At 41.0% G+C, this 144179-nt stretch overlaps 2 protein-coding genes across 2 annotated transcripts; one reads left to right on the top strand and one right to left on the bottom strand.

Annotated features, from left to right (window-relative positions):
• The first annotated feature begins 14561 nt into the window (after nt 1-14561).
• CCN3 (cellular communication network factor 3) lies at nt 14562-20785 on the top strand. Its single transcript, XM_066204399.1, has 4 exons — nt 14562-14958; nt 15213-15464; nt 17381-17589; nt 19589-20785. Exons 1-4 carry the CDS (start codon nt 14562-14564, stop codon nt 19883-19885), a joined length of 1155 nt encoding a protein of 384 aa, XP_066060496.1. The 3' UTR covers nt 19886-20785.
• Nucleotides 20786-57773: 36988 nt separating this feature from the next.
• ENPP2 (ectonucleotide pyrophosphatase/phosphodiesterase 2) lies at nt 57774-129553 on the bottom strand. Its single transcript, XM_066176907.1, is given in 27 exon segments — nt 57774-58390; nt 63002-63158; nt 63729-63861; nt 66297-66374; nt 67139-67274; nt 67754-67890; nt 70319-70367; nt 70660-70832; nt 71771-71858; nt 71969-72056; nt 74009-74136; nt 74989-75020; nt 78528-78653; nt 79975-80086; nt 88243-88315; nt 89056-89121; nt 91301-91356; nt 99968-100087; nt 101303-101382; nt 102399-102496; nt 103361-103421; nt 105482-105607; nt 107602-107757; nt 113532-113634; nt 129305-129364; nt 129367-129477; nt 129479-129553. Coding segments are annotated over 27 exon segments (2793 nt in total). The 3' UTR covers nt 57774-58219.
• Nucleotides 129554-144179: the final 14626 nt, after the last annotated feature.

The following is a 144179-nucleotide window of genomic DNA, read 5'->3' as shown; positions in this document are numbered from 1 at the left end:
GTTGAAGAGATACCTTAGAGACTTTTGGCTTTACTTTGCATTCTTACAGAAAGAAATCATTCAGAAGGAAAAAAAGGGGAAAGGAAAAAAAGGGGAAAGAAAAAAAGGAACTTTACTGCCCTGCTGAGAGTCACTTTACCTATTTTTCCTCTGACCAGGCCTCCTACTGGAACAGCATTGCAATAGATACCTGGACTTCAGTGTCATCTCAAGCAGAAAATGGATTTTGATTTTTCTTGTCAGTCTTGCTTTTTTTTCTTTACCACCTATAATATCATAATAGAAAGATCGCTTGCTCAGAATAGTTGGACACACACAGGTTTGTGAAGGGCTTTCTCATTTAATTGAACTCATTCTGTCAGGGAAAACATGGAACTGGTGCTGGGTTAATATGGAAGTCCCAGCAGACTGAAATGTAGAATGATTCAGAGCTCAAATCCTTGAAGCTCCAAAGTTACCTTGGAGAGGCACAGGTCTGTGCAGCCCTGTAAACTATGGTGTCACATACCTCTGTACCACCATCCCCTCCACAAGGAAAGGATTAATTCCTGGATTTCTTATCTGAAGTCACTGAGTAACTTCTCTCTAAACCACGAGCAACCATTGTCTTCATGTTTTGCTTAATTTACTATTTCATATTACCCTGGAACATCTGCCAGCATTACCCCTCACTCTCTTCCCCTCATTGATACCAGACACTTTTGGAAGGGCACCAATATGGAATAAGAATTGTATAATGACTTATCTGAAAAGCAATAGGGAGCAGCAGACTTCCAGTTTTCCACGCTATGTTATGGGACTGTCCTCAGGAGGAATAATATTGTCCACAAGTTTTATACCTTTTTATCTGTAAGATCTTAATGGCCTTATTTTGGTGAGTATCATCATTAGTATGAGATTTGTAGGACCTCAGGATGCCAAGTTTTTAAGTGATTTGTTTAAAAAGAAGTCTGTAAAAGTCAGGATTTTCCCCCTGGTCTAATAGTTGTGCTTCTCCATGTGCCCCCTACCTGCTGTTATTCAATACCCTAGAGAACAAGCCTGCCCCAAATCTGCTGATTTTGATGGAATTTTTCTCTTTTAACATCACTGGGTATTGGATAAGACTCAGAGTGGTTGTGGAGACAGGACTGCTATGAAGCAGAAAAAGCAGAAAGTTATTGGGAATGCGTTATTTTTGAATGAAATATGAAATAGATGAAATGTCAGTTAAGAAAGAGAGAAGAAAACATGAAGAGATGTCCTGAAGTTAATCAAAGAATTACAAAATTACTGAATTCTGAGAAGTAAAAAACTAAGGAAGAGATTTATAGTCCTAATTACCTTAAATTATTTAATTAACAAATATGGCTACAGACTATGAACTATACTCTCCATGGTTGCTGGGAAGAGAGGCTGATTTCCCCCAGATAAATAGATGAGCTGGGCTTGCCATCTGTCAGGTAAGAATGAACATCAAAGACCAATGCAGTCATTATTTATAAATGATTTGGGATGTTTTTGTTTAAATTCTGTGACCTTCCTTTGGAAAATGGATTGAGTTTTGCAAAATATGTAGATCTCTATTTTGCTGACTTTTATATGGAAAACTCAGACAGCTGCATCCCAGTATTTGGCATCTCCGTCTCTTTCCCTCATCTACACTTCAGTGGTTTGGCTCACATTGAAGCAAGTCAGCCAAGGATATGCTCGATGGAGCCCTGAGCTGGAGTTAGTTTTCATGCTGACTCTAAGAAAGGATTTCCCAACTGCACCCACAAGTAAAACAACTGATGAACTAGGTTAATTCCCCTCACTGCCCTTCTTTTTGTCATCCCTTATTTTTAACCTCCTTTCTTTCCTCCTTTGCCTTCCCCTAGGCTCAAGTATTTAATTCTTTTGTTTTCAAAAAGGTTTTTCTCTTCCCCGAGTGCAGAGATCTTCTTGTTAATGTGGGTGACCAAGGTGTTAAGTTCCACAGGTCGGGGTAAATCTGGATGTATTGGCGGGCACACTCACACTGAAGCTGGGAACAGGACCAGTCCTGACTTCACTGGGAGAAGCATTAAATCCTGGGGACAGCTATAGCGGATTTCCATATCTAAAATTTTCCAGTGACTTTGAAACTTACAATGAGGTTTGGATAACCAAAACAGTCACAGTAAGATATAATAATACTTTATCCATTCCACCCTCCCCCCTCAAAATTACTTGAATAGATTTACTCTGAGAAAAATGTCAGCTTGGGTAAAGTTAAAATCTGAAAAGGACAGAGTACAAAATTGGTTGTGAAAAATTTTACTTGAGAACCTTGCAAGCTGAGTACCTTAAAGCTACTGGTCTTTTAAGCAGTCTGTTCTGGGTTTTAGAAATCATATGGGAAAAAATAGAATATTAATATTATTAAAAATAAAATATTTTCCCCAATCACTGCATATTACTAAAACAATTTTAGTCATGGTTATTAATATTTTTGCTATTGGAACTGTTAAAAACTGGCAGCTGTTATAAAATGGGATACTTTAAAGCTAATTCAATTTTAAGTCATAGAATAATATCGTAGAATCACAGACTGGTTTGGGATGGAAGGGATCTTAAAGATCATCTATTTCCAACCCTACTACAACAGCTTCATCAAGGTCAAGTTACTTGAGATGCAGATTCTTTAATTTCACTGAATTCTTTTGTACAAAATCAAGCATTGGCGTCTAAAAAAGCTACCAAATATTCAAGCCATCACATACTTTGTGTGAGAAAAAGCCTATTTTTGCTTGGAGAAAGAAAACCCAACAAACCACAATGGTTTTGGGCTCTGTTCAATGCAGAATCAAAACTGAGCTGAGAGAACAGAACCAAGACACTGAGCATATATTATTATAATGTTGTGCACTGATCAGGGCACAACATTATAATAAAAAAAATTCTTTCAATAAAAGAATATTTATGGGAAATAATTTCTGTTGTTCCAGGGATTCACAGGCAACTGGGCAGCCAGGGCACTATCCCCTCTGGAGCAACGAAAAGTCTCAGGTGGATCTTGTTCTGGATCATTGTGTACGTTTAAACAAAGCCACACAACGTTGGTGTCTTAAGCCATTCTTCTAGATTTGGAGAGATGAAGACAGGTTACCAATGTTTCTGCCCTAAAACCTAGCCCAGATTTACCACTCTGGGCCTCATCTTTCATCATATTATGACAAATACAAGCAAAATAAGATGTGGGGGTTTTATATGACATTTAAATTCAGAGAAATTATCTAAAGTACAGGAAACAAGAGTACACTTTGAAGTAGAATTCTGACACTTATCTCAATGTCGGGAGGGCTTTCATTCAATAAATTAAATGAACCTTACATACAAACCTTATATTACATTGAGTGTGTGTTCTAGGACTAGAAATGTATATTCTCCAGTGTCTTCCCTTTGTCTCCAAGGGCAAGTTTGTCTTGTTCCAGTGATGAAACATGGTGTGTTTGCTAAACAAAAGGCATCTTTCCAATTGAGTGAACTGTTAAAATCCAGACAGGTATTTCAAGCTTTGCCTGCACTGCTTTCTTCCCTTACAGTTTTGTCTCCTCTCATTGTTTCTTTGACATATTCAAAGCTTCCTTCCTAGGTACTACAGACGAAGATGAACCATGAAGGGCTATAACTGGCAAAATCTGACAGTAAGATAAATATCCTCAAGTTGATCAAGAGGTGTTATAGTAGATTAACACTCCTGCTAGTGGGTTGCTCAATTAAGCTGGGGATCTTTGAAGCCTGTGAACCTTGTCAACTTTTCACCCAGACCACAGTACAGAAACATCTGGATGAAATGGCATTGAGCTTACTCACTATGAAAATACACAGTTGAACATTCACATACCTGCTTAGCCTCTCAGGGAAGCTGTTTTTCACTCCTTCTGCTACACAGACTCCTTACTGATTGATGGTATGTTTCTCCATCCATATTTAACCTTTCCATAAATGTTTTGATACCTTGTTTCCAAAGATTTTAATAAAAAGAGTACACAGAGAACCCATGAGATGAGCTTCTCCACCTTCCTTAATTTTAAGTGATAATTGGAATGTTCCTGAAAAATCACTGTATCAAAGGAGCACAGAACTTTCACTGCTGCTCAGCCTGTGTACTCAGCTCTGTCAGCTGCCCACTCTTTTGATCCCTGTTCTGCCACTGCTGGTCACAACACCATCCATGGTAACAGTAGCTGGGATAGCATGACTTGTTCCTTGGATGATGAAATAAAGATTTTTCTATTTCATAAAATAATGTAATTCCTACTAATTATTATTATCAACTAAGATAGACCACCAAACAACCAAAATTTAGTTTTGATTTACATCTGCTAATCATACATAAAAAGCTAATGCCTATATTGTTGTCTCAAGCATTGAGTATAAAAATGACTACACATTTTCCTTACAAATTGTTGCTCTATTAAACCTTTTTACAAGTTATCCACTTAATTACCAATAGAATCCTTATTTACTAAAGAAGACCTTTTAGTTATTAATTTTTTTAGTTTTTAAATGTAAAATTTGCATAATCTAGGCTACCAATTTTAATACAATTTAGTGGAATTAATGCTATCTCTGCAGTAAATGTTTTAGAGCTTAGTTGACAATTTTTGACTAATTTGGATGTTTTTAAGAAAAAGAATTGTCTTATAAAGCTACCAGTTTCTTCTGTTCACAAGAAAGGTTTTGTAGGTTTAATTAGACTTTGCATTTAAAACCATCACTCTTACATGTATGTTAAATGTCCTGAATTATGCTAACAGAAGATGTAATTAAATTACTCAGATGAAAACATTTTAATTCATAAAAACTGAATCAGAGCAGAAAAGCAGGAAAACATGTTATGCAGGGATGAGGGCAAATTTTGTCAAAAATAGGAAAAGGAAATAAATCATCTACTCAACAAAGAACTCACATTTGTTTATAAGAAGGTGATATTGCTGAGACAATGTTTGGATAAACAGTATTTGGATGATAAACTAAACACATTTTTTAATCTTATGCTGTGAAACTAGAGTGATGAACAGAACAGTTTAAGAATGCCTTGCCAAAAGTATTTAGCATGATCAACTTCTGGTTTCATCTTCCACTAATATGATGATATAAGCTTCTTAATTTTATTTAGGTCAAAACTATCAGGATCAGGGATTGTATCTTTTTCTGTGTTTGCATTGTGCCTACCACATAGTACTCTAGGAATCTGCAGTATTATCTATTACAAAAAATATAATAAAATTATTAGTTAATAATTATAATATATACCCTATCATTTAATTACTTCTGCCAAGGACTAAGATTTAAAACCGGCTTTATTGAACTTATTAAGATCCCTGCATTAACCTCCAGTTTTACCATTGCTGGTTTTGGAGATAAGGTTAGAATTCCATAACAACTGGTTAATAAGTTGCATTATTAATATAATACATGTCTCTTTTTCTGCTTGTATTTCTCTAGCTTCTCTTTTTCTTTTTTAATGGTTTGTTCCTGACCTCCTTTCATTTCTTTTTCCAGTTTATAAATTTTTCCTCTCTTGGCAAGAGGAACAAACTTGTGGCCTGGAGATTTTAAAACATACTCCTGTAGCCATGGATTTCACATACCTAGCCTCTGTCTGCACCACATTTCAACTGAAAAACTACACTGAAGGAAATATTTCTGGAAATTTTTATGAACTAAAAGGACTTTACAGCCATCTGATTGCCTGGCACTGGTACTGAAGGATGAATGGGTGTCAGTAGGCAGAACACACTAACAAGCCTTTGCCAGCCCTGTTAACATCTGTTTGAGCCACTGCAGAGATTCAAGAGCAGAGCAATCAGACAAAAAGGAACAGATCAGAGCACAGCTCTGCTTTGCTTTACTATCCACCACTTTTTCATGAGACTGTCAAACAGAGGGAAAGCAGCCTGAAAAAAAGTGCTTTCCCTTTCATTAAACAAACCAGTGAATGGCCATTTGTTGACCAAAAGTTTCAGTCTTTCTCACCAGCCACAGCTTCCCTAACTCCTGGTCAGCAGTCTTCACAGCATGCTGGGGCTACACTACAGGAACACCCAGTAGTAGGAGCTGCAGTTGCATCATCCATTAGTGGATCTAAAGTTCCACACCTCTCTAAAAGAAATCTACATTCAGGTGGATGGCTACATCCCAATGGATCGAATAATAAATTACTATTTCATTGCGGCAGTGCAGTGGTAAGGAAAGCACTCCCTGACAATCTGATTTGATATATAGGGTATGATTTTCCATTGCTAGATTTTATGAACCCCATCTACACTTTAGAATTGCAAATTTCTTCCAACAAAACTGCCACAGGATGTCCAGCACAGTACTAGTCATGTATCTAAGATCGTCAACCAAATCCCGCCTATTAGAGATGCATGAAGACATCAATTTACTGTCTTGCTAATATTTATTTGGAGATTTCCTCCTTTCTTTGTCTTTCATATTAGATTTCATGACAATCTAGGCACTAAACAGCCTGACACTGAAATTCACAGTGAGACCCCTGTTCTGCAGGTTTTGAAGCATTGTTTGCACATCACCACAGAAATTTTAGATTTTTGTATTTTGCAGGACTAGTCAAGACACCTCTACAATGTGGCAGAAGGATACAATTATATTACAAATGCCCATGAGCACAGATGTATATGAATACTAATGCAGGGTGATTCAGAAGCAGGAGGTAATATTAATGTCAGTAATGATGTCATTTACTACACACTCAGGAATGCTTTTCAATCTACTTCCTCAGCTGCGTGGACTCTCAGAAGGTAATGGCTGATCACACTTCCAGTGCATTACAAAGTTTATCTCTATATCTACTAAGAATCTAGAAAACTTACCATTCTTACTTGCTTAGTATTTGCTTTAATTTATAGCTTTGTGCTAACTCATTAAACAAATGGGATGATGCCTAAATTCAGAAGAATCTTACTGCATGTTCCTCTGCAAAAATTCGGAGGTTGTATTGTTCCAAATGAGATTGTTAGTCTGTTGTGATATCAGTTTCTTTCAAGGCTAGAAGAAATAGTTTAATTTCACAGACCCAACATTATGCACCAAATCAGGGGGCTACTACCTCTCCAGTCCCTTCACCTTGGTAAATTCCCTCCAGTGCTCTCTCTAGCTTTGTCAGAAGCATCAGTTGGAGGTTAGGAACATTGCCCTGGAGTTTCTTGTCACACCAATTCTGCAACTGAACTAATAATACAAGCAGCTGGGTTGAATTTTTTCCTTGGTAGCCACACCATCCTCTTTGCATCTGCTCCCCAGCTGAACAAGCTGCAGTGGTGTATGGTACACATTTCCAGGTTGAGCCCTGCCAAGGAATAGTTTCCCTTCCCAATGGGGCAGAACCACTTTTATTCCAGGACAATCTGCATCCCTCCTAAATTTCTCCTCTGAAAGAAGGCTAAAAATTAATCTCAAATTTCACCCACAGATTTCTCTACCTTCATCCCATCCCTGATAACTTTCACAGAGCAAGCATCTGCCATGCTAACTTCAGTGAATGGTTGCACTGAGTTTATTTTCAACTTAGAAGTACATGCATCATATGTTATCAAGGAAAAAGTATGAGAGGGGGAAAAAATGTTAGTAGAATTCATATTCATCTTTCATTTCCACAAAAGAGAAAACAGAGGGAGTCTGCCCTGGAAGCCCTTTAGAAGGACCAAAACAGGAACATGGGAAGAGGGAGTGAACTGTGTTAAAGCACTCTCCATAAACAAGTCCCTGAATTTGATTTAGAAAAAAATGGTATGCTGATCTAAATAGACTTCTTCTCCTATAGGGATATCAGTAGGAAAACCTGGATAGAATTTAGAGAAACACAGAAAAAGGCCTGAAGATAATTTACAAGGAATATTGAAACTATTAAATTATTTGACCTTGGCTAAATGACACAATAATATTTTTGGTTCACAAGTATTTTTAAATTTTATTTTTAAATGCTGTTTTCATGATGAAGTGAAGCTAATATGTGGACCACTCTTTTTAATACAGTATCTCCCTGGCAACCAGACCAGCAAAAACAGAAAAAGAGATTAAATGACCAGTCATTCCTTCCATGTCTCATGTCTTCGATTTCTTTGCTGGATGGCTGATAAAGTGCTCGGACTCTGTGATTCCTGTGGGTGAAGCCCAATGCAGTGTTTCCTTTGACAAGATTTGGTGTGTGCAGCTAGATGTTATGCTGTGCTGGTATCACATGGCTGGCTGTAGGAGAAAAAACCTCTTTGGAGTGCCAGCAATAAAGGCTTGGCTATCACAGGGCCAAAACTGCAGTATTCCCCTACGAGTATTTTTAAACCCTAACTTGCAGAAACATCAAGGAGATTGCGGGAAGATCAGACAACTGGTCCAGGAACTATGGAAGGGAACAGTTCCCTGGAAGGGCATCTAGCTTGCCAGCACAAAATGAGTTACTCATAGCAATGCAGGAACTCAGAAGAGATTATGGAGAAAATGCAAGTTTGTTACTGACTGAGAAAAATGATAGATCCTCAAAATCATGTATCTGAACTGAAATGTATGATCTTCAAATTATTCCAGCTAAAAGAAGGAACATCTTCTGCCAGGCAGGTCCCTGATGCAACCCTCTTTGTGTGCACTCAGTGTCCCTGCCCTTCTCAGTCTGAGACGGAGGGTTGTCACTTTCCGGATCCATCCCAGTGTGCAGGTGCCTCTGTAGGGAATCATACACTTTTCTGTCTTTTCTGGCTACTCACTTGTTCTATGAGCAGAAGCGAGTTTTAACCTTAAAAACTTAAATTATTGGAATTACTTCTGAGACTGCCTCTATACCTGTAGTGCAAAGGAACAACAGAGACTATAAAAACTGCTCAATCTAAGAGGGTCCAGTTTATTTCTATTCCATTTGTTTCCCTTACCTTGTGTTCTCAGAAGTTTAGAGTTTCTAATTCAGAGTTCTCCTAGTTCAAAAGCCTCTGGAGCTGCTCATTCCCAGAACAAGTTCTTTCTTACTCAGTTATGACCAAAAAAATATGACTAAAGCATACTGTAAAATGAAATAAAAACTATAAAATATGTTCCCAGTACTTATGGCCAGATTATTCAGCACTTGGCAGAGACCAATGAGGATGTGAGAAACAGGCACAAAGAACACCCCTAGGTTTGGTAACAATACTTACTTGAAAATGTTTGGAACTCTCAATTAGCTGAATTAGGATCTAATTAGCCATATTCCTTTATGTCACACATGCTCTGAAGAGTGGCTGTTCTTTAGTGAAGGAACAAAAGATAGGGAAATCCAACTCAGCTGAACTAATTTTCTGATTGCAGAACACCCATTTTAGTACCATTAGGCTCTTCAGTTCTCCAGCATTTTTTCCTGTCTGTGCTCACACAGATAACTCTTATTCCCAAAAGCAATCCATGAGAGAACTCTTTAACAGCTGTTTCATCCAGGAAACCCCACATGTTCCACATGTATCTCTTACTGAAGCTCTTGAAGGAGAAATTAAGTGACACATTCCTCAAGGACCTCTGAGATTAGTTTCACTTGATGAATAAACAAAGGAAAACTTTGCCGATTCTGTTTATTCATTATGATCTCATGCAGTAAAATGGGTCCATCTTAGATTCTCAGTAATGTTAATCTGGTAATTTCAGATAAATACATAATTATACGTTTAGGGTTTATAAATTTTAAAATCAAAATAAATAAACAAACAAAGACTATTCAATTTATTTTACGAGCAAATATTAATGACCTTTTTCTGGCACAAATGTCATCCCTTTGGTTCCCAACAGGGTAGAAATTGCCAGTGTGGAAAGTGAGTACCTGTTCCTGAATATAAACACCTGCTGCCATGCTGAACAGGAGCAGGCATTCATACCCAGCACCTACCCTCAGGTTCCTTGCATAAAAACACCATTTCGGAGGGCTGTAGCACAGCCCTTACGTGACTTCAAGCACTTTGTTCAGTCATCCCACTCCTACCCAAATAATAATGGTTTATGGCCATAAGGGCACGGAGAAGTCCAGTGACAAAAAAATCAAAAGCTGGTTAGTGTGTACCGAGTATCTGCTCTAAAGAAAGAAGCTTTAACCACTGAGGACATGAGGCATTCCTACCCTACTGTTTGCACTACTTGTACTATCTCTAACAGGACAGATATTGTGTTTCTGCTTCTTATCTTCTAAAAATCTCAGCCTGCACAAAGTCACAGCACTTGCCATCTGACTAAAAAGGGGGAAATTTCTTGCCAGGCACTATAGCATTTTGATATTAGGACCAATTATAAATGAGCAAATAATAATAGCTTTTTTAAAAAATCTACATCTCCTCATATATTCCCTAGAACAACAAAGCCGTAACAAAGCCATGTGTAATAACTTCACCTGCTGACTACATAAGTATTCCCAGCAGGATTTATATGAAATAAGTGTGGAGGAAAGAACCTTTTTTTGGTAGAACATGCATTTTAGAAGAAACTGGAACCTGTGAATTTCTTTTGAGCACATAGAATTGTCTGACTCAGTGATACAACTCCCCATCCCCACACAAGTAACTCTGACATTTTCATAATAATGGTTTGATTTTAAATGCAATGTTATTTTATTCCAAAATTCTCTTCAACTGTATGTAAAATATTTAAAAATAATGCTCTAAAGTATTTTACTTTCAACGTGTTGTCCCCCAAATTTCTTATTTGCTAAAGCCGCTCTTTCTTTTGTGGATGACACAGAAGGCACATCTCAAAAAAGTAAAATCCAAGTCACTGTCATTTGCACAACTCTTACTATTGCAAAACTCACAGTATCATAGCATAACTTCAGTGGAATTGTAGATCACTACACAAAATACCTTAGAAAATAAAAACTAGTGGAATTCTTCCATTGGCAAAAGGATAATACATTTTTAATCTCATCTCAAAAGCACAACCATGATTAAGTCTGTGAGATTAATTCTGATAATGACATTAAAAATAATTAGAATTTAAATCCTACTTAAAATAATGGTAGAGTTAGCAGAGGTGATCACTGAATAAACCAGTTGCTTTCCTGGAATACCTGTCTCTCAGCTGAAGCAGGATGTCTTTTGCAGAGGGAAGACACTGGGTTCAGTGCAAGCACTATGGGGAAAGTTCACCAGCCTGGTTTATTCAGCAAGCACCTCCATGCCCATACTGATCCCCAGTGCCAGCAGTAACTTTGCTGTCCCTGTCCTTGTACACATGACAGGATTACCAGTCACTGCTTTTCCCAGGGCCATGTCTCGGGCCCATCGCTGCTGTCCTTCAGCACCAGGAACTGTAGCCGCAGCTCCAAGGAGCAGAAGAAGGACCGCTGGTGGTGGTGGTGGGAGAGGAGCTGATCCCGACACCTTCCTGCAAGAGGGGCAGGCCAGCTGGAGCACTTCCTGATCTTATTCTTGGCTTTTCCTGCCAAACTACACCCCCACAATGACAGGGGTGGTGTGGAATAAACAACTTAGTCTCGCCCACACAGTGATAAAATTCAACTCCCTTTCTCTGTAACAAGGACAGTTCCACATGTAGCTCATGTGCCATATTAATAACGCCAACAGATGTTAGGAATTTGGAGCTGTCATCTAGGCTGGAAAGGGATAGCTGAAAATCAAAACCTGCAGTATTTTCTAGAAAAATACTGCCGTTTTTGAGGTAGACTGTCAGAGAGGGCATTATTTATAAGGCAGTGCAGGACAAGTTCTGGATTATCCACCTTATATTTGTATCAGTAAAACACATGGTAGGACAAAAGAGCAGAAGGAGAAAGAGAACAATTGTCATTGTTTATGACAATTTTACTTTAAAAATAGCATTGCTTGCCATACGTGAAGACTTGAAGATAATTTTGTGGAGCTACATGTTGTGAATCAGTGACTTCCACAGGCAGCTGGCTTTAAAAAGAGGGACAGCACCATGAATGCTTGAATTTTAGTAATGCTTGATATATCCTGACGCCTATGGATAGCTATAGGATCAACCACCAGAAACCCTCTAATAGCTGAGCAAGTTTTATTTGTAACTCTGTTTCCAGTCTTTTAGATACAGCTTTTTTTCAGCATTTTGGTGGTGCAGAAAAATCTCAGAAAATCCTGAGATTTTGCTGCTGGGCTCTGTTCAGGAACTTACACCTCTCAACACTGTTCTCCAACTGTGTTTCCCTGCAGAGTGAAGAACAGAGGTTAATTTTTTTACATCTTAGGAAGGATTACGCTTTGCAACAGCTACAGCCAAGGTGACAACTCAAATATTAACTCGCTTAAGTACAGTTCGTTTAAAAAAGCAAACACAGAGAAACTAAAATATTTATTTGTACTTACTAATTTTGTATCATGAATAAATGTTATTCATTGCCAGCTGAGCCAGCATGAAACCCCTCCACTGATCATTAATTTACTCCTTCAGAATTTACAAAGGCTTCTTTCATATGATAAGAACTGTATGGCACACTTTAAAAAGTTGTAACACAAGTACAAACAAAAAGATTCACAGTTAGGAAAATGAACCAGCATCCAAGAACTGGTAGTTCAATGGATTTCAGTAAATTATGCATGGATTAACTGAAATATCCAGGAAAGCGTATTTGGTGGTATTGTACTAAAAAGTAGCATAATCTTATTTTCACAACTGCTATTTCATTTTAAAAAATGGAGTGTTCATAAATTTATTAAACACATGTAAAAGAGGGGTTTTTTTCCAAATTAAGTATGCTGGCAAATATTTTTTTCATTCCTTTGACTTTTTCTGCAGTTTTATGTGGTGAAACCTTTTTTCAGACACCAGAAGACATTCAAGAGTGGTATGAAGTAATTTCATTGTGAGTTAAGGAAACTTTCAGTGACTCTGAATGATTATCAGCACTGAAAGCCTCCCCAGATTCACAAAAAGAGAAATGGGCAAAAACAAGTCTTGTACATGCCCTGTGGCTTACAGGCTTGTTTCTGGGAAAACTACAGAAACAGTCTTTCTTCTTTTCAGCAAATCCTCATGCCTGGCCAGGAGCACTGGTTGTTCTGTTCACAAACAAGGTGCTGTAGAAAGTGGTTGCACTGACTGCCTAAGTCAGAGATGAAGAAAAGAAGCAAGGGGGGGAAAAAGGAAATAAGGAAGGCAAAAGGACCTATTAGGCGGTGGATGACTCAAATAACCTCAAGCTCATACCCAAACTGCTAATAATGTTTGAACAATCCAATGTTCCCCTTGGCAGGTCATGCTGTTTGTGACTGAGAAAATGAAGGGCCAAAGATTACATGTTCCTGCACCAGTGAAGTCTGCATTCCCAAGAATGGCAGGCTTTTCCAGAAACCCTGCTGTTGCCACTCGGCATCAAGAAAGGAATGGTCACTTTTGTCCAAACCAAAACTTCTGTCTCGCCATTTCTGGTGTTGTGCTGACTTTTGCTTTGATATAGAGCTACAGTAGCCTTGTAAATTCATGAGTATCACTTGTGTCATGTCTTAAACTTAAAAGACATCTTGTTTTCACTAGTCTGTCAACAAGTTTTGTTTCTTTTTCAAATATTTTTTCTTCAACAAGCCATAACAGAATCCAGTGCATGTTATCTGCCTCAGACAACTAAGGATAAAGAATAGCTGTATCCTAGCAAGTCCCAAGAAGGCCTGCCTTAGGCAGAAGGCAATTTCTGACGAGTAAAACCCGTTAACAGATTTAGTCTCCCTTACGCTTGGCCTTAAATCTGTCCTGCACATGCTAAAATAACAACACAGAGCAGTGGAGTTACTTCTACAAAGCATTCCTGAGGCCAGGCCTGTTGGCTCTGTATCCGCTGCGGTTGCACACACCATGTAGGCACTGAATAGTCTGTGACCACTCCAATGCACCGCGTGGCACAGAGCAGGGGGGACCCTCTATGCAACATCTGGTTCCCATCAGCTGATACACCTGCACGTCTCTCGTAAAGAACAGTGCCCGCGACTTGAAACTGAGTTCAGTGCCCACCGAGTCCAAAACACTTCACCGCCGGGGCCAGGAGCAGTACAGCCCCGAGAGGCGTTTGGCTTTGGGGCGGCCGGTCTGCAGCGCCAAGCACTGCCCAGCCACGCCGGCGGTGCCAGACATCGCAGAGTAGCCGCGCCGAGCTGCGAGGCAGCACCGTGTCCCCTCCGGCCTGTGGCCCGTGTGGGGATGGGCGCTGAGGGCACACGGGGCGGGAAGGGAGCCTTAGGGACCGGCTGAAGGCAGCAGCCCCCTCGGGTGTAGCACTGGGTCAGCCCGACCCCTGGGCAGGGGCCGGCTCTGCCCGCGGGGCTCCGGCCCCGCTCCATGCACCGCCCCCGGCGGAGGGGTCGCGCCCGGCGCCGGGCAGGACAGGACGGGGCAGGGCAGGGGCTCGGCGCCGCCGGGGCAGGTGGCGGAGGGAGAGGGGGGGAGCGGAGGGGCCGGCCGGGCTCCAGCTCCCCCGCTCCAGCTCCCCGCCTCCGGCCGGCGCTGCCCGCCGTGCGGGGGTGGTGGCGGAGGGGGGTCCCCGAGCGCCTCTATAAAAGCGGCTGCAATGGCTCTGCCGGCAGAGCCGAACGGGCGGCGGGCAGGCGGCGGCCGGGACCATGGGGACGGGCGGCGGGCACGACCTGCCCGCCCTGGTGTTGCTGCTGCTGCTCCTCCTCCGGCCGTGCGAGGCAAGTGCGGGGCGCCCGGCGGTGCCGGCGGCCGGGGGGAGCCGGCGGCCGGTCCGGGCCCGTGACCCGGCTCCCGAGGCCGCTCTGTCCCCGCAGGTGAGCGGCCGGGAGCCGGCGTGTCCCCGTTCGTGCGGCGGGCACTGCCCGGCCGAGCCACCGCGCTGCGCCCCGGGCGTGCCCGCCGTGCTGGACGGCTGCTCCTGCTGCCTGGTGTGCGCCCGGCAGCGCGGCGAGCGCTGCTCCGCGCTGCTGCCCTGCGACGAGAGCAGCGGCCTCTACTGCGACCGCGGCCCCGAGGACGGCGCGGCCGCCGGCATCTGCATGGGTAGGTGGCGGCGGGACGGCCCCCGCATGCGGCGGCCCTCGGGGGGCGGCGGGGAGACCCTCCCCGGGCTGGGCCCGCCGCGGGCTCCGCTGCGGGCGTCGCTGCCCCGCGGTCCTCCCGCCTGCCCTCCGGCGAAGCGGCCGATCCTCAGCACCACCGGGGCTGCCCCTGATGCCAGTGCGGCCGCCGAGGGGCTGGGAGGGCCGGGGTGTGTCGGAGCGCCCTCTGCGAAATGCCTTCCCTTTTCCCGCTAGTGCTGGAGGGAGACAACTGCGTGTTTGATGGGATGATTTATCGCAGTGGAGAGAAGTTCCAGCCCAGCTGCAAGTACCAGTGCACCTGCCGCGACGGCCAGATCGGCTGCCTGCCCCGCTGCAACCTGGACCTGCTGCTCCCCGGCCCCGACTGCCCCTTCCCCAGAAAAGTCGAAGTCCCTGGGGAGTGCTGTGAGAAGTGGGTCTGCGATCCTGACGATGAAGTGGTTTTGGGAGGTTTCGCTATGGCTGGTGAGGAAACTAAAGCTAGTTATCATAGTCACTGTGAGCAGGAGGTGATATCGTGAAAATATCCACAGGATTGCTAGATCTAAGGCACACTGCTTGCATGGTCGGGTTTTTTTCTGGTCCTTTTTTTGACGTAGAGTGATTAGTATGTATTCCGGTGGTTATGAATAAAGGCAGAGCTCAGCAGGTAAAAGATTCAAAGGATGAATATGCATAGCAGGTTTAAAAGTTAATTTAGTTCCCAGATTTTGAATTTCTGTTTATCTGGTACACGTTAGTTCTGTGACCAGAAAACAAGGACAAGATCCTAATCCTCCAAACATTCCCACACCAAGTAAAAAAAATAAATAAAAGAAGCTGCCCTCTTGCTAGTTGCTCTGCAAGAATATGTTACAACATATATACTATTACAACAGCTTAGTCTACAAGAGACTTTCCCCCCCCTGAATTCCGCTGCTCTTACAAGTGGTGTGTGTAGTAGCTAAAATGTCAATGAATTCCCGCCTGTCTGTGCTAGAATGCTCATGTTTGTTGATGGCATTTAAAACATTACAGAGTACTTGCAGAGGCAGTGGTTATAAACACAGTGAATGGATTTGTAAGAAAACCCAACCCATTCCAAAGTGCAGAACTCAGGCTTTTAAAAAAGCTAGATAATATTTTCCCCTTTTTGAGTTTTTCCCTATTTTCATTTTTTCTACTGAATTATACCTCCATCCCCTTTAAATTATACTATTAGTTCAACATGAATTTTCATAATTTTCTATTGAGAGGGGAGGGCACTGCATTCTCTTCCAGTCACTGCTCTTTGTGATCTTGGGCAGTTAGTTATGCCAAAACTCAGCTAATCCATTTAAAAACAAGTGAGAAAGGACTGAGGAAGAAAAACTCAAGTAGCTTTCCAGTGTGCTGTGAAGTGTTAGGTGTAAAGCACATAAGATACAAACAGAAAGTTTGACACTTTTCTGTTACCTTTCCTTTTCTTCGATTTGTCTGAGGTCGACAAGCTAATCCATAAGATACTTACAGATGCGTTGTCTGCATTCTTTTAGCAGTGACCATCCTTCTTGGGAGGTAACCTTTTTTGGATCTTTGCAATTCAAAAGGCAGGAAGGCTGTTGTAGAGGAGTTTAACAGCAAGAGCTATGACTAACAGCTCAGTTGTGTTGTCTCCTTCTCTTTGCTCCTGTGCTTATCAGTGAATCAAACTGTGCCTTAGCAATATTTGCACAGTGTGGCTTCACACTGCCAGGAGGGCAGGACAGTGGTCAGACTTGACCATGGCTTTAAGTACCTGTGATAGCTCCTGGAAATGGCTTCTCCCCTGCCTCCTGCCATCTCCCTGGCTGAAGTCTGTCAATAATTGACAAGATAGTGTGACTTTATGACTCTCAGGAGTAAAAGGACTTCAGTTCGATGCTGTTTATTAGTTTAGATAAAAAATTCTGCCTCTCTCAAGACATATCAAATATGAATATGAATATAAATATAAATGTAAATGTAAATATAAATATAAACATAAATATAAATAGAAATATAAATACATAGCTTTAGAACAGATTTGTGACATTTTTGCATTAGAAAGAGTGAAGAATAAAAATCTATTAAGGTTCTAAACTGGTTTAAAATTTGGCAGTAATTCTTCCAGCTGTGGACTTGAGTGAACAGAATCTAAATGCTTTGCTGATTACACTAATATGCACTTTTCTGGTTTGGGGCTTTTTTTTTAGATACAGCAAGTTGCTACTCAGGATTCCTAAAAAGACAGCATTCATAATTTCTGAATCCTGTCAAAAGCATGGATTTTGAACCTTCTTTTGTCTCACATGATCCTTCCCTGATCTGATAGAAGTCAATTAGATATTGAAGTTTCATGTAAGTTTTTCTTGTAATAAAGTTTTGTGGGGTTTTGTCTCCAGCCTACAGGCAAGAGGCCACGCTTGGGATTGATGTGTCAGATTCAAGTGCCAATTGTATTGAGCAGACAACAGAATGGAGTGCTTGTTCCAAGAGCTGTGGAATGGGCTTTTCCACCCGTGTTACCAACAGGAATCAACAGTGTGAAATGGTGAAGCAGACACGGCTTTGCATGATAAGACCTTGTGAAAATGAAGAGTCATCTGATAAGGTATGCTGCGGAGAGTGAGGCAAGGCAGCAGAATCTCTTCAGCTCTAATTCCAAGGTTGCAATGTTGTGGTCCACAATTGTCCAGATGCAACTGTACATAGATACACCTTTTAGCACAAGTGCAGCAAGTTGAGTGGTTTTGGTAAAGCATTAGACTTGCTGTGTTTGGTCAGTAGCTTTGTGCTGCACCTCCAGCAGGTCAAGGGAAGTGATTCTGCCCCTCTGCTCCACCCTGGTGAGACCTCCCCAGAGCACTGTGTCCAGCTCTGGGGCCCTCAGGAAAGACATGGGTTTATTGGAGTTAATCCAGAGGAGGGCCACCAAGGACTGGAGCATCTCCCCTATGAAGTAAAGCTGAGAGAGTTGGAGTTGTTCATTTTGGAGGAGAGGAGGATTTGGGGAGACCCTGCAGCCCTTTCCAGTGCTTAAAGGGGGCCTACGAGAAAGGTGGGAACAGACTTCTGGTAGGGCCTGTTATGGAAGGACAAGGGCTAATGATTTTTAACTAAAAGAAGTAGATTCAGACTAGATATAAGGAAGAAATTTTGTACCGTCAGGGTGGTGAGACACTGGAACACGTTGCCCAGGGAGGTGGTCGTTGCCCCATTACCAAAAATGTTCAAGATCAGACTGGACAGTGCTCTCAACAACCTGGAACAGTGGAAGATGTCCCTGCTCATTGCAGGGTGGTTGGACTGGATAACCTTTAAATGTCCTTTTCAACCCAAAGTGGTCTATGACTCTATGATAATTTAAGTCATCCCAAAGAGATCACACATATTGCATGTGCAGGTTGACAGTTCACACAGTCTTAACTTCTCCCACAAATGCAACTGTACTACCTGTACCCTGTGCATGAGAGTTGCTTCAGTGATGCAGAATGGATATATCAGATTTCTAGTCTGTTGAGCATCTGGAGCAGTAGAGAAAGGTGTGAAATGTCTGCTTGATAAATTAAACCTTATCTTAATCCTTATGATGGTGGGGTTTTTTTCCCCTAAAGCAAACCCAACACTGACATTTCTAATTTTTAAAAAATTGTATCTAAGGGAGATTACTTTTTTACTTCTACACGTTATGCAAGTGTTTCTATCAGGAAGAATAACATGTAGCTAGGTAAGAGGCCCATCAATTTAGATAATGCTTTGGAGTGTTGGAAAGCATTTCTAAGGCCTTTGCTGAACAGTCTCTGCAGTTTTAAATACTATGCTTTGTAAAGGAGATGAAACATGGGAGGAGTTGAGTTTAACAAGAATGATCAGAGGTCTAGAAAACATGTTCATCTAGGGAAAACCAGATAGAACTGAACTTCTTCTGAGTGCAAGGGAAGAGAGATGTGTTATCATTACTGTATTCAGACATTGCAGCCTGAATGAGTCCATGGAGGATACAACAAGAAATGGCAAGTTTAAACTGCATAAAAATTAAGACATGAGTGAAAATGTTCTAGACAGTAAGAACAGTGAACTCTTGGGGTTGTCTGGGGCACATGTGGAGTCTCTGCCATTGAAGACTTCCAAGGACAAGTTAGTCGATCATTTGTTAAAAATAACATGGCTAGAGCTGTTGCACCTTTAGTCACAGGAATGGGTGATGACTTTTGCAGTTCAATTTACCATCTTTTCCCCCCTGAATCTAGTCCTGTAACTTGCTAATTTGACTTGCTGATTTTCTGATGGAACTACACCAGCCTGAGAAATTTTTCAGTAGAATATAGTTCTTAATGAATGTAGACTGGGCTTGTCTTGGATGACAAGAGTGGATTTTAATTATTTGCCTTTCATTACTGGTGCAGTATCACGCTGGTGTCAAAGAGCAGATCTTGCAGGTGTCAACTGTAGGTAACTACTGAAGCAGTTTCAGAGTCTTCTTCCTGTTAAATAAATAAAGACAACAAACTTAAATTTTCAGAGTGGACTTGTATCTTTGCATGTCAGTTGTTAAATGCTGTCTGTCTTAATGCAATGATGTACCTATTGTCTCTTCATATTTTTCCTAGAAAGGGAAGAAATGTATCCGAACGAAGAAGTCTGTGAGAGCTGTTCGCTACGAGTACAAGAACTGCACAAGTGTGCAGACTTACAGACCCCGTTACTGCGGCCTCTGCAGCGACGGGCGCTGCTGCACCCCACACAGCACCAAAACCACCCAGGTTGAGTTCCGCTGCCCCCAGGGCAAAGTCCTGAAAAAGTCAATGATGTTGATCAACACCTGTGTCTGTCACAACAACTGCCCTCAAAGTAACGTTGTTTTCTTCCAGCCCTTAGATCCCACGTCTAGTGAAGCAAAAATATGAAAAGCGTGAATTAGATAGGGCAAAAGTTGTAAGCAGTTAATACAAAACTTGACCCACAATCAGGTGAATGTAACAACTGCATATATGAAACTTCTAAAACATTTTTCAGAATGGTCTTTCAAACTAGGTGCTTTTTGTTCCCCATAGTTTATTAAATACCTCATTTTACATTTGCCCCCTCCAAATGTCTTTATTCACTTGAATGAAATTTTGAACCTTGGACAGAGCCTTTTTTTTCCTTGATGGTGGCATAAAGATTACAAAGCCAATAGCTAGACTTTCCCCTTGACTTAAGGGGATCATGCTGCAAGTTTCAGCAGGTGTAAGACTGGGCTTCTTGAGAGTAAATGTGTTCCTTGAGGAATACATGATACTGCATCACATAAGCTTCCAGGCTCTTAACTTCACTTTCCATACCACATATACACACTTCAGCAGTGTTCTTTTTTCTTTTAAATAAACTCTGTTTTTTGATGACAGTAAAAATCTTACTGATGGAAGTGTTACATTCTTGTGGCTTATGAAATGCTTTCTGTCAATACCTCTGACTCTGAGGATTAAGATTGCACATAGCCACTGAAATGACATAGGTAAAATCTCTTTCTTATCCTGAAGCACAGCAGGTTGATAGCTGATAGCAATTAAATTTCTCTTTGGTAATTTCACTAGCAGTCTAATCCAAAACCAACTGAAGTCAGTATTGTATAAGAATTTGGTTCTAATCCATGTGTGTCTGTAGATATAACTATTTGGATGCAAAAATAATCTATTTGTAAATTCCTCTAAAATACTAACTGTATCATATGGTGCTTCATTTCTTAGAAAGGTGTGTATGTAAATAGAAACTGTACATACTGTAATATACCTTTATTAAGTAAATAAACTTTATGTGATTCAAAATATTTTTTCCTAAAGTTGTTTGTCCTAAACTACCAGCTTTTAACAGCTAAAAGCAATGGGAATAAAAAGGGTCTGCAGACTCCTAAAAACAAAAGACGATTTCTTGTGTTATTCTTAATGTACCTGATCCTAAGCACTGCAGTATAAGTCACACAGTGCCTTGCTACAGGGAAGGATGAATAATTTGTGGGGCCCATATTAAAAAAGGAGCTTTCTTTCAAAGTTAGCCTAGGAGATAGGATAATCTAACTAAGGTTAGTGTGCCCTGAAATATATTGGTGGTGGTGAAGAATAATTGCACAGTTCAGAGTTCACATTTGGGTCTGAACAACTCACAAAATATTTAATTCGGTCATGCAACACTTCAGCCTCACAAAATCAGCCTGTGACCATGTTTGTGTTAGATACTCTGTGGCAACACCCTTAAGAAAAAAAGAGCCTGAGGGTGGCAGTTTCATGTATATTAAATCATGTATGTAGCAGGATTGTGCCAATAGGTCATAAGTACCATAGTGGACACATTCAGCTGCTTTGACTGTAAGACCAAGTTTAGCGCAGTGTGTGTCTGTTAGCGACAGCAGAGTTGTACTTATGCCACAGCTGTTCTATAACCATGTGTAGGAAACAACTCTGTCTTGAGAAAACAGGCAGAAAGCCAAATCTTAACATATTTGGCCTAGTATTCTACTCCTCTAAAGGAGCTATCAAACCCTGGTTTGGCAATTCCTGAGACACAGGATGGAATTCAGTTGAAGGTTAAGATTCCTCATTTTAGCTGATGAAGCCTAAGGTAAAGGTAACTATGAGCAAGCATCAACAGCTGATAGGTTTTTAGTAACTTTTAGGTCATCCTTGAAATTATGGGGCCCTGGTGCTGATTCAGTTACGGTTTAGATACGTCAGGTCCTCACCTGGGCTCTTTCATGTCTTTCTCCACTAACTGCACCAATGATGAATTTCTCTGTGGTCACTGCTATTGTTATCAACACATTCCTGCCTGCCTTATGCTTTTCAAGTAACTGGAACGAGATTATGTTTGTGGATACATGCAACACTCCCTGCCCTTGCACAGTTTAACTCCTAATCATAGAATCATGGAATAGTTTGGGTTGCAGGGGACCTTTTAAGAGTCATCTGGTCCAACTCCTTTCAAAATGAGCAGGGACATCTTCCACTGCTTCAAGTTGCTCAGAGTCCTTTAATTGAATATTTCCAGGGATGGGGATCTACCGCCTCCCTGGGCAACCTGTTCCAGTGTCTCACTACCCTCATTAAACAAAATTTCTTCCTTATATCTAGTCTGAATATATCTTTTTTAGCTTAAAACTCCTCTCTCTCAGCTTTTCCTCAGAGGAGAAGTACTCCATCCTTCTGATGAGTTTTGTGGCTCTCCTCTGGACCTGGTCCAAAAGATCCTTATCTTCCAATGTAACACCTTCTGTGCTAGGAAATGCCAAGACCTTGACAGGACATGGCCAGGACTCCTCAAAGCAGCTGAGAAGTGATTAAGGAGTAGATCAGAATCCAGGAGAGATGGAAAAAGGGGTTTTTTTAAAACCACTTTCACCCCACATTTCATCCTGCTTCCCTCGTTCACCCCAGAAATCAGGCTGTTTTGTGCAATGTTTTTCTAATATAATGCAAGCTTATCAAGTATTTCTCAGGGTCATCTTGCAAATTACAGGCACCTGGGTTTGCAAGAGATGCATCAACTGCTGAACAATGCAGCAATATCTGGACAAATTTAAACAGTTTTTGGATTAATAAAACCCAGCTAGTCCTGAGCCAGATGTAGTTAGAGAGGAATGCAGTCAACTAATGACTTCCTATGAAGTAAAATTGTTCACTCTATTTTGACAGCTCCTCTATTCCATCCAAACCCAAAGTAATTTATACTTGTGCATCATCATGTCATTGCTGCACTGCTTCTCCTCTATCCTTCTGTTTTCTCTTAATGTTATCCAGATTTTTATGTCATTCTTTAAGTTTTACTTTTATTGGATCATACCAACAAAGCACAGGCACCAGGGAGAAGCAGTTCAATGAGTAGCTTCCGCTTTGCAGGAAAGTTAAAACGCTTATCTGGGATATGAACGCTTTGTACATTAGGGTAATCTGCTACTCTTAAGTTTGTGGGTTTTCTCCCTCTACAAAGGCAGGAGTGTTATTTCTGATGTTTTTGAAGAGACATAAATGCAGCTTCCTGCTGGAACTCTTCTTGTGGATTGTCCATCAACTCCTTTGGAAAGTGGAACAAGTGCACTATGGCACATGAGTTCAAGAGCAACTTGAGTAACTCCTTTTACCTATACTGTTTTCCCAACATTTTAAACTACAGTCTGCACTTCAGTAAACTAGTGTCAAAATGCCCCCAATAAGCTTTCTTAGTGCTGCTGTGCCCGATTTCTGCATCTTTGACCCATTTTGTGAAAAGGCAATTGCATTGTTAAGAGCACTGCAACCTCCACAAAAGGGAAGTGCTATGGTGTTCCAATCCTTGTTATCCATCTTTATAGAACTACAGTGGTCTACATGTCTTCTTGTGTTACTATAGCAGTTCAGCAGGAAAAAATATCTTTTGGAAGGAACCACAAATGTTTCCTTTGGACAAAAGGAGACAAAGATCTGATCCAGTTTTACTGTCTTTTAGATTATATACAAATACCAATTCAGTGGCTATTTTTACCTCAGCTCAATTGATAAAAGGTTTTCATATGCGCTGTTTGGTTATACGCATTTATATTTGTTTTACTTTGATATGGACATTTACTACCTTAATCTTTGGGCTAATTTCAGCCTGTTCCTGAAAAAGCTCTTTACACTGATTTAATTAAAGCACAGCAGTGGTGTGTCAAAACTGTGAAATTGATATAAGGAGACTCCAATGATAAAATCCTGAACATTTTTGTGGTAGAACTGTGATTTTCCTAAAGCAGCAAAGTTAAATTACTCAGATTGAGAAAAATTAAATTATTTGAATATCAGCAATTCATTTTCATATCTCCAAGGATTCATATCTGAGCATTTCAGGGAATATCACTCAGTGTTCTAAGGATGGGTCCATACAGAAATGTGTACTGAGTATATGTTGATGAAACAAGCACAAAATATGCTGGTTGACTTGTTCATCCCATGTTCTCTGAACGAATGTACCTTTCTTTTGCTAACACCAGTAAAGGACTGCCCCAAAAATAAGTCACTTAAGAGTTTTAGGTGTTAACAACTGGTAGGCTAAGTACACCTTCAACAACAGATGTTGACGATACCCCGTGTTACACCCCACAGCCCATGCAGCCTGAGATTTTTATAGCCCTTTCCAGGACTCTTTCATCTTTAGGACTTCATCAAAGCAGCATACTTCTTGCATTTAATCTGCTTTGAATTTCTCTAGGGCAGCAGTCAAAGACATTGAAAATATGTCTTTTTTTGCCTTCACTGACTGTGTAAGGAGACCAGCTGACAGCCTGCTCACTGATGCCTGACATTGGAGTGAAAACCTCAAAATGAGTAGAATTCTACAATTGATTTCACTAAGATCATGGCCTCATCCTTTCTCTTTTCCAGTATAACTCCTAGAATAGGATAATGTATAACAAAATTTTCAGGAAAAATAGAATATTGCTATTTTTTTTCTTTCTAGTTGAAGCTGTATTTTTTCTTCCCTGTATTCAATAATTTCTCAGTGTATAGGAAGATGGATGAAAAATAATAATTTACTGTTTCTAGTCCTAGTATTTACATATTATGACAAATGTGAACTTCATGAAATGATATTTTACTTCTTTCCTCTGAGAACTACTACACTGGAATTTATTTTCCTTTTTTGCTTTTTAAATAATAAAACAATTCTTTTGTATCAAAGCTTTCTGTATTGACTCTTGTTTCAAAAAATCATTCCAGTTATGTCCACGATGCTAGATTTTGTAATATGAGCTGTCTATTGAGGGCACGAAATTTAATGTGCAATGAGGGAAAATTGTGCTCTGATTTTCCCTTCATCAATCCCAGTTTGAGCATTAAACTTGTCTATGAACAGAAATACTACGCTGATATCAGTCAAGAGACTTACCAAGCAACTGCAACAGGAAGAAAATTTAGTTGGAAATATCTAGTTAATATTTTTAATATTAGTTTATATCCCTGATGTTAAAATTTTTATTTCTATAAATGTGTAAAGTTAGAGCTAAGTCTGTTTCTTTATCATTAAACACGTGTTTAAAAATCTCATGTTCTCTGTGGACTGTAGAGGGAGCCCAGCAGATTGCCTGCCAGTGAGCTTGCTGGAGAACACGAAATTAATCTCACACTAAGCCTCTCCACTCAGAGAAACAGTACTGAGTAGCCATTGCTGGTCAATTGACTTAATTGTATGATTTTTAGGTCAGCAATCAGTCAAAAAAACCCTCCTTACTTATATCCCAAGATGTAGATTTATTCTGCCTTGGACATGCAAATGGTCACACTAAAATAATGAAGAAAAGTACCCCACTGACCTAAAACTCCTCAATGTTCATGGATGTTAATTTGGTTGTTGTTATTCTCAATGTCAGAATAAAGTATTTCCCCCAAAGTACATTTCAATACAGGGTCACCTGATTCTCTGGTCCCATGTCTCTCCTCTTCTGTAGCCTCTCATACTATCACCATGTGCTGAGACTGTTTTCCACCTTCTTCATGTTTTTTCTATGATTTCCTTATCCAGCTCTTTATTATTCACTCCCACTGTAAATTAAGCACGTGCATGCATATCCCATTGCCAGAGGCCTTACCTATGCACCCCATGCACCCCGTGCATCCCGCTTTCTCCCTTTCTCCATGAGACTTGCAGTTGTCAGGATACAATGCTGTGTCCATTGCAGTCCATTTGCTTGGAGCTAATTATAGCCTCTGTTTTAAGCATGTCAAATTTATTTTTTCTTCTGGTAAAAGATAAAGGATATTGAGAAGGATATAATAAATTATTTTCTAAAGAGAATAAAGTGTGTTAACTGAGGGAGATTTGCTCTGCTGTGCCTCTGGGTCTGGCTCAGTTAAGACCCAGGCTCGGCACTTCATGTTGCTTGATTCATAGAAATTCAGGAATAATCCATCCATTAGGCCAAACAGAGGCTTGAGGCTACACATACCCAGGACTGTGCTCTGATCATCAGGACACAAGAATGTTAGACCCTCTGGGAGGATTGCTAGTTTGGGTTGTTTTGGCTTCCCTGTCTGTTTTTAATTTAAAAAATGCTTTTTAATATAAAGTTGGGAGTCTGTGCAAAGAGGCAAAACCTAGAAATCCTTACATAAATTGAGGCAGAATTAAATTCTTTGAACTGCCTTTGAATACAAGTATAATCATTGAAATGCTTGAAAAGTTGGACCCTCACCACTTTGCAAAAACTGCATTTTCAGACTGTAACATGTTAGACTGCCTACCTCAGAAATAAAATGCACCTCTTTGAGGAAGAGAATCCGAATTTTAATATAATGGAAGTATTCTGCAACTTATGTTCTCATTCTGTGGGTTGTGAGTCTGCAATTGTACATGAAACCCTGTCATTCTCATAACAGGACCGTGCTAAGAGCTGCCTTTGCCACCGCTGCATTGCTTAGAGGAAAGATGGAAGAGCCCATCACTTGGGGCCAGAATTACAAGCAGTATTTCACTTGGAATTTACAGCGCAAGATGCGTTGCAGCGGCCTGGCTCCGTTCTCCTGCAGACCATGGAGAAGGGGGACACCTGGTGGCTACGGGTCTTCGGACCTGTCCGGGCCAACCTTCGGGGCTGCTGCGACGGCGGGGCTGCGTCCGGACAGGATGAGGCCAGCTGACGTTCCTACTGAAAACTGCCACCATTTAGGGAGTCAACAGCAGCGGGAGAGGCCGGAAGCTCAATTTTTAAATGTATCTAAATTTTTATTAGCATTATGGCAGGGCCCAGCCTCCTCCAGGACCTTGTTTGCTTTGTGTAGATGTACAATGCAGGATAAAGTTTCTCATCCCAGGCTTTCCACTTAAGTGGGAAAGACACAGAGGATGAAGAGGAGGCCTTTTCCTCTAGTTAGCACACAAGGCACTGAAAGCTCAGAATATATGAGCAGCTTCCCCCCCCCCACACCCCTCCCCACACACACAGTTTGTGGTAAACCCAGGAAAGGAGCCATTTCTCTTAAGTCACTATCTACAACCCTAACCACAAAGGCTCTCCTCCTGCTCCTCCTCCTGCTCCTCTTAGCTTTACCCTTTCAAGTCCGCTCTGCACTTCAGAGGATCGTGTTGCAGAGGAAATTAAGCAGTTTGCTTTCTTTTCAGAGAAAGGGAGGGATCTCAGGCTCCACAACAGAGAGGCCTTTAGAGAATAGGACAGTGAGCCCAGGGAAAATGATGGTTGCAGGAATGGTGAGTATTTGCTCCACAGAGAAGAAGTTGCTCTCTGTGTATGATGCAGATGTACTTAAGACAGTCCTGCTTCATCTGATTACAAAGCCCCTTGTTTTGGATTACAGAGTGCCTGGTGGAATATGGCTTTGCATCTCTTCCTTGGGATGCTTGTGAAGGAAATAGCCATCCCTGACCTACACTAGCCATTATTCAGTGTGGCTGCCAAATCTTTCCTCTTCCAAGCTGTAGTGAACATTTTAGTTTCCATATCAGAGTGAAAAAGCCCACAAAGGGATCTGCAGCCCATCCTAAGTGACAGAACTCCAACTCCATCAAGAGACAAGGAAGACCAGGATCCCCAGGGCTTTGCATTGAACCCATGCCCTGCCTCCGAGGCACTTGGCACACAAAAACAAAGAAGAGAGAAGTTTTTGGTGCTACCTTCAGGCCTGTCAGAAGTGGGAGGGGAGAGGGAAGGGCAAAGGAATTGTTTTGAGAAATCGGAAAAGCCTCAAGGCATCTGCAGCCATTACCTGAAGTTCTTTGAGGTTATTTGTGTTCTTCTATTTAAGCTTATTTGGGCTTTTGGTTCCTGGAAAGAACGGATATGTTCTTGCTTTAATTTACTTTTTTTTCCCCAGCATTTTAAACCCTCTCCCCCACTAAAAAAGATAAAAAAAAATCTTGAAATACAAGTGCTGAACTTTACCCAGCTTTTCATCATTTCCATGAAAAGAGGTTTTCCAGAGACTGTCCAGATTTACCACGAGGGGGAGGCAGCTGAAAAATTATGAAACATCAGTTCTTAGAACTCGTTTTTTAATGAAAAACACTGGGACATCCACAAAAAGAGTGCAAGCAAATCTGTTTTCAGCCTTAAGGAAAATATTAATCTTTTAATGTCTATTATCAATTCATATACTTTCAAGTAAAGTTTGGGGGCTTTTAAAATCTTATTAACTGCAGTTAGGATAAAATTCAACATTTCCCAGAGGAAGGAGATGTGCTAATGTAAATGATGCTTTTGCTTTTGTATAGAAAATGAAATAATAAAAATTGCTTCTCCAGAACTTAAATGAACCCACAAACACATGCTGCATGATTCATATGAAGTAGATTTAAAAAATCTTTCTAAATTTCACATCTTATACTTCACACTGAATTACACAATTCATACTTATGCTGGAAAAGCAGCTGTTTTCTCTTCCTAGTAGAATATTCTACACACTCCAAATCCTTTCCTCAAACTAATTAATTTTCTATATGTCTTCAACAGGATTTTTAAGGACATATCTGTCAAAACCTAAGAACATGAAAAGTCTTAAAGTGATAACTAAGGTCATCAAAAGCCTTCCACTGTCCACAGCATGACCAGACAAGGCAAAGAAGAAAGCCAGATGAGCAAGGTCAGGTCTCCAGCAGATCAGTGGCAGATCCAAAATACAAGGGACTAGTAATGTCTCTTGGATGACTTTTCTTGTTGAAGTGATGAAAATAAAAGGAGGTTTCTCTCTCAGTTTCTCTGATGACTGTACTTTAACAGTCATGAAGTATTTGAAGTCCAAGGTCAACGTGAGCAAAGAGCTATGAAAAGCAGCTGGGGAACCCTTTGGGAACCCTAATTATGAGCCTATGAGAAATGGGTCTTTTCCCCTGTGTGAGACATGAATCCATCAAAGATTGGTATTCAATAGCAAGCCTTCAGAATAGGCCACCTTTGAAAGCTATAATAAATAACCTCGAAAGAAGCCCTTATAAAATCTTAAACATGCACATGATACTAGCCAAGGGCTTAATAAAATACACAAGCCCTGCATGCAAAAAAACAGGCAAAACAAACAGAAAGCTATGGCAACTCCAAACATAACAAGATGGACCTCATAAGGAGGAATTAACAGCAAATCTCTCAATAACTTGCCTTTTGTGGCCAGAGGTCTGCTATCTCCCCAGGGTACAGAGCACAGAGAAACCAAATTAAACTGTGGTTATCTGATGTCTCTAGTGAGATTCACTCCGTCGCACGTCAGAGCTCAGTGGGCAGCTGAAGTCCAGGACCGGGAGTCAGAAAGTCTGCCTTTGGTTCCCAGCTCTGCCACAGGCTTGCTGTGTAGCACTGCTCTACTTACTCAGCCTTTGTTTGCCTCAGTTTCCATGGCATTAAGAGCCAGGGATTGCAACAGTGCTGCTGCACAGGGCAATGCTGCAAAGCCCAGAGCAGGGCTGCTTGCATACCACCACAGCAAGGGGGGTGACCACTGTCAAAATGCTAGTTTCTAGATGTTCAGCATCACATATTTTTGAGTTGCTAGGATTCCTGGCAAGGAAGGATGGATTTCAGACCAGCCTCATTCTATGGACAGTGGATTAAGTAATTGCTGGAAGATGTGGCATTTCTTAATTGCAGTAGGTTAGTGTGCCCAGATGTCGAGCAGTGTGGTGAGGGGAGACCACACAGCAGTACCATGTCCCAGGAGCCTGAGGCCACAGTGCACAGCACAGCACTAACAAGGCTGGAGAGGGGCTGTGGTCCGTCAGAGCCCTGCTGAGCTGCTGGACTCTGTTTTTCCAGATATTAGTGACCATGAGTTGCTCAAGCTGTAGCTGTAGGAGCAGTCTGCTGAGCCACATAGAACTGGGACCATATCATATGGGAGTGATGACAGGGAACAACTGTGCAACCTTTGTAAAATGTTAGCACTGAAAAGGTGTTCTCATCCCCATTGTTACACGACATCATCTGCAGCAGAGCCAACCACAGTCAATGCAGAGTGTTGGCCTCTTGTGATCCCTGCAGTTTACAGATGGTGTCTCATGGCCTGGGGAAAACTCAGTTTCATAGAAAAGAAACCTTGGAAGAAATTCTGAGACCCTAGGGGAGATCTATAGTTCCACTAGACAATGTCTCCTCATCCCATCATGTGCAGTCATTTCCCATGTTACCATGAAACAAGAATCCTTCATCCACCCTGGTTTCTGATGGAGGTAGACCTAACCACAGAGAGAGGAATTTGGAGGAAGCCTGTGGGAAAAGAGGGTTGCAGCCAAAGGCAATGGGAATGCACTTGGCATGTGGGAACATGGGATAAAAGTGAGCTAGATCCTGGCTCAACTCTGGGATTTAGCCCAATGCGTATTTGCTACACATGGAAGAAAGCCAACAGAGCTTCTCCAGTGCCAGGAGATCAGGCAACCAGCCTGCAAAAATGACTGCTACAAAAGGAAATATATTAATTAAGATCCATTAAAAAAATAATAATTAACATTTTTGCAAGCCTAGAAATGTCACTAATAAAGACATGATCAGTGTGAGGTGTGATTCAAACAGGTTCCCTTATCAGACTCAGTCTTTATCTGCTTTAAGAATCATTATCCTCATAAAAAGGTTTGTTTTAGAAGAGGCCATGAAGATTATCTAGTTCAAAAAACCTTCCATTAGAAGGTGTCTTGATGTCATGAATTATGGATTATATTATTAATCTTATTGTTACAATCCCCACAGAAGAAAGTAACCAGGACATCACATCTTACCTGGGATCTGTGGTCAAAACAACAACTGTGTAGCCCAAGAGCCCACCTCTGAAGAGGCTGGGTATGCTGGTTATAGTAGCTCGAGGAGGCACCATGATGGCAAACCAAAATGACAGGGGCCAAGGCAGTAGGAGCTGATTTCCCCTTGCACACAGACAGGAAACTGAAATGTATGAGCCGAACAATCTATGCCTACTCTGAAATAAGATGAAATCAGCCAGGCAGGAGTGGAATGTAGTGGAGATGTGCTTCTTGACTTCAGACCAAATATGGAAAGGTCAGTGGATGCTACGGCCACCATGATGCTACAGCAGCATCATAGGAGCACCAACCTCTAGGCATTTCTCTCTGCCTGATCCATAGTTTGTACCTCCAAGGTCTTGGCTCCTACTAACCTTTGGAGGAAGGGTTAAAGGAAGCCAGTGAGTAACAAGCTAATTTACAAAGTTCTCCTCATCATCCTCAACAGAACATCCTTGTACACAGACCTTACCTCGTTCAAAGTGTTCTACAGCTCTTGTGGAACTATAAATTAAGACTTGAATTTGTCCCTTTGGGGAAAAGAAAAACAAAAACAACAAGAACAAAAGCAACAACAACAAATGAGTGAAGTAACTTCAGGCAGTTTTCTTACATTTAAATAGTCGAAATTACTTGCAATTATTAACCATTAAAATAGGCAGTAGTTATATGGACTGTAATCCACCAACTTGTGTCACAGGAACTGCTTTCTTTTTACTTATAACATCAGCCACATCTTAGCTTCTGTGATTCCTCAGACCCTCTTTTTACCCTCTTGCATTTTCGACATGAGCTGTCATGGAAGCTGCCTGGGGCCTTTGCTTCACAAAGTCTTTTTAGCTGTTTCCATATTTCAGATGAAAATATCATTTACATTTCACTTCTAGGAACACAACAAGTATCGGAGTGCAATAAGACAAGACAATACAATAAGACAATAGGAGACTATTGTCTTCTTGTATACAATAATACAAGATAAGGAGACTAGGAAGCCAGAAGTGACAGAAATTTATTAATAAGTTATCTGAGTCATGACCCAGAAGAAAACCCAAAGATCACAGGAATCTTCGTAAATTGTTCTGTATGCATAATGGAGCTCTGCAGAGGGGACAATTCTCATAAATGCCTTTGGCAGCTGAGATACAGGCAGTGAGGGCCAGTCCTCCAGCCTCCAGGGCTTTCTCTGTTGTGTGCCATTTGCAGGTCTCTTTTCCACTGTTTGATGGTTTTGAAGTTGTTTGAAATTTGCATCCAGAAAATCATTACAAGAGAATTGTATCAAGATGTCTTTTAATAGACTTCTTTTTTCCAGGCAGCCCTTCTATCCACCTCCCAAGTCCCAGAATTGTACTGAACACACAAATAAGAAACAGGGTTGTGAAATCACCTCCAGTGTGATGCAGCCCAGGCCAAGGCACAAAAGACTGTGTTGTTCAGCCTGACCTACATCAGAGGGAAATGTAAAACCTGATTCCTGATGCCCTCACTGTGCTGTGGCAGTGAGCCAGTGTGAGCACCACCCTGTCACTGCACCTTACAATCTCTCTGCAGAGTGGTACTGCTTTTGACCTGCTCCCTGTAGGTCTTGAGAGCTCTGAATAAAGACAATCTTACCAAAATTAATTTCTTCATGTAAAAAGCTCAATATTTTAATTGTGGTAAAGATAAAGACAACAGCATGAAAAAGAAACATCCATGTTCTCTTAAATTATACCTGTAATACATAGCCAAAATTGTTCCACAGCATCTCACAGGCTGCAATGACATTGTCACCAGAAGAAAATTGCCCCTAATAAAACCATGTTGCAGATGCTTCTGAAGTTTGAACAATTTTGGCTCTGAGTTGTTCTCTCTCAGTTCTGAGTTTTACTGCTTCACATAGAGAGTCAGGAAGTATCAAATGGCACAGACAAAGCAGGTGCTTACCTAAAACAGAAACTCTAAGACTTAGAGCAAATGATTTCTGACCAAGAGAAAGGTGAAAATCTCAGCATAAGCTTTCTCCAGGTGTTTGCAAAATACTTATATCACCACTTGGAAAGGAACCTAATTACATGTGCCTAGCATTATGATGCTTGTACTTTTAGTTCTGGTGTAATATAGATCATTATGAAATATAATAATAATAATAGATCCAATGTGGAATTAGCCTTCAACAAACACCTAGCTGTCTTCTAACTGGGATAGCACTTGTGCCTAACAAACAGCAGCTGAGACTGTCCAGCGTCTGGGAGTTTGAAAGTTGCAAAGCCATTCAGATCCAGCAAGAAAATCACTGTGTTTGGGCCAACCAAAGAACATTCTGTTTGGGGACAAATTAAAACAAGATATTGGTCTACATGGGAGTCCATACAAAGCGGTTTTCATACAGCTTGCTTTCCTGTCCCTAAATGCTAGGACATGCCACTGTTTTTCTTGCAGGAAGGTGCAGATGCTCAGTGAGCCTGGCCCTGGCTTACACAGCACAGGGAGAGCCTCAGACATACCAGTCCTGATCAGCCTAGAGAGAGACCAAAGCTGTACCAAGGGAGACTTGGATTGCCTAGGGACTGGAGGAGCAGAAACAGGCTGAAACTTTATGGTGTATGATGCAAAGCTATACATCTTGGGGATTAAGAATATTTGACAGAAACATGAAATTGTGATTTGAGAACAAAAGAAAAGGAGAATGACTGACATGTGTTACAGCTGCTACAGTGAGCCAGCCAGGCATACACGTGGCATACAGAAGGATAAACATTTCTGTGAGTACAAAATAAAACTGATATACCAGGTTTTAATCAGTACGGGTAAAGGATTTTTGTTTGGAGGAACAGGATTTTATATGCATTTTTGCTTACATATCCGTTTTCATTAAGGTTGATTTTACAGCTAGAGGAGCTATGGAGGAAACAGGCAACAGGAATGCCTGCCTTACAAGACAATATTAGAAGCATCTGTCTTAGCCTGGAGCAAACACTCATGGAGAAAAAACTATGATTACTCTCTATAAACACAAAGAAGTAGAAAATCTCATTCAAGAGCACATGGGCACAGGCAGGCCATGAAGTTTTAGGCTGGAAGTTTACAAAAGGGTTCTTAATGGAGAAAGCAGTGTATTCCAGTAGGAAGGGAAAAAGCGCCAAATCAAACTAATTTCTGGGACAGTTTTGGGCTTGTTAAAGGCCTCTGAACCTTCTGTTTTACTTCAGTGGCAAAGGACTTGAATTTAAAGCTGGGTTACTTTACAGACCTAGGAACTGGAGAGTCCTGGCTGTGCACAGTCTTATCAAAGGAAGAAGATGGAGACTTCACTGACAGCTAAAATTAACTGGGATGCCAAAACTGAGATTTGCACCTCCTAAACTACTTCAGAGGTGCCAGTTTTGATGTGGGACCACCAGACAGCAGATTCTGCCTCCTCTACACACATAGTAACAATTCTGCTTTCCTTCAGGGGACACGGGCAGGGGTCCTGCTTTCTCATGTGCTTTATTTTAGCAATGAAAACATTTGTCTGGGGAGCACAATATCAGCACCTGTTGGGAACTCACCCTGGTCCATGTTCGGTGGGGAATAAGTAAAGCAAGAGGAGGTCAGAAATCTCTGGGCAGACTGAACTGTCCCTGCCATTCCTGCTCTGATCCCTGCTCTGTAATGTTACCAGGCATTGGATACCATATGAGAACAGCTCTGAAGGTAGAGAGTCCAGGCCACTTCCTTCCCAGCTAGATGCCCTCTGACCTGAAATAAAAGGTCATGTTTGTGTTCTTCCTCTCCTGCAAGGAATGCTGATATTTTTCCTGCAGTTTTCCCAAGAACAATGCAGTTTGCACGGGCCAGAATAGTCTAGAGCTGGTCCCTAAAAAGCTGCTGTTTTAGGGGAGCCATGGTTTTGAATGATGCATGCTGTTGTAAGCACCAAGGTATGGGAGGAGAACCACCCCTATACCCTGTATCTATTCAACTCCCAATTAACTGAACAAAATGTGAAAAACATCCCTCTTCTTTTCATCCCAAAATACGACAGGTTTTTGGACAAATACTTCTGATATGTAAATACAGTAGTGCATATGAAATGATGAGCTCAATAAATCCTAAACTGGGAACACAAGACCACGAAGAAACATTTGCAATATTTCATAATACTCTTATTTTTAAAACTGACAAGCAGAGCAGGCAACACAGCTCCCAACACATGAAAGGAGAAGACATGCTGTAACATTTAACTTCAAAAAACATAACACAAATAGACTGTTGATCTGCATAATTGTTTAAGCCAGTGTTTTCAAACTTTTAGAGTAATGGGACCACCATTAATGCTAAGACCCTCTTGTGGACCACCATGTACCCTGTATCATCAAACTTTTAATTGAAAACACAACTGAAAGCTGTTCTGCAGCCCATCTGTGGACCACTTACCAGAAGATTGTGGACCACCAATGGTCTTCAAACCACAATTTTGTAATTATGAGTCCAACTCACTCAAGACCAGATGTGCCAGAAAAAGTAATGGAGGGGTACTAATGTCATTACAAAGATATTATCTGTAACTAACCATATGGATACAGAGCTCTTTATACCACCCGCAGCTTTCCATATGGGAACACTATTCCAGTTCCTGATTGTCTTCTTGCTAATGTCTCCCATACAGTGTATTTTTTGCAGCATATCCTGGGACTTGTTTGTATGTATGAGTTTTGTGCCACAGCCGGTAGCTACAATTAAGGCAAAATTATAAGTGGTAGGGAAGGGAGGACAACTTGGCTACCAGTAAATTTCACAATCAATGGTTCTCCTGCTACTCATAAAAAAGTTTAATTGCTCCCCTTCTTGTTTGCTTCATTGTTTAACTATTTATGGGCCAGACAGGTTTTTTTAAGTCTCTGAGCCTTGTGAGTCTGTATTTACAGTCCTCGTTCTCCTCCTCACTTCTAGGTGGTGGAGCAGTGCAAACCAGAGATCTTTAGCCACAAATGACTACTCCGAGTCATGCCCAAATACAGTTTTCTTATATGCTTTGGGCATCCTTGAATTCTTGGTTTATGTTTTTAGGTTCATCCAAACTCTAATTACACACTGAATAGCAGATACTTGTTTAACCTGCTATAATACATGTACACGCACGTACTCACATACACAGAGGGTTTATCTACAGGATACAGTAAGGTGCTGTGCAGAAACGCCTTAACTATCTATAAATGACCTTGCTGAGGACTACACAGCACTGCACAGAGCCATGCTCAGAAGCCCAGTGCACCTTAAAAGGCAACATTTTCATTCAGGGTGTAGGTGGATACCACAAGGTAGAGAAACCCAAGTCATCTCTAAACAAGTTTATTCAGTTAGTACAAATAGTGTAGCCATGACCCCATGAAGCAGTGTGGGCATATTGTAAGGGACATATTCTTTAATACTAACATACTTGAGGCTTCCATGGTGCCTTTGCAAAGGAAAACTCTCATTCTGTCTTTACTCTCTCCTGGACAGGTAAATAAATGCCAGGAAAGTCTCCAAGGCAGCAACAGGCTTAGATCATGCAAAGACCAAAGAAGAAAGAAAGCAGGATTCTAGCTGCCCAAAGGAGTAAGTGGGCCTCTTTTGGGCTTCTTTACTGTCCCTAAGGTGCACCCTTGCAAATGCATTTAAAAACTCAGAAGAAACTGTATGTGAAATTCATCTTTGGCACTTTCCAGTTTGGACTAGGTAAGGCTCTTTGGACAGCATTTGTAGCTGCTTGGGAAGCAAACGGCACGTTATCGTTTGGATACAGAAAGGTTGGGTCAGTTGCTCTAAATTGCACAGAAAATCAGTGGCACGGCCAAAAACTGAGGCAAGGAATGATGATTACATGTTCTGTTCTCTTGACCCTATGCCTTCATCCTAGTACTGCAAAAGGCAGCTCACTTAGGCAAACGCAGAGAGGGAGGGAGCAAGGAAGAGTAAGATTAAAAACTCTGGAAAAGAGATTGCATAGAGGAAGATGTTGCATACCACCCCTAAAAAACTGACAAATGGAAACAGCAGCAGTACTCCCAGGTCAAGCCTGTGGAGACAAATTTATCTCTTGTGCAACATTAGTGAAGGAAAGAGAGTAAGTTATTTCAAGAATGGATTCAAGCCAACAAAGCAACGCAAATTTGCTGTGTTATAGCAGAAATTTTTCTTATTCTTCTTTATCTTTGACCTTTTACTGGGAAAAAAATAGAGCTGAGCAAAACTGTATTCTAGTAAGAAAAATATACCAGTAGCACATGGCTTCATGAAATAGAAGAGCCATGGATGTGTTTTATTCAAGGAAGATCATGTAGATATACTTGGTTTACATAACACTAAGCTGATGCTAATGCTTGCCCATGGCACTCCACACAATGTGCTGTTCCAACACTGCTCAGTCTCCGTGTCTGAGAAATGAGTATGACATCTAATCAAACAATCCCGAGTCCCTCCAGGGAAAAAGAAAAATTCTTTTCTTTTGCTTCCAGTGCTTCAAAGCATGTGTGAACCCAGTGATGCTCAGAGGCATTCACAGCCTCGGGGCCAGCCTGTGGGAAGCTGCTGGTGCAGACACTGAGCTCTGTTACACACGTGGCACGTGGCACGGCACACACCAGCACCCACAGCTGGGCTGTCACACCTCCACTGGGGTGCTGAAGGCAAGGTGGCTCAGCTTCCAAGGAGGCAATGGCTCTGTCCTTCTGCAGCCTTGCAGCTCTCTGAGAGGAGAAAGCCAACTCTTATGTTCTTGACAGGGCTGTGTGTGTGAACAAGCATTTCTACATTTTTTAAAAATCTTTTTCACAGATTTTGTTTTTGGAATCTGGGAGCTTATGGGTCTGAAATAACACAAAGTCATGATTTACTCATGATACCTCAGGTCCTGCTTGGAGGAAGTACAGAAAGAAGACCAGACCTAATCTCATTTTATTTCATCTTGGAAGCTCCTTGAGGAATTCAGAAAGCCTGTGAAAACCCAAAACCACACAGGGAAAGAAAAGAGAAAAACCTGCAAACAAAGAAATCCAGCTTTATTTGTGTTCCCTTAAACACATTTGTCAAGTGCACAGCACTGTTCACTGACGATATTTCCTCAGGTATCTTATGACTCACTGAGCTACATAAACTGTTTGCCAGTCTCTAGGACCCTAAATGGCTGATATTTAGTTCATCTCTATCCCCTCGCATTCTTCTCCTTATTTACTTTTCCCAGCTTCCTTCCATCTCTTACTATGCCCATTGTGACCTCTCAGATAAGCACTTACAAACTAGGTTTTGTGTTGTTTCAGGGCAGTTTGGGGTGCATATTTATTTCTTCCAACTTGTCCCAGCACCTGATTTGGTGTATGGTGAGATCTCCCCACACCATCTCCTCCACAGTTCCTCTGAGGCCTGCCACAAATTTTCACAGTAGAAGCAATGGAATGAGCTCCCAAGCTTCATTTAGTTTTCACTCCACCAGAGACCTTAAAAGGAACTCTTATTTTAAAGTCCCTCTGTGGGACTTACTGTCCACATCAGTGTAGACAGGATCTTCAGATATATCTCCTGTCCCTAACTCTAGGAGGTTAAAACACTTTGCTGATGTATTGCCATGCTTACACTGAGCTCCTCCTGTGTCTTAAATTGCACAAATATCGTTGAACCCATGTGTTGAGGACAGGCTGCAGCTGAAGGACAACCTCAGGGAGCCAACATCTCTTGGACTGAGCCCACCAAACAAAGCTGTGGGCAGCAGCCCCAGGGCACTGGATCCCAGGCTGCCCCCATCTCCTCATGCTTGTCCTCACCTCGAGTCTGTGGCAGTCCAAGGAAGCAGGGAGGACCTTGACCCAGCACTCCATGTCTTTCCCAGAAATAGCAGGGGTGGCCTGGCAGAAAAGTTCAGCAGCCCGTGATACTGCCAAGGTGCCTTGGTCAGCAGTCAGGGGCTCAAGACCCACAATTCAACCCCTGCAGCTGCTGTGGTTAAACCATCTTCTTAATTACGCAAGAATATGTACTTGAAGTAATGAGTTTCATTGGTTCAGTTCACCCTGCCTGAAACCAGAGTAAACTAGGCAAAAGAAAATCATACTTCAGAGCCAATTTTGCCTATCTGCACCAGCCTTATCAGGATGTGGGGACATTTGGAGACTGGGAACCAAAGGTTTTTCCCAAAACAGAGAGAGTCATAACCAAGACATTTCTTAAACCACACAGATTTTTTTTTATGCAGTTTGTTGTGGTTCATATTAGTTGTTGCTTTTTTACCCCACTCTCTAAGAATCTACTGCCACTGGTACCTGTGTTTAGCAAGCATTGAAGGTTTCTCTATCATATGCACAGATGATTTTTTTTTAATTTGTCATACATAGCTACATCCAGAAATTTAGAACCAAGAACAAATTCTGAGACAGATCAACTTGCAACTATAACACCTTGCCCTTGCTGTGCAATGATGTTTAAACCACACAAAATAATCTTTGCAAATGTTGGATACATTACTTCAGCAGCTGTGCATTTGAAGATATTGTAGACTTCTTACTGCAAGAAGGCTGAAAGTTACTTTCATCATACTGTTTGGAAAAAATAGACAAACCTCAGGGATTACGAATGATGTGTAAATAAACCAAAGTGAGCATTCTGGGGAAGGAGTAAACAGCAGCAGTGCTTGAGATCTGACATGGTGACCCAGGTAACGATACTGATCAACGCCTTCCCAGAGGAGGAAAAGTTAGAGAGTGTAGAACTAGAGACACCATACAGTTTAAAATTAATAGAGCCTTAAGCTAAACAGAAGGAAACAACCTCATAAGGTTGTAATGGGGCTTTTTGCTCACCCTGTGCCATGCCCCCTTTCATTGTGCAAGGCTGTTATCAGCTCTCATTAGTGCCTCTTTTGGCATAAAATTTATCTCCCATGAAACATGCAGATTTATATGAACAAAATAAAGATTATTAAATTAAAATCCTGCATGCTTGGCAATGAAATATGGCTGAGGAAACAAGTCTGAAAGCACACAAGAAACAATCAAGTCCCTTGGCAAAAAGAATAAGCAAGTAAATACTTTGTAGCTGGATAAATGCTATGTTGTGCTAGCTTTCAGGAACATCAGAGGCATAAACTCACAACAGACACAGGAGAGCAAATTATATTCTCTTCTAACTCAGAGGCAGCCACATGGAGCTCTAGATTGGGGTCTCACCTTTTCTTTAAAAACATTTATTTTACAGAATTTATTGTAGTGAAACATTCACTACATCTGGAACCCAAGACACGTAGCCACAACTACTAAACTGTGGAATGCTTATTGCTTCCTCTCACTGCAGGAATCCTGTAGGATTCCTGTAGAGGGTACCAGCATCATCAGAAGCACAGGAGACATCCCAGACTGGTCTGCCCATACCACGAGAGCTGTTGTATGTGCCTGGAGAGAGGCACAGAGGAGTAACAAACCTCCTCAAATGGAAGAGTGAACTCTGCGTGGGTCTTGATGTCTACAGTTGTCTCCACCACCAATTCAGGCTCCCATACTGACCCCTTTCCTGCCTCCTGTTGGGTCTGTCCTTCCAGACCATACTTCCTGTGGTTCTTCTTTGTGATAGATGATCAAAAGGGTGTAGGAAGAAAATAAAAATCAAATTAGGTTAATGCATTAAAGCATAATGATAATAATCACTTTAGTGAGTCTCATAGTAGGCCTCACTCTCCTGCACCAAAGGCTGTGTAAAGCTGGAGCTCTCTTATGGAAAGCAACAAGTCGCAAGTTCAGTTTCACAATTTTTCTTCTACTTTGTCCACAATTAGGCAAGGAGGAACATTAATTTGCCTTTTATCACAGATGTTCCACTCTTCTCTCAGCACTCGTTACTAGTAATGGAAAAAAGGCAGGCCACTAGCTTATGGTGGAGAGCGTCAGGAAACACCTTCAGCTTGAGAAACAAGAAAGGGAATAAACACAGACAAGAAGGAAAAGACAACACAGAGAACTAGAGAGCACACAGTTCTTACAGGAACAGACATGTAACAACACCTGCAGAAACTCTTACATAAGAAGTACAGACACAACTGGAGGCAGTACCAGCACCGGGGTTGTCTTGACAGTTACAAAGGAAGGAATTGGAGAAGCTGAATTTAGTTTAATTGCATGCAGACAGAATGAAATCCACACTAGAAATTCTATGTACTTAGTGCTTTCAAGAAGTCAAATTACACAAAGCTGAAAACAATTATGAGCAAAATTATTGCAGAGAAAGAATTTAAACAGGAAAAATGTGAGTGATAATTGGGAACTATTTAAACACAATTTACTAAGTGCCCCAAAAGGCACATTCTCACATTGCACAAAAGATGTCAAGTGGAGTTAAAAACAAAAGCAAAGCAAAACAAAACAAAAGCACAAGTTGGCTTAGAGAGGAAATTAAATCAGCTTTTGCAAAAAATTCCACAAACAATCCCACTTCACAATTCAGCCAGCAAGAAAATTTTAAGCAAACAAACCCCACATATATCATCATTAATAAGGAAGGAACTGCTGATAACAACTGCATATCAGATACCAGCAAGGGCAGATGAAAGGGAACAATGGAATACAAAAAGGGGGGGGGGGGGGGGGGGGTTGGCCATGGAAATGATAGCAGGGAGGATCTTTTTTTTTTTTCTAAGCATATCAGAGGAAAAAGGCTTCCTAAGTGTTGTTGTTATTCACTGTTAGATGGTAAAAGTGGAAGAATCATAGAACCATAGTTCTAAGAATTTTTGGTTTTGATAAAGGTCATAATATTTTCACTGTGTTCTTAAATCTCCTTAAGATTTTGATTTAGAACTGAAGAATGGGGGGAAAGTAATGCAACAGTAGAAATTCAATCTTTTGCATGCTTAACATGTTTAAAAATACTGATCTGAAGGAACATTGCAGTGCCTCTGAGGCAGGCAGCAAGGTCCAGGGGACAGTGCAGGTCAGGGAAAGGTGTTGAACGGGACCTTTCCTTGCTGCATGCACAGCCCTGTCCAAACCACAGACCCCAAGTCTGTGCTTCCAGGGTCTCAGAGGATGCACGTGAGGAGGAAAAGGCCACACTGTCAGCTGCGCAAGGTGATGGAGATGCTCTGTAGGACATCCCTCTCCCGTGTCACAGATTTGCCAATCTGTGCACCATATTTTCACTCTTGCACCATACCCACAGCAGCACAGACTTTGTTACAAAGCACCTCTGGGCACCTTGGGAGCCCAAAAACCAACACAAGTATGACCTAACCAAGGCCATATGTGTTGAACACTGAACCCAGGCCTCTGGACTGCATGCCAGTGCCTGGGTAGCAGTGGATCAGGCAGAGATGGACAGTATATGTGGGGCCAGTACAAAGTGGCTTTCACCCTTCATGTCTGTCTCCCCAGCTTGGCAGGACCTGGGACCTTACACAGACATCCTTGGGTTTTGTAGGCCTTCTTCCAGTTCATTTAGCCTCTAATGCAGCCTGACACCCCACCCTTGAAAGACTATTGCCATCAGTGCTGGTGTCCTATGAGAGGCATCTTTAAACTGACTCTGAAGTCCAGACTCCTATGGTAACTTGATCTATGGCATTTATGTTGATTTCCGAGAAGTCAGGCCATGAGAACAGTGGTTTTCAATTGCTGTGACAGATGCTATGTGCTTGTCCCACAGGTGGTCAAATATGAATATGTTACATGCTTTTGAAAGGATTTGGCTGAACAGCAGGGAGAAAAGCTACCAGTTTGCATCATCCTGGCAAACATCCCTGCTGTGCTGTGGGTCAGGCAGAATCATTTGTGGGAAAGGCAGATGGTAGGTGACATTTTCTCTGAAAATCCTGGGAAGGGGAGAAAACTGTAGGCAGGAGTATATGGTGAGCAAAGGGAACATCCTCCTTTGGCAAAGCAGGAGCCCTTCAACAGAGCAGAAAGTGGAACATGCAGCAAAGTGCTTCTCCCAGATGCCAAGAGGGACTGGCAAGGCTGGATGCACCTGAAGAAGCTGGTACAACATGGCAGGACTAAGCCTAGGCTTGAAGGAAAGGACCTATCCATAAGGACGCAAAGAGTGGGAGTGACATTTGTTTACAGACTTTTAAAATTTAATCCCAAATTTCCTTGAAGGTTTCTCGTCATGATTTATCTTCCAATAAAACCTGGCCATGCAGTTCACAAGCTCCTCTGGCATCTGGGTGCACTCATTTTCAGAAAAAAGCACAGATCTTCCAAGAGCACTGAATATCACCCACTCTTCTGACAGCCAACATAATCTCAAGACAAGGCTCAAAATCAGACCAAGGCCTTTTCACCCATTGCTACAATTCCACCCTCTCCAGACAAGTTTTTTTGCATTGAATATTACTCATAGATAAAGAAAGAAGAAATTCCACCTATGAGAAGCCCTAAAATAATATTTTCATGGCACATCCTCATCAGGATCAATATATACATATATATATATATATATATATATATATATATATGTATGTATATAATGAACAACCAAAGGATATTAACATAGTTGCTGGCTAGAAAAAGAGAAATGCAACCACAGAAGCATTTCTGCAAAACAGTGTTTTGCTGCCTGTTTCTGCCGCCCTTAAAGGACAGCCCAGAGGGGAAATAGCAGGAAATGACCATTATGTTGGACACAATGATCTTAAAGGTCTTTTCCAACCTAAATAGTTCTTTGATTGTATGAATGCAAAGTTGAGGCTGTGGTTGAGGCTGTGTCTGCCCTGGTTCTTCATCCAACCTAAATAATTCTCTGATTGTATGAATGCAAAGCTGAGGCTGTGGTTGAGGCTGTGTCTTCCCTGGTTCTTCACTGCCCTCCGTCAATAGTGGCCTGGAACTGTAAATTTCATGGAGGCTGGATGCAAGGTCCTTCTTTCCTTTTGTGTACAAGATGGGATTTCTAAATCTTGGTAAAGCATCTGTAGAGATAATTGACAAACATGTACCCAAGCTTGTCTTGATCCAACTGGTCGCTGCCTTACTGCCCTGGGAGCCACTCCTGCTGCTACCACCCCAGCTCCCAGGGGGGACCCTTGGAAGGCAGTCGGGCAAACTACTCAGAGGGGCATGCAAGCCCTGCAAACAAGAGGATCTGGATATATGGCCCTATTTTTATAAAATTCTACACAGAAATAGAGACTGGAGAGCAGGATCTCTACAAGAATAGAGATCTTTCATTTGCAACTACTGTGTTCCTCAAGGAGTGATGCTGCTGGTGGGGTCCCCAGCAGAGGCTTCCGTGGCCTCTTGGGATTTTCTTCCCTCTTTATGACTGGTCTCTTCTGTGAGCTCTCTCATCTCAGCCTTGTAGTCTGCCAAGGTGGCTGCAACAACATTTCCCAGAGAAAGACAAAGATGTGTGAGGGCAAAGTAGTTGGACATCTCTTTGGAAACTCTTCAGACATGCTTCCAGGTTTAAGTTCTATCTAGGCATGCAGTTATTTCTCACTCTAAGAATTATTTCAAGGAACATTACTAATGAAAACTTATTACTTTAAAATATACCTTGCATTGCGTAATAAAATTTTACCTGTGAGACTTTCTCTACTAAAAAGTTTAGAAAAAAAAAGGATTTTGATGTCCTCAGTTAATCTTCTAAGGTGAGAAACAAAAGGGAATTGATTTGAGCCTCTACACTAAGAAAAAAACCCATGAGCTGCTTCCTGATTCTTCATATTCTGAGGTCATCTTGTTTTCCCAGGACATTATGTTTACTGGTGCATTTGAACACAACAGGCCAAAAATGGACTGAGCTGTATATGTGAAACAGATTACCAGGTATATGTCAGCTTAATAATTGTATCTTTGGCCTAGATGATGCTAAACATTTTACAACTGTAATACCTCTTACATATGTATTTTGTCTTTCACCTCATTGAAAAGAGAGATTTTAACTCAACATTTAAAGATTATTTAAGAACTGTTTTAAGTGTTAAGTGCTTAAAAATCTTCCAAGGTTCAACATATAAAGTTTCATTTACACTAGAAATCAGTTGAGATGAAAGTACCACTTAAAATACAGGGTAAAACCATATTTTGTAAAGCAGTTGCCAGTTAAGTGTGTGGGTTTAGAACAGATAAAGAGGTTCTTTAACAGGCTTTATAACTTGTGAGTTAAACCAGCACCAGTAAAAACACTACAGGGCAGTCAATGGCCCATATGAAGATAGGAATTAAAATGCCAAAATCTATTTATCCCTTTTCTTCCCTCCCTCCTTACTTTGCAGAAACATTTTTCTCAACCTCTGGGACCTTAGACCAAGGCTATCTAACCATAATAAAAGTCAATTCTTATGTTGTTCAATAATTTGTAATACCAAACATCCCATCAAGAGACAAAGATTGCTTGCTTTGTTTGCTTCTTACTGAAAGCTCACTATCTGGTAGATCATGAACTACTAAGCTCACTGAACATTAATCACTGCTACTTTGCAGGCACTGTTAGAGATCTATCTTTGTTTTCTCATTTCCTTTTAAATGCTATTTTGGATAATCAGTGAATATAAGAATTTACTGTTGGTGAGCATACTTAAAGAACAAAACAAACAAACAAGAAACACCCTAAACTCATGCATTTTGAAATAAACTTAAGCTAATGGAGCAAAGAATTACTATTCCAGCAAGCAGAAGTTATACAGAAATGCAATGAGCAAGTACCTTTATACATATAATTCATAGGTGACAGATATAATACTTACATGTAAAGATCAAGGTTGTTTTCAACTATTCATTACCATTCCTGGAAAATCAATCTACATTGTTTTTAGCACAGGGTAGGAGCTGGAGTAATGATTAAATGATTTGCCAAGGACATGGTTAGCCAGACTTGGAAAATGGGAAACAGGGATTTCTTTCCAAAGGGAACACACAGTTTATAGTCACAGCTGGTATCGCTATGTAGAAGAGTTCAGTCTTATAATCCATGCTGTAAGAGATCAAACAGATTTTAATACAAAGCCTCCTATTACCAGAGTAACAGGAACTATCTTAGACTTCAGTCAGGTCTGAAACCTACTCTGAGGCTGCAGTAGGACATGGCAGGCAACCCAAAAGATATGAAAAGATTCACAGTTTGTAAATACTTTTTCCTACACCCCAATGTACTTGTCCCCTCAAAGGAAAAAACAATGTTGAAAAATACTTTGCAGCTCTAAACACATGTTCAAGTGCCCTGAAAAGTCAAAGGGATTTAAGTATAGAGATGTCAGCTAAACACAGATATAAGTATCCTGTTGGTTTACACACACATACACACAAATTTGATATGACTGATTGAACCCACATTCCAATGCAATATGACTGATTCCCACATTCCACTGGAATATGTTTAAAGCCAAGGCTGTTAATACAACATATCCATTGTACAATACCCCAGTATTTTGCCAAGGAGTAGTTCTGTGAAGGGTTATGTGTCTATAAAAAAGATTTAGGAAAGAGTAGAGATGATAAGAAGGGTTATCTCCTTTTCTAGCATCTGGCTTTACTAGAAAAACACTTTTTAATTTCACTGTAATTGGAGCTACTTAAGATCATGTTTCCTCCTCTATTTTCAGCTGAGAAATTTGTCCAGGCAGCTTCCATACTACAGGCTCGTTCCCTGCTGCCCCTCAGCTCTGGCTTTCAGAGGCTCTTGGGGCAGCTCAGGTCCCAGCAGACGGTAGACGTGCCATGCTCATCCTGCAGCCTGGGTTGTCCTGGGGTGCTGCAGTGATGGCTTTGGCTTGTTCAGAACATCCAAGAGTCACTGGGTGAGCCACAGCCAGTCTGTCTCTCACTGCACCCATCTTCTCAAATGCCAGGCTAATTCCAGGAGACTTCCCTGGAAATTAACAGTATCAGATGAATAACATTACTGGTTCTTCCTCTTGATTCAACCAGCCTTTGAGACTCCAGAGTTTTGAATAACTGGCCAGGCCAGAAAGAACAAACTGATTTAATATTATTCAATCTGTTTTGCTGTCTCAGTCAGAGATTGCCTATCCTTGCAAAAAATTATACTGTGTGACATTAAATACTCATCTTCCCTAGAAAGGTCTGGAGCACTGAAATTCCTTTTGGTTTGAAAGGAACTTCTTGGGACTGTTTCACACTTATAAATTTGTACAGCTTGGGTAATCAGGACAATGCCAAGTTTAAATCACAAGCAGGACCCAATGCAAATCTAATATTTTTTCCCTCAATAAATTTATTCGTAAATGGGTTGACAATGTTCCAACTAGATAGGAAGAACAAAAAAAAATTCACAGTGGAAAGTCATGATCTAGAGATGATTCAGCATAAGACCAGGATGAAAGGCAGGAAGAGATTAAGCACCTTTCAAAGGGAAATACTACATTTTACATTGCAAATAGAGGGCATCAAAGAAAACACAGATGAGTCAGATAATAACAGGAGCTTTTTCATTCAAATGTTAAAAACATTTTGAAGAAGAGATCCTGCATACACTGACACTTGCAGTGAAGTGCTGCAAAAATGGCTTCGTCTGTTCTTTCAGCCTTGGAAATATACCCATTTAAAAAGCAAAAAAATAAACAGAAAAAATGGCATTGCCTAAAATGGGCTTGTGAGGATTCAGTGTGAGGCTCTTCAGCTGGAAGCGAGGTGTGAAGCAGCAAAGAAAATGTTTGATGAAGAAGCAAAAGTTCCAAGAAGAAGGCCTTTGGGAAAGGGGAAGAAACTGCCAGTGAAGTGGTTCTCAGTGCCACTGAGAACAAGGGACATTTGCAAAGGCAAAAATAAGATCATCTAACAAGGATGTTGATTAATATTCCATTAATAGTGTCAGGTGTGATGGAAGAGGCAGAAACTGCATTTCTATCAGGCCTTCATTTCCTCAAGGCTGGTTGTTTCCTTTCACAAAAGTGGAATATAGAGGACTTACAAACATGTATAGATGTCAAAATATAAACCCACCATTTGCATCTTCTGCTTCATTCTGACTAGCAGATCTGTTGACGCATCTGTGAAGGTCCTCTCCAAAGAGAACACTGGGCAGACCATCACTTCTATTTATTGCACCTGTTGGGCCCAGATTTTTACCCAATGATTATATGAGTTGAAATAAGTCCATGGAGACAAAGGTTATTGAAGGTAGGAGATCACACAAATGACACAATCACACCATCGGGTCAGAAATATGTGTCGCTCTTGAGAAGGGTGTGTTTTTCACACACAGAGCATTCCCAGCAGTTGCATGAAACAATTACCCAGACTTAGGGAGCTGCTGAAATGCTTTGCTGAATAGAGCTGTGGAGTGTCAGGACGTCATTTTCAGGCCTTCAAGCACGTAAGGAATCTTACTGGAGTCCAGAGAAACAGTCAGCACCATTAAAAATCAAGTCATGGCTAATTGAGCAATTAGGTATTCAGGCCACTGCCTTAAAACGATTATTTCAACACATGCAAAGTCCTCATGCTTTGGACTGAAGCTCTCTTAAGCAAGAGAGAGTTAGAAACATAGAATCATAGAATGGTTTGAGTTGGAAGGGAACTTTAGAGATCATTCCCCGGAAAGGAGCAGGGATAGAGCTTGTTAGAAGAAAGCACAGCCAGACAGAAAGTTTCTTAGCACTGGCCCACTGCAACTGGTAACACCTATCTGTAGAGAAACCCTCTACAGACACCCGCATTTCTAGTTTTCATGAACACCAGTAGAGGTTCATTTTGTTAACACCTGACAGCCCCTCAGCTGAGCCCCCAGTCACTGCTTTTGGGAGCAGCCCCAGGATGAAGTGCCAGGGACGGGCTGAGCTGAGAAACACACGTGCCTAAGTGGAAAAAATGTACCTTTGGGGTGGCAATGCATTAACAGTCTCAGCTGCCTCACAGCACAACAGGGCAAGCCTCCACACATATGGGTAACCAGATTAGTTTGAAGCATTAGTAAAGGTGATCTAAAACAATCAGGCTTCTTTGTGACTTAAGCAGATAAGGGCTGTTAAGGATCATCTCACCTAATTCAATCTGTCTCAAATGAAAATATCTTTAGTCCCCACTAGATTATCTCGGTCACTCTATTACTAATTACCACTCTTTTTGTTTTTTAACTAAGCATATTCTGAGTTTCTTCCTAACCCATTTCCAAGTAAAACGAGACACATAAGTAGCACTCTAGCTTTTAAACCCTTTAGTGAAATAAACTGTTCCTTCTCCTCCTGGAGCAGGTTAGAGGGAAGCAATTCTGCAGGCACTGAGGAAACAATAACCCTTGCCAGGAGCGGAGATAATAACTTCTTCAGCCAGCTCAGTGCAGCTGAGAGTCTGTGTCCAAAATCCAGGAATATCACATGATTTGCCTCTGCTACACCAAGAAATTTAACATTTGGCTGGAGGTGGTGGCTTGTTAAACCACTCTAGGAAGTCCCACGAGACTATGTCCTTAGGCAAAAACTAACACTAAATTATGGGGATGGACTGAGTGGCTGCTGAAGATTCATTATCTTTGTGCCAGCTTTATTTGCTAGTGGACATTTAATTCTGAGAGTAGAAAATACAGTCCTCTCTATGGCACCCATATTATGAAACTAGAATTAAGCAAGGTTACCCAGAGCATAAATGTAGGCACATGTTCACATAAATCTAACTCTGTAAGATAAGTACAAATATTAAATGAGCCTCTTTTTCAGGAATCCATTGCAACAGCTTCTTTTCTTATTCAGAAGAGATGTGCTTGCAGAGTAAACAAAAAAAAGCCCCCCCCCAAAAAAAAACCAAAAAAAAACCCCCCCCAAAAAAAACCCAAACAAACAAACAGAACAACCCCCCAAAAAAACCCAACCAACCAACTAAAAAAGTATTTTGGAAAGGAGTGGGTGGGTTATTTAAATACCAGTGAGGAAGGCGAGTTTGTTAGCATAAGAATGATGTTGGCACAAAAGGGATAAGAAGGATAAGAAGATAAAATCTGACCATGAACTTAAGACTTACCATTTTTATCATTACAGTTCTGGATTTAGCTTTCACGTAGAGCAGAGAGGCCAACAGCTAAACCCCAACCTTGTTGCAGTTCTTACTAGAGGTTTTCTAGACCAACTGCCTTCAGCATCCAGTTGGGATGCAGTGATCTCAAAAACTCACAACTCGAAGTATTTGTACACTCTTTTGAGGGAAATTCAGAAATGCAACCTCAAAGACTGTGGAGTTTGGGATACTTTTTCTGTCAGATAATGCTTATGATAAAAACAAAGTTCAAAAAGCCCCATTCATTCTGAGAATTACACAGTGCATACTTGACGCTGAAATTTTGGGTGGGATTTTCCATGAACCTCTGAATCTTCAAATGTTGTAAGAGTAGTGCAGCCTAGAAACTTCAAATCCTTTTCAAACCCTTGTGGTATGTGCTGTATTATCTTACAAATGACAAGCCTTGAAGTATTTATCCTCATGAATACCCAACTGCCTTTACAAATTCCACGGCAGAGAGGGAAGAGCTGAGGCTCTCAGACCTTCTCTGCCAATCACTCTGTATAGCAAATCCAGCATCTCCAATGGACCATGCTGAGATCTTCAATGCAGCCCACAAGCAACCATGTGAGATTGCACAGCTGGGGGGGGTGCTCTCCCCTTTACTTATACAGCAGGAAAGAAACATTCAGTGTTGGCCCCACTACAGGCAAAAGCAAAGGGGCTGTTTCTCCTCTTGCCCTTCCTCATTTTTACCTCACCCTTTCCTACTCCCTCATAAACCTGCTTAAGATTGCTGACACTTTTACTTCTCATGCACAATGAAAGGCTGTTGAAAAGAAAGCAATTGCCCATGAGGAAAGAGAATTTTCCTGAGGGGTTCTACAAAGGCCACAAAATGAAGGAAATGTAAAACCTTTTCTACAACTTCAGCACAATGATAAAAATGAGCACACCAAAGCCCTCAGAATCACATGCTTCTCCAGTGAGGAAGACAGTATACTTGGAATTTGTGTTGATGACATTATTCAGTGCACAGCTGGAGGGTTCTGAGACAGACTGATGATAAGAGACCCTAACTAAGAGCAGAAAGGGAGAAGCCCACAAAGGACAGCAAACAGGGAGGAGGAGTATGGAAGGAAGAAAGATGAAGTAATGGGCAGATTGTAAGGCAATACCCCAACCTTGGAAAAGAGATGTGGACAGCATCAGATAATGGCCAAGGGGAGTGAGATTTAATGAGATTGACCCATGCAAAAGCTCAGGAAACTGTTTAAACTTTTTTCATCCTTAACTGATTGAACTTTTTCTCAATGAATACTCCAAGGATAAAGTTTAAAATGGAATTGACTGCGTCAGATTTCAGGTTACAACCGGAAGAACAGCTCATGATTTTGACCACAGGAGGGCTCCAAGGTTTCATGAATGCATATGGAAACCGTTTGAGAAAGGTTAGAATTAGATGATGAGGCACAGAAAGTGAAAGCCTTTTGAGGAAGGTTGGAATTAGAGGATGAGGCACAGCAGATGAAAACCATGGAGGTGCATTCTTAGTTCAACGTGGACATCTGCAAGCCCACCTGAGCATGCTGCATACAATGGCTTTTTTCTTAAACAAAGAAGAAAAACAAAAAGAACTATTTTTCTGCAAACTTCTTTTTTCTCTACTGCCTTAAAAGGATGATCATAAAAATGTCAGTTCTTAGATCCTCAAACACCAGTGTTTCTTCTGGTGTTACCAGTAAGGAGAATCTTAGACTTTGTTTTATTTGGCAAACAAATAATGTTTGGGGATTCAATGTTCATCACATGGGAGAAGACTGTTCACATCTGCCTCAGCTGCAGCCCACACAGGTTAGATACAGCCCAGGAGAAGATAACACATCATCTGTGATCTGCTTCCTACTGTCTTTTTCTCTAGACTCTGCAGAGTGTACAGTAAGTGTACCACAATCCTGAGTCCAGACTGTGGCCATGGGGAAGCAGGGACAACTGTTCATGTGGCACTACAATGGAGGAGGATGTAGTTCCTGTCGACCCACACCATGTCGGTGCGCCCAAAAAACATCCCAAAGCCAACTGGAAACATGGAAACAACTACAAGTACAAATAACAACATGCATCCAGCAGAGAGCAGGTGGAACTAGAGCCATCAGCAGTGTCCTAGAGATGTTGTTAGGTGAAAATGGGCCAGTGAGCAGAGGTGATCTGTCACAGTCAGTGCTGAGAACTGGAACTCTGGTTCATTTGGATTGGGTTGAACTTTGTAGTCTCAGAAAAGAAAATACTGACATTATGAATAGCTAACTTTCTCTGTTGTTAGTAATGGTCTAGTCGGTCATGGCCTGTGTGGAGGAGTTCTGGTTGATTCATCAGAGCTTTGGCATTCTGCCTTCAGTGACATTAAATGCCTTCAGACAAAGACAGGTACCTGGGTGAAGGCCACCAGATTAAATACTCTGAAGAGGGTTTTTATCTGCAAAACTGGCCCTGGGTTTTAACTGCGCTGGAAAAGAAAAAGGGGATATATCAGGATCTTCCACATCCTCTTTTCTTCAGAAGTGTGTAAGACCTGACAGAGCTAAGAGCTGGTAGGCTAACACTGAAGCTATTTGCAGATGATTAACAGATCAAAGCTGAAATAAAACAGGGAGGTCAGCAGAAAAAAAATTGCTGTGCAAGGAGATAAGAGAAGTTTCCCACTTCAGGAGATAGAAGAGGTTGAACAGGTTGAAGGTCCAGGAGATGCTGCCAGAAGGGACTGGGGCTGGAGATTTATTTGGTGGGAAACTTCCTGTTCCTTCTTCATCCAGCCTCTTCTGATATATCAGTCCACCACATAGAAAAGAAGAAATAATTCCCTACTTGCCGCACACAGCCAGGAGAAAGAAAACTGAGGAAAATATCCCCTGAAAAGGATTTAATCCTTTTCTGTTGACTGTTTATGATGTCAATCCCACCTCTTTTCTAGTGAATTCCAGTTTTAGGGTCAATCAGTTACAGCTGTGCTAATCCACAGTTACTAACTTCTTTGCTTGCTGATATCTCCATGGTGAAACCCACAGATGAAACCTGGGTGACCTCCATCTGCCTTTCCCTACCGTGTTTAGAAAACAACAGATGAGGTAACGCAATAAGGTAAGGTTCCACAACAACTGTGCACATACCATGGATGCTGTAAGGGCAGGGATTTTCCTTTGTGAGGGCAGGTCTGAGTAAGTTACATCCCAAACTTTTGACTTGTAATGGGAAAGAAACCTGTGGGTTTTTTACCACAGCTGACTGCAGCAATGCTGCTTTTTATGTCAACATACATTTTAGTAAATGTTAGTTTGTACTCTGTGGTGACAGGCTGTTTGCAGTAACCTTGGGAATACTGCTCTTATCTTGTATTTACACAACAAGTGCAAAGAAGCGAGATTAGATATTTTTCCACAATGTTTAAAAAAACCTTTTTTTCTCCTCTCTTGAACAAGGGCTGAACTTTAAACCTTTCAAACACATTTCCCTCATTTGGAAGACGTACAGTTAACGTGGTATTAATCATTTACTGGCAGGTCCATCCTGGTCAGGTTATACTCGTATTTTCATGACTATACCATGTCTCTTAGGTCAAGTGCAACAGTGGTCTGAGAATGCAGTAAGGGAAATGGAAACTAATCAAAAATCAGCCTGGACTAAGAACACAGATAGGATGGACAGGCAAGTACTGTGGCATCCCTCTGGGAGACAGGAGAACTCTGGTAAGGAACCAGGCCTACCAAAAGCGTTTTGATGCATGGGATTGATAGAAAACCAATTCAGCATTGCTTATTGCCCCCAAAGGAAGGGAGTTATGCTCTTACCCCGTATTCAAATTTTATTTCAGCCACATGATTCTGAAGCTTTTGCTTTACAAAACTTACCTTGTGCTCCCCCATCAGCGATAGCACTACCAGAAATTATTTCAAAATGTCACATATTAAGCCCTGCACAGGAGTACTGTGACTAGCTTTACAGGCCATACTGTATGCATGCCCTTAAACAGACTATTCAACCTCTCCATGCCACAGTTTCATCCATGCCTGTGGTAACAGCAGCATCCCAGATGTGTGGTGAAATGTCATTTGTCTCTCTGTGCCAAACGAGCAGAATAACCCCAGCTGCTGTAAGTGCCAAATTCATTGGAAGAGCACTGTACTGGAGCAGAGAGGAAGTAGCAGCTCTGTAACACCCACACCCTCCCCTGCCCTGGGAAAGCCCAGTTGTATCCCTCTCTCACAAGGCAGAACAAGTGGATTTGCCCCTCTGTTGGTATGGGCTTGGAGGTTTTTTAAAAAAAGGTATTAAGGCGGAATTTTCTCAATTGTACTGCAAGCGGTATCTCCTCTGTCTCCTGTAGAAAGGAGCTACGGTAATCTGCACAGAAGTGTAATACAAATTTAAAGGTAACTAAAGATGTTTGATGTGGATGTGTGACTGAAGCAAAGGATTGCTGGAACGTCAGATTCCCACTGATGTCATCAATAAGATTACAGCAATGTCTCCACCAACCAGCAAGAAAGAAACTTAAGTGCCATAGGTTTTTGGAGAATGCACATCCCTAAGTACAGTCAGATCATGAGCCCTCTCTACCTAGTCACCCGCAAGAAAAACAATTTCCACTGAGGCCCTGAACAACAACAAGCCTTTGCCCAGATCAAGCAGGAAATCGCTCATGCAGTGGCCCTTGGCCCAGTCAGGATGGGACCAGACGTGAAGAACGTGCTCTACTCCGCAGCCAAGAGCCATTGTCTGTCCTAGAGCCTTTGGCAGAAGGGAAAGCCCCCTTAGGAGGTTTCCTCCCAAAAATCTGCCTTAAACTTCTACAAACATCCATTCCTGCTGCTACAGTTTTTTTCTTTCAGGTCAGGTCCTGCACTCTATCCTCACTGTCCAAGTTCTTGTTCTTTCCTGCAACAAGCAACACCTTCAGAGGGAACCTCCTTCAGCTTTCCTGAAAAGCTTTTTGCTTCCTGGCTGTGTGCAGGAATTAGAGAGCTATGTCACCTGTTGTACCTGACAGACTGATGTATAGGATGAAAGCAAATGCAAGGGAAACAGGGACTCCATAAACCTGCCATGCATGTGTATTTTCATTTGTAAAGTCTTAAAATCTTCACACATTCAGCTGACCAACTGTTTGCATATAAAGCACTGAGAAGCAAGGGATCATGGCAGGACTGCTGTGCAGCAGCCTCCAGGGACACTGCAAGATTGGCCTAATTACACATGGTTATTACTCACACTAAATCCCTGTGAACTCTAGAAAAACCTTCACAAGATGCCACAGACCTGACAATTAAATATTTTCATTTTCTTGTTCATCTGGAGATGAAATTGCTTCATAACAATGCAAACTAATCTGCTGTTACCAAAACAGAACCAATGTTCAAAAAAGTGCAGAAACTGTTGAATATTGTTCCTAACCTCAAAAAGAGGCTAAAGGTTGGACATGGAGAAGAGGGAAACAGCAAGTGGAAAGTCTCTATCTAATCAAGCTGTTAGCTGACCAGGACAGAACATAATCATGGGGACTTTTGCTATAATTTCACCATCAGGACCATTCTGTTGGTCAGGTTACTTGAGCTGCTTTCAGTGATTATCTATTAAGGATATGTGACTGTGGAAAAGGGGTTAAAAAAAAGTAACAGTTTCCTGTACCAGGGTTATTCTAGTTGCATAACTACATCTGAAGGATTTTTCCCAAAGCAAAAGGACTTTGCTAGGTGTGCAGGACACCAAGGCTTTTGTTGTTGTGGCAGTTGCTCAACTGAACTGCCTGTAACCCAATGAACATGCCTCAAGTTTGTATCACCAAGTGCAAATAGTAATTACCCAAATCCTCAAAAATAGTGTTTGCTTGACAGAAAAAATTCAATGCTTGTTCTCCTCAATGGACCTCTTGCTGAAGCCAGAGAAATACCAAGAAAAGGCAAATGTAACAGAAACAAGTGGTATTTCATCTTTTCAAAATGGTCTAACAGGATTGGAAGGCAGAATGGTTCCTTCCCTCTGCCCTAAGCTAACATTCACCTTGAAGATTACCAAAGGCAAATTACACGTTTCCTTTAAAATACCAGTTGTTCCTGCAGAGCTCATGTTGCTCAGAGGGATTTACAAGCTTTGCATTAGAGCTCTTGTGTTGATAAGGCATCTTTCAATGGGAAAAGTATCCCATGCCATGTGCAGAATTCACCACAAATACTTCTCAGCACAGTTATTTCTGCTAATGCAGTAAACTAAAACAGCAATACCACGCAAGAGCATGGAACCAAAGGCTAAAGAGAAGTAGGTAGAACAGAAGTAAATTACTAGTATTTACTATCACAGTAAGAAACTCAGTCAAAAAATTGTTTCCCTAAACACTAATCACCACTCTTTAGTGAAACCTAGAGTTAAACTGTCTCTCCCAACCATTTTCAATCACTAATTACATTTCAGAAGCAAACTTCTCTGAACACAAGATTATTTTTCAAAGCTTGAATGTTCTTTTAGTATAAATTTCATGTTCTTTTGGGAGAAAATAAAAGAATTACGTAATTTGTTCAATTTGATTAAAAACCCAAACAAACAGAGCAACGGATTAATGTCAAAGCAAAACAGCAATGGTGGTCTTTAGTTTAGTTTATGAACCACCACATTAAATCATCGCTAAAGTTCATGTTGAAGGAATTAGGTCTCAAGAGAAAGCTCTTTTAAATCCAAAGGAAATACCCTTTGTAGTACATGTAATAACATAAAGTTTATTGTGGCAAGAAGCCCTGCTGAAACCTTACAGGAAAATATTTCTGTGCTACCAGACAACCACAAGAGACAATTTTTTAGTTGCAAGAATAGGATGTTCCCCATAGCTTTGTGCAGTTATTAGAATTTCCATCCTAGCATTTTGGATGTATTATAAAGTATTCAAGTTTTGTGCTTTTCTAAATTAAACAGAATTTGGCACCTAGAATAATAAATTTTTGTCTGGTCACAAGAACTTTATCATTGATGTTAACATGATTAATTCCAGTTTACTATTTTCTCTTAGATGGATGCTACAGGGATGCAAGCTGGTGTTGTGCTAGATTAATTTTACTTAGGAGACCCTGCCTATTCATCTGTGTACATGGCTGAGATGCTTCCCAGCCTCTCCCTCTTCCCTTCAGCAGTTGCAATCCTCAAGGAGAAAAGAAACACAAAAAACTTTTGTAGAGAGAGGGAAATCTGTAATCCCAAATGAAGGCTTCACTATAGTGTTGTTAGTAGATTCAGCCTCAAAGGCATTCTAAACAATAATTTCTCTTTTCCATCATCTAGGTACACTAACACTAATGCTCCATAATATATGTCTTCTATAAAAACTGTCCAAGCCGAATCAGGCCATTATCCAGATATCAGCACACAACAGTATCTATTACACTGTCTCAGGACTCTGCTCCCAGTGACACTTGAAGGGGCTTGCCAGCATTATGAGACTGTTACTGCAGTGAAGTAGCAAACAGAGATTTGACTCACTTGAACAAGTAGGTGATGGTTCAGTATCACATGCACTGTATAGACTTCACTGTACCACAAGTCATATGTGTGTAGTCAGACCTAGGGGTTTCCTTTGAGAATGAGGGCTGGCAGTAAGTCTCAGACTAGGGGAACGCATCTCAGGCTCTGTACATTAGAACAAGATGATAAAAATCAGATTTTGTCCTCCCAGCTAAAAACCCACTGCTGCAGGTTTAGCAGCGTCACGTCTTTCAACATCTGTCTTATTTCAATTTTCCCCAAAGTCAAAGAAAGGTTCATGGAGCAAGTATTCCAAGGAACCAGTGCAGCTGTGGTACAGAAGGGGTGTAACTCAGCCCTACCAATGATAAGAGATGTTGTCGCCTTGCATCCTGTCCATAGCTCTGGAGCAGGCCCAAGTGGCCTCAGGCAGAGGGTACCCCTGCTAGCTCATGACAGCAAGTATCCTTCCCTCCCAGCTCTCCCCCTATAGCAAAACCTAACCAGTAATGACTGCTGGGGGTGTCTGTTTTTTGGTCTCATTGCTGAGTACCAGGGCAGGACACCTGGGCCCCTGGCAGTCCTCTTACCAGAAAACCTAAACTCCTGAGAAGGGCTCTACCCAGTAAGAGATCTGCCAGCACTCAGCTGCCTGCAAGCCCCTCTGAACATCCCTGCGAAAGGAAATCAAAACACATTAAAAAAACTGAATGTGTGGTTTATTATATTTAAGATGCTATTTGTCTATAGTGTTTAAATATGTCTGTCACACAGTTATCAGTAAATGAGTGTAATTTTACATGTTCAGTATTTTCATACACAGTACAGGACAACAAGTGTGGTAAAGGAGCATGAGAAATTAGTATTTCCTTGCTGTATGCATCAAACCTTGCAGCACCACTTAAAAGCTCAGAGTAAGGACTCAAAAGGCAGTATTACAAGCACTACTAAATCAACCAAAAGACATACCTATATTAAACATTAGAGAAACAAAACAAATGACACAAAGGTTTAATGTTTAAGATTTGATACAGGATTAAAATACTAATATTTTTAATGTCCTGGCTTCAAATTAATAAATATAAAAACAATATAAAAATATACACCAGTTGATAAAAGGATGCACTGAGTAAGGTTAGAAAGCTAAATTTCACTTTCAAATGTATGCAGGTATGTCTTTAGGGAGAGGATTTCTGTGTAGCTGCGACTGGTCTTTCTGAAGAAGTCCAAGCTAGTGAGCTGTTCGATGTCACGGACACGCGCAGTGTGCATCTTAAGAAGATCTTCAACCCACTTTGATTCATCCTCTGAGCTCTGGGAGAAAAAAAAAAAAAAAAAAAAAGCTTTATAACAAGTCTTGTCAAAGATCATCTCCAAAAGCAAATGCAACTTGTCTACACATTTGTTGCAGATTCTTCAAGATCTCCGTGCCTTATTCAAGAATGAATAAAGTAAATGAGTTCCAAGAAAATAAATTTGACATTTAACATGCAAAATGAATTCTATAGTTCTATTTCAGTACCCATTTTAGGATGGGGTTAACACAAAAAACATGATCATCCAGAAAAAGCTAGCCTCAAGTTGCAGGTGCTTCAGAAGAACAGCCATAGGTTTTCAGAAGATCCACTGGTCACTCCATGTTTTTTTATCTCACAGAAAGAACTCCATATTAATTACTTTTGAATTACTAAATCCCAAACTCTGTTTGGCTTTGAATTCTATGCCTACACATTATTCTCAATTTTCACATCATCTAACACAGTAATCTTTTAATCCTTTCATTTTACTTTCAGGAGACTTTTACAATTCATTACACAGTTGGGACAATGGTTTCTGTTGGTACCGAAAAACTCTTGTGATTGGAACATACATGTTATTCACTGATAGAAAAAAGAATTTCACCAAGCATTTCCTGATACCAAGAAAAAAATAATCAGGAAGGTTATGCTGACAGAGTGACTGGGGCCAAGTTGTATTCTCTTAGGGGATAGCTACTGCCTCATGCCTTGTGCCAGCACCAGCGCATGCTGGAGTCATCCACAAACTAAGGTAACTTGCAAACACATTAGAAAACGAGCCCTGCAAAACACTGCAGTGACTGGCTGTTTGCGTGCCTTAACCAGCACAGCAACATGTGCCATGAGCATTGCACCCAGGCCTGGGGACGGCACAGCAGGGAGCAGATGTGGAAAAAGGACAAAGCAAACAGGACTTTTCCCCCTTTGGCCCCTCTGGGCTGGTACCTCTACACCACTTCTAGGGAAGAGAGGAACAGCGGGTTGTATTTCGGGTATTTAGACTTCATGTGTGTGACTTGGAAATTTTGCTGATAAAAATCTATTTCTAGGCTTATTCCTGGAACTGAACCCTTTCCTGACTGTCTCAGCAATGTCCTCCTACCAAATGATCCTCTTATGGATCAAGACTAAACTCCAGCAATGCCAGAGCCTATCCAGTGCAGAAGCTGAGCCACAGAGCAGGAAGTGGGTCACCCAACAAAAGCCAGGAGGCTGAGCATGATCGTTTGCACAGAGAGGACACAAAGTCCCAGACACATCACAGCTGGCTGCTCTAAAGCAAATGTCCATGACCCAGTCAGCACCTGTCTGGTTCAAAGCGCTCAGCCCCCAGCCAGCTTTCCTGACCATATCACTAACAACCTGAGGGGCAAAACCAGGTGTGGAACAAGAAAAGAAAGATGCAAATTAAGAGGGAAGGGTGTGTCCTGGTCACTCCCCTTTGCCTGCAGTGCCATGCTCCAGGGATGCCACCTGGCAGCCTGAGGCCACGGGAAGCCCCTGCTCAGCCTTCAGCCTGGCAATCAGGAGTCTGCAAACAGGCCTCAACAGGCCTGCTAGTGCGGATGCAGCCACTGTAACATTTTTGCTTTCATCAAGCCTTTATTGTGAGCAGGAAATTTGCAGAGCTCAAAAGGAAGTTATGAGCCAGCTACAAAGCTATTTTTTTTTGAATACAAGCAGTTTGCAAAAGATGTGCAGCATGAATAAATCACAGGATGGGGAGTCTTGTTTAACCTAGTCCAGCAAGACAGCATTTGTATGACTCCAGAAAAATTAATCAACTATTCTACGTTTCATTTTTTCCAGTCCACAACTGGCACATGAAGCCTCAGGCCCAGCAGCAAGGATTTTAAATATAGGGATTAACTAACACAATATTATATTACTATGTAGCAATGAATGAAGTGCATACATTCAAAATGACAGTTTTCTCCAGCTTTGGTGCTTAGTCTCACCTCAAAAATAAGGAGAGTTTTAGAAGGAAAAAGTAACAATTGAAAACATGGAGATAAATAGGAATAGGTGATCAATTAGGAGGCTAACCCAAAATCCAGTGGAAAAAATTGCAGATATTCTGCACAAGAATCTCTCTGAATATCAATTGGAAAGCTGAACATGATGCATGTGGACAGGTGGGTGAAGTCACTTATGAAAAGAAATTTAAATGTTTTGCTGAAAGAGAAAACAGTGGCCTGGAGGAATTTTCTAGTAGTTTCTAGGGTTCCTTCGACTCTGGTCTTGAAAGGATTTTTTTGTAATGTTTTCACACTTGCTTCTTGTGCCAAGGTCATTAGTCACTAGCAAAAACCCCAACAGCTGGGAACTCTTGTCAATGCAGAGGAAGAATGGAATAGCACAGTGGAGGATGCAGATGCAGGAGCTCCCAGGATAGCATGAAATTGGGTTATCCAAACTGACAGACAGAAGAGGAGAACCTGAGTGTACCAGTTGTGCATGAATACAGCTATGGAAAAAGCAAATTATAGGTGCTTTCAGAGGAGTTGTGTCCAGTGGAAAGAAAACCATTTTCATTTAGAGATCTAGGCTGCAGTACTTAATCTCATTCATGATTCAGGGGGAAAAAAAAGATTGGACTGGATGAGATGCATGGGAAATCTACCAACAGTCTCATCCTCCCTTACAAGAGCAAAAAAGAGAGAAGTTATTCGCCTTGAGAATCATCATAAATCACCTCTAGGGTAAATCCCAGAGAAGTGCTATTTAAGACATAGAAAAATGTTGACACAAGAATAAATCGGCATAACCTCACCATGAATAAACACAGTTTCAAAAAGGAACAAATTCAGATGAGAAGAGTAGTGGTGTTCTTCAACGGCTGTATGAAGAGAATGTGTGTACAGCTAGAGCAGAGCAGAGGGAAAGCTAGTATTTCTTCAAATCTTAAAAGAAAATGGTGGAGAGTTTAAGGTAAAATTCCTATATTATCCCATGCATTTCATCCGTGAAGTATGGTGAGATTTTACACAATCACTTCTTTCAACAAATAAGATGGAACACCATGTGCAAAAGTAAGGCTGATGGATTTCAATGGCAAAAATTTGCCTAACTGTATTTTCATTCAAGAGCAACATTTAAATATTTTGGAGTGGTTCTTTGCTATATAAAAGGCATGGATCAATATCTGCTAATGACCTTGCAGAAGCACTGAAGTTTCTCCCAAACTGTAAATACATACGCTGTATGTATTTACAAGTAGAATGACCTATAGAGTAAAGAAGCCTGGTTTGAATTGTAAGAAATCAAAGACTAAAAGAGACCATTATTGTAAAGAGCTCATAAAAAAGATTTCAGCAGTTTAAGACAACTATGACACACAATATAAGAATAAAAAAAATAAATTACTTTGTCATAAAATTACATATGGGCAGAGTTACAAGGGCAGAGACACTAATAACTGCCAAAATAGTAATTTCCAGATCACTAACTGGATCTTGATTCAGAGAAAAGCAGTCCAGGGAAAAGCCACAATGCAATATATGTAGGACTTTCTGAGTCTTCTGATGGAAGACATCTCTGCCCAAAACAGTTGAGATCCAAACAGGGGAAAACCAGACCTGTTCAAGAGAGAGGAATACTGCTCCAAAAGCATAGGTTTAAAAATGGGCCCTGAAAGCAAGCAAAGTTTGATGAATGAAAAAGAAACAAGCGTTCAAGGTCAACTGTGCTCAGAGTTGGAATGACTATTTCTGCCTGTAGCTGGAATAGGACTCTTAACTTCTTTTGCCAATACAAAATTTATAACATTAATGCGTTCATTCAGGAAACAGTCTCCTGGCAGCCTATAGTGAAGTGTCTGTGTGCAGGAATCCACACAGCTGTGTAATGGGAGAACAAGTTCAGGCGGAAGGACAAGTCTAAATACAGCTGCCTGGGAGCTCTGCTGTCCTTGCGGAGTGCCAGAGCCCACGGGGGACCCAGCTCCCTCCGGCCACACAATCAGCTGCCAAGTGTGCACTTTCTGCAGTGCTCACCAGACCAAAGCCTTCATCAAGATTCTTACAGTAGTGGATCTTGCATCCTAATGGAAGATAGGAAAGAAACCAGGAGGGTGTTTGGCCATCTCTGTAAAAAGAAGCCGAAGTTTTCCCTTGAATCAAGGTGTTCTGGAAACAGTAAGAATTGGCATTCTACCCTTGGCAGGTTATAGCTTTTAATACTTTTAATACTGTGTGGGTTGGATGTAATCATGCTGACTGATGCACCCAGACTGCCATAGCAGACATTGCATAGTACCTGCAAATGTAAACTGACCTCCATAAAGATATCAGGCTAGCTGCCAGCATAGTATGTTTATACATACAGCCTCCCCCCCAATCTGCTCTGAAGGTTACACTGACAAAATGTAGAATTCTACAGGCAAAACCCAATACTGCCAACCTACTGTATGTCAGTTCTTCCAGACAATTTTAGGTGCAATAATAGTTCCATATTTTTGCTGCTATCATGGAGGAGTGCTTTGACCAAAGAGCTAATGACACTTAACAGAGGCACTACTCTGTGCTTACCATTCAAGACATTAATGAACACTTGGTTCTAATAGTGTGTTTTCACCCATCCCAGGGACATGCTTACCACAGGGCTGCAGTAGTGCAACCAAACTTACATTGCAGCTCTCATCATTGTCAGGCCGGTGGGGAAGGATGTATGAGAGAACGGAGAGTGGTCCATCACACTTGTCGGCTGGCTGAGTGAAATCTAAGCAGCTGGTTATGATGGCATAGTAATGCGTTGGAACAGGGATTGCACTGCCTTCCACAAACCTGGGGGAATAAAGCAAATATTTATCTACAAAGGATGAACTTGTTTGGAAGAACGTTGCACAAACAACATGGTCTTTCCTCTCCTACGTGTGAGGACACACATACATTGCGAGATGTGCTTGATTCCTGAACACTACTGGAAGTGAGCATCCAATTAGCTCACACTATGCTATAGAAATACCTCATGCAGTGCTGAATAGCTTCTTCAGTTCAGAGACATAGAGAGAAGGCATTACTGAATTAACAAAAGACTTGAGCATGTAACTCAATAGCACAGCTCTCAAGTTCTGGAGGATTTTAGAGACAATAGACTATGTGGAACCAAATTCAACTTTGTCTCGAGGATGAAAACAATTTCAAAGTCAAGGTGAACAGTTAACTGCTGAATTGCCATTTCCTTTTTTTACCACTGTCCTACCTACATAGGCACTCAGTCCCATATTATTTTAGAAAGGGCTGGAAAATTATGTCTCCTCACGAAAATTAAATAATGTGCAGGTAATTAATTGTTTAAGATAAAGTCATCATTAAGAGAAGCAACAGCAAACCAATTTAAAGACAAACTCTTACTGCTTTATTTTGTCGGGTGTGTCATGTAAACCATCATAGTCATAGTCAAAGATTGGTCCACTTATAACATTGACTCCATTTCGTTCAGTGGCATATCTCTTCACCAAAACCCTTTGGAAATAGTTCCATACCTCTGTGGGGGAAAAAAAAGAAACCAAACCAACCAATCAACCAAAAGTAATAAATAAACCCCAAACCCAAAACAAACAGAAAAAACCTAACCAAACAAAAACCCCACTACACACCAACATTTTTGTCGATAAAGCCTATTCAGACTTCTTTGTTCCCTGTTGATTTTCTTCTCCAACCAGTGATAAAGGAAATATCACTTATTAATAAACAAATTATACCACTCCCAGGCTGGCATTGCCATAGGCCTTGCACAGGAATTCTGCGGTTCCTTCGCCAAGCTATAGAAAGAGATATTCACAGGTTTTTGATATCTCTTTAAACACTGCCTTTGTCTTTGTTATCTGCTTAAAGGGAACTTGCTGGGGTGATGTTCTTTGGGGTTTTCTATTAATCTTAAAAGGGATACGGTACTGTAACTAAAAGATAAAACCAAACATTTTAAAAGAAACAGAAATGTAAAGGTCATATTCATTCAGTTAAATTCTCCTTTGATGCAAAATGTTTACCTTTTAAACTAGGTGTCATCAAGGATGACCAAAGTCATGTCATTACAGCAACCTTTGGGAAGAGCATGATACACTTTCTCCCACCGTGCCCTCCTCAACAAATTAAGATTCTCCCAGAGATTGCAAACACACTGGAACCTCCAGTGAAATCATTCTTTTAGTTCTTCTTTTCCATTTTATTTTAACTAACAAAAGTGTGGGTAAACAAAACTTCTCAGACTGGTAAGAGTTTAACACTTGTCTTGCCAGCTCAGACCATTAAGTCCATGGCTCACAGGAGCTGGTGGCAACTCCAGCCTTAGAAAGCTCCCTGGTACACCTTGTTCTAAGATTGCTCAGTGCCACATGCAGCCCCAGCTGGGGCTGATGCCCAGGGCCCCACCAGCTGTGGTCTAATAAGAACCTCAGCCTAATCACTTGGCAATACCACTTCTACAGCTGCTCACTCCTCCAGTGCATACGCCTTAACAACAAAAACAGTCCAAAAAGGAAAGATTCCCTCCTGCCCCATTGCCTCGAGTTCTGTATCTAAATCAGATCCCAGCTGCACTTCCCACTACAACCGCATACAGAGCAACGCCAGGGCAGTGAGGGGCCAGCCCAGGGGTATAATTTTTGGAGCTCCAGCAAAGCAGGAGTTGCTTCAGCCAGTCCCACTATGAAAAACATGGACACAGAATTACTGCCAGTGGGGATAGGATGGGACAGTGAACATAAAGCAGAGGAGGGGGCCTGTGCAGCCAGCACTACCACCAAAGCCAGCGCAGCATACCACTGCCACCTCCTATTTAACCTGTTACAGAAAAAGATCCACATAATGAGCTCTCAGCACTGCAACCTGCACACATGGAGTGGTTTGTAATTCCCCAGGAATGACATTAGTACCAGAATTTTTTCGTAAGGAACCCTTCATCCACATGTGATGAAGAACGCCAGTAGACAAAACGAGCTGCTAGAGGTGGGTTGTTCTCCTGTGATTAGCATTTCAGCCAAATACTTAGATGAACATTAGCATTAAGAGCATTTTTATGAAGTGATTCAGGAGTGGGAAATCCCCAGTAATTTTTCACTCTTTAATCAGTCATGTGCTTTTGCTCAAATTTCCAGCAAACATAACCACTTGGTCCTACACAGAGGTTTTTCAGTTAAAAACACTCTTTTCTGGTTAAAAAGAAACAGGCTCCCATAGACTTTGATGTTTATCCAAACCTCTCTGGCCTAAAATCTGAATTGAAAATCTCACAACAGGCTCTTGAGATTCTTCCAAGGCTTGTCAATCCCTGCCAAGCCAAAAATGCCACCAGAAAAGCCTGATGGTTTTCCTACCTCTTGGCAAGACTAGAGAGAAAAGGGATGTGCAGACAAAAGAAATGTTAGTTAAATAACCCTGCGGCACTGAAAGTTTCAGACAGGTTTAAATCATCCCTCATTTTCCATAAATTTGTTTTCTCTTCATTTTTTCTTTACAGGTAATAAATATGTTCAGTCTCCCTTTAAGGGCATGGAGAGAAAAAAAAAATATAATCACTTGTCCCTGAACTACAAAATACCAAGGGCACACTCTCAGGCTCCAGTTGTGGCCTAAGTATGTTCTGCACTAGCCTGGGCTACAGACAAGAGAATCTGAATGGTCTTATAGAAAGTGAATTACTGTGGCATAAAGCACAACTGTGGACCTACAGCATGGCTGTAGGTCACCTTATCCCAGCACCAAGGAAAATAAACCTTTCTTAAAACTTAAGCCTTTTTTGTGGTATTTTGCCTGCCCATACCTAGCATGATACAGGTGCCCATAGGTATTAGCAGCTGGCTACAGGTAACTGAATTTTATGTTCTAAACTTCTCCTATCAATTCATTCCATAATCCAACACAAAATAAAACAAAAAGCTGGCTGGTAAAGAGAAGAATAGTCATGTAAAGAGCACTTACTTTTGAAGGCAGGATACATTGGAATGATATTTGTTATTAGAAAAGCATCGTATTTTGCTTCTGCAGAGGAACTTAATTCTGAAAACAGGGAAACAGAAAAATATTAATAAGATAAGAGCTTCAGAGAATAAAAAAATGTTTTGAAAATGGCTTCAGGGATTAACCAAAGGGAATACCATGATCTAAACAGCAACCTGAATGCTGAAGCACACACTACATATGCAAAGTTTGCTTTTAATGTGACAGCTGAACATGGATGGGAAGAATTTTATCTTTGCTTCAACTGTCAATCAATTCAAAATATTTTCATACAGTTTATCTATTTTTGCTGTTTTAAAAGGCAGAGAGGTCTGCAGGTTCTTATAAAAGACACCAACAATTTCGTGGGAAAGGAGTGTGGGATTATCTCCTAGTTCTGTGTGAGCCTCTACACAAGTAATTCCATTTTAGAAATCCACCATAAAATATTTCAGCCACTGAGTGAGGAAGGCAGAGCAATGAAGTTCACAACTGTAAGACAGCTGTGCCTCTTCTACATTTACTAATCCCAGATCATTGATCCAATACTGAAGGAAAGCAAGTGCATCAGGAGAATCAAGGATGCTTGTTTACACAGGTTTTCTACTATCACTTTTTCTATAGGATGGTAGAAACTTTTACAGTATGCAAGAGTCTGATTTTGATTCATAAATTTAAAAAATCATTTATCTTAACGGCATTTGAAATCAAAATTAGTCTGTTTATATCTGACAGAGTTTGCCTTTTGTTCACACCACAGGTCTTCCTCAACAAAAGAAGAAAACTACAAAATCCCTAGATACTAAAATGCTATCTAAACTTACGAGGAGGGAAAAGGAATCCATAGGAGAGCTGTTTGTCGCCTCTGTAGGCGGCACAGCTCTGGCTGTTTCCTGGAGAAATGCGGAGATCAGGCCTCACACAGCTGGCCAAGTGCTCCGGGACACCTGATACCTCTGCCTGCATTGACGAACATGGAGACAACAAAAAAAATGTAGTTTCAGCTTTTACAGATAAAAAAAATCTAGGTCAATAAGTTGACAGAACGCACAGAAGGCCTTGTGTGCAGTAAAATAAACCACTTGACTGTACAAGCAAATCCTGCTCCTGCATTGCTGCACAGCCCCTTCTTCAGGAAGCAGAAATCCCCATGGGAGATAACTCAAATGAAGTCGCTCATAATAAAACAAATCACCACTAAACAAAACTTCAAAATAAAATTAAAACAGGAGAAGAAATTTACAACCCTTCTGCCTTAAAATTCTTCTCTCATGAAGGAAATGAAAGAATTTGGGCATTGTTTACAATGGTACTTGACTTAATTTCTGGTGAGAAAATCTCCCTGGGTAAGGGAAATTTTAGGACTTCAAGAACACAGATACCAAAGAAATTTCCCCAAGAATTTTTAAGCACATTTCAAGAGCAGAGAGAACACTAACCTGTTTGGAAATAGTGTAGGAAGTCCAGAGAGGCATCAGGAATGTTTCACTGTAGCCACTTTCGAAGTCGTGGTGATGCAAGATATTGTATTTTGTGCGGTACAGTACTGCGGGGCGCCCATATAAAAGATGCTTCTCTAAAGATCAAAAGAAATTACATTTACATTTACTACTGAGAATCTTAAGGATGAAAAAAAAAAAGGGGGGTTGCCTTTCCATCAGATGTTGATTCTTCAGTGATCATTAATGGGACACTGACCCCGAATAACTACTTAGGAAATCTTTTGACAGAGAGAGAAAAACAGCTCTTTAACTGTTCTGGCTGCAATCCCTATTCCAGGCTCACAAACACCATTTAGGATTAAAAGTCCCTTCTACACTTGAAAGCTTATTTGTGTCACAGGGTGGAGAGAGGGTATTCTGCCAAAAAACTGGAGACTCTTCCACAATCTTCGTGTCCACATCTCAGTCACACAGGAGGTGATAAACATTTTCTTTTCATAGCTTTAAATCAGTCCCTAATCTATCAGTCCTGCCACTCTTCAGTGGACTTTCTCTCCTTCCTATGTTTTCTGTAAAACTGTCTCAAAAGAGAGACAAAAGTGCTCACCCACTCAAAGAGTAGTTTTTTCCCACTTGGCTGATACAGATTTGTTCTGAAGACTGATGGGCTATTTTTTGTCAGTAATATCAAAGAAACAAACTAAGAAAAAAAACCTTTTCCTAACTCTGGCTACAAAAAGATGCCTCCAGCTCTGTAAAAACAACCCTTCTTCTGTCTTGGTGGTATGTTATGGTTAAATGTCCTTAGATAACTCTGGCAAGCTTGCTCATAAAAAGACAAAAAACATTGAAAGAGATGGAAGAAAAATAAATTTCCTGGATAATCTTCCGTTGTCCTGTACAGTCTATTGAATTTGATAACCTTTTGGAAAACACACTTGGCTTGCTTTTGGAAATTAAAACACTGAAGCAAGAAAAGTAGCCTAATCCAGCTCTCAGATAGGCATTTAACCTGAAAGAAAAGGGTATGTTTTATTAGTGCTTGAGTACAAACAGAGGATGTTTCTATAGGGCACAAGGAAAAAAGTAGTAAAGGCCTAGTCTAAGGACAAAGATGATAAACTTGCTTTATTCAAGAGAAGCTGAAGTCATCTTTTTCCTCTACCTGTAATTAACAATATGGTGCACCGTGTTGTTAAATGCACCTTGAAGTAAAACAAAACTTGCATGAAGCAGAACTGCTTGTTTAAATAAGGACACATCATGCCATTTAACAGAGAATTGAAAAATGTGCAAGTGCAATTGGTTTAAATGTTACATATTAAAACACACCAAAAATACTGTTTTTTATAAATTACTACAGTGAAGACGAAGGAAAACTAGAAATCAAAATAAAGATGTTGAAATTTGAATTACAACAGTGAGGATGTTTTTCCTGATGCCATAAATTGCCACAGTGAGTAGCTCTTCAATAATTGGGAAAATCAGTTTAACAAGATGAAAGCTGCAGAAAGGCAATTTAACTCACAAAGAAGAGGAATAAGGTCACCCTTAGAAACTAAAGGATAGGCTGCATTCCCTGTTCTCAACAGAGAAACTGAAAATACAAGGGAATTTAAACAAATCTCCTTAATCATCTGAACAATGCAATTTGAGGTACCTCAAAAATCCATGTCTAAACTGAAAGCTTCAGAATTTGCTAATTTGGACAATTGTTATGGTGAGGGAAATGCTGTGAATTGTTATGCTGAACTTGATCACCACTGTGACAAGGAAAACTCTGCCTTGGTGAGCCTTTCACACAGTAGTGCTGCTCAGAAAAGCAATTCCCATCCCCTCTCCTCTGCTCCTATCGCTCCACTTTAACCTGGACCATGGCCCTGATGCAGCTCAGAGTGCTGCCACACAGAAATCAGTGCTGGCACATAGCAGGAACTTGTGTCCAGGATAGCTGGGAACACTTTCTCCTCGGAGTAACATTGACTTGAACACTTGAAGAGGAACAGAATTGCAGAGAGCAGCCTGAACTAGCAGAGCACTTGTTTCACTGTGTAACCTGCACCCCAAGAGGCAAGCATTAAGACCTAGTCAGGGATTGTCAAAGCAGCTGTAGCACCCCTTCTAGGTGAAACTTAAGCCTGCATAACCATGGTAAAACCCAGCATGCAAATACAGTCTGTTTTCTTCCCCGTTTACAGCCTGCTGTAGCTGAACACAGTACTGCCTTGTGCACCCTCTCCTTTCCTCTTGTCTCTGCCTTTCACATCAGAGCTTAAAACTTCTAGAGGTGATGGAATGGAAGAGTTAAAACTCACATCACATTGAACAATTCTTTAGTCTTGGTTCAGCAAAGGGTAAGTGTGTACTTTCTCAAGTGAGCAGCACTTCAGCTTGCCCACAAATCTCCTGTGTGTCTGTGGGCTACTTCAACAGTTACTCAAAAAGACAGTTTACTACATGTTAACTAAACCACATCAGGAGTTGCTCTGGTATTAATGATGCAAAGTAATTTACAAAAGAAAATGAAATCAGCTTGCATTAACTGAGGCACCAGGCTCTTACCTTCTGTTCCCTTGACATGAAAGCGCTTGTTGAGTTCATCCAACTTGTTCTTCTCAAGAACAGGAAAAAAAAAAAAGGAATGAGATTAGGACCACTGGAGCACTCTGACATCCCATTTTACTAGCATCTAACAAAACAAAACTAGTGCTATAAGACAGTGAGGATTTTCTTGTCTCCTCTTTTACAAAAAATTAATTTTTTCCAAGGGGACACAAAAACTTCACAAGAGGGACCTGAGGAATTCTTACAGATCAAACCCTCTCCAAACAAATAGAATGGCTACAACTTTACCAAAACTACTGCTTCAATGGTGGAGGCTTCCACAGATCCTAAACACCTACCTTATCATCACATGTACATCCTATATCAAAATCTGATGCAGTAGGTAGAGCTACAGGATACAGTGGTTTAGCAACTTCATCTGGCACAGTTGGTTTATAAACATTGGCTCTCAGCAGATGATTTAAACTTCCGTGGGTGCCATTATTGGGAGCAGGCTTTAATCCAAGCAGATCTATGAAACCACCAAGGAAAAATGAATGGTGGTTAGACTCCAAGTATGTATTGAAGCAGCAACTCTGTTGAGCCAACACATTTACTTGTAATACTGTTTACACCCATAGCATGTTAGTGAAAGCTTTTAATGTATTAAAGACTCTGATTTTTTTTGTCCAAATCATAAAATTGTAAATGCTGCATGAACAGTATCTTTGTCTTTATGACAAAATGTTAATTGTAACTAATTGTCCAAAGACACTGGAAAAGTTTCAAACTGGACAAAGTTTTATTATAACTACTCCTTCAGCTTCCAGTGCAAACCAACAGTCAATGTGCTGAACGCACACCAAACACCTGCAACACAGTGATTTCTAAATAAGGGCTAGCTACCCCTTAGGTAGTACATGTTTGGGGAAAAAAGTGCATTACGTCTCTGAAACACCCTAAAGTTTCATTGTGAATTACACCTTAAAGTTTCATTGTTCTAGAAAATCAGTACTAAAGAAAAGACCTTAATGACTATCTGTATACATCATCAGATTCCTCTTCATGGCTTCAGTTCAGATTCGGGAAACATAATCATACCAGGAAACACCACAGAAAACTAAGTGATCAACCTGAACTGCCGCATGAGAAATGCAGATGCAGAAGCAGTCTCTGAACAGAAATCTCCTTCCTAGACAGCTGAGATGTGTACACCACACAACATAGAGGTGTCCATTTGATCTCTGTCAAGCTGCAAACATCAAAACTATAGTAACCTCCTTTACTGGCCAGCTCCAGGGCAAACTGAGATCCCTGAGAAGTGCCTTCAGCCCTCCTGGCAAGTGCTTGGGAAAGGGGGACGAGGGAAAAAACACAGAGAGGAAGGCAGGGCATAAACTCATGTGTGCCTAAATGAAGCCCTGTTAAAATAAGTTGCTGATTTTGCAATTTCTCAAGCAGGCAGCTTACCACACATGACATTGTAAAGTTCAATGTTTTCAAAAGGAGGCACTTTGGTCTTGTACTTGAAGGTAGGGCCATAACCTATAAAGACAGTCTTAAAAAAAAAAAAAAAGAATATGAAAGAAGAGCATTAAAATTTAGGGGTTTTCACTGAATATTTACATTTCAGAGACCTTCAATGACCCTCCCAGACATTGCTCATACCTGCATGCTGTTTATCTTGTTGTCATAGCCATGGTCTCCATGAAAGAAACATTTTCCTGTTGGTTTCTTGTAAACGTCCATGGCTTTCCTAAATTGAAAAAAGTATTAGAAATTTTCCTCAAAGATGGCTGACCTGGCAATATCCTTCCAGGCAGGAAGGATAAGGTTACAGGGCAATGCATTGTTTATCTTTCATGAGTAGCAGTAGTAGGGACTTGCAGGCTTATACAGCATCCCCAGGGTTTCTCCCTCTAATCCCACTCTAAGAAATAACTCTTATTATTGATAAAAATCTTAGTATCTATTATTTTCTCAGACCTTTTCATATCACATAATCTCCCACAGACTGGAGGTGTTGGACCACACTATTCCAATCCTCAAAAGACCAACAGAGGCTGCTCAGAAAACGTTTTTGTGATGTTACAATGCTGCGAATCTCATACAATTCTATAAAGTGCTTTCACCTGTTTATCTTCAGCCCAATAAACAAAAATAGGTAGCAGAAAAAAAGCTGAAAAAAGGAAGATTTTCATGAAGACAAACAGCTGGGATAATAAGTGCTGTACCATAGGAATGCTAATTACCAGCTTGTTATTGAGATGGGGTTTTTTACAAAATACATGGAAAAATAAATATTGTGTCATAGGAATTATAATCACCAGCTTATTTCAGAGTACTTCTATACAGTTTTATAGAGCCATGTGCAGGGAATACATGCAGAGGACCGCATTATCGTCAATAAAATAATGCTCAGTCAAAGTTTGATTTTGGCTTTATAAATTACTAGAGTTACAGTAATTAGGGCTGTAACTACCATTCTTCTGTAACTACCAATTACAGTTACACTAATGAATGAATTACTGGTGAATGAGATCTCTGAAAATTAATAAATAAGCCAAAGAAAGACTGATGTAATTAATAAATTACTAAATGTAAATCAACCTGTGCAATCCCCATCCATTCCAGTAAAATTCTTAAAACTAAAGCTTTTATAGACCTAAAATTCAGAGTGTGATTCTTTGAAATACACATAACCCCAGCCACGGGGCAGCCTGCCAGCAGCCAGTGGAGTTATGCAAGAAAGCAAATGGGGTTTCTCATTCACTGCTTTGGCAGAGTGATCCTTGCATAATTCATGGAAAGATAAGCACAGATGTCAAAAGGCACTTACAACACACTGTGTGTTTGCCTGGAAGCTATATGGGCAAAATCTCCTACCATAATTTAATGCTCACAACAGTCAACCATGAGCCAAAAGCTGTGTCATCTTCCAAGAAGCACTGAGTCAGATTCATGCAAAAAGACCCCACCATTCTCATACTGTAATATGCAACGTGTGCCAAAGTATATTCAAATAGAAAGCCGTGCATGATCCATAAACAAAGGCTACTACTCCTCTCCTGTTCACTCCATACGCGTATGTGCCAACTGGTTTTTCCTCATTCAATATTTAGCAAACCAATAAACACTGCCCATATTCTATAACCAAAAATTCAGAGCTAAGAGCAACCCAAACCAGAGTTTTCGCCTGAGCTAAAGCATCCTGGCTTTCTGTGGATTTGTTCTGAAACAATACACTGCCAGCACAGCACTTTGATGGCCACCCTGTCACATCCTTCCTTCCACATGTTCTCAGACATTCACCCACTCTGCCAACATCTCAGTTTTCTTCCCATTCACCTATTGCATCCACTCAAACTCTTGTTCCCTAACATCCCCTCACCACATAAGCCTGTCCCTTCCTCCCATATTCCTTGCTCCCCTGTTGGACTAAGATTGCACCTCATTAGAAAAATTTATCAGCTTCTACATTTGAACTTATCAGTCAAAACCAACAAACTGCTTGAGCAAATCAGTCTGGGTTTCTACCTTTCATCCAGCAACTGATTTTCTCACACTTTAAAATATTTTGTGTTCTCAAAACTCCTCTTGCTCACAGGGTAGAGGAGCATGATGCTAAGAGACAGGGCAATCCTAAGTGTCCCATTTCCTCAGAAGAAAAGACTGAAAAACAGGATGGAAGCAAAAGCAAGGGCTGACCTTGCCACATGCCATTTGCGATCCACCAGTAAATGCACATCCTCAATTCTTCGGTTGTTAGCATAGTGCAAGCGTTTAGGGAGGTGCTGTTTCAGGTAAGGCTTGAAGTGCTGGTCAGGCTTTCTACACTGGAAAATAAATGGTTACAAATAACATGCTGTCAGTTAGCTTAAGATGTACATAAAAACATTGACTACAGAAATCAAGTTGTTAAGGTCATCACTGATGGTGTCTGGAAAACAAGGTGTACATCTAGAGTATGTAGTCCAGTCATTTCTGTGCAGTATTTACATGCAGCCAAGACCCAGGGAGCCATCCAAAGATATATTTGGAAAGTCTCATTGACAGTCTTTATGAAACCATCAAACAAAATATCACACGTACTTAACTCACAGATGAAGAATTTTATTCTAACTGAACCAAAGGTCAAGTTCTAGTGGAATGCTCAAGAATACTTCATCTGCAGATATATTTAAAGCCATCTGGTTCCAGAACTTGGGTTTGGGGTTTTTTTGTTTGTTTGGCTGGTTTGTTTTGGTTTTTTTGGTTTTTTTTGTTTTGTTTTTTTAAATTTTAATTTTAAGCACTTTTCTTCCATTAATGGCAAGGTTAGAGCTGAAGGCTATCAAATGGACTTTTTCAGTGTCTTCAAAGTGGCAGTAAAATGTTTACCCTAAAAGATTACTTTCCAATTCTGAAGCAAAGAATAAATAGACTCAATTCAGGGAGTAAAGACAGTCTAGGAGATTCTGTCTCTGCACTGCCCAATAAGGTTATAAAAGCTACTAGAGCAGCAAATAGTGGAAAATATGACAAACAATCTGTGTTCATGAAGGGCACCATTTAACATTCTTAATAATAATGGTTGGTTGATTTTCCTGTCTGAAGAGTGAAAAAAGAAAGCTGAATAATGCCACAAATCAAGAAGTGAACAATGAAGTATACTTCCAGACAGATACCTCTCAGTCCTAAATACTTACTGTAAGGTTGGCAACAATCACTTTAGGGTCATCTGTTAAGTAAAGGTAAAAAAAAAAAAAAAAAAAAAAAAAAAAAAAAAAAAAAAAAGATTATAATTTTGCAAAAGAAAACACAAGGTTTACATAAGCATACTTCCTAATACTTCCCTGACCTTAACTAAAAGTGCTTTGTATGTATCAGAGAGTCACAGAATCATTTGGGTTGGAAAAGACGTTCAAGATCAAGTCCAAACATTAATCCAGCACTGCCAAGTCTATCACTAAACCATGTCCCTAAGTGCCCCATCTTTTAAACATCTCCAGGGATGGTGACACCCCACTTCCCTGGGTGGCCTGTTCCAGTGCTTGACCAGCCTTTTCACAAAGAAAAAATTTTTCCTAATATCCAATCTGAACCTCCGCTGGTGCAACTTAAGGACTCTTCCTCTTGTCCTGTCACTTGTTACCTGGGGAAAGACTGGCTACAGCCTCCTTTCAGGGAGTTATATAGAGTGATTAGGTCTCCCCAGGCCTCCTTTTCTCCAGGCTAAACACCTCCAGCTCCCTCAGCTGCCCCTCATTTGACCTGTGCTCCAGGCAGACCCTCCACCAGCTCCATTGCCCTTCTCTGGACAAACCCCACCCCTCAATGTCCTTTTTTGAGAGGAGCCCAAACACAAAACCAAGATTTGAGGTGCAGGCTCAAAGAGAGACAATCCCTCCCCTGCTCCTGCAGGCCACACTGTTTCTGATCCAGGCCAGGATGCCATTGGCCTTCTTGGCCATATGGGCACCAACTGGCTCAGTTCAGTCACTGTCAACCAGCACCCTTAATTCCTTTTCCAAGGACAGCTTTCCAGCCACTCTTCCCCAGCATGTAGTGCTGCAGGTGGTTGTTCTGACCCAAATGCAGGACTCAGCACTTGGCCTTGTTGAACCTAACACCACTGGCCTTGGGCCACTGATCCAGCCTGTCCAGATCCCTCTGCAGAGCTCTCCTACCCTCCAGCAGATCAACACTCATGCCCAGCTTGGTATTGTCTGCAGACTCAGGGTGCCCGTGATCCTCTCGTTCAGATCATCAATAAAAATATTAAACAGAACTGGCCCTGATACTGAGCCCTGGTGTACATTCTGAGCCCAACCATGAAGACAGTTTTCTAGCCACTTAAGTGTGTGCCCTGTCCAAGCCACAGACTTCTATATTCTCCAAGAGAATGATGTAGGAGACAATACCAAAGACTTTACAAAAGTCCAGGTAAACATTATCCACAGAAGTTTATCCACAGAAGCAGGTCGCCTTGTTATAGGAGATCATGTTGGCCAAGCAGGACCTGACTTTCCTAAACCCATGCTGGATGGACCTGATCCCCTGGCTGTCCTGCATACGCTGTGTGATGGTTTGGTGACATGTATGTTTAGGTACTGTTCTCACTGTTTTATGATCTGGACCTGAGCTTAATACATATTTTGTTTTCTGCAAACACATACTTTCAAGACTTTTGGCTGTTTTACTTTAAAATAAAAAATTATTCCCAAACACAATGACTTTCCTTGAAAAATCATGAAAGCACATTTGAATGCAAAAATGCACTCTGCTAGAAGGAGCAAGATAAATACATAACATTTTTTGGTCACTTTTAACATTTGATCGATTTCATAGGCTACTGCTGAATAAGTGAAAAGCCACAGTAAAATATTCTGGATTTGTCTCTAGGCTATTAAAGGGACAGGCAAGATGTAGAAACCCCAAACCCAGTAAAGGTCCATACTAACTATTTTCTTCCTAGAACGTGGGGGGGGGTGGGGTAACATTTTTCAGTCATGAGAGGAAAAATAGGCTAAAAGAACATTTTGGGAAGTGAAAATCTCCTGTTCAAATACTATTGTTTTTGTTGCTTAAGGTGTGATCTTGATGAGTTTGAAATGGGCTCTACTGCATCTCAAAAGACAAAGCAGCAGGCTTTTGCATTGCAAAGGTGCGTTTGCAGTATGAAGACAGTATTATGGAACAATAAAGAATAAGAAATTTGGTAATTTGCCATTTAAGGAGGTAAACCCCAGTTCTAAAGGTAAGAAACATGCTTCTTCATTCTACATTCAAACTGCTGTTTTATAAGCAATTGGAAATACTCAAACTAGGAAGCTGCAGACAGAGGCCAAAAGAGGAAAATGTTATTGTAGGAAAACCAGTGGTATGACTCAGAGGTCAGACAGACAAGCTGATCTTTTTGAAACATACTGCCATTCATTCTCTAAGGAGAACTTAGTTTTTTCAACAATTTGGGAAGATCTTGATTGAAAGATCTTTAGAAAAAACAAAAACTTCTCAGAACTGAAATTTGTTCTCAGTACACTGCGGAATGTAGGAATTCAGTCTCATGATAGCCTACAAAATTTGAACATGTGCACTATCCTCAACAAATCTTTACACATTCATCATATATTCCTTGAGCATAAATACCCAGGTAGTAAAAGTTTATAGTAAAATAAATGTACACACAAATCAGTATTAAGGATGTTTTACCACATTCTTACAATTTTTGCTAATATTCTGGAAGTATTTAATCTACAAATATGGATCTTTCTATGAAATTTGTCCTTGCCCAGAGCATATCTGAAGTATTGTGAGGAAACACTTGGCTATCCCAGCTATCTGATCTTCCCCTCTTATCAAAAGCTGTCCCTCTTGGAAGCATATGGTGCAATAAACACAGGTACTTATGGTTTATTTATGAGTTACACAGTTTGCATGGTAGCTTAAACTGCTGGCAAAGCCATGTTTGCCCTCACACGCTGGACCAGAGCAGACAGAGTGGTGGCACAAGCCCTGCCCTGGTACTGCTGCCCTGGAGGCAAAAGGAGGGCAGCTGGTCTGTAACGCTTGAAATTAGAGTTTCACTAGAGGACTCCTTCCTGAGCCCTGAGAGCTATTGTCAAAGATCAGTTAATCTCAAACACTGTCAGGGTAAACTTCTAAAAGCATGGTTCAAAATAGCAACAAGTTTTACTGACATTGGCCCCGAATGCACATGCTCATCTTCCTTATATCCTTCAACATCTTTAATCTGTTGCTGTTTAGCAACCCACATGACTTCTCATCTATGCCAGCAGTATGATAAAACTACTGAATTCAAAATTACTAAGTCACTTTTTTCCTATTAGCTCATAAAATGTACCAGACGCTCTTTTTTTATATCCAAGCTGTGCAGTGCTGAGATCGTCCAAATACAGTTTTTGTTGACAGAGGAGAAAAGTGCATGAATAAACTCACAATGACATGTAAACTGGCATGTGAAACTGGCTTGGAGTTTCCATTCCTCCTTGATATAGAAGAGTGGTGTTTAACCCAGAACATTTAAGTTCTCCCCTTGACAGTTCTACCACTGTGAGGTCTGTGAAGTACCGACTGGAAAGGGTGTGAGCAGCTGTCCTCAGTGGGATTCCCTCTGAAATTCCGGCCAACACCCTGCAAACTTACACCCTTTGGTCAGCATCACTTCAAGGAAGGAACAGAGTCTTGTTCTCAGAATATAAGAGGTACAATTAAATTAACTTACACTTTAGATTATTGCTAGACCTAGGGCGAATTCGCCCTAAAGATCCAGGCAGCAAAATTATATCATCCACATTAGTCAGATAGTTGCTTAAAAATTCAGTTCTTTCACAAGTCGTGTCTTCCATCCCTGTGGAAAGCAAATGCAAAATTAAACTACCCTGAAAATAAACACATTTTCCAGAACAACAAAAAAAAGGAGACTCCAAACACCCAGTGTATTATTTCCTTTTGGATGACTAATCTTGCTCTTTACAGACATCTGATTCCAACAAAATACACCGGTAGGACTCAAACTAGGAGTGCCTGTGTGAGAGAAATATCAGTCACAGCATCATAGGAACAGTCACCACATACACCATGAGCGCATTGACTCATCTCCAAATTAAACTCATGGAAAAATCGAAGTCTGTTTCTAGTTTAATGTACTACTTTGGGGATTATTTCTTTTTAAACAAATGATTTTAAGAGGAATAGCACACAAAAGGTATTGTCTGTTGGTGGTCTGTTCTAAGGCAGCCGCAGATAAACAATTTTCTCTTGCAGATACTTGTGGTGGGGAGGAATGTACTGTTAGCCACAGGAGGTACTCAGCAAACCTGCCACCCTTGGAAATCCTTCCTGACCCTTACCCTTCTGTACCCACTGCCAGAAAAGAGGCATATGCCATTTTATTGGTGACACAGCAGTTCATGTGAGACTGTCAGGAATAAAGATCTAAAAAGAAAAGGACCTTTGGTGGCATCGCTAAAAAGTTATGCAAGCCCAGGTCTTCCTTTAATAAAACTTCCTTTTTCTTTTTATCTTTGCTAATATTTACTATTTCCTATACTGCAAAGTTTATTCTAACATTTGAAGGAAAAAAACCTGGCAAATAATATCTGTGCTTTTAGGTGATTCCATCTGACCATGAAATATCTTTTTACCTCCTTCCTCATTATTTTGATGACTTTTACATCTAAGCAGGGCACAGTCTTATATTCCATAGACATAAGAAAGATATTCCAGTCTTCTAATAGGATAACTTGACCCACTAGTTGCCATGGAAATGCCTCAGTATAAAGTCCTATTCTTCTCATGTACAGGAGAACAAGGCTATTAAATTTTTCATTCCATAAAAACTGACAAGAAGATTACTCTAGGCAAATTATAGCCCTCCAATACATGCAAGAGCTACACTTGGATGTGATATCAGAAACACCAAGATTTGAAAAGCTCTGAGTAAAGAAGTAAATATCCAGATCACTGTTATTAAAGAGAAGTTCCTCCATGACAATTAACAGGAGAGCTTAGTGGCCAGTCCAGCTGGCTTTTTTGAGGAGTTAAACTACCAGAAAAAAGATCAGCACAAATATATCTTAAATGGTACTTTGATTTAGGTTACCTATTATATTTACAGCTACATTGCTTAAGCATTTATCTTCTGAGAAACATTATGGCTTAAAATTTACCATGATCGCCAACAAATATAACATTGACACATCGATGTAGTTTCAACTGTTTCAGTCCATCCATCAGTTGTCCTACTGTCTTGTCAATCTCTCTCAGGGGATTCACCATCATCTGTATAAATATTTGGAAAGAAAAAGAAAGTTAATTCTGTTAAGCAGTTCCTACTTCTACCAAATGGGGGTCCTCTGGCAAAATTCTGATGGGAAAATCATCCAGGTCAAGAGGCAAAGCCTTGGCTGAGCTGTTACTCCTACAATTGTTGTACCATTTCCTTTTGTATATCCACACCATGATTTCATCGTGAGAAAACCCTGCTGAGACGCTGACACAAGACAGCAAAAAGTCTTTATGGCTGATCCTAGGCCTCCCATGAACATGTGTACAGTTGGTAAAACAATGTGTAGATAGTAGAAAAACACATGTGACTTTGGGGTTCAGTTTGTTTCTTACAGATGGAAAGCAGTGCTTTTAAAAGAAAACAGTATTTTACGTGAACGGTTTAGTCAAAAAATGAACATGAAATGAATCTTTAGACTTGGGATTCACATGCCAAGTCACTTAATGAAATTTACTTCAAAGGACATCTGATTCCAGGAGGACAACATGCACGTCACTTGAGTAGCACATGGGGCTCAGAGGGAGCGTTCTTCAGCTTCAAAGCCAAGAGCTTCCAACAGCTCAAATGACAGTTCTGGCAAAATTGTCAGCAGGCCCCAGAGGGCACAGATACTGTACTGTGATTTCTTCATTTAAGTTTCTTTTTCATTAAAAAACAAAACAAAACAAAAAATTGAAACAAAACAAAAAATACACATGCAAAAAAACCCCAACCACAAAAAAAACAACCCAAAAACCAAAAAAAATCAAGACAAGGAATGAATATGTTTTCAGCCTTAAGAAAATGAAACTTTTTTAACCAGAGGGCACAGAGAGGGAAAAAGCAAGATTTTAGGCAGAGGGCTCATTTTGTTTTGATTTTAAGAAGCATTTGTTGTCACTAGATGGTAACTTCCTCACTTGTCTGTTTGATTTGGCTGATTCAAGTATCCACAATAAAAAAATCCTCCTAATGACAAAGAAAATGATAACAAATTCTGGATGAGAAAAAAAATAGATTTTGGCAGAATTTTCTAAAATAAACACCATGTTAGTGTGACCCAGAAAGAGATGGTTCAGAAATTCTCCCTCTGCCTAAGTCATTAAGGGATAGATGTTAAATGAGTCTGCTGGGTTACGATACAGGAAATGTCAACTCCCATGTGGCACTATAAATACACAGAGAAAGGACTTAGAGGAGAAGGAATCACGGTGGGGAACAGGAGGAACAATTTCTGCAACATATGGAAGTGGTTCAGACAAAGGGTAACTTTTTGAAATCCTTTAATTCAGGAAATCCTAAGTAGTCACTTAAGTTAAAACCTTGAAACCTTCAAGTTCAGAAAAAAAGAAAATTTTCTGTTTCAGCATTCTTTCACTCTCCAATACAAAAAGTTTCTTCTACAAATGGGAATTCCATTTTTATGAAAGTCTGTTTATATTGTGTCAATCATATAAGGAAATAAACTTCTACTCAGAATTCAAAACGTATTCAAGGAAGCTGGAAATCCAGACAGATTTCCCATTAATGTTTACTTTTGTCAGCAAGCTTGAGTCTTCTTTTAAAAAATAATAATGATGATAAAAAGATAGAGCAACAATAATTCAAGGACTTCAAGTGATAGTTCTGTTTAGCTACCCTCACTTCAGCACTCTGACCTCCTCTTACAGCACCACTCAGATGTAACTTACAAAGATTTATTGGCAAACAAATTAAGCTGTTGCATAAACCTTTCTTCACCTACTATCAAGACTTTGGAAGACTGTACAGAACCATTTTATCTCTCAAGATACATGGATCTCTAGGATGGTGCTACAATAAAGAGTTTTGTGGCATTTTGAAAGTGCTGGGTGTGGGTTCTTACACATACAAAAAACAGCTGGATTCTCTCACAAGTTTTCCCATAGAAGAAATCTGATTAGAAGAAAGGAAGAAAGAAAGAATCTTACTTTTAATTTTTTTTTTAAATAATTGGTAGGATCCATCCTGTACTGCGTTTCATTGCTGTCAAACAGCATCAAAACATTAACTTGCAGATATGATGGCAACTATTACATAATGGTAGGAGTTTTTTTCTGAAATAATGATGTCAAATTTTCACAGCTGACTTATCAGAAAACGTTATTTAGGGGTAAGTTTGGATTACCTTTTCATTCAGAGAAAGAAAGGCAAAAAAAGAGCAACATATGTTCATGTCCCTAGGAATGTTATTTCTACTCTATTTCATGTCAGCTTGGAATGGCAAATCAGTGAGTAATAGCAGTATTATCCATAGTAGTTATTAGTTCTCCTCTCAGGTAAATCTTAAAACATTAGAAGTACCCTGGAAAATTCCTAGGGTTCTATACATGATTTTTTTTTTTTGCATGCCCCTGTCTGCCGTGTTTTTACACTTAAATAATGCATCTCAGAATAACTCTTTAAAGTCGAATTGTGCAACAAGTCAAAAAACATCCCTACAAAATCTCTCTTGAGAAGAATGTTTATAGGCTCTTGTAGGATACTGTGGAGTGTAAAGGCTTTTGTTTCTAGCTTAAAGGAGAAATACTTCAACTTAAAGGAGATTGTTAGTGCCAGGTGGATAAAGACAGTACACTAAGGAACACTCTTCATCCACTTGCACTTTTTCCTAATAAAGCAATTTCTATTTGATGTTTTCCTTATGCACCATCTCTTGCAAACACTCCATTCAGAAATCCTGCAATAAAATTCCTTACCCTCCGAAGTCACAAAATGACTTTAAAATGTGTATTTTTAAAACAATGTTCTTTCCCTTTCAGATTTTATTACTCACATTTTCACAACATTTCCACAACCATGACGACTAGACACAAAACCTCATATAATCACCACTCTCTCATGAACTGGGAGTTACGGAGACTACAACATATTGCAGAACTTGGAATAGTTCAGAAGGTTTAGCAGCAGTGGTAGGATATCCGCACAGATTTTTCTGACATTGCCTCCAGCTGATGGCTGGATTTTAAAATATAAAGAGATTATAAAGACAACTTTCCCTAATGCAAACAGTCTGAAGCAAGAAAAACACCGAGCTCCCAGAAGGCATGGTCTGGTTTGCCTGCTCTCCTTTGGGTCCTTCAGTACATTTATAAAAGTTTAGGCTGCAAAATCCCAACCTGAAGCATGGAGTGAACTCCCAAGTTGAAAAAAAAAAAGACAGCGTAGTGCCTAAAAAGTGGCACTTGCATCATAAATTTTTGGAACTTACTTTCTTCCGACGAGTTTCCGTAGAATATTGATCCACTCTATGTACTTTTCTTCTTTTCTTTGGAGCTGCAACTGGTCTTTCCTGTCTCCTCTTAGGAGGAAGCTTTCTCTTAGGTCTCTTAGGCGGAGTAAGAGGGGAGCCATAACTACTCTCCTGTACTGGCAGGGAGAGATGTCTGGACTCAGAAAAAAAGCCTGTCTCAGCTCACATCAGACAGTAAAGCTACCTGTGCCAGATAATCCTGAAGCATAAATCTATGGCCTTATCAAATATTTAGGCTTTTGGACAATTTAGGATCTACCCCTTTTTAAGGAGGAATTCACCAAATTGTACTGAAAGCGGAACAGCAGTTACAAGAGCAGACAGCATAAAAGCAAATTAAACTGGTGTTTCAAAAGATACGTGGGGCTTCTGTGTTTGAAAATACATAGTTATATAGGGGGTATTAGTTATCAAATATTAATCCATTAATATTGAGATTTAAGTTAATTTCAATTACAGCAAAATTCATTGCATACAAGTTAATGAATGTCCAGGGTAGAGTACTGGTGGAAATGCAACATTTCACTTGAATTACAGTTCAAATATGACCATTAGAGGCTGTCCAGTCTCAATGATTTCTTCAAGGTTTCCCACTCCAATGTTTTGGCTGAATTAGTGGCATCAAGTACCTGTGCTCATCCATAGCACTAGCAGGTACCAGTATTTTGTGCCAGACCCTGCACCTCACTGAAATCACCAGAACCCCATTTGCCACTATTTGGGCATCTGCAGATCAGACCTATGCAGGTGAGACTCAGTTAACATGGAGCTCATATCCTTCAAATTAGCTGAGTGGGGCACATTGGGGGCAGTGCATGAGAAATTTGTGCTGCTACCTGCTTTATTACCAGCTTTATGGGCATTTTGAGAATTTAATTTCCTAGAAGTTTCAGTGTGGCATCTCACTGGGTAGTTATTGCTCCTAAACGCACAATTACCTAGGATAGACTTGTGGAAGAAAAAAAAAATACAAGGAATAAACCCCCAAGATCTAGCTAGAATAAACTACTATCCCATTAATCAATTTGCTCCTAATTTTAAACTGTCCCACTCCCACTGACTTTAACACAACTCGCAGGCTCTTGGCACTGCTCGAGATGGCATGAGAAGAGCTGATGGGTGACACCTACCAGGAGATAAACCACAGTCTGCAACGGAGCACGCTGAGTGGGCTGGGGGAGAGTTGGAGAGTTATGATGCTATTTAAGTTCTATTTACTTAGCTTCTCCCAGTTGTTGAGTTACAGAGCTCCATAAACAGGGAAGGGGAAGAAGGGGATGTTACCATCTGCCATGCTGTTTCATTGCTTCCAACGCAAGCAGCTGGAAAGGAGATTCTAGTCCACTCTCATTCGTCTTTCTCCAGAAAGGCATTTTAATAAAGCAGCACCAGAGTTTTCTGTTTTTAAAACGCTTCAAGCTTTGTGCAGTCCTGATGAGAGGAGCGGCAGGGAAAGGAAGGATTCTCATTTTACTGTCTGTGAATCAGCTCAGACAGAGCTCCACAATGCCAGAAACAGACAAGCACGGGAGACCCAGGTCTGAACACTGAAGTGACTGTCTCAAGACAGCATGTTAGAGGAGCAGCAGAAACGGCTTAGCACTGCCAGATTTCAATGTATTTTAGAGCTCTTATGGTAGTATATTTCTAAAATATTTTATATTTAAAAAAAAAGTTAGCTAGGGAAAAAAAAAAAAGCCAAGTTCTTATTAACCAGCCAATTCTTAGTCTTGCTTGAGAAGAGTCAGAACAGAGTTATGGAGGAGGGAACCAAATCCCTCCCTGCTTACAGAAGGAAACTGTAACATCACAAGGGTAACTAGCCAGCCAAAGCTTTGCTTCTTGACCTGGATGGACCAACCTACCAGAGTTCAACTGCAGAAGCACAGAGGGAAAGAAAAAAAAAAAGGCAGAAGTAAATCAAAAGCAAGCATATATTTTATAACTCCCATAACTGCTCCTGGAAACATAATAGAACCCACTGAAATACTCCTAAAATCTTTTTAAAGAAAACAGACAAACACCAACAAAAAACCCACAAAACACCCCCACCCCAAAGAAAAAGAAAAACAAACCACCGAACCAAACAAAACAAAAACACCCCCAAACCTAGACAACCAACTCATTTTCACTGAAATTCATGCTAGTGGATATGCAAAGTTACACTTGTGGAGACTAGCTATAATATCAATTCAATTTATATAAAAAACACTGGCAATTCACCAATAAATTTTAAGCGTATTTAAATGGCAAATCACCAATAAAAATCTAAGTGTATCCCTTTGCTTTAAGACACTCTGCACCTAGGCTGCTGTGCGTGTCTTAGAAAGATCTAAGAGCCATCTGGATGCCATTAGACTTCTAAGATTATACATTTAAAATAAATTTAGAACATTATTTGGTATAATAAGCTCAAATAAAAATTCACTTTATTCTAATCAAGATTTGGAGGTTTTCAAGGCAAAAAACTATACCTCAAACTACTAATGCAGTCAGAAAAATCAGCATGAAATATTCACTCTTCAAAAGAAGAAATAAGAAGCCCATTGTAAATATAACTCAGAGTTGTTACAAGCTTGTTTTCAAACTTTGTTTGGTTGATCTGCCTTTGCGTGAAGAAAAACGGCCAGTAATACTCAAAATGTCTAACTGCTGCCAGCTGTGTACAAGAAAAAAATTATTTCACAGGGAAGTCATGCTCTTGGTATCAAAAGGAATCCTTTTGAGGACTTTCTTCCAGATGATGTAAATTTCATAGCACCTAAAAATTATACTGAAACCAGTGTCAAAAGAAACAATATAAAATACTTCCCTCCAGCTTTTCTATCCCAAAACCAGGCCCCTAGCAAACCTCAGCATCTGTGTACTTACACAGCTGTATTCGTTTACTTAGATTTCCATTCACAAAATTTGGTCCCCTGTTTGAACTGCAAACCCATGCATGCTCTTCTGCTAACTCATCTGTTCTCAATTTGCTAAAAATTGATTTCATGGTCTTCTTGTGTTTAATACAAATCATATAAAACTATCTATTTGCAAAACTCTCATAAGCTATTAATTCCCACTTACAAAGAGCCAAAGCTTTGCGTTGCAATTAGAGATCATCCTTCAGATAACCATCCACAAGAACCCCCATACAGGAGGAGCCTTTGGGGGCTTTTTGCTTTTAAAATGACTTTTCTTACTATGAACACTTTGCTACACTTCACTTTTTACACTTCAATTTAATTAATTCACACTAATTAACCTGAAACTAGATTACCACATTAGATGCTAAGCAGATTTGTTAAACACCACAATTTAAAGAACATTTTCGAAGTCATCATCTTAGTATTCCCCTTTTAAATCCATGGAAAAAAGCTCCACAATTCTGTTCAGAAGGAAGTGGCTATATCCAGATAAATAAAATTAAGAGTTTTCAATCATAAGGCACATACAGTAATTGTAACATTTCACCAAGAGGAACTATAAAGCATTATTAAGAAATACATTGTTTAATCAGAGAGCTCTCACTACCAATCAGTTGTGTCTGATTGCCTTGCCTGACTGAATCAGACACAACTCCTGTTCTGAGCCAAATGACAACATGGACACATACCCATGTCCGCCAATTTAGCAAGTGTTGGCACATCTCAACCCCTGCATATCCAGAAAAAGGACTGCTTCTCTCCATCTAACACGGTTCTTCAGTGCTGATTTGGAGTAATTCCTCACACCCACTGCTCTAGGATCATGGCTCAAACTGTTCCAACAGGGCTGCTACCCACAGCAATTTCATAACCGCTGCAAACTGTTTAAAAACAACCCAAATAACTCAACCATACTAAAAAATATTAAATCTGCTTCTCTTTGCTCTCTCTTCTCATCAAGAACAGCCACCAGATGTAAACCAAACAAATAAGAAACTACTGCTTGGTACCTAGCTGCTCAAGGAGATTGGCATTGCCTACCAGAGGGCAGGCATCTGATACACTCCTCACGCTTTGAAGCGAACATTTGCTTACCCTTTGAAAATTTTACATAACCTGAAATCTTGTGATAGGAAGCTGCTGGTATGCATTTGCACTGAAACTAGGGGACCTTTGCAAGACGTCAGACATCACTGGAAATGCCAGATCCCAGCCACTCAAAGCAGCATATCTGGGTACAGCATTTACTTTCCCTCCCCACCTGTCCCATAAAAGTCCATTAAGTTCTTGTCACCTGGACAGTGTTGTCAGGGGAAACAATACCCATCAGTCCCAGCCAACTACACAAAGTCAAACAAGGGGTTAAACTACTGCAGCATGTTGCACATAATTTTTCATTAAAATGCCTTATGGTGCTTTAAAACTTTTTCCAAACTCAACAGTATGGTCCTGAGGGAACAGTATTGGAAAAGTTTTCTGAACCCCTGTAGGGCCTATATGAAACTGGAACTAGCAGCCTTTTACATTTCCTGGCAGACTCAAATTATTACTTTGGCTACTGCTGGCTGTCAGCTTTAAAGAAAGCTTTTTTCTTCTCTGCACTTTATCCCAGTATTTTCTGTATTATATTTTAACTACCTTTCAGAAGGACAAACTGTTACAGGAAAGTTAAATTATGCTGTTGCACACAAACATACTCTTGTCTTTGCCAAATAAATCTTTCCATTTGCATTATCATATCACCCCGAGAAAGAGTCTCCTGAAAGGCACTGGCAGTTCCCAGAAGTGAATTACATGATAAATCCTATAGATGATAAATCCTATAAAAGATAACTTATTTTTTTCTGGCAGAGGGGAAGCATACTGCAGAAACAGGTGAAAACAAAGTTGCTAAAAATGTTACTCCTGACGAGCATCAATATTTTTGGGGAAAAACAGTATTAATGACTTCTAATATTTTTTTCTGTAGAAAAAAAATTTCTGTGCTAACCTCTGAGTTGAAAGGACCATATCTGTGGCCAGCAGCATCTGGTTGCTCAGAGTAGAAGGCATAAACATAAGGCCTGAAAGAAAGAAAGGTTAACTTTCCTTTGACAACACCACAGAAACACAAGCTGGCCAGGTCAAGCCAAATTGAGTCAGCCTTCCAATGAGACTTAGCTCTGCAAAAAGACAACTGTTTCTCAGTCATAGAATCCTACAGTTATTTAACAGTTCTTTGTTTCTGTGGTATGATTAATTGTTTTGCAGCTTTATTAAACCCAAGAATTCACGCAAGGAGGCACATGGGGGGCCATCAGAGGACACATGCTCGTTCTAAAGCTTGTAGGAAAAATCACAACAGCTAAGCCTTGCAGCAGCATGTGGGAATTTGTGTAGTAAAACCCACTCATAATTAAAATCTTAACATTTTCCTAGTGCTCAGTGTTCAGTTCTACAATTGCCATGGCCTGTAAGGTTGTTAAACCACATTAGGCTCAGTAGGATAAGAACAATCCAAGTTAATCCGTGTAACTACATGCTTTTCGGTAAGAAATAAATTCATACCATACATTTATTTGGAAGAATCAACCTGCTGATGGTTAAAAGCTGGTATGAAAAAAACCCCAAACCAACAAAACAAAAAAAACCCAAATCCCAAAGAACTCACACTGAACACAAAACTCAAGCGAATCCTTAAATCAGTGATGGCTTGTAACAGACAAAAACAAATTTCAGAATTAAACTTTTGCTCACTCTTCCAGCTATTTATAAAGACAAGACAAACTAGCAGTTATCCAACAGCAGATGACAAGTGAATTACCTTTCATTGTCTGGAAGGGTTAACCACTGAAGTATTGTTAATATTCTCCGCTCATGAGGGATGACACTGGACCACAAAATACAAAGACATACCTCGTTATCACAGAATACAAAATGCATCAACAAAATGCAATTCGAACTGAATTGAACTGAATTTAATGTGAATATAATGTATCACAATAGCACAATTTGCTTTTAGCATGCTGTATCTTCTTTGTTGCTTAGTCCTGATTCTTAATTTGCAAACAATCACATCAGACCTCCTGAAGGTCTACATACTCCAAAAGAAAGTTAATGAAAAGTTCGCAAATGTAGTCAGAACTCAAAGCAGTAAATCTACTTCTTCTAAGCAAGAGTGAATATAATACCCATTCTGATGGCTTTAACCCAGATGAACCTTTGTGTATGCTGCCATTGGATAGCTGGCATGGGTAAAATCCACCGTATTGCTCACATCAGTCCAAGTTTGAAAAACCACCCTGCTCTGGTAGTATTCCTTTTTCCAGTTTCAAGCCCCTGGAAAAATTCCCATTGCCTTAACATTAGCCACTGAGGGCTAGGCTGGTGTGGATCAGAACGGAGCCATCTGAAACACCAGACCAGCAGCACAGGGGCTTGAACCCTGACAGCTTCTCACTCTGCAGAACACACTCATCCCACTTTACTGTTCGTACAGTGGTTGTCATTCTCACCTGGCTGCTGAGGCCAAGTTCATGCTACGAGAATGACTAACCTTAGAAACAGCTGTAAAGCTGCAAATATCTCATCTTAGAAAAGCTCTGCAGGCCAGTGACCACACAGTCATTTTAATACAATAGCACAGTCAGTCCAGAATCCATTAGATCAATAGCAGAATCCCAATACAGGAATCAAACACCACCATCAGTCACCATAAGAAACTGAATTCAGCACTCTTTGGAAACCTCTGGCAGAGAAATAGAGATAGCAGCAGCCATTTGGAAATACCTTAGTTTTTAATGCCTTGTAGACAAACAGCAGTCCTCAGTCTCCAACTACACAAAGAACTTAAACCATAAAAATGAGAATTTATACTAAAATTTGCAAGTAAGGCAAAAATTTAAACTGAATTAATAATTCAGGGAACTGTCTAATTTTATATTTTTATTACTTGTGCAATATGAAAAAACCTCCATTATTTCAATAATTCATTTCTCACTAAAATATTTTGAAAATTCCATTGTCCCAAGTCTGCTTGAAAATCCTTCCAAAAATATTCTGTGTACTGAATGAAACAATGCAGTTTTAAGGCATGTATGTTTCAATCATACACAAATTGACTGCCTCACTCCCTTACTAGTGCCATTCATACAACCTGTCCTTGGCTACCTTTTTTACATTCTAAATCCCCAAGCAGGCATTGGCCGCAGTGTTTATGTAGACTGGTAGCTATAGAGCTTAGGAATCACATTCATTTCTTTGGCTGGTAGAGCACCAGAGTGGAGTGCTGTCAGATTTTATCCTGCAAGCCTAAACCTATCATCAGTTTGTGGTGTGTTTTATTATTCCCTCCACATGCTTTATGATATTTAGAACAGTAAAACGTATTATTTCCAAAGGAATCACAAAAAATTAGTCAAATCCCCTTATTGCTTCAGTCTTGTAGCTTAAACATTTCTTTGCTCCCGCAATCCTGCCAGAAGCTGTAATAAAAAGACTGATCTACATGAATTCCTCAAAAATTATCAAAATCCATTCATTTTTGGTTGTAAAGATACATTTCAGTAGGGACAAGGGAAAATAAGGTGGAATCATTGAAAAAGAGAACAAACAGCAAAGATCCTCAACGCCATCTCTTAGTAAAGGGAAATTTGATATCTTGCTCAAAGGAGAGACTACTGTAAAATGAATGAATCAGACCTTTAAGTCAATTAGACTGGTGATGTCAATTAACATAAAAGCACAATAAGAGTCTTCCATACTCAGAGGACTAAGAAGCATTGCTAGCAATAGTAAGGAAGCAAAAAACACACTTTGAAGTGAAAGTCATTTTTCACACAGTCACACATCTTTTCTTTAGACAACTGTTAAAAGACAGTGCATGAATCTAAAGCAGTAAACTGAAGCATCAGCTTTAGTTTTCAGAAACATTGCACAAATGAATGTTACAGGTTACAGGGTTACAGGTAGTCTCCAACCTACTGAACGCTTAGAGCAAGGAAAACAACTTAATAAACACTTACATTATTATTAGTTAAAAAAATCTCCAGAAAACAGAAGGTACTTACATAGACCAGAAGAACGTGCCAGCTTTCACCCCCTGCTTGGCTGCAGTAATCCAAATCTAATGAGGAAAATATAAGAGGATTAGAATGTGTTCAGATCTCTAATGACTCCCTGAAATCAAAAGAAAATATTTTCATGACACATTCTTCTACCCTTAGCCTAGAAGTGAAAATTGCAGTTTTCAGCCTTGGCCCTAATTTGAAAATGTGGAGTGACAAACCTATGCAAACTCTGCAGCAGTGGGTCAGCTGCTGTGCTGTAGACTTTCACCCTTAAATCTCTATGTTGCTTTTAATTAAAAGCAAGTTTCGTGGTCATGAATTCCTCCAGCATTTAATTTAATTTTCAAAACCAAGCCACTACTCACCTGACCCTTCTAGCATTCAGGTTTTGGAGGATACTCAGTTAGAAAGGAACATACTTTAACACTAATCAGTGGCTGCATAAACGTTCCTCTTCCAATCATCCTACAATCAGTAGCTATCAACAGAAAATGTGTTAGAAGAGAGCACACAAAAAAGGCCACAGAGAGTGATTAGGTGCTAAAACTGCAGTGAGAGACACCTTCCTACACAGATGTTTAAGAACTTCTTGGGCTGACCCAATGGGGTGATTGATGGAAATCATGGAAAAATCTCCATTTTTAAACCCTTTTTTCAATCCTTCAAGTCACTTTTATTTTTCTAGCTACAAATCAGTTTGCAGCAGAAAGTTCCACAACGTAGTCACACGCTCCATGAGTGTATTTTTAATTTTGCTTGGTTTAAAACCTCCTGGTTTTCAGTGGGGTTAGGGTACTGTCCTCATACTTCGAAACAGGTTATTAATCCTTTCTCTTCCCAATTCTATACAACATTCATGATTTTCCCCTCTATTCCTTTTCAAACATAGGTTTGTTTGATCTCTCTCTAATGAAAGCTATACCATACTCCTGTTATCACCCTCTTTCTCTTTCCTATCCTATGACTCTATACAAGGCAGGGGAATGAGAATGCTGGAACATCAAAAAGGTTCACAATCAAGGAAAGCAAACAATGAGTTTAGCTCGACAGAACTAAATTTCTCTTGCAAGGAACTATCCGAATTACTCAAAACTCATTTCAAAAGTGGCAATGGCTTAAAGGCCAGCACTTTGTATAGAGCTAGATTATTTCCTCCCACTATTTATGCATACTGCAATGTATACATTTCATAAGGAGTTAAGACAAAATGTAGCTGACTTACATAATAATTGCAGCTTTTTGTTTACTTTAAATCTACTCTGAAAATACATCCAAAGTCCCTCTACTTTGCTCAAACAGGCACTTATAAACTGTCACCTGGACACACATCGTTCAAATGTCATGCCTGAATAATTCACACATTAGTCTTAACTGAGATTGATTTGGTACAGTAATGAAAGATCATTTGCACAACGAGGCTGTAGTTAACAGCAATTACATTTGGATACTGTCATGTTATTTATGGGAAAATTGGTCATATTTGCCTTTCCTTTGCCCTGGACACAACCCTTACCTCTCACCTTCTATTCCACCAAATCTGACTGGACTCAGTCCAATTAAATTAAAATCACAGCTATAAAAGGTCATCTGTTTTCATTTTATTCTAACTTTTTGATAATGCATCCTCTTTTCCAGTAAAAACTACATCCAGAGTAACGCTACAGAAATTATGTTTTCCTAAATACATGCAGCAAGATCAGGAGCAGAATGGCCATGGGTTTGGAGCCCACTCTTTGTTTTCAGATGCTTCTCCTCAAGAATCTGATTTCAGGCTTGGTTCATATTTACACACACTCAAGCTGCCACCAAACAGGGAGTCCCCAACCCTTTCCCCCAGCCTGTGCAGCCCCAGCCTTCCACCAGCAACTCAGTTTGCATGGTGACAATGATCAAAAGATGATGTGGCTGCACAGTAACTGCCAAAAAAAAAAAAAAAAAAAAAAAAAAAAAAAAAAAAGGAAATTGCTTTGAATTTATACAGGCATTTGGGGGTTGTAGTTGAATAACAGCAATGTTGTTTTGAGTATCACAGGACACTGAAATTTTAATTTCACAGGATACTAGCTCTGATGGGATGGCACAGGAGGATGCAAGGGAACAGGAAAGAAAAGGAAGTGTGCCTACAACCCAGTGACCATGTCACTGCAGTCAGAAGTACGACTGCAATGCAAGGATGTTTGTTTGTGCCACATAAGTCAACACATCAGGGTATATAACCAGCCTAGATACTGTCTAATTAAGGCAGTAATTCATTACATATTCATTAGTGCATCATGGTATTCCCAGGTGAAAAAGGGACCACACTTAAAGCGATTACATTTTCCTTTGCATTGCAGATTTATTCGTAGAGAAAAACCCAGTAATGGCAGAGGAAGGAGGTCAAAGACACATTCAGCATGAAATGTGTGTCAGCTCCCACTGTTGTTATGCTCTGTCTCGCTCTACTTGGAAAACCATTGTCCCCACAGCAGATTCATTTTTCTTTTAAAATGTTTGTGTTCCTGCAGATTCTAAATAATTTTGCAGGTATCTCTGGGAAGGTACCAATAAACTAAGTTGAGGGAATTCTGTGTTTGGATTTTACTATCTGCAAACTCCAGTGCTACCTAGTGCTTTGACCCACACAGGCCCAAACTGTCCAGTCTGCGTGGTTGTCTAAATGAGACCAGCCACTTTCTATCCTCAGCAGCTGAAGATGTCCTGTGCTGCTCCTGTCTTAGCACAGCTGAATTCACCTCTGACCCTGCGTATTTTAGGCAGTGATTTTAAAAATGTGCCAAAAGACACTCTCCGTCCAGCCAGGTAAGTAAAACACTTGTCATCCTGACAGATGAATAACTGGATCATTGGTACATTGCCAAGGTAGCCAGCATATCTGCGAGAAAGTGGTCACTGTATTTTTATTCTTGTTGAGCATAGAGTGTGCTTCATGAACGTCAAGTTAAAACAGCATGCACACCTGTCTGCAATGGGGTAATGCATGTAAGTGAAGATCACTCCCAGCTGTGCAGTCCTAAGAGCAGTAAGTGCAGCCTAAAGGCACCCAGACTTCAGAGAGTGAAAAGCTGCACCTGCCAGTATTTCACCTCAGGAATGCAGCCATTTACATTGGCATTAGCTGCTTACATGAGTACAGGTGTCCGCTGCACTTGAAATAAGATGAATAGCTAAGACAAGGATCTGTTGAAGTCAAAAATCAGCAAATCAAAAGGCCCCTATCTGTCTACTACATCTGAGTGAGTCTGAGTGACTCCATCCTGACTTTGGCAGGCAGAGCCGATTCAACTCAAGCTTACAAACAACCACTACTGGATGTCTGTTCTCCTCTGTTTTTTAAGGGGAAGGAAAAAAAAAAACAAACCCAAAACCAGCCAGCCCTTTGATTTATTTAAACCCAAACTAAGAAAATCCAACACTATCCACCATGATACCTAAAACTGACACTCAGCAATACATTTGTGGATGTCTTTCAGCATGCAGAGAAGCAGCCATACTGAGGTGGAAGAATTTCTATTTGCATTGATCAAGCTTTAAATAAAATACTCAGCATCTTTTAGAGTTGAGACAGAAACAGATATTGCGAGATTCCTCAGCACTACTAGAAATATTCTTCGTTACCTAGACTCCTTAGTGAATAGGCAAAATTAGACAATAGGCTGGAGCAACAGATGAGAGCACACAAGTTTATTTACTACTTTAGCTATAGGATAATAACTCCAGTAGAAATGTTGGCAGCAAACTCTTACTGCAGTCTTATAAAGTAAGTTTACTGATAAACTTACTGCAGTCTTATCACCAGTGAACACCTCTCACTGTCTTTAAGTTAAATTCATTGTCTTTCAAGGCAGACTACAAGTTGTGCAGGAGGGTGGAATAGAAAAAAAGTTACCAGATGCCCTCTCAACCTTGTCCATTCAAACCAGTTGAAATTAAGAAGCAAATAAGGGTTATTGTTTAGCAAGGTCAGTACCATTTGTAAGCTTATGCAATTTATTTGCAATACACAATTACATTGGGTTTAACTGTTAATATGTCAGAATTTTATAGTCAGCTGTTTAACCATGTCAAATCACCACTCTTGGCTTGCATAGGGGACAAGCCCAATTGTATTTGAAACTATATAAAATCCATATTTCTGAATTAATTTGCTTAAGCATAGAGAAGGGGAATAAATATTTGAAAAACAGTAAGAGATCAACCACTCTGTTTCAAGCCATACCACAGGATATCAACAATATTTAGCTTTTCCAATACAGAAAAACCTGTTAAATTATGCAATCAGATTCAAACCTAGTACACTGGCACGTGTCCCAAGAAACAGTATACATGCTTTCCTAGATATATATGAAACATATCCTGTAAGTAAGTTGAATTACTTTTATTTTTATACCCTCTGTGTTGAATGACTACAATTCTCCTCCTTTATTTATGGAGGAAAGTAGACAAGGCTAAGTGATAGGTCAGTTATGAATACCATACAGAACACAGAAGTCCCAGGATTTCCCTTCTTTTTCCTGTTAGACACACTTGCACACAGGTGTGCAAGTACTTCATCCAGAGTCATTCAAGATAGCTGTGGAATTTTCTCTGAAAACCTGCACAGCAAGTGGGACACGTCCCTGATTTTAATCTTCCATGAATAAACAACAGCCCACAACTTCACAAAGGCTGACACATATTTGACGTGTCAGATGCATCAAAGGCTGATGAAGCAATGGGAAATCCCTTCCACATCCAGGCAAAGGTGGGAAGGAGAAAGTCACAGCATTTCCTAGTAAAAAAAATGTGTACAAGACTGGGGCAAGCATGTAGAATTAATATCACTCCTGCACCATTTGTAATTTGTTCTGCTAACAAGGTAAAATGCAGAGTGGCCCCTTCCACACTTCTTACGTGACACAAATGTTCTCCCAGACTTGGCAAATAAGCATTGCCTTCTTGCCCAGACAGAAGATTTTTGGTACAAGAAGTTTATAAAATAAATAGACAGACTCAGAGTCCTGTTGCTTGTTCAAGGCTCAAGCTGGATAAAAAGAAATACTTATAAAACAGAATTACAGACATCTCTCCTTCTGCTTCCCCTACCCCTAAATCAACACAGTGATTGCAACACCTGTTCAGGATGGAAAAGCAGATGACAGCTTTCTGAAGCTCCTGTCATTATTAGACAGACAAAATCAACAAAATTCCAACAATGGTTTTATTCTAAATACTAATATGTAAATTTGGATGAATCAGGAATATCAAGTTAAGATGCAGGGTGATGATAGCTAATGTACACAGGCATACCTTGAAGACTACAAAGACAGCTTCACAATATGCTGTCTTGCTACCTAGGAATGTCATGGCTATGTTTAAAGATTAACATCTCAAGATAGTCCCTTTTTGAAGGTTGCAGTCTTTAAAAGGTTGATAGTGGATTTAAAGCTACATACAAGGCACCCTAAACATCCATCAATACTTTTATAATTACGATGTTTCTGAAGTGAAGGATATGTTTTGGGCCCAAACGCAGATCCAAGCCAGGTTACCTTGTGAAGGAGCCTCTCTGTCCCCATTAACCACCAACCAGCAGTTTATACCTTACCTCTACTGACCTTAGAAAGGCTAATGGCTTATTTCTAAAGATCATGAAAGATCACTTTAAAACACCTCAATGTATTGTCTGTAGTGTAAGCTTAAACTCACTACATCAAACCAAGACATGGAAAACTACTGCTCAACAGAAGCCAAAGACAGCTGGGGCCTAAATTTAGAGCCTAAAGTTACTTGGGATGAAAACAAGAATGTCAGTGTCATGAAAAATAAGCAGTAAACTTGGCTTCCCCCATGGGCCCTGATGCTCATCATTTCTGTAAGATGCTGTTGCAGTGTGAGGAGTGGTTTTATGGCTGTTTCCTATGAAACACTTTTGTTTTGAAAACAAGGTGATTTTAAGCTTATATAATAAATCAACATTGTATACTAAATCAGGAAGTCCCATAACCAGCACCCTGAAACACTTCCAAGCTACTTTCTCCCCCCTTCTCTCCCTTTCCTAATGCTATTAATTTCTCATAATTCCTGGAGTAAAAGCATTCAGACACTCATCTGCCAAATCCCATTGACGTCTGTGGTAATCTGGCAGTTTTCCAGCAAAAGGCTGAGTATTAGAACAACTAAAGACAGAAAAAAGGAAAGACCACCAATCCCCCCCACATCTTCATAGGGACATATACAGTAGGCCAGTTTCCAGGAGCAATAAAGTATTTCAAAGATTATCAACATTAAACAACATTCTCTTCTAGGCACTTTTAACCGTAATACAAGGCTGGGAGTTTAAGACACTTTTTACTGCTGCCTTGCACAGAAAAATAGTAATTTCCAATGCTGTGCAAATCATATCCCACTCCGCAGGTTTTGAGTATGTCAGTTTGAGACCCGGGACCTAAAAAGAACCAGCTGAATATGTCATTTAACAGATAGGATTCCTGTGACATGCAGACCAGTTAACCCTTCCTACCCCCTTACTTGTACTGCCTTATCTTTCAATACCCAGCTATTTTGGGCAGTCTATGTCAATGTCATATTTAAAGAAAATTATAAAAAGGAGTTAGAAACTGACTGTATCTAACCAATACATAGACAGGGACAATATCTTCTCTTCTAAAAAATCTGCAGTTCTCTTATCAAAGGTGCAATTTTTGCACATGCAGAGAGTGTAATTTATATTTCTGCAAGAGATCTATCACCTCCTTATCCATCTATTGTGGCCACTCTATCAGGTTTGCCCAACTTACAGGTTTCCCCCATGTTATGTGTATGGGGATTGAATTACAATCCTTCCTCTGTGCATTTGCCTCCAATTTTCCAAAGATATGTCCAGTTTGTTACATGATTTGTGTGTTTCCTTTTTAACAGTTGTTCAAAACAACTGGTTTATTTTATCATCCTTACTTGGACATGCAACACCCCCATACACACACGCCCTATCCTCTGAGGATTTCATCCAGCATAAGGTCGCTCACTGTTGCATAACTTTCTTCAACTCTTCTCAGATGACAAATTTCATCCAGAAAATCTTTTATACCATGGAGTAGCATAGGTGTGAGAATTAACAATGTTGCCCACACAACACAGCAGGTGATGAAGTATTCATAGACTTGTACTGTACTTCTGTACTGTACAACACCATAGTTTAAAAGTAGAGACATTTGTAGAAGCTCCAACAATTAGTTCTCCACTAACTCCTACCTAACCATAATTAAGGTAAGATGCAGAATTAAATTTGCAATGCATAATTAAATTCCAGATGCTTAATGAGTTGTCCCACAGCAGCTGAGCCACAGGATTCTCTATAAGCTCAACTCCAGATTGGAGCAGGTTTTAACTGTGTGGCTCAAGCGGTAGCTGAGATAAAGAGGCTACACACTGCTGCTCTTACACTGCTCCTAGTTTTGATCCTGACTTTTTTGCTTCCATCTGGAAAGATAGTAGGAATCTCTTCTCACTCTCTCTTTTCCTCACCACCCATGCCAAAAGGTAACCCAAGGGAGTGCCTACACTCGCTGGACAGATTTTACAGCAGCACAAATACCTCACTCTGGCTCAGCTACAGCCAGACACATCTGCCTGTCACACATCTGCCTGCAGCTCTAAATTGCCTTTTCTCACATCTGTTGCAGACTAAACCACATGCAGACAACACACACGCTTGCTAAGCCTACAGCTGTCTGAGTAACTCCCTTTAGCCTCTTGGGATATTTCTATTTTAAGAGATTTAGGGGATGATATGGATCAATTCAGCAAACAGAAATGACAGATTGTGGTGTTCTCAAACCCTTTCCAATTTCTGCACCTCTACCATCTCACTCTTTTGTGAGGTTGATTCATCAGAGAGCATTTAAACCACAGTTCCCTAAGCAATCAGTGAAATGAAATGTGCATGCACCTTGGCTACCCGCACTCAAAACTTACTGGTTTTACTTTTGTTGTGAAAGCAAGCCACCACAGCATGCACTAACAGGGAAAGTGCAGCAGAAGCAAGGGGGCTGTCTTAGATGTAGTAACACAGAATACTTGGAAGGACTCCATTTCCTTGCCCAGAATAAGGGTTCAGAGCTAGACAAACCAAGTCCAACACTAATCCAAGAGACTGGACATAGTTCAGCCTCTGCTGCTGTGCTCAAGGCAGAAATTAATTCTCAAGTTTCCACAGCCTCTGCAGTAAATCAGGTAACAGTGATTACTTGTGGACTTAACTAATAATTATGAAATTATGCCATGCCATGTTGACAAAATATTTATACTAAAACTGCTCAAGAATATTACTAGGACAAAAACCTGAGAAACCCATAATGAAAAGGAAACATTATGGCATAGTAACAAAATTACAGTGTTACACTGCTGCCTCAAGTGAGGGTTTTGTCTTAGCTGTGTCTAATTTATACTTATCAGTGCAAGCACCTTTCCATAGTCAATGGATTTATTATTCTGAAAAGCAAAAGCCAACTCTAAACATTACATTAAACTGATAGACGGAGGGCCAGCCGGTGGGGAGGGGGTAGGGATTAGGTACAAATTGTTCGCATATGTTTTTTTAAATTATTATTATTGGCTAGGTTCCACAGCACAGGGGGAGGGGAGAGGAGGGAGGAAGAAAGAAGTAGGAGGGAATTTGAAACTTACTGGTTGACCTCCCCACCATCTGTGATTGAATTTCTCTCGCCCTCGAAGACTGAAGCTGGCATCAAACACTGGGTCATACATCGAATTGCCAACAATCCCATGTGATTCAGGATAGAGTCCCTTTGTGCAGAAGTAGATTAATTAGTAAAACCCTAACACACACAAATACAGTGCTTCATAGCTATCTACAAATACCACTAAATTATTTTAAAATAAGTATCTTTGAAGCTGCACACCAGAAAAGATTTTTACGTTCAGATAAGCACATTTCAGTCTGGCTGTAGTAATGAAAGCAGTAAGACATGATTGAATTGTGCTAAAAAGAATAAAAACTCCTGTTACTCAACACTTTCAAGTTTTTCGCACTGTTTAAAACTTAGTTTGAGGTCATCAAAGAAAAAGCATAAATGTAGGAAAAGAAGATCAATTTGTACTTTCAGTTCCTCTTCATGAATGCCCTTTCTGGACACAGTAATTTATTCTCTGGTTGCAAGACTAACACTTAGCATTTCCATTTTATCATATTTTATCTTCTGTTAGATAATTTATTTCCAAGAAAAAAAAATTCATGCAGGTCACCCAAAGCCATGGCATTATATCACAATTTGTCCTGCAGTAAAAACAATTCAGTGAGAAGAGCAGAAAATTCCTTTCTCTAGGCCTCTCCCCTCCCAATCTATTCTTTTTCCATATGCTCCTGTCTCATCCATTTAAACATTTGTGCAATGGCTGCACAAAAAAAAAAGAAGGGGGGAAAAATTGCAGCTGCAGGAGGAGAGTCCCTTATGGCAGCTTTGGGAGCACTGTCAGTGTCAACCAGGTGTGGGGACAGCCTGGCTGACAGCCCTGCCACCGCAGCACCACGATGGCTTCTCTCACTGCAGGGCCAGCCCCGTGTCCAGACACAGCAGCTGCACACTGCCCCACTGATTTCAGCTGCTCCAGCAGGGGAACAACTGCTGGTTGTATTCAGGGCAGCATTTCAGGGGTGGTTTTTTTTTCCCCTAGGAAAACTTTGACCTGTAATTATGCAGCAGTACAAATAACTGCAAAAGCAGGTATAAGAAAGCATAGGAAAGCTGTGACAGTGTATAATGGTGGGATACAATCCATTTCACCACTTCAAAATAAAACAAAATAGTTAAGTACTTTTTCTTCAAAATGAAAAAAAATACCAAAATAAATACCAAAAAGAATGGACAATGAAGTAGTTATATATATAGCACGTGTATATATATATATATATATATGTATTTTCTAAAACCTTGCTCCCCATAACACACATCTACTCCAGTGCAGCATTTTATCATGAAAAAAATCTTTCCCAGGACTTACAGTAGCAAGAGTGTATAAGTTGGGGAATGTTTTTGTAGGGTAAACAGGTCGCATGTAAGGAGAATGTGTTCCACAAGATCCTGAAAAATCAAATGCAAACATGAGGAAGCAAAGCTATTAAGACATGGAAAACAAAACCAGAGAAAGTTATTTCTGTGACTCAAAATGATGCCGAAACTAGTTAAATTTTAACTAATTTAAATGAACTTTCTGCTGCTTAAGAGCAGATGGAAGTCAGCAGTAAGGGCAGTAGCAAATCTACTCATGTACTCTTTGTACTTCACAACAATTGAAATAATGCATCCAGATGACTACAGAACCAGCTATATTCCCACAGACTGATTTTTTTCCTTGAGCTAGTCTCCACCCAGAGTCATTAGAAGTCTCTTGTTAAGTGAAACACTATGAGAAAACACAGGTTTATTTCAAGTCATAAATACACCAAAGCTGCAGTTTCACGCTGGGCTTTGTGGCCTCAGTCTCCCCATCATAGAATCATTTAGGCTGCAAGACCATTGAACCCAACCATAGTTGGCTACACATATATGAGGGCCAGCACACACACAGAGGAAAAAACCTAACACATTTCAAGGGTATAGGCACACAGAAACTACCATGCAATACAGAGAGGCTCAAATAGGCAGTGCACCTGGTCCTCCACAAACCCAAGGGGATGCCCATTCCCCGGAAGATGAATGCAGGGCATGTTTTCAGCCAGTTACCAGGCATCCAAGTACAGCTTCTGCAGCCACTTATCCATACCTCTGACATTTCTGAATCAAGTGGAAAATTTCGTGGACACTTCCCAACTAGCCTGTAAGCAAGCACGATACTATGTATCATATACTAAAGATGAATTTCTTTGCTGACAAAACCACATTGTAGGTCACTGATTCGGAGCAGCACTTCCCACAGCAGCAGCTGTGTGCTGCATTATTCAGGGTGCTTTCAAGTCACTGGTTGTTATCACCTAATTTAAAGGAGACTTCTGCCATTTCACCTCCATGCTGACCCTTCTGCTGCTCAACAAACAATGAAAGCAGTTGAGCTGCAAGAGACTGTCTTTCATTTATTGACAGGAAATAGAGGTACTCACTCAGTTTTTCAATATTGGGCATGACCTTGCTCCCCTTCTTCATATAGGATGCACGGAAACCATCAACAGAAAAGATGATCAAAGGAGGACGAACAAAGCTAAAGGCAAAAGCAGCAGGAATATAAAGAAGCATTTCAAAGTTTTAGTTTTTTAAATTTCCACTTGCTCACTGAGCCTCCAGGAAATCTAGAAGTTCTGTTACTGTATAAACTATATACATAGCTCATAGTCTATAAACTATATATAGATTTTACATACTTAAGTCTTTTACATACTTAACAGACCAAGAGAAACTGATAATCCTCACACTTAGTAACAGCCAGTTACTCAGCACAGGCTGAGCTGCAACCCAACACAGCACCTGAGCAGAGGCTTACCTTTAGGGATAACAGGCAAATGGTTTCAAAAGTTACTCACTTTCTCCATGTTACTCATGTGCTCTAATTCCTCACTAAGTCAAGCCTGTACCCCATTGCAGTTTAGAAATCCTTTCATTTAAAAACATAATGCTAAAAGTACAAAACTCCATTTAAAAAGAAATGGCCTGACTTGTGTTCATGTATGGCTTAACCTGAATTTTACTGAAAGCAGAACAACCTAGGCCATTCCACTGACTTTAGAGGAGTCTGGCTACCTTCCCTATGCATGTAAGTGAAGCAGGCAAACCCAGCAGCAGGTGATTAAAGACCAAGAGTTCAAACCCAAATATCATCCACCACTATTCACACAGCAGCTCAAAGGCAAATGCATGACAATATTATGAGCCTGAATAAAGGCAAACGCACTACAGTATTATGAGCCTAACTGTACACATGGTGAAACCCAGGAAAGCATCCAACCCACAGTCATTCAGCCTGCATGGCAGAGCCTGTGCAGAAATGTGGTGGGCAGAGGTCCAAGGCAGAGCTAGGGACCACTGGCTTTGCTGCATTTGCCTTTCCAGGTGCAAGCAAAACACTTACCCTGCTGGACATTCAGGAGCCTTTATCTCTTCACAGTCATCATCCACCCAGTGGGTTTCTCCTACCAGAAAAGTCACATTGGAGTTTAAAAAAATAAAAAATAAAAATCTCTGGATACAGCTACAGGTTTTACAGAAAATATATATTAAAAAAAAGAAAGTCTAGCTCCAGTTGATGAACTGACTTGTCATACTTCCCATGAATAATAAGAATGTCTTTTCACAAAGCTGAACAAGCGATCTGGTTATATTCTATTCAACAAAAATATTCAAGCTAGCATTTCTACAAGCAGCTCTTAGAACTGGAGTTTAAAGTGTCCTTTTGACCGCAGGAGACAGCGGTAATGCTTTAGACACAGTGGTCATCTATTTTAATTTTTTTTATTTTCGATCTGTCAAAAACAGGTAGTGCTGCTTCTGGCTGTGAATTCCCACCCTCCTCCCATCAGTTTGATGGCTCCATGAGCTGATTCATCTGGCTAAAGGCCCAAAACAAAATTCATTCTGGGGAAGAAAAACAACTCTAAATAGTTTCCAGCTGGTTTAGAGGGGTGATCAGCTCATGGATCAGGTGAGACTCAAGCTAAAATAAACATTAAATACTCTTTCAGACCTAGATTAGTTAAAACTACTTTGTGTAATCAACTGTTTTCTTATGGTTTTCACTGCTGAATGCTGTCTATAGAGCGGCTCATGACTTGCACTTTTACAGGTCAATTGAAAAAACCCAAATTATTAACAAGCCTACTTCCTGAACCTTGCACTATTAAAAGAACTGCAATTCAAATAAGAGAACAAAACGAAAAACATCATCGAAAAGACCTGCAGGAAATGTGTGCTGCAGCAATTCCAACTGACCATGACAGGAGGTGGAAGGACAATTTCCAAGAAAAACAAACAAACAAACAAACAAACCCACTATCCTCAGATAAGCAAAGGCATGAATAAAGAGGAAACACTGTTCTCACATAATGTTTAGTCCTGTCAGAGTTCCAGGGTTGGTGAGATAGTTTGTTGTTACCCAATTAAACAAAGATTATGTACATTAAAGCTGGAGACACACAAATTCCTCTGTCTTGACCCTTTTAAGAGAAGCTCACAAAAAAAGGCAGAATTGGAAGCTCACAGAAAAGGCAGAACTGGAAACTATACCAGTATTTAAGTAGTCTCAGCTTCTGGTTTCTTTGGGAAGGAGAAGGGCAATCTACAGGGATTTGTTGGAAAATACATATTTCATTTGGATTCAAAATAGAAAAATCCAAGTAAACAAAAAGGCCCATTTTCAGTGCATGGATGCACCTGGACTATTATAATTTTCTGAACGTATGCATTTATCCAAAATGGTGAAACTCTAACTGAAACTGAAACTTCAAACTGTAACCCTTCCCCCAGTAAAGTTAATGAACAAAAAAAGTAAGAACTAGGTGAGATACAAAAAGCAAAAACCTGTAGACCTCATCACCAAGGATCAGAAGACCTGCTGTGAAGACCAGACAAATTAGACAGGCAGGATATGCTCTAGAAGAGCAGAGCAGTGGATGAAAATAAAGTCTTCAAAGCTGTCCACCCGCCAAGCAATGCAGGTTGCTCCGCAGCCATGGTGTGTCATGGTCTTCTGAAGACCACGAAAGGCACCTGGAGTAACAGCCCTTGGATTCTTGCAACTCCTCTTCCACAAGAAACAAAGCCTACAAAAGGCCAAGTAGTTTGAGCAGAAGCTTTTGTGGTGGGTGTGGAGAGAGGTCTTTGGGACAGAGATAACATATCTAGGAATGTTCCGTTCCTTCTGAGATCATTAGATATCCCTGCATTCCCTGTGATGCAGACAAATGCATCTGAACACATTAGAGTTTTGCTTTAAACTCTTCTTCATCCACCTCCACCTCTTCTCTTTCTATCATTATCTCTCCAGGCAAAGATAACGTCCTTCAACATATTATTTACCTCTGCTAGTGCCAAAAAAATTACAAATTTGTAATTACAAAATTACAAATGCAATTCCCCACTTCCTTAAAAAAAAAATCAAAGCAAAACAAGGAGAGTTTCCTCTTTTGGATGAAAACTTTTAATTTGCCTTCGATTTGGTTTGGAAAGAAAAGGGTTAGAGAGATCAAAGACGTACCTTTGCAAACGACTTGGTAATTAGTACAACAATCTCCTCTACTTAAGCAGTCTTCAGAGCAGTGACAAGCATTGTCATCATTCCTGGTTTCTCCACAGCGATCTTTGGTACACTCCCAGCCCCGAGCTAAAATATTCACAACATAAGCAAGAATGAGAGATTGTAATCAAAACAAAAAGTATTCCTTCACACTATAATGAAAACACTCTAGGCTTTAAAATAGGTATGTCGACCAGAAACAAAAAGGACCCTTGTGACTTGCAAGTGCAGGAGGGCTTCTCCACCAACACGGGTGTGAGTATTTCTGCTACCCTCAGATGTTGTACTCCAGGCTTTGTACAATCTGAATGCCAGAGAAAGCGTGGAAAGGAAAAGACAAAAAAAGGATCTTCACAGATAAATGGTGGAGCCTAAAGCACAAACTAAAAATTCTGGTGTTTCTTGGGAAATCTTTGCTTTTCCTCACAACTTCTACAGTTCCCTGTTCAATCCGTAGAAAATAAGAAAGCAGAAAAGGGACTATGCTGATGCAAAGTGAAGCCTTACTCCCACCATCAGCTCCTCACCCACAGTGCAGATCCAGCACCAACCTCAAAGATATGAAAAACAAGGGTTGTTCTTCAAGAAGAAGCAAGGTATAGCTGCTATGAAAACATTTTCTCATCCTGCAAACGAATTTAAGATCTGACCTGTCTAAATCAGGTGCTCTCTTGAGGATTTTAAACATATGGTTTTCCACAATAAGGCCTACTCAAGAAACTCTAAGAGCCACTTTAGACAATATGCATCCAGTAAAAAAAAAAATCACACATCAGAGCAATGCCTTTTATTCCCTTTTCTGCTTCATTTGGGACTATCTTCTGTAAGTGTGTAATATTTACAGATCACACACGTTATAAATGCCTGAATAAATGCCTGTGGGAGAATATGACCATTAGCACAACAGCCCCCAGGGGTTATACAGGTGTCCATATGCGTATGTGAACATATTGTGTCTGCTGTGGACAGGAGGGTGAGGAACTGAAATTCTGCCCTTTGGTAGCAGACATCTTGCTGGAAGTCTTCAAAAAGAGCCTCTCATTCTGCAGCCATTTACAGGGGCGGAACAGCGTCAGCCTAAAATTCAGAAATTTTTGGCCTGGAACCAAACTTGTTTTTCATACTAGATTAGCTCACTATTTTCATACCAACCTATGAAAATTATATAATCATAAACAGAACTGAGGAAGTCAGGACTTTCAAGCATAGCACATCTATGGGCAATGATATTTTAAATCATTGCACTTTTCTTCTGGCTCCTTAGTAAGTGTAATACTTCAATAAAGCAAGGAAAAGTTCAGTGGCAAAAATAAAAGGCACCTGTGTCAACTCTGACCACTGTGCAAACAATGAAGGAGATGGGTACAACTAATAATTTAAATGCACTATGCTAAGAAGTAAAATATTACTCATGTCCCTCTTTGAAGTTTTCCTTGCCTATGACTCATGAGGGAAAAAAAGCCAAAAAAGAAAGCGAGCCTACTGCTGTATTTCTGTCCCCTAGGGTCCAAGGAGTTGAAGCCAAATGTTTCTACCACTGCAGTAATATGCATCCTAACACCTGGAAATCAGGGTCTGGGGCACAGGTAGCAAGCCCTGACAGACCCCTGCTCAAAGAGGACTGGCACGTCCCTTCAATGATCCCAGCTTCCAAGGCACCCTCTCAAGTGAGCCTGAACTGCTCCAATATTACCAGTTAGGATGTAAAAGGATGGCTGACACAAAATGACCAATGTCCAGTTTCTACCACAGCTTTGGATTGTAAACTAGAGGTCAGACTGATGCCTGAACACTGATGATTGCTTTTAATTTGGTGTTGGAAGATCTGCTTTTCTATGTGGTATGGAGAGTACCCTGCTTTTTCTGCCCCCGCAGTAAGGAGCGATAGGTGCACATTCCTACTGCTCCTTGCAAGGAAACATGGGCTGCATTTTGGGCTGAGCTGAGCCTGCCTGGCCAAGGCAATGTGAGGAGATGCAGGTTATGCCAAGGAGTGCTGGCTTATCAAGTAGGTCCTGAACACTGGCAGAACACAGGTGTCAGCAGCACCTGGCAGTGCAGGACAGGAGACCCATCATTACCTGTCTTTAAGCACAGCTCATCAAAGTCGAAGCAGCAGCTGTTGTAGCTCTTGCACAGGTTGTCACAGCGGCAGCCAGGAGGCTCTGCCTCTTGAAGTTCAAAGCATCTGTTTTTGCAGGAGCCAGAGGTATTGATCCAGGGGGAATCTGACAGGACTGCGTGGAACAAGAAACAGGGCAACATCTGTCAGGCTGGCAGCGATGGGACAGGCGGCTCAGCCCTGAGCCACTCAAATGAGCAAGACCTTGGATGCTTGCTCTGGGAAAGGGAAGGGAGCAAGGAGAGCAGAAGAATTGCTTGAAGAAATTAAACAAAAAAAAGAACAAATTCAAAAAAGTTGTTCTTTTGGGGGAAAAAAAAAAAAAAGGAAGCAGCATGCTGTGATAATATCCTGCAAAGAAACAGCCCTGGCTTTACCTCTGTAACAATCAAGAGATCATTAGCAGAAATGTATTGAAGTCTCCAAGGCCCCATTCCAGGAGCTGCAGCTATTCCACAGAAGCAGGTCTTTGTTTTCAGAAACCAAGTGACATTTTCATGGCTGGCTGGGCAGTTTACATAGGAAAGAACTCCAATTAATCTACATGCAGACAGCAGGACTTGGTTTGCTACACTGGAAGGTGTCAAATCAATGTGAAGCATGAAAGAAAACTTTAAAATGCTCTATAAATTAAAGGAGAAATAAAGCAAGGCTTTTTTGATGGGCTTCTGCAGAGCACCAAATTATAAAAACTTTAAAAATACAGAAGTATTTAAGAAATCAGTAATTTTTATGTGTATAAGCAAATGGAGGACTGCCAGTCTGCAAGCCATGAATAATGTGTTAGACTTCAATAATCCATTTATAAGTAAGGGCCCTTAATGTCAAAGCTGATTTATGTCTGCTCTTTTTTCAAAACTTACTCTTTTATACACTTTATATATTTTCAAAGTTTTTCTTGTAGGAGAATCCTACATAGTAGCTTATATGTAGCAGGAAAATTGTGTGCTGTTCTCTAGAGTTAATTGTATTTTATGAAATAAAGTAAGGAATGTATGCTATCCTTTAAATATAGAGGTGTTCCAAGGAATATTTCACAATGCCTTTTGTTCCTTGAGAGGCCTATAAAAATTAAGTGTTTGAAATTGTCTTGTGTTTTGTTTTCTGGTAAGCCGTGGTTTGGTTTTGGGTTTGGCAAACCGCACCATGATTAGCAGTATGACTTTTAGAGGACTGACGCAATGGCACTTTTGGGAAATAGTTGCTCTGATATTTTCTTATGTATTTTTCCCCCTACACTTCTACATAGCTGAGAGTTTAGTTTCCACATAAACTGAAGGGAAATCTCTTCCCAAATAAGATGGCATTAACTGAACTCTGTGAGAATAGATGGAAAAAATAATGAAGGGGGAGTTTGGAGGTAACATTGTAGCATCTGATGTATCACCAGTCCTCATTCCAAGCACTACTGCTCCACCACTTCCCTGGGAGTGGCACTGACTGGACACCAGCACAAACCACTTAAGGGAGTAAACCTGTCAGAAGAACAGTGCTACAGCAAGATCATAGGTAAGAAACCCAAATGTACTGTGGTTGCAGTCGTGGCTCATGGAAGTGTCAAGGCACACTCATATAACTGCTGGAAAACGTAGGAGCAGACAAATCTTTCTGGTTTAGTGGGGTTTTATTTCAATCAGGTCAGCAGCGCTCAGGGTGAGTAACATCATACAGTGAAGTTCACTCTGTAGGTATACACCCTGCAAGCATGCTCTTAGTGAGCCATTAGTATTCTGGCCATCTGAAATTCCAAGGAGTTAAAGACTGTGCATCTATGCTGGCAATACACAGATCAGTATTTTCTTTGCTTACATAAGTAGGTCAGAAAACAACACTAGAAATTAATCACATGAGAATTGTTTCAAATCATGTTAACACTCAAATTTTCAGAGTTATTAAGTTGTGGTTCTTATTTTTGGTGACAGCTGTGTCTTATCAAATGCTTCTGAAAATCTACTACCAAAACATATTTTTGTGTTATTTAACTTCTTCTGCTAATTTCTCTTTTGGAAGCTAGGTAACGTATAATCACAGATCCAGTAAGCTGCAAATCAAAGGTATTAGAAACTTGAAGGTATTACATACCAACATTACCTTCCCTGGGCATTACCCTTTTCATTTCAAAGGGCTGAAAGGGAGATCTTTTCAGAAGGCCAGAAAAACCCAAAACCAACACATCAGCATGTGTTTAGGAAAGAGGTGTAAATCTGACTGCAGATGACTTGAGAGACAGTTACCTGCAGCTCAAGGAATGAGCTGTTGTAAAGAGCAGCTCAATTGTACCAGGAAACCACCCAAACAAACCACGCACAGAAGCTGTGCAATCTCAGAGCTTGAAGATTACGAAGAAGGGCTAGGCCAAGATCTGTCAGAAGCACTTCTGTAACAACTGATCGGATCTTGGGATATGGAGGTTTACACAGCTGTTCAACCTCTCTTCTAGCTCCATCTTCTATAACTGCAAGTAGGGTTTCCATTTCATGTAAGAAAGGTTTAGCCCACCTACCTTGTCTAATTTTTTCACATCTCTTGACAACCACCTCATTAGTGACGTAGCGAATTATCCCAAATCACTTAGAAAATTCAGGTGACACATCTTGAGTTAATGTAGGACACTTTCCATATCACAGCACAAAAGAGAACTTGCTGAATTTCTCCAAATACGTTAAGATTGCTCCTTTGTTTCCCATGCTTGACCTTGCCTTTGCAGCTAGACCATGATTTTCAGGTCGTGCACAATGCCATGGCACAGGTACTGGCGCGTGCAAAGGTTTGAAAATATATCATCAGGAGCTCGCTCCCTAGTGAGCACTTTCAAATTAGCAGAAACTGCTGTGCAGAACAAACTTAAGGCAGTTTAAAATCCTTTTCAAAATTCCTGCACCCCTCCACAGATCCTGCAGTCAGATGGTGCAGCAGGCACAGGCACCTCAGCCTGAAGATCCTTCCTTCCTTCCTTCATACATAAAGATTTTCACGTTGTTTTCCATATGTTCCTTTTACTGCCACTAAGTTCAAAACAGCCATCTAATTGTCTTCTAAGTCATAGGTTAGAGAGTGAAGCTAAATAGGGCAATAATGCCTTTGTGATTCAGTTCAAGGCAGTTGTTACATTTCTGTTTTAAGGGTGTTATGTTCATCTTAGAAAGTGCTATACAGAACTATTTCTTTTGGTTCTGTCCAATTACAAGGTTTAAAAATAATGAAATCCATTTATTTGGAGTAGTGTTTAAAACAGGACTACACAATATAGACATGCTTACAGAGTCATTATAAGAAGGAGACTACCAGTAAAAATTTGCCATTTTGGATCCCATATGGAACCTATATAGAACAACCAAATATTTAAAATATCTGAAGCTCTAGTTCTGCTAGATGATATTCCTATTATGAACTTGCTTTCCATTTTTGCAATGAGTTAAATCCAAATGAAAAGTCAGATATGGGAAAAAATACAACTGTTCCAACAGAAGAAAAAAGTGTGACTCCATTTTTAATGGCATACTTCAACCTACAGTCAGAAGAGATAGAAAAACTACAGTGTTTCTCCTTCCAAAGCATTAAGTTATCCTACTGCAGTCAAGAACCATGTTTCAAGAGATTACTAAGGCCATCTTCCCTGAAAGTGCTTAAAAAGATGGCTAGGAAACTCAAAGTAAGTGACTTACAAAGGCAAAGTTATGGTGAAATGTGAGCTTTGGTTCACTACTGTCTCTTAAAATATTGAGTAAAAAAATTATTTCAGTTAAATAATTTGTTGGGTACAAATATTCACCATCTCAAGTGTATGAAGACATAGATCGGTACACTGTAAAAAGAGAACAAGAAGGGGTGTTTTAGCCACTGTGGTGGTACTTTGGCATGCATTTGCAAGGCACTAGGAAAAAACCACAATGTTTTTGGCTCACAGCAGAGTTCTGTGGTAGATGAAAACGAAAATTTGCTTACAATCATGGCATACCTCTGGAGAGATAACAAATTGGTTTTAACAACAATGTTTGGTAAAGAAAGTGTTTTGCCAATATAAAATAATTAATTCTCAACATCAACACACTTGAGAGCAAAAAAGCAAAACAATACTGAAGCTGAAAAAGAATTTATACCAATCTTTTTTTTCCTGGATATTTTGTTGTACTGCTCTTCTAATGAAGTATAATCGGAACTCATGCAATTAAGGGTGACTGGGCAGGTTCTCTGATCACAGTGCTTTCAGTTTGCTAAAAACCCTGCACATCTCCAGTGCAGTCTGTACTTTACTGTGACTACACTCCTTTATGCTTTGCTATTGCATTTTTTTTTCTCCTGCAATAAAAATAACCAAGCTACATAAACACAGAATAGACAAAATCCTCCATTACTTTTGCCTCTCATTATCACACCCTTGACTGGACTGCTTCAATGCCAGGTGCTGGATCAATCCCAACTATGAGCAAATTTTCAATAGATTTCCAAAACTACCCCATCTCCTGCCATTTTTAAGAGATCCTGTGTTTCTTCCTACTTTTCTGGAATGCTGAGCTAATTCTCCTGCTACTGGAAGGAGCACACAGCTACTATTCCCAGCCTGGAGGTGTTGAACAGTGCTCACTGGCTCAGCAGAGTTGGCACTGATCAGCTGCAATGGGACCCTAGTATCAGACCTCTAAGTTTTCACTAAAAACCAGCTAAGCCCTGCCATAGACAGTAATCAGTGAAAGCAAAGAACTGGCACTCAGGTGTTGAACACTTTAAATGCAAATCCTTCCTATCCCTATTACACACACTACACATCTGTCCTGCAGTTAACATCCTAGGAGATTTTTTAAAAATCATTTTTCAAGCTTTTTTTTTTTTTTTTACTGCTATAAAGATCAAAAGCAAAAGCCACTATCTTCTTAATTACCTAAAATGCCTCTACTCAGTGACCAGCAGCCCTGATAGTGGCTGTAATTAGACCAATTCCTCAAAGAGAGAGGACGGGAGTACACAGATACACTACCAGAACATAACAAACTCTGGCCACGGCAAACAATTTTATAATTAAAATTCACAGGCTATCATTACAGACAGGCATTGCAAATGAAACCCTTTCACTTCAGTTACGTTAACCAGCTCTAAGTCAACTACCGCAAGTTTCCTTTCTCCTGCCAAAGGAACAGAGACACAAGTCAAGCCTGCTTTTTCTTGAATAAAAAAAGACTAGTTGTCTGGTTTATACATTTTTCCATTTGGACTATGCTTGAGCTCACAGAACCCTATTCCGCCCCACAACACAAATAACAGTTCCTCCTGTCGCTTGTTCTTGCTGTCTTCCAATGAAAAAACAGTAGAAGGCATAAGAAAAGCAGAGGAGTCGGTGACAGCACATCTGCACGAACACCTGCTCTCGTCTCCCGGCCCTCTCCGCCGTCAGATGTCTGCCGTCTACTGTTCACAAACCAGCATGACCTCAGGAGCCGCAGAAATCCCAAAAGCTTTTCTCACCAGTGCCTCTTGAAAGCATTAATCAAGTTTCTAGAAACCGCTTCAATAGCTACCAAAATAAACCCATCACCCTTAAAGCCATCAGGGAGTTTCTCTTAGCTCTAGAAGGAAGCCATGCAGAGTACAAAACACTGCAAACACTTCAGGAGCTGATGAGACCAATCTCTGTGAGACTAACAGTGCTCAGTCCTAAAATAAGCTAAATTTTCCATAGTCACATGCACACAGAGCAAAAGTTTAAGTAAATAGGAGACCTATAGGTGAGTCCCAAAGGTCAACTGACTCGGGCTCAGTGAGTTATTTATTCTTCTCTATATCCTAGAGGGAAAAGGAACAAGCAAACTACTGTTGCAGAGTAGGAATGATTTCTAACCACAGTCTTTAACATAAGGGTATATGGTGATGTACAATTTACGTCTGTTACTGTACCTGAGACTGGGCCCTCATCCCATTCTTCAGATCTCCTAAATCGATTTGCTGTAAATCCCATGCAGACATTTACTCCAAAGGCAAAAGCAAATAAGGATATAACCTGCAAAAGTAAAACAGCAAAGTTAGCAAACTGTACAAGAAGCAGGACTTTTGCACTACGAGCATTATGCATAAAGGGCAGAGATGGTCCTCAATACATTGGAGCTCCCCAGCACAGCAGTTCCCATCACTGGAGCAGCAGCTGACAGCGTCACCGTTGGAGAGTAACACAAACCAGAAGGGGTTTATGAATAAAGCATCTCTTTCTGAAGCTGAAACGCTCCTTTTTGTAGGAACTTATTCAGGAGAGACGGGCTACTCCTCCTCTAAAAACAAACACGCTCCTCTCCTCCCCTACCTGGTGCGAGTGGACGCAGCCCTGCTTAGCCATACCAGGGAATTCTTGAAAAGCCTGCGCCCCACCGTCGCCTTTTTTTATAGTGAGCGCAGAGCTCTGTTTGCTCGGGGACTTCAGGCTATTAGCTACGAGTAATCCCACCTGGTGAGGTTGACAGGCTCGTGTGATTTGTCCAGGGGGTGATTTCATCATGTTTCACTCACAAATCGCAGCTCCGAGTGCAAGAAGCTCCAGACATCATCGCGCGCTACGCCCTCCCCCCAAGCGCACACCCGCGCGCTTTTATGTGGTTTCCTTTGGCAGAGCGGGGCTCGCTTGTGCCGCCGCGGCCAAGAGCCGTTCCTGCTCGTTTTATTCTCCTCACAAAAGTAACATGCTTAAAAGAGAAACCAAATGCGTCTCCATCTGGCTCAGAGAAGAAGCGGGGGAAGCTGGCTGGGGGCTGCGAAATGCCGCTCTCCCGCTGCCGCCCGCAGAAGCGTCCCGGCGGGTGTCAGGTGTGGCGGCGCGGGGGGCTCGGCCCGGGCTCGGCCCCCGCACGGCCCCGCGGGGTCGGGGAGCGCCCGGCTCCTTCTCCGCGGGGCAGAGGCCGCCCGAAACTGGAGACACCTTGAGAGCGAGGGGCAGGGGGGCATTTCTCAGCGGGGTTCTCCCGTGCTGCTGTGGCCGGGCAAGGCTAGTATCGATGGAAACACAAGCAGTTTCGTCTGAATAGCTGGAAACCCCGGGCTTCCAGAAGGGAAGGGAAGTGACACGTTCCCTCTGCCCCACATTTCCCCATTTTCATCAACAACAGAGAGCTTGGCTGTTTGGATAAGCACTTTTATTTACAAAGCAAATGATAATGCTGAGCAGAATTACGGTTCAAATCAGTGGCTTAAATTTTATTTGCCAAGGCAAGTTATTTACCACTGTAGTTTGCCACTTTTTTTTTTTCTCTGATGAAAGCTTCTTTCATGAAAGTGTTTACTAACAATTACATTTAAAGGGACAGAGTCAAGGTTTGTAAGCTCTCGGATGGACTGAGCTTCCCTTGGGACCTGTCCCATATTCTATACTGGCATTGAAAGACACAGTACAGTTTTCTTTAAAATATTTTGCAGTATTAAACACATACAATTTTGAACTTTGTTTAGAGGTAACTTTTACCTGCTGAAATAACTCCCCCACCGTGCAGTTTTACAGGACAGAGTCTAAAAATCCCTTCTCTTCGCTGCCCAAGTGTCAGCCTGCCAGCCTTTGCTAGGACCTGATCCTTTTTTATGCAGCTTCTTAACCGAAAGTGGCTCCATTGTGCAGCTGCAACTTTGCATTGCAAGGCTCAAGGCAATGTAATTAGCTTGAAAATTCCTACACCAGGACATTGTGTTCCTTTTCCTTGCACAAACTGAGATTGTGAATTCAAGACCCATCTTCTAATGTTCACTTTATCATTAGCTGGGCTGAAAAAAAATAGGTCGCAATAGGCACTATTTTTCTAGCAAAAAGCTGTGCATAGAGGTCTAAAGGAAAGTAATCATTAAAGGTTTTACTAGCTGTTCCTGTAAAGTTCTTCACCCTTAGCCTCTGGTATATCCTGTGGTTAAATAACTTCATCCCCAAACAGGGGATGGTAAGTACAGCAGTGTGTGACTGCAGCAGAAGGCAAACCTAAAGTGTCACAAATGCTCAACGGTGTTGCCTATGTATCTTAACTAATGAAGTTCCTAATTTCAGAGGCAAAATATGGGAATCAGCAGCCCCAAGCTCTCCTCCAGGCTAGGACCTTCAGATCACCAAGGGACTCAGGCAAAACACAACACACTTTTCAAATCAGGTGGCCAGTTTTGTGTGCCCAAACCAATACCTGAGGTCTCTGAGATGATCTGAATTTCAGAGCCTTTGCTGTTCCTGCCTATCTTCCTAACACACAGGTCCTCAGGTTTTTTTGGGGTTTTTTTTGGAAGAAACTTCCTAGATGTGTTAAAAATAGCCATTCAGAAAAACCCTCAACAAATAAAACCAAAAAATACAGCATTATGAATGACCTCTACTGGTTTAAACATACATGTTTCATTCTTCCATTCATGTAACATCTCTGGAGCTTGTAAACCTCACAATTTTACATAAATGGAAGAGCTTATTTTATGTTTCCTAGTCCATGTTACAAGTGTATTAAATTAATTATTCTCCTTTGTAATGTCCCTTAAAACTATAGATGATGACTCTGAAACTGCTAATCTTTTTCATCTGTGTTATGTAAGACATTTTCCAGTAGCTCTGAACTGAACACAGTCAGATGCACAATGTTCTTTTTGTCACAAGGATTGTGCCTGAAGCTATCCCACAGATTCAAAAGAAACTTATTAGCATAAACAAGGTCTAATGATTTTGTTCAGGAAAAATTTCACTGTTGAGATCAGTGGCAACTAATTTTTTCAGCATCTAATTGCCATTTTACTAATCAGAAAAGAAAGGACTAAAGCTGAAATAATGTATTCCTGGCCCACGAATCCAGCAACTCACTGGAAGTTTTAAGGCTTAAATGAATACATTAAAAAGGAATTTTAACAAAATCGTCAGAGCATGAAATGCCTCTTCCTCAATTTTTGCGCATAAAAATTGGCCTTTGGCTTTTCAGGCTTGTATGATTAAACATGGGATGCAGAGCTTACAACGAGGCACCAGATGGCGCCTCACAGGAGACGTTGGCGATGTGACATTTCTAGTTACAAACACTCACAGAATCGTTTAGGTTGGAAAAATGCATTAAGATCACCGAGTCCAACCCTATGTCCACCACTAAACCACGTCCCTAAGTGCCACACCTAAACGTCTTTTAAATACCTCCAGGGATAGTAACTCCACCAAATTCCCTGGGCAGTTTGACAACACTTTCTGTGAAGAAATTTTTCCTAAAATCCAGTCTAAACTTCCCAAGTTGAGGCCGTTTTTTCTCATCCTGTTATGCATTACTTGGAAGAAGAGAACAAACTCCACCTGGCTACAGCCTCCTTTCATGCAGTTGTAAAGAGGGATGAGGTCTTCCCTGAGCCTCCTTTTCTCCAGGCTAAACACTCCCAGCTCTCTCAGTTTCACCTCATCTGTGCTCCAGACCCTTCTCTAGCTCTGTTTCTCCCCTCTGGACATGCTCCAGCCCCTCAATGTCCTTTTTGAAGTGAGGGGCCCAAAACTGAGCTCAGGATTAAAGGTGCATGGCAATCAGCTCCAGTGCCAGGTCACTGCCCTGCTGGCCACGCTGTTTCTGATCCAGACCAGGATGCCTTTGGCCACCTTGGCTACCTGGGCACACGCTGGCTCATGTTCAGCCATTGATCAGCACTTCCAGGTCATTTTCTGCTGGGCAACCAGCTGACTGGAGGTGTCTTCAATCCCCTTGTCCAGATCATCATTAAAGATATTAATGATGAACTGACCCCAGTACTGGGCCTTGGAGACTGGACACCCAACTGGATTTGACTCTCTCAGCACTCTCTTGGCCCAGCCATCCAGCCATTTTTTTAATCCAGTGAAGAGGGCACCCATTCAGCTCATGAATAGCCAGTTTCTCCAGAAGGATGCTATGGGAAATGGTATCAAAAGCTGTTCCATAGAGTTAATATAACAAGGCAGTACTTACAGTGTTATATAAAGCTCATTTTTCTTGAGCAGTTTTTCTAATGAGAAAAGGAATGCAGAGAATTCAAGTATACTGGCTGAGTCAGTGGATGGAGTAGACTCTAATAAAACAAGCCTTTTTAGCTACTCCTGTCAACTTTGCACTGGATGCTGAATGCATCAGGTCACTGAGGGACCAGGGTGAAAGCCTCCAGTAGGGTTGACAGCAACATGAAAGACAGAAAGGTGAAGGACTTCTCCATAGTGTCTCAGAGCTCTCATCCTCCCAAACGCAGCATCCACGTTTAGTTGTGGCCAAGCAAAACAGTCAGTTGAGTGCACAAAACAGCAATTTCAAGGAAAAAAACCTTTTGACAAACTATAGAAATTCAAGTAGTATCCACATCAAGCATACTCAGGTACAAGCACTGGGAAACCAAATGAACTTCCAGCAGCCAGAGTGAGTTTGGGAAGAGTTGAGTACCTTCCTGAAGACGCCCTGAGTCTAAGCAAAATCAAAGAGGCGCAACATATCAAGTGGAGCTGATTCCTGTGTATAAAGGACTTTAAACCATGTTTTTATTACAGACTCAGAGAATGGTTAGAGTTGGAAGGAACCACTGGAGGTCATATAGTCCAACCTCCCTGATCAAACAGGATTCCCTAAAGCACATTTCTAAGGATGGTGAATATATCCAGAGAAGGAGACTCCACAGCCTCTCTGGGCACCTTGTTCCAGTGCTCAGTCACTCTCACAGTAAATTAATTCTTCCTCACATTCAGGTGGAACTAAAGAAGGCACAGGAGTGACTGCTGAGGAGCTGCACCAGTATGCCCTCTGCTACCCCATGAGTCTGGAGAGACCCACAAACCAGGCTGTGCTCACATGAAAGTACACCCTCCTCACCGCAGTTTCTCAAAACACCACCAGTCTTCAATTATCTGTCTGCTCATCACTGCCCCGAGGGGAATGGTATGCAAATCATAGTGCCTGGTGCCCTGGAGGGCTGTGCTAAGGATGACTTTCTTGGCCAGAAAGATCCATAAAGCAGTGCCAGACCCTCGGGGACAATCACGGACAAATTAAAGTCTTCAAAATTGCAGTTTGCTGCAGCCCAGCCCCTGAAGCACCAAGTGCCTTAGGCATATATAGGCCCATCAACATTTCTGAGCATCCTATATAGCGCCTGCAGGGTTCACAGGGCTGGGGGAGAGCGCCCAGATACAGCCCAAACTCACCGAGTAGCACCAGCAAAGCACGTCGAGCAGCAAAGCATGTTGCTCCCCTCCCCTCCTCACCCCACCTCACCCTCATGTACGTGTCCTGCTCAAAACACAGCCATAGTGGCCTCATGTCTGTCTGAAACTGAGTCCTGCCTACCCAGAGACAGAAGATGACCCACCGGCCAGGGGAGGACCCGCGTCCCTGTCTCTGCTTTACTAATGTAAAACATTTGTATATTCACTGGGATAATGAGTGAAATGCTGCTGAGCAGCCTGGTGAGAAAAAAGAGGGCATAATGCAGTAGAGAAATAAATTTTCTCACACTGCACATCAAATACAACTTCAGTGGTTCAGTGAGGATTGTGGATTTGGTGACAGCACTGCAGCTCCAGAAGCTGCCTATGGTGCCTGTGGAGGGGCCTTAGCCCAAGTGCACCCTCCACACACAATCACCATTTGTGGTGGCAGACAAGCAGAACAAGGTTCATAAACCAGGTTATGTCTTTTAGCAGGACAGCCAGGACAGCTGGAAAGAGGAGAGGAGTTCTCAGTGACCTGGAGAAAGCTTTGGGTGCCTGAATGCTTGTCTCTCTCTGTCCCAGCAGTACCACAGCTAATACACCAGCCACTCCAGCACAGGGTATTACAGCTCTCACTGCGAACCACACACAGCAGCAGCTTTAACACCAGTCCCATATTTACGCCTTCTTCATCTTCAAAGAAACTAACATATACCCAATTCTGTTTCTGGACAACATTACTATTGTGAAGCAGTCCAAGTACTTCACTAAAATGCACTGAGAATTAAATTTCTTGAGATAGTCATACATAAAAATTCTAGCAACTGCAGAATAAAAACTGTTCTGTGGTGAAAAATCTTCAGGGGGCATATGAAGTAATGAAACATGGAGCCACAGGGCCCATATGTGTTTTTAGCACAGCCCGTAAAAGGCTGTGTATTTAGGTCCTCACTCTTGTTTTCCACTGCTTGAAATGGGTGTCACAGGTGCCCATTAGCAGCTTTATATCGGTCTTTTTCAAAGAGCTGTCGATTTCAGTGGTGTGAAATTCACCCACTTACCCCTCCCAGACAGCAGTCTGGACGTTTCAAGGGCCTTGCATGGTACCCTTGCATATGCCACACACAATCACTGTTAATTTATTTGAATTTTACAAGTTATACAACCTATTACATCCGACAAAAACCATAGCCCGTTTAAAATAATGAATTAAAGCTAAATGAGAAAAGAATCTAACCAAAACAAAAACTAACAAACAAAAACAACAGAAAAAAACACAAAAAACAAAAAACACCACCACCAACAAAACAAGGATGGGAAAGCTGCTTAAAGATGTAAAAAGCAGGTTTTCTAGGTTTCAAGTAATATTTCTAGTTTCTTTATGTAATTCCTGTGTACATCCTTTACCATGTTCAAACCTTTCTCAGTAGAATATTAGCTTTGAGTCCCCTGGGCATATAAAACTTCTTGTGGGGACTTCTACAATAACCCTGTAAAATATCTCTCTGACTTGATTACATTTACCCTCAGCTCAAACTCTGTTTTGGCACATTTTCAAGGTCAAGGCTTGGATATGATTAAAAAATTTCCTAGTGCTAGTCTCTCCCCTACAAGTAAAATGTGGAAATAATTAATACTGTTTATTTTGTTTTCTCTGCAAACAAGAGTTTCTGTTTATTTGAAATACTTTTTTTCATGTTTTCAGCACTTGGATCAAAAAAGAAATATTTTAATTAATATCTTTCTCCTAGTTAATCTAAAAAAACCTCACTGATATTTTCAAAACAGCAAAATTCTATTTGATTTCAGTTTAAAGAGATATGTCACTAGGAATATTGTTCTCAACTTGCCTGCAGCTAAGGCTTTGGACATGCTTTGCAGCATCAATACTTCTGCAGAAAGATCAAAGTGGGGTCAGGCTGGAAAAAAAGGATTCCCACCTAAGTTGGGACATGCCTTCAGGTGGGCACATTTTCCTCCTTTTTCTCCATGTAAGAGTCATCTAAGGCTGAAGAATTGTCTGCTGTTATAGTGATGTGTGTTTCCACCTATGAAAGCTTTTTTTTTTTTGGCATGGTAAATAAATGCATGAACATAGAACAGACCTTGGCAGTGTTGCAGTTAAGACAACAGAAACAAAACAAAGATATCTGAGGGCCTTCTGGGGCTTGAACCTACTTCATATGAGCAAGAGCCTGACTCAAGAAGATCTATATTATTTGCATAAGGACTGCAGATCTACACCACTGAATGCAATCAGACCAGCTTAAAGAGAAGGAAATCCTGAAGAAATTAGGACAGCTGATGAAGAAGAGATGCCCTCTTAAAGAGAAAAACAACAATTATTGAACACTGCCTGATCTGATTCACTGGCCACATGAACATTTATGTGGCAGAGGATACAACAGGAACTGTCCAGGCTTTTGTTCATAGAAAAATGCATAAAATGGGGACACAGCTAACATGTTAACAAACCTAATCCCATCTGCACTCCTATTTTGGATGTACTGATTTATCTCATAGTTGAAAGACACATCTTTATTAAGCTATCCCTCACTGTTGGGAGGGGTGAGGTATTTCAATTCCTTGGAAATAACTGGCTTTTCTTCCCTTTTCCTTCAGAACAGAAATAAACCCAGCAAGTAGAATCCAGATACCAAATGTCTACCAGTCCTGGCAGACTGACAAGTCCTCGCTATCTCTTCCATCCTCTCACCCCAACCATTTCTAGAGATACACTGCAAATTAAAACAGGTTAAAAACTTCCTGTCCTTTGACAGGTTTTGCAGTTGGATGAGTTTCCTGCCCTGGTCCTCAGCGCTAGCAGCAGTGAGACACAGTGAGCTGCAGACTGCTGCTGCTTCCGAGCCCCAGCCGGGCACTGTCACTGAGGAGCATCCGTGGGCAAGGGAGCGGGGAGCGGGCGGGGACAAGCTCTGCTCTCCCCCCGCTCCCTCTGCTCCCAGGGGAGCGGTGTCACCGCAGCATTCGCTAAACACCCTGCATTTCTTAATAGGCATCTGCTGCTGCCTGTTGTAATGGCAAAGCACAAAAGCGTAAGACAATCGCGTCTTGCTTTTTGGGTCATTTCGGACAGATGGGCCACTTTCCAAGCATCACAAATTTTCCTAAGTTGAAACGTGTCACCACAAGTTCAGTTGAAGGTCACTTTTTTTTCCCCCCCTGATTTCAGCTGAGTGCAAAGATAACAAATCTAAGTATAAAGGGAAAAACATCCTGTTGGAACAGTACTCTCTGTTTTCTACGGATGAGAAAAGTATAAGCAACATTTCAACAACAAAACAGTATGATCATTGCTGAATGGGTTTTTTTAAACCCATATCACAATGTGTAACTGAATAAATTTCAAAGTCTGTAGGAATGCAATATAAAAATAATGAAGAAAAAGGCTAGTAATCAAAAATATGCAACTGCATGGGTTTGCATAAGGATTATCAGGGGGTTTTAGGCAAATACTATTTCACTTTCTCAGCATAAAACTTTGGAAAAGAATAAAGTATTTTTTCTAATGGATTAAACAAGTAAACTGCAAGAAAACTCAGGTCACTTAAATATTAATAGATTTTTTCATTATTTTAAAGCAAATAATCTAACTGATTTAAGTTTTTTTAACTCGTATTTTGGTTTTTTATTTGGCAAAACAAGACTTTCAGAAAGAAACAATTCATTGGTTTAGTGATTGCTGACTGCTGTAGACCAACAGTAGCTCTGCTTTTGCTCAGGCTTCAGAGAAGGCTCCCCACCCTAGTAAATGTCCTTTTCACAGCAGACAAGACTGAAACCAGTTTAAAATTATACTTGTTGAAGATTTCCATGGCAGAGACAGATGTTCCTGGGCATCCACAGAGAGCCTGCAGGACTATTTAATTTATTATCTTTTCACTGTGCGTGGCTAACCCTTCTCCAAGACACTGAAACCAAACAACTTTGATGGCAACATGTGGTCCAACCTATGTAAAAAAGACTTGAGTAAACTGTTGCTTTCATTAAGAGAGCAGGGACATCTCCTTTGCCAGCTGCAGGGAGGGCGTCCAGTGCCAGTGGTCCCAGCTCAACATTTCAGTCTTTTGGGAGAGGAGGAGCACTGTGATTAAATCACCTTTAAAACAAAAAAAGCCAACACACTTTGGGCAAAGAAGCCAGGATGGATGGAGGCAAGGAGCAGCAATATGTTCAGGTGACAGATGAAGTCATCAGAGGAGGAGCACCCTCAGCCCTGTGCTCCCTTTGCACCAAGACAGAGCAGTTGCACAATCTTCCTCTGTGGTAGCTTAAGCCATGAAAGCTGGTGTGAAAATAGGTGTGGGACTATAACCTCATGTTCATACCTCTATTTGCTGTGAGTCTAAGTCTGCTGAAGCATCTGCTTAATTCCAGCATGGTTTTGGAAGGTACTGAATTAAAAAACAACAACAACAACAACAACAACAACAACAACAAACCACTAGGTAAACCTTTGTTGCTTCCTACTCTGATGCATTATGAATAAAACAAATGAGCCAAACTTCAAACCCTATTGTATAAGGGCAGGTGGAAGCACAGTCAGACTGCAGAACAGAAGGCACAGGGGAGAGGCAAGGGAAACTTTTGGATAAGTGGCGGATTCAATACACAAACCAGGCTCGATGCTGCCAACATCAACTGCCAGGACAGCACAGTAGATAAAGGGTACCCTATATCCCATGACTGTCACAGTCATCTCCTGCTGTCTGTGGGGAATGCTGGGCTGGCTTGGCAGAGCAATGGGAGGGCAGAAAAAGACATCTTAGTGTTGAGGGTTGAAAGAGACAAAATATTTTAGAACAGAGCCTTGGAGACTCCAAAAGGGAATCTCCTTCTTGTTCCTGCGGTTGTGGGATTTGGAAGGGGCAAAACCTCCCTGTGATCTCTGCCCTATTGCTAATGCTCTTTCAGTAGTACTCCTCTGCATAAGTTATATGTTAGGGAATGTCAAAAAAGTGGAGCGTCTTTAGGTGCACTGAATTTATGTAGTCCAGCACAAATGACCCGAGTCAGTGCTTTTGGACTTGGCAGCCAGCTGAGACTGGGACCCTTCAGGTTGTTTCCTGTAAGCAAGGACTTAGATTCTCTAGCACAATCATGTCATTTACAAGGAATATACAAAGAAATGCTGTTCCCCTGAGCAAGGAAAGGAATCCTTTTTTTTCTGGATATCCAAAAGGCACTTAAGGGCTTCTTACATTCCTCTTGGATGAAGGGTCATCAGCTTCAAGGGAAATTCACCCCATCTTACAGCATTCCCTCTGTCCAAGCTGGAGGGAGGACCTTTTCTGGGATTTGCCTGTTATCTTCACTGCCACTTTAGCTGCTCATCCTCAGCATGGAAAGAAATAAAAACAGGCATTTACAGGTGATGGCAACTTAATTATTTACAAAATATTGTTTCATCAGGACGTTTTCTCTTACCCTCCTAATGACCGTATTTTCATCCACTGGATGTTTATGATTGTCCCAGCCAAAATTCATTTTTGGTGTGCAAAGAGCCTTTGAGGAATGCCTGAAATGACTGAGGAAGCTGTACCTCTCTTCTAGTGTCAGCTGGTGCAGGTACCAGATTGCAGCCACAAACTCATACTCATCTTTCTCCAGAGATGGCTGAACCAAGCCATATTTCCTCTTTATACAGCCTGTGAAGTCTTTAAGTATTGCACTGACCATCCTTTGCTGGTCCTGATACTGAGTGCCAGTTCCCACCATCCCACTCACACCTGAGGCCAATCTGGGCACTCCAAACCATGGGCTGCTGCAGCTGGAGGGGCACTGATGTGTTACAGTCCTTGCAGTTGCAATCAGAGTTTTCCTGTCCCCCTTAGTAGCTCCAGCCTTGAATTTGGTGCAGGGCTGGTCCCCCTTTGCTGCTGCCACAACACAGGTTCCTCACCAGCAGCCTGTCCCAGCTCCAATAACCCTTGTCCCATTCCTCCATTCTCCTGTCACATTTTCCTGGCCAGAAAAGCTTTTCAAGCTGTCACATTCATCAGCAGCACCAGGGACATACAGCTAGTACTACTTAAAATATTTTTCAGCAGGGTGAAATACACAGCAATATATTCAAATCCACAAATGTCCTGTGGGTAGTATCTCCTACCTTGGAATTCACTTCAATGTCTTTGCCCTTTTTACTGCTATTTGTCATGAGTGCTGGTGCATCCTGCAGCACCAAAATCTCCTGCCTCAAGGACTAGCACTTAAATTAGTCAGTCTGGGGCAATTCTGCAGAGCCCAGTTGCTGAAGTCAAGTAATTGAAAATTCAGGATATGGGATGAGGTGTCTCTGGGCTGTATTCTTCCCCTCTGCTTTGTTAGCTGAGGGAGTTGTTCCAATCCTGTCCCAGGTTTGCACAGGGCTCTCCACAAAACCCGGAGTTTCCTCCTCTATGGAGCCTGTTTCAGAAGTCCTGCCTTTGCTGCCTCTGAGAGCTTTTGCTATCACACAAACAGAGCAGTACAATCATCCTTTCTTCAGGTTAACACATTTTGCCTTGCGAATTACCCACTTCTGGCAAAAGAATGACTTGGGGGGATGGTTTGTGTGTAAACAGAAGGGATGGATGTGTCTGGAAACTAGTGGGCTAGTGCTGGCTAAGTGGATGTGTAGCCTGGCAGCTTCAGCAGCTCATCCTGCCATGTCCCAGCAGTCATCTCCACTGCCACATGTGCCAATATAGACCCAGAAGCTTGAAATTTGGCATAGATCAAGAAGCCTGCACGAACAAAGCACTATTACCCAGGTCAATCCATATATCCCAAGTTCTTTGAGCACCACAGGTATGAGGCAGGACCTCAGCTGAACATGCCATTACCAGCAAGCAGCAGAGAACAGAAATCTGTGAAAAGAATAAAATGTGACGTTTCAGTGATAGGAACGGGAGGCAGGTGCTGCAGGAGGGTGGGCTTCAGGAGAAGAATGGCAGGAACAACTCTGCCCGTGTCCCACCAGTGGTGTTTCTGCAGGTTTCTACATCAGATGACATAGGAGAAAGAAATTAGGTCATGGACAAGGATGGGTTTCCAAGAACTTCTTCAAAATGAAAAAGGAAGAAAAAACTGGTGAAGAGCTAAGTGACAGCAAAGCCAGAGAGGTCTTCAAAACTAGAAGGCTTTCAGGTTAAAATTTTTACCTAGCCGGAAAAATACATGGAAACAGAAGAAGAGAGGGTGAGAATCCAGAACCATGTGCAGTAGTGCATTATATGGAAAGGCCAGGACTACCGTGGACCAGATACAGCTGAGGCGCTCACGAGCCCCTCATGAGGCCAAGATGGCAGTGCCTCAGAACAAAACAGAAAAGGGAAAAAAGCGCCGTCCAGGTAGTGATGAGTGAGGGGGAAAGTAAGAGAAGCAGCCCTGCAGACACCAAGGTCACCGAGGAATAAGGGGAGGAGGTGCTCCAGGCACCAGAGCGGAGATGCCCCTGCAGCTCTCAGAAAATACCTTAGAGAAGCAAGTTTGTCCTGAATGACCCTGGCTCATGGAAAGGCCCCACAGCAGGGCAGGGAGGTGTGTGAGCAGGAAGGAGCAGAAGAGAGGGGCTCGTATGGACTGGTCATTCTCCCAGTGCTGCCTGGGATGGTGGGGAGAGGTGGAGGGACCAGGAATGAAGAACTGGCAAAAAGGGAAAAAAAATGGGAAAAAGAAAGGTGCTGATTTAATTTTTTAATTTGCTTCCCACCATCTAAATCTATTTTAAATGGCAACAAACTGAATTCATTTTTACCAAGTTGAGTCTGTTTTGCCCATGACACTAACTGGGTAAGTGATGTCCCTATCTTTATCTCAGTCCATGACCTTTTCCATCTTATTTTCTCCCCTTGCCCTGTTGAGGAGGGAGTATGAGAGAGTGGGCCTCTGGCAGCCAGACAAGGCCAGACAAGGCCAACCCAACACAGCTTTTGAGTAAAAATCTCTACAGGAAATGCTGAAGTTAGATAAACAAAGGAGAAAGCTTTTGGACAAGACTACTGAGTTACTTCACAAGAAAAACAGTATGGATGGAGGGCATGAAGCCCCACAAAGAAATTAAAACATTTGGCTAGGAACTGTATTAGAAGAGCAGGTATCTGAGGACACAGTTTCCCAGCCATGGATGTAATCCATCTGCAATAGGAGAAAAGTTCTGTCCGGCTTAGGGCAAGAGGACAGGAGCTGAGCATACCTGCTATTATCTTGTATTTTTAATCTCTTTTCATCCAATTTTTCACATACAGCACTATCAACTACAACTTCTAAGCAATTTGTCACTTCAGTGTTTTGAAACATGAAGCCTTCTAGGACAACAGACCATTTACCATGAATCTTTCTCATGGAATTTAAACAACTGTACACAATAGGAAAATAGTTCTCCAGTGGTGATGGAGCCAATACATATTTATTTCTACATTTATGTCTTTTTTTGTGTACCAAAGTGACAGTGACCCTGTTCTCTTCTATTCTAACTGTGTGGAGCACACACAGTTTCACGGGCTTTGAGACAAAGAAAGCCTGTGAGATCATTTGGTCTGGCTCCCTACAAACACAGTTGTCATCTCACCCGGTGATGAGCGCAGGGGAGGGTGAATCCCAGCTGGGCTGGTGTGGGTGGCATGGGGAGACCTGTGCTGGGAGGCTCAAAAACAGTCAAGGATACTGTCAGATTTGTAAGCACCTGAAAACCAGTTTGTGTTACTGGTGTGTCAGCAGTATCAGGTTTTGATGTGCTTCTGTAAGTGGTCCATTAATCTGGGGAAGTGCCAGAAATAAACGCTTCCGATAGCACACGGGAATTCGGGAATTCTGACAAGCTGGTGCTAGCCCCAGGGCTGCCAGGGGCAGTCTCATGCACCACTTCATTCATCTCTCACAAATATTCATTACCTCCACTTCCACTTCAGCTAATGTCAAAGGATTCATTTGGCATCCTTTGATAAAGGCTGCAATGCAGGCGCAGCTATGAACAGCTCCAGCTTTCAAGAATGATGCTAACGTATCTTTAGCTCTCTGGCGTTCAAACTCAGCTGGCATCCTCGATGAATAATTGGAAACTTTCTTGCTGCAGTGACAATAAACTCATAGTTTAACCTTCAGATTACAACCTCTGAAATAAGCTAATATTTTGTAGAACAAATATTACCATGCAAATAGAGTACTATTTTGTTGTTTGAACATCTTACACAGGCCAGCCTCCTAGGAGGAAACATTTCTCCAGCCTTGCACTTCATGAGAACCTCTTAATCTGAAAAAGTCTCTATCTGTCCCTGAACAGGTACAGCAGGTCCTCTGTGGGCAACCAGTCTTAGGGGCACAGTCACCTTTGCTTTCTTTCAGGTACAGGCAAACCACCAGTATCTCTCCCTATCCACCAGGCACAGCCACTGCTCTCTGCCAGCCCTCAGTCCACCTCCCCAAACCTACCATACATCCAGTGGGGAGGGCTGGAGCACTCATGTAAACTTTAGGCAGAACCTCAACACCCCTGAAATGCCCAATTTCCCTTTTTTGTTTTTCATCAGACAAGTCAGGGTCCCAATTCCACTTGCAGAGCTCATAGTTTCCATCACAGATGTGGTGGCAATAAGGAACAGCATGCACAAGCACTCACTGACACATGCTGACAGGAAGCACAGATCAGCAGAAATTAGAAGAAAATCACAGTCAAAATCTGAGCAAATCAGAAGCAAAATAAACTTGAAAGAAGGACCCAAAACTAATACTTCAAAATCAGAATAATCAAAATCATCATGAGTCCATTTTGAGTAGGGGAACCATAAGGCATGCAGCATTTCTTTGCTCCTTATGAACTTGCCTCTCTAATCAGCACTTTACAGTTGTGGCATAGGAAGTTATGGAAAAAAATACAGATACTTGAAGTGTCACTACCCTGATTAAAGAAATCCATGTATTTCCCCTGGAGAAAAAGGCTTAGGAAGAGGTACCTTTAACAGGAACCTTGTTGAGACAGATTGCCTTTAAGCCCAGGACTTTATCAGTGAAGCTCCAGACACTGGAAATTTTAATATAAATCAAAAGTCAAGTGATGTAGGAGTTCTAAACTCATATTTATGTACTTGCATAATATTAATACTGTAGGAGGTAAATATAAACAAAACACAAGACACTTTGCTCATGTCTGTGCTGGGGGCCAATTTTGATATTGCTATAAGGTTAGAATATATATGAAAAGCAGTTTATATTAAAAAGATTAAGAGAGGAGGTCTCTTCAGAAGGCAAAACAAACTACACGAGAGCTACTGTGGTTTCTAAAATACATTTTCTTCTCTGTGCATTAAATAATATTTTCTCATTTCTTATGAATCGGGGGACTTCCAACATCACCCCTGAATGCAGTTTGGAAGGACTTCCTACTTCTCAAATCCCAATCCGAGCTGCATTTTGCAAAACCACATTCATGCTACTTTCATTAGCTGACTTTGCTTGTAATGAAACTTCTTTAAGGCTGCTTTGGCGAGCCAGGAAAGCATGCAGGGCAGAAGGGGAGTGCAGATGCTCCTACCGTACCAGCGAGTCTTTTTTCTCCATGTCTGAAACGCGGCGTGGGAGCTGCGCTCGGGGAGATCGAGAACGTCCCGGGGAGATCGGGAGTGTCCCGGGGAGATCAGGAATGTCCCGGGGGGATCGGGGCTGCCCCGCTGCAGCCCGGCTGAAGTCAGGGTGCCAGCTGCCCCGGCAGGACAATGGCTCCATTGGGAGATAGCTGGGGGACAAAGGCGCTGCTTTCAGGAATGATTTTATATGCATACATGTGACCTTTGCCTGAAATGGCTCTTTGGAAGGGGTTCCTATCCTGAAGCTCTGCTTTCAAATGCAGAACTCTCGGGCCTTGCTTAATCTGTCCTTTTATTTTTCCTTTTTTATTTTGTGTCACAGATGCCTCAGGAGAGGTCATGTGCAGATAACAAGGTGGTGCTGAGCTTTTTTCATCATTTAATAGAGCTATTCAGTAACGGATAAGATTATTTTCTTCACTTTTTGAAGTCCTTCACCGGGATCTGCTATCTGGAGTGCTTTTTCTGCTTTTAGGACTTCAGCTACAAAACCAGAGTACCCCAATTTCCAAACCCATGCCTTGGGCCAGCCTCCACTGGCTGACACTTCCAGACGCTTCCAAGCTCAGGCCACCTTTGCTAGAGTGAATATAATTTTGAATTTATGCATCCAGATAACAGGAGCAGGGCCTTTGGGTTTTTAATGGATTGGAGTGACTTGTTTATTATAAGTAAATTTATTCTGAATTAATTTATTTTAACTGTGATTTTTAAATGTTTTGACAGCTTCTTACTTGAATGGGTATAAATAGTGGCTGTCATTACACAGCGTGCATGAAATCCAACTGTCATGCTAGCTGGGCTGGAGGTGGGTGGGTGAAGATAGAATTTATCACCTTTACCTTGGGATATGGCAGTGGATGCTGCAGGTGAAGTGATGGGCCCTCAGAGTGATTCTTTACTAGGTTACAGGGGAAGTTAATAGCATAGCCCAACATAGCCAAATGTTCCTTTATATGACCTTGATTTTTGCTGTTTATTGCTCTGACAAACTTACATTTGCACTGGCATTTTTGTGCTGAAAGGGTTTGGGAGTTTTGAATCTATTTTTAGTTTTCAGCAAAACACACCAAACATTTTTGAGATTAAAACAAAGAATGTGTTCTTTTCTATACAAATGTTAACCAAAATTATCTGTCCTTTCCATAAACAGATCTCAGGCTTACATACCCTGGAGCAACAGATGAGATTTTGGGGACCGGGGAAGAATGGCCTTTGTCAAATGAATACATTCATTCATTGTTACCAAATGCCATACAAATTTTGTAAAGTTATAAATCTTTAAGAGACCTTTGTGTGTGCTGAGCTCTATGTGCAACTTGCTCACACTTAATGGCTGAGCTCTCTGGGGATCATCTTCTCTGGGTGTCTTTGAGGCCCCTTACTGACCGTGGGTCACACTGCAGGTTTATTTCAAAGGAAAAGAGTTTTAAAAGGCACTCACACTCCCAGCCAGATCCAGGAGTGAGGTCATGGCTGTCTGTCACACACCACTCCCTCAGCTCAGTTGCACACACAGCCTTGCATCTCTCCCATAAAAAGTGTGGTGTTGAGCATGCTGGGAAAGCAAATTTCTTGTGCTGAAATAAATCCCAGCCCACCCTCCAAAAAACCCCAAACCCCATTGTGAAATCTCCCCAACCATCCTCCCTATTCCCTACAGCTCCTTCTTTCGACATCAGTCTTTCAAGGGAGGGAACGTTGAAAAGGAGGATAAAATCAAAGCTTTGAGGAGCTATTGCATAGGTAGCAGGTCCTGTATCATAAATGAAACAGGGCTGCTGTTGGAAAGACAGCACAGAGCACCTGATAATGCACAGAGAACACAGAAGCAGACAGATTTCAAGTGTTTGAGGAATATTAAAATTTCAAAGAATTTTAGATACAAATTCAATTAGAATACTACAAATAATGAATGCAAAGAAATTAAAATATACATATCTTCTGCAATATCTAAACACAAAATATCTGAGCAAAGGGAGCAAAAAAGTACCAGGGAAGGAGAAACAAACTAGCAAATGCACAGCTCTCTACTTCATAGCAGGCTGTTTCCAACACTGGGCTCCCTAATACTTGTTTGAATTCCATGTCAAAAAAGATGCATCTCACTTCCCTTAGAAGCTAATGTGCAGCCTGCCATGCCATTGACAACCTTTTAGCCTCATCTCACTTAAATATAATTTTCCTCTTTTTTTCTTTGATTTTAGCTTATCATTTTAATTACTTGTTACACCGTGAAAAAGAATCTATATTCCAGCAGAGGGGCTTAAGCTTACTGTTGCAAGTGCTCTGCTGAATAAAGATACGTCTACATTATAAACTAAATGATTTTTCCACATTTACAGTATTAATTTATACCTGTATTTGGAGACAAGGACAAGTTTCCCTACTTAGTTTCACTTGAAGCATGATTTGCAGGAACTGGCAAGATTTAGCATTTCCCAATATATTCATCTCACTCTAAAAATACTTTGGTCAGTCTTTACATCAGTTTAGCACCACAGCATTCTTGGTCATAAAGCTACTCACTTTGGAGTCATACTCAATTAAAATAAATCTTAGGCAACTCTCACTCTGTATAAACACATTCAGGCTATTTAGCAAAACAGATGCTGCTGTCCCTAGGTGTCATGGGGAGCAGTGGGTATTGCTTTAGGTGATGCTTCCTGAGAATTAACTATCACAGTTCAAGCAGGGGCAGTGATCTGGGGCAGAGGGGCACACAGTGATGGAAGTGGAAGCTAGTGCCTGTTCTGAAGGGCTTTGGGAATGGATTTCTACCCAAACCCATGTAATTTTTAAGTGTGTACGTATAAAAGAGTTATTTAAGATCCCGTGCAGTGCCACCACCACTCTTTACAGGCTGTGGCCATCACTGCATTTTCACAGAATCATAGAACGGTTTAGGTCAGAAGGGACTTTAAAACTCGTCCAGTGGGAATTTCCTTCCTAATACCAATCGGCATCTGCCCTCTTTCAGTTTGAAGCCATTTCTCCTTACCCTATCACTACAGCCTCTCCCTACAGCATAGCCTCAGTGAGCTGTGATCAGAGATGTTGGATCTGCTTTCTGGACTTGGCTTTAGGCAGCAGCAAGGCACAAATTGCTCAGATCAGGGCAGGGCTGCACTTGCACGGGTGTAGCTGCCCATAAGAAATTTCAGACACCAAGGTCCTGTTTTAATCATTCAAAACATCCAAACTAATGAAAACAAAAGTGGTAACTTTCCAGGTACATTGGGTTGGAAATTAGTATTCAGGAATTTGATTTTACAACAAATGCACTGTGGAGAGTACTCACTGTAAGGGGCACAGGCTTATGCTTTCATGTGTAGCTCAGGTTAATGAAAATGATAAAAAATATTTTTTTTCAATATTCTGAACACGTAGGAGAAAAGATTGTACAAAGTCAGCTTTAAAGCAGCTATTTTCCTCATCAGAATCAGAAATCTGAACATCTCTTGATCTCATGCAATCAGAGGGAGTAGCTATATGATTAAATCAGGCCACACATTGAGAAACTGTATATGGATTGCTGGAGCTAACATTAAGATCCTATTTTTAAAAGCTGTGTTTACAGATATCCCAGACTGCTAGAAATATCGACCTTTTAAACATAACTCCTTTTAATCCCTGCACTTACTGGACTCATTTTAAACAGTATTGATGCAAATAAATTCATCAGAAAATAACACTGGCAGCTTGATATGCCATGGGTATTACAGCACTAAAATCAACCATAAAAACCAGTGCTTCAAAAAAAATTGCACTGCAGATAGTCATGAATAAAAGAAGACTGTGACTTACAAGAAATATACAACCCCTCCTCCTGTTAATCTGTTCCATATTTGATCACTGAGCTTGCATTGCAGTTGAAAAATATCCTGGGGGACTACTTAGTGTACTGCCTAATCCAGCCATCCACCCCCTGCAAAGCACAACCTCATGCAGTTTTGTTTCATTAGGAGTTTCTCTGCAGCTCCAATGACGCAGCTCAGTTTCACCTCCAGCAAACAGGTCTGAGCATGAAGAAATGGCTTCTGTGGCCAGAACTGTGCAGAAATAGGCAATTCTGTACCAGCATAATTGCACGAGCTGAGCTAATGGAAAAAACATACTTTGTCCGGTTACCTTCTAGGCATGGCTGGGGTTACTCCGTCTGCAATCTGAATGGGTTATATGGTCTTGTATCTCTGACTTTGCCTTGGCATATTGTCTTGTTCTTAACCCTTCAATGACAGTATTACAGCTACATAACAGCTTTGATCAAACTCCAAAGGTTTACCACTTCTGTTAAACAATGATTTTCCTGCCATTAAATGTTTTTTATTTCCACTAGACTTTGCCCACCAGTGGGGATGTTACACTATCCTTTATCCTCAGTTAAAGCAAAAACATATCTTGTCTCTGAAAAGTCATCAGACCCAGAGCTTCTAAAAATCATCAGTAAAAACATTAATCTTCTTTTCCTGGGCTCTGTTAACCACACTATACCAGGCTACGAGTAGTTATAAAATATCACAGTTTTACAAACCTGCACCAGCAGGATCCACTTCTGTGAGGGTGTCTGCCATGCGGAGTTTGGGATGGAAAAAAATGGCCATAAACTGTAGCCAGGGGTAAATGTGTGGGGGGAGATGAAGTTTGGATATGTGAAGAATCATAAAGATCGTAAACCAAGGCTTAGTTCTCCCTGACCAACATGAAAAGACTCTGCATGGGCTGCACTTTTCCTCTGAGAGAGCTAGAACTAGCTGAGATAGCTCACAGCTTTATCACTTTGGCCATCATGCAGGGCACTCCAAGCCCTGGATAAGGCCAGCAAAGAGCCACAGGGAAGAACAGAGCATAGAGCCAAGATCCTGCTCTGTGGCTTGGGGGCTGACACCATGATTCCTTATTTACCTGCCTTATCACTAAGACATTGCTCTCTACACCTTCAGTCCTTCTCTTCTACTGTTTTTCTCGTATCAAAGACAATTCCTTATGCCTTACCCAAACAACATCTCTTTAATCTAACACAGTTACAGCTCCACCTAATTTTGAAGTTCCTAGTCTTGTACAATATGTTCAAGTGAAGTCAAATTTTACCTCCTGAACAAGATGTACAAATTCCTTAAGTTAAACAGTAACTCACAAATTGTAACTAGGGACCAAGTTAATAAAATCCCTACAGAAGGGAACACAAATAAATTTCAAGGCTGCTCTTACCTGGTACAGAAAATCCAGTGTTGAAACCTGACTATAAAGGCCTGACAAGAGATGCTGCACTAGGAATGAGGGTTATGAAGGTTAAATAAAAAATAGTATGATGATTACACACTCCCAGATGTTAACACCAATCCATAGATGACAGTAGCCAACATAGCCACAAATACAGCCAACATACCCTAGAGAACAGAGAAGTAAAGAAACTCCAGACAAGGCTTACAGAGGAAGGACTGGTGACTTCCAAGCATCCCACTACAGGGCAGGGGTTGAAAATATGCATGGATTTGCAGGTGATACACCAAGACGAGCCTTTGGAGCACAGTCAGAAATTTCAACCACCCACCATCTACTGTTCCAGCAAGAAGCTGTTGGACCAAGCTGTGACATGACCTGGGTTGTTGATGCAGTGTTTGTAATTCAAGATCAGTAGGTTGGCCACTATTACTATTGTGCTTGGATTTTCATCTTGCTGAAAAGAAAGTTGAATCTCCAGAGAACATAAATATCTCAGTCTTTTTGGGGCAGGGGAAATTGGATAAATGCTTTAGAAAAAAAAAAAAAATTCTTATTTCCTATCATCTCCAATTGGGGTGTAAAAGCTATTTCAAGTGGTTAACAGCTCGTCCTTGTTGTGTGAAAATCCATTGTGAGAGGAAGCTACAAGCCCAACTGCAACATGGATTAGGGCCTTACAAATGCTAGATTGAACAGGTATCAATCACAGTGACAGCTGCTCCTGCACTGAATGTACTTGATTGGGGGAAAAAAGCCCCAAGAGTGAACTGGCTTGTTTAGCTTTGCATGCTGCAGAGAGGAATGACTGTGCAGTGAAGGTTCTTGGGCTGCACAAATCAATTTTACACACAACTACTTGAGAATTCTAAAAGGACTTGTTTGTTCACAAAGCTTAGTTTATATTTCTGCTTACAATTTATACTTCTGTCTCTGATTTCTCACAACGTTTGTGTCCTTTTTCCAGACCCCCCTGCAAGTCTTTATTCACTAAAGCTTTCAGAGTTTTTTGGGTTTTTTTTTGTTCTAACGTTTTTGCTGTCTAAGTTGTTTTTATTATGATATACCACACTGAGTGCTATGACAGCCTGTGAGGGATAGTTTCTAAGAAGAATAAATTATGGGCATTAATACAACAAAGCACAGAGCTTTTGAACATTTGCTTTCAACGTGGAAAGATTCTCTTTCATTTGAGAATCATGTTGAGGATTTATTTTTAGGGGACTTTTTATGCTATTAAGATCTAATGAAGCAGTATTCTACCAAAGGCTTGGTTTTTTCCTTGCACACTCAGTCATGGTTATTGCAGAGCTCTTCTGCCGTTTCTCACTTCACTGCAAGGTACCTATGTGCATATGAAAGGTACACTGTGCAGGGTTTGCTTTCAAGTTTTCCATTAAGTGGGGGGGAAGGAGGGTATAGGGGTTTTGTTTGAGCTTCTTTTGTGGAGAGAGATTAAGGGAAGGATACAGAAACCAGGGGCAAAGTAGTTCTTTAAATAAATCCAGATCTCCCCTCTGTAAACACATGCCAACCAAATATACAAATTACAGCAAATTAATTGTCTGTGTTCACAACTGGGCTCAAGCTAAAAACTAAGAACACTGTAAGCATGAGTTAGAACATTTATTTGGACCTCCTTGAAAAGTCTTCCTTTCAGTAGGTTCAATCCTGCAACATAAGTAATTTAGCTCTCATGAGTAGTCCCATTGACTAAAAGCAGGGCCTGGATTTACAGGGTCACCTAAACCAACAGAGGAGTTTTGAATACAACATTTTCCCATAAGTCACTTCCCATTATACGCTTTTGCCACCTGGACTCCATCTCCTTAAATCTGCTTTATTGGTCCCATATGCCTTTATTCCATGAAGTGCTCGAGCTTTGATGGAAGGGAAGGGACACAAGCAAGCACCAAGCAGCTTTCCTGCACCGGTGCTGCAGCCGCGCTCCCAATTAATGCCTCCATTCATAGGGCTGTGTCCCCACACTGCACACAGGGAACAGCCTCCTACTTGTAGTGGCCAAACATGCTGGCTTCCGCCTCCAAATCTGCTCACAAAATCCACTGCGTCATGGCTGCCTCCAGCCTGCAGCTCTGTGCCTGTGTCCTGTACACGATGGAATTGCCTTTTGCTGAGTGCTGCTGAGTGCTTGACACCAAGCGCTTCAACTCCCGTGGGGTTTGTTCCTTCCCAGTGCCCAAGAGCAGGATCTCACCTGGAGCCCTGCAGGTCTGGGAGCTGGCAGCCCCCAGCTGGCACCACTGCTCCCTTCTTGTACCATCTATGGCTCCCACTTGGTTCCCAGGGGATTTAATTTAGTTCTTCAAAAGGCAAAAAATACTTTTTTTCCCCCCTGATTTTGGTTGGATCTGCTTTCTGGCTGTTTAGCAAATTGACTCACCAGATCCAGCTGAGCCTCTGGGCTGATTCTCAGGAATCCCCAGAAGAGCAGTGGGAGGAGGACAGGACCACAACATTCAGAAGTCCTGTATTAACTGATTGTAGTCATACACGAATTAGGGAAAAGAAAGACACAGCTCCGTCTATCCTTCTGGCTGCATATCTCTACAGACCTTCTCCTTTTGTCTGCGTTTTACAGTACAAAAAATATAAGAAAATATTTTAGTGCAGATTTCCTGAAAACAACGGCAGGTTTTGGACCCGGACAGATTTTTAGCAGTACCTAAATGTATTTAAAAGCTGGCATGTTAGCTATACACCTACTTTTAAGGTAAAGATGGAAACAGTTTGGTTATATCATACTCCAGGTCAAAAAGTGGGGGGTGGGAACCACAAACTTTGCAATGTTTGACTTGAACTCAAGTGAAAACATCTGAAGGCTTTTGTGGGTATTTGAACTTCTCAGTGACAGGAATTAAGGTAAAAGCAACTTGATTGTTTCTTTTTATCACTTTCCAGCCTTGGTACAAACCCAGGAATTCATTAATTATTTCAGACACCAGTGGGGCTGGATTGGCAGCAGCAAGGAGCAGCTTGTTACTGCTGCGCTGAAAAACTCCTGTGTGTTTCCTTCCTCACAGTGTCTCACAGGGAGATTTATGGCTTTGTTTTAACCACGTGCCAGTGAGCCAATGCATCAAGAGTTACAGCAGAAAATTTGGAGGCTTATCTTCAGCTGAATTTTCCCACCAATAGCTATTATAATTTACTTATAAGTATTTGCATATTTAATTAGCTGTATAATGAGATTAAATACTAGAGAAAAGTGGCCTAGATGAAGGAAGCAGATCAATGGCACTGTATCCCTTCCCATCCCTTCAAAGGGTAAACAGGACCTGAGTAATGAGATCAGATTTTTTAGCTCACAAGCAGCAAGTAAGTGTCTAGGAATACCAAGAAATGGATGTTTATTTGCATGTCCTGAGGTTTTGCTTTAGTTCTTGCAGGATCTCTTACCATCAATGCTACTTCTGTCAGTTTGTTTTCAACCAGACTCCCAAACGTCCCAGCAGAGACAAGGACCCATACAGTAAATTTGAGGTGGTGACCACTTGCTTAGCCATGTTTCACTAAACAAAGAATTTAAAAGCCATTTCTCCAGGGTTGATTTGCTTTGTTTTGATTTTGGTTCCTTTTTTGATATTGGCTGTCTACATGCACAGTGCAGGGGTCTGTGACTGGAACAGAGAGAGGCAATGCACTTGTGAGGGGATGCCAAGGAAGAGGCCTGGGGCAGGTGAGAGCTCAACACCTCTGTTTTCTTTACATCTCTTAGCACTGTATTTCTTGACAGCTCTCATGACATGGATGCCAAGAAATGAACAGCACAGCAAGGAGTTCCTGTAGGTGGCCTAAGCAACACAATTTGCTGTTAGAGAGATGTGCTTTTTTCTCAGACCTTTTTTCAGCCAACAAAAGCTCAAATCCAGCTAAGGTGATGTCAGCTCCTCCCTCTCATTTTCTGACTCATGCCCAGAGCATAATCTTGCTCCACGTTTCAGATATGAAACCTTCTGCTAGGGCTTTGAAAATTTCCAGCTTAAGTTGTTGCAACCTCTTGGATGTAGCCAGAAGAACATATAAAACTCAGACACCACAGCCACTTGCCAAGTTGTGTTCAGCTGAGTTTCTTGCTTCCATTTGGAGTTAGCTGTTACAGATCACAATATCAAAATAAACGTATGTCAGACTGCTCTTAATCACAGCCTAATTCCAGGTTTCAGATTTTTTTTGGTTCATCTCAAAGTTCCAGATCCATTATTCTCAGTACCACTGCTGATTCTTATCATGACTTTTGGCTCAAAAGGTGAAAACACGTTCAGATTCAGTCAGCCGTGCCTCTTGCCATCATCGCACCTCTAAATCCATTACCTCGGATAAAAGCATTTAATAGAACAAGCCTAGAGAAGACTGGCACAAATTGACAGCACCCGTCCTTCTTCCACTTTCTCTTCTTGCCTCACTAACAGTAATTTCCACATATATTTTAGCATAAAAATGACTTTTGCAAAGAACACATTTTACCTTTCACCTTCAGAAAACATGAAAGTATTACTGAAGCAGAATTTTGCTGTTTGAATTGTCCGTCCTCACACATCTTTCAGGATCCAATACAAATTTCAAAAGTAAAATTAAGCCCAAATATGCTTTAAGAGATGGCTTTTTAAGGTGTCTTCCTCCATTTTAAAGGATTTGTAGAGCACAGTCCCATCTTATTTCATCCCAAGTTACTTGCAAGACATTCAGGAATTCATGATGTACAACAAAAAGCCAATTTAGGTACAAATGCAACACATGCATAGTAGAAATATATCAAGTAATCATTTTTTAAAACGAATTATTGGAGTATGTACTCTCCAGCAGAGTTTCACCCATCTATTAATTCAGCTCATACTTTACCAATAGGTAAAAGCAGCAGGATCGATGTGTAACTATGCAAATAAATAACAGCAATAATACAATATCAAGAGCATTCCAAGAGTGCTGCCTCTCTCTTGCAAAGCAACAGTCTACTCTGTCTGATCCCTGATGCTTTTGACATTCATCTCAGGTCAGACTTAAGATGAAATTGTTAAATCAGAGGCTGGGGAGAATGCCAGACTTCCAAACCCAGGCTGTGAAAGGCCCCCTCTGTCCATTACAGAGTTCCACATGGACTGCAGACAGCAGATCTGAGACAGCCTTTCAGGCCTGTCTTTATCAGTCAAATCTCCTCTTGTTCTCTGGAGGAACCCCTAGAGAGACTTCAGCCCCCCGGTTGTGCTGGCACGAGGGGTCTTGGCTGGGTGCACCCCCAGGCAGCCACACCCCAGGCTGCCAAACTTTCCCTTTACACAGGCTAGCTCACAAGCAGTACTAGCTTACTGCTGCTTGCAGGACTTCTGATTCTTGAAAAAGGTTTGATATACAGAAAAATAAGATACTTGTCAGGAGGACAAGCCTCTTTCAGTTTTATTACATTCCTTCTATTTTATAGGTAGGCTTTTTCTTTTTTGTTTGCTTTGCAAAAGACATTATAATAATCAACCACTGGAAGGAGTTTGCTTTTGATTGCTTTAGATGAACTGCCTTAGACAGACTGTGTCTGAAGTAGAAAAGATTAGTCCTGTATTTACTAACATTCCACAGGCTCAGGGAAGAAAAGGGGGGAGTAATCCCTCAAAAAGGGCTGTTTGTTATAAAACCCACCACAAGTAATCAATATACCCCAAAAGAGCAAAGGCAGTGATGGAGCAAACCCTTAATGTGAACCAGACCGAATAACACACAACAATCAGCCTGATGGGTGAAGTAGTGATTTGGCAAATGTTCTGACATGTCTTGCCATGGTTTTTCCGGACAGTCATGGTGAAAGTAAGTAAACATGCCTCATCAGAAATAACATTAGCAACAGGCCCAACAGTAACACACAGCTGGGATGTTCATTCAGAGCAGGGATTCCTTCCTTTACCTATCTTAACCTTCCACAGGGGGCCACAAAGCAGCTTGAATATGAACTTTATATCAGAAATTCACTTCCACCAAAATACTTCAGAGCTGGAGATGCAACAACGTGATTGCCAAGTTCTCCCTTCATGATAAAACGAAGAGATTCCCTGAATTAATCCATCTCCATTACAAATGTTTGAGGAAACAATCCAGCAGCTGGCACTTTCTGTCTCCCAAGCTCATGGACTTTCCGTTACACAAAGAAATTCTGTATTTCAGAAACAGGATTACCCAGGCCTTTATGGGGAATTTTAAGCCAAAACAATTTCCTCGCCTAGAAAAGAAGAATAAGAGGGTTAAACTTATTAAAGGTTTAAAACATTGGAAATACTAATTGCTATTCCCATGTAGCAACTGAATCTTGACTTTTTTGTTTGTATTTCATTGAAGGAACTCCTCCCATCCCCGGGGAGCATGAACTGTGCAGAATGGAGAGAAGCAGAAAAGGGATATCTCATTTTGTCAAGAGACACATTCAGTCCCTTGAAAAGGAATATAATATAAAAAAATCACCTAATAAATCTTCAGCTCAAGAGCTACTAATCAAGGGTTCTTTCAGTGTCTACAAACTCAGATGATGTCTTAATGCCCAGCCCTTCTTTCTGATAAGCTGCAAAGAGATGTGAGTTTTTTGGGGACACCAAACTTGAGGGGGAATTTGAGACAATCCTCTAGACTGGAAATCAACAGCAGCAATTGTATACAAAGGTTGGGACTCTTGGATAAAACATCAGGGCCCACGGGGAACATTCCTGCATTAAAATCAGTATTTGATTCCAAAATTTGATATTTCCAAGATGGTAAGAGGGATTTCAAGAAAACAAGACCATCACTCAAAGAGTGACAGAGGCTGTTACAACATCATCTCCAACAGGCATTAACACTGAGTTTTAAACACTGAGTGCTGGGGTTTGATTTAGCTCCAGGAAAGTGCTATGCTAAGCTTTGGAGAAGATGTGCTAAATTTGGAATGTTGTCCAAAGAGAAAACCAATTATATTCACCAAAAGTCCATCTAATGTTTTACGGTGACCCTAAACCAGGCAGATTTAACAAGGGATGGCAAGTAGCCACTGACTTGACTGGAAAGTCACTTGTCAAATACAAACAGTGATCAAGTACTGAGAAGCCACATGGTGTTCAACAAGCAGCACAAGGCTGAAGGGAACTTGAAGTATGGCTGAGGGACAACCTCTTGCCTAATGCAGGAGGAGCTCCCAGCTGGTTTTGTGCTTCTCTGCTACTGAGGACCTGATCAAGATAGCTACAAATTCTGTGTTGTAGAAGACATCTAATGTAGGCCAACAATTCTTCTGCACTTTTTAGTATATTCATATCTCTGCAACAACCAGCTTTAGCATGCTCTTAGGGCATCAGCATTATCACCTAAATGAAAAGTACATCACCCAAAATGTACCTCAGGTCACTCAGACTAGGTTAGATTCCTACTGCCACTCAGTCTGTCCTCTGGTCAGACACTGAATCATGTCTGTTGCTGTGGCTCATACACATCCTGTTCAGGTGGTTTCTGCACAGGTCTTAGTCCTGTAGACCCTTGTTTCAAACAACATCAACCACAGCAACAAACAGGTGTTCTTACACTCTTGCTTCATCTTCCCACAGTAACACCACACAGCAAACCCAGGCAGAGAGCTGTTCCAGATCAGAAATGTCAGGCCAGCTTGCTTTCAGACACATCCATTTTGCAATACTAAATGCTGAGAAGAAAGGGGCACAGGACACACCCTTGCTGTTCAAATGCTGCAGAACTGCACATCAGGGCTGCAGGACCTGTTGAATCTTCCAGGTGCTGCCAGTGATACTGACAGCAGCACAATGGCTCAGCACACTTGCTGCATGCAAATTCCTGACTTCTTTACTGTGGAGCACCATTCAAAGCTTCTCTATGGACATGATCAAGAAATGTCCTTCCAGTGGTGGCCAAGCAGCTTCAAAAATATCTTGACAGCACTCCTTTGAGGTAAAGGCAGCACCACTTGCAGATGAGACACAGGAACATTAACAAACTATTTCTACTACATTTAAGAACCTATCTTAAGACTTCAAGAATGCCAGTTTCAAGAATGCACAGCATTATAAAGCACTACTGCAGTCTGTAATAGGCACTACCAGAGACTGGATGTGTGCAGAACAGACTGGTTACCTGTTACCATCAAGACTCAGCAGTTCTAATCAGAGCTGGGCATTTCATGCTGAGTGCTGAACAGAGAACTTAAAAAGTGACCTTTTCTAAAAATTATCGCTGAAAAGACCTGACAGCATCTCATAATAATTCTGTCTATGGAGACACAGAAACAGGATCCAGCTCTCCAGAAAAAAACTGAGCTGATCTGAGCATGACCAGATTTCTCCTGCAGCCCTATTCCCCACTCAAGACACTGTGTTGAGATAGTCTCATCATACATGAATGCCAAGGTACTGTAAAAAATTGCCTAGATGGTCTTCTGTCCATTCAAATGGACCTTACTCATATTCTCCAAAGAGAGTGCTTTGTGGTTTTTTTCTTAATTATTTTAAAAGACTGGATTCAAAGAAGAGCAATTCGTAGTGTGCTGATGATGTGCTGCCTCCTTCATGGTTCAACATCAGTACTGGAACATGTCTGGCTTAGATGAGGTAAGAGATTGGCAACCACAGCTGTTGTAGGCTGTTGTGCCTTTGGTAACTCATACCTACAGAGGAATAAATCATGTATTTTAAGGAAATGGATGTGAAACCTGTTGGCCAGGAGCAGTGAGACTCCTGAACCTCTGGTTATAACCTAGTGGATCATGGCTCTTAATTATTCTGTCTAGTTCTCCTTGCCCATAGTTCCTTGATGCCCAGCTTTTCTTCCTTATTGCTATGGCCTCTCAGACCTTCCTTTGACTTTATGGCCTGTCACTGTTTCCATTTCACAGTTCTTGATCCATTAGCTTAGCTCCCTCACTCCCTGGGCTAGCTTAGCTTTTTATTTCATGTTTGATTCACTTTCATCAGAGGTCTGTCCAAGCCAACAGGCTTCACTCTGGAATGGCTGAGCCCAAAATTCCCTTCTGCTGCCTCTGCCCTGGTGGCAGTGATAATGTGACTGCTTCAGCCTTGTATAAAGGTGCTAACTCACAGAAATTCACAGGGCTTTGGTTTTGCCATGCTGGAGTCTCTTCTGAAAATCAGGCAAGGACTTCTAAATCACGTGAATGGTTTGGCCAGTTTTACCTCTCATGTCCAGTGAAAAATGTGAGTCTTTCAGTATTTCAGGCAGATGTTAGTGGATGATTCAGGAAGCAGATACACATGGTTGCCAGCCATTGAGTTGAAGAAGCCCCAGAGAGAGTCCAAGAGATGATAAAGTAAGCAAAACTGAGAGTTAATCCAAAGCTTGTAACTTGCTCTCAGCTCCCCTGGGAACACACAACACACACTGAGCAATGGATTCCAAAATATTAAGAAATAAGCTAGCGTGTAAGAAAAATAAGGATCTCCTGTTGAATTAAGGAGTTAGGTCATTAATGCTTGTTCATATTACATTACTCACACTTGAGAGACAAATAACTATCTGTTGCCTCACTAACCCACATATTTATTTGAACAAATATTTCCCAAGAAGTAGGGAGAGAGAACCATTTCAACAGAAAAGTTCTATATT

Source organism: Chamaea fasciata, unplaced genomic scaffold, assembly GCF_029207755.1.
Source record: "Chamaea fasciata isolate MVZ Bird 193981 ecotype frontalis unplaced genomic scaffold, bChaFas1.0.hap1 SCAF_1, whole genome shotgun sequence".
NCBI lineage: Eukaryota > Metazoa > Chordata > Aves > Passeriformes > Sylviidae > Chamaea > Chamaea fasciata.
The sequence above is the reverse complement of the archived record's forward strand: the minus strand, read 5'-3'. Positions and strand labels throughout refer to the sequence as shown.

Coding starts and splice junctions, on each gene's coding strand:
- CCN3 (XM_066204399.1), top strand. CDS start 14,562: ATGGGGACGGGCGGCGGGCACGACCTGCCCGCCCTGGTGTTGCTGCTG. Junction 15,465..17,380: donor GGGAGGTTTCGCTATGGCTG/GTGAGGAAACTA, acceptor TTTTGTCTCCAG/CCTACAGGCAAGAGGCCACG. Junction 17,590..19,588: donor ATGAAGAGTCATCTGATAAG/GTATGCTGCGGA, acceptor TATTTTTCCTAG/AAAGGGAAGAAATGTATCCG.